The sequence below is a fragment of the Trichosurus vulpecula genome, chromosome 9 (genome assembly GCF_011100635.1).
Source record: "Trichosurus vulpecula isolate mTriVul1 chromosome 9, mTriVul1.pri, whole genome shotgun sequence".
In the NCBI taxonomy this organism is placed as follows: domain Eukaryota; kingdom Metazoa; phylum Chordata; class Mammalia; order Diprotodontia; family Phalangeridae; genus Trichosurus; species Trichosurus vulpecula.
The window spans coordinates 131819122-131956763 of record NC_050581.1 but is presented as its reverse complement, the minus strand read 5'-3'; the positions used below and the strand labels follow the sequence as shown (position 1 = coordinate 131956763).

Here is a 137642-nt window from a genome sequence, read left to right as displayed (position 1 = left end):
AAGCTTCACATAAAGGAAAAAAAATTAGAAAACTATAAACTCTACAAGTTCAGAATTTCTGTATCTCCCATGTGCCTGGAATAGTAATCTGTACACTATAATACATATTTGTTTAATTGTACAAATTATTGATAAAAAATACTTGAATTCAAAGAAATGCAAATCAAAACAACCTTAATATATCACCTTGCCCCCATTAGAAAGGCAAATATATATGCATATATAATATATAGGTGTACGTGTTATACACATGCCAAATGCATATACATGCACATATACATATGTGTGATGATATGTTTGTCATACACATATATGGAAAAATTCAAGTTTGATAAATGAGGAAACAGGTGCTTCAATATGTTGTTGGTGCAACTTTAGATGGCTGCAAACACTTTGGAGAACAGCTTGACAATAGGCAAATCAAAACCAAAATCATCTAGCTACTAAACTCCCTATTTCTATAGGTGGTATCACCATCCTTCCAGTCACCCAAGGTCACAACCTTGAAGTCATCTTTCCTTCAATCCCCACAGCCAGTCAGTTGTCAAGTCTCCTTGTTAATGCTACCACTACAACATTTCTCATATCTACCCTCTTCTCTCCATTCACACATCTTCTACTCTAGGTCAGGCTCTCATCACTTCTCACTTGGCTAATTATAATAGTCTCCTAATTTCCTCTCTTCCTCCAGTCTCTTCCTTCTCAAAACCATAAGCTGCCAAATTGATATTCCTAAAACCAAGGTCTGACTATGTTGCCACCTCAAAAAACAAAACAAAACATTCAATGGCTCCCTATTGTTCTCAGAGGGAAAAATGAACCCCTTAACCTGGAATGGGAAGGCTTTCATAATCTGATTCCTACCCACCTTTCCAGTCTCATTGTATATCGATCTTCGTCACACATTTCCCTTTCCAGTAAATGGCCTGCTACCTGTTCCCCGTCAAACATATCATTCTATCTTTTACCTCTGCCTTTGCACAAAAGGTCTTCGCTGTCTAGAATGAATTCCTTCCTCCCTGCTGTCCTTTGGAATCCCTATTTCTCTTTAAAGCATAGTATAGGTACCATTTCCTACATAAGGGCTTTACTAAGTCTTCCCAGCTATTAGTTCTCTCACCCTCTTGAAATTACTCTGTATTCATTTGAAATCATTTTCTTACATATGTGCTCCAGTAGAATGTAATTATGAAACTATATTTTTTTAAAAAAGAGAAGAATTAGGATAAGGAAGAAAAGTAAGAACAAAAGTTGCAGAATTTTGGAGAGGTTTCAAAGGAGTCATCTTATTGGTTTGTTAATTCTTCTGGTTCTTCCTTGATAAAAACTAGGGGTTCTGGGTAAGGTTTTGCAAACATCCTGGTTCAGGCCCTCATTACCTCATGTCTCAACAATTGCAATAGTCTGCTGGTGGTCTCCCTGTCACAGCTATCTCCCTATTCCAGTCCATCTTCCACTCAGCTGCCAAAGTGATCTTCCTAGATCATGGGTCTGACCATCTCAACCCCCTATTCGGGAAACTCCAATGGCTTCCATTCATCTCCAGGATCAAATACAAAACCCTCTCTATTTGGCTTTTAAAGCCCTCCATAACCTGACCCCTTGCTACCTTTCCAGTTGTCCTGACTTTGTTCCTGTGACACTGGCCTTCTAGTTCTCTTTGCACCTCAGTGGAGACAGTAGAGACACCTCATTTCCCAAATCAATGCATTTTCACTGGTTGTCTCCCGTGCCTAGAATTCTCTCCCTCCTCATCTATGCTTCCTGGCTTCCTTCAAGTCTGAACTAAAGTCTCACCTTCTGTAAGGAATCTTTTCCTGGTCCTCCTTAATGCTAGTGCCTTCCCTCTGTGATTCTCTCCCAATTTACCCTCTATATATTTTGTTTGGATGTTGTCTCTGCCATTAGATTGTAAGCTCTGTGAGGGCAGGAACTACATTGTATCCCTAGCACTCAATACCTAACTCATAGAAAGTCACTTAATAAATGCTTGTTGACAATGTATTTTGTAGGTTTATTTGATTGTTTATTTTGGTTGATGGGTTATCATTAGGTTTATACATATATTCAAATTTACACTATTAAAAGTTGTAATTATGTACCATATGGTCGTTGGTTCCAGCCCAATGGGAATATTCAATGGGACTTCAGACAATGAGACCACTTCATTGGTTTCATTATTCACACTAATGAGGAGCCAGCCAGTAATAAAATATTTTCAAATAATATTTGTTGAATTAATTTGCATTAAATTGAATTATGGGTTTGACATCCCTGGATACTTAACATGAAGCTATTCATATTCTCAGCCTGAACTGCATCACAGAGAAATACCATCCTTAAGTTTACATTCTTCCAACTGTGAAAATAGTGTTTCCTCTGGGTTGTCCTGAAACTGTCTTTGCTGAAGCGCTCTAGGATTTGAAGAAATTGTGATTTCGCCTTTTAGCAGGCCCTTCGGAATTTGATAGACACCGATTACAGTCCACCTCAGTTTTTCCAGATTAAAGAGTCCTATTTTAAAAGTTTACATGTACCTTCTCCATTTGTCTTAACCCTTTTTAGTGGCCCTCCTCTGAACCTTTACAACCTAATTATACCTCTTCGCCCTCACCAGCATTGTATGCAGTCTTGTTATATAGACCCTAGAAGAATCTACTAGAGTAGATTAATCAGGCATGATGTTTTTCTCCCAGAAACCATGAGTCCTTTCCCTCCCCAATGGATTACACTTGCTCATTGAACCTACCCGTTACTGTAGATTCCTTTAATTTGCTACGCAGAATGGAGACTCACTGGACTTTGGTTCCCGGAGTCCCAGGTGGAACTCTTGTTAATGATTGGGAATTACAATGCTGATCACACAGGTCTCCTATGCTATAGCTATTTAAAGCATCAGTTTCCCAGGTCTACCCTGTAGTTAAATACCTTGACAACTTGTGTGATTTGTCCTGATAATTTATTTAAATCTAGTTTGTTGATTTGCATTTACCTACATTTCATGTTTTGCTGCTATAGTCAGGGCAAAGGCCCCTGGTGTGTTCTCTGAATATGGGGAAGGAGAGGAACTGTACTAGTGATTTCATTGGTTTAAAGAACTCTCCACTGCCCCCTACAATTGCAGTTTGGCACCTTCTTCATAATTTATAATCTCAGAGAGTTGTCTTAAGCCCTCAGAGTTTAAATGACTTGCCTAAGGTCACACAGCAAGTATATGTCAGTGGCAGGACTTGAACCCAAATCTTTCTAGCCCTGAGACCAACTCCCTATTTATTATGTCAGGCTGCCTCTAAAATGGGAGAAAAAAAGCAATTGACTGCCTAAAGATGGATGAACTGGGCCAGGTAGGGACTGGAGCAGGGCCCAAATAAAGCCAACAGAGCAGGGCAAAGCTTCTGGGCCAATCAGCAGTCAGATCAGATCTGAGAGTATTCGCTACTATTCCAGCCTGGATGAAATAGGAAGACCAAGTCTCAAAAAAACAAAACAAAAACAAAACCCAAAAAAGCCGCAAATGCACAAGACTGGCCAACTGAGAAAACGGATGTAAGAGATGATGTATGTGTTGATTCCTAACTCTCAATATGGGGCTATACAGTGACCCCCTAAGGAGGCAAGGGACCTAAGGAGGCTTCCATTTATTGGTTTCTTCATATTCCGAATGAGGCTGTTCCTTCTACGACATTTACCTTGAATTATACCTAGAATTAGCAGGGGAAAGAAAAAAAATTCACAAACTTAAAATTAAAAGCCCTTTGGGAACTTAAAAAAATCTTTGGTATTCAAAAGTATAGTTTAATTCCCCAGTACAATGCTTTTCAAATTTCTTAGAATAATTATTAGACTAAAAGTATCCCAATGTCCAAAATAGCTTTAATTAAGTCAAATCTAATATTGAATTCATAACAGCTCCTTTCTGCCTAATTCAGATTTGCCTTTGATGGAGTAGGAAGACAAATGACCTTTCACTGATGCTTTATTCACTCCATCATTTTCAAATAAAGAGACTACACTTCTAGTGCAGCTAGATAGAGTATCTAGGTGGCATAGTGATAGAAAAATGGGCCTGGAGTCAAGAAGACCTGAGTTCAAATCCAACGTCAGGCGCTTCCTAGCTTTATGACCATTGGCAGGTCATGTAACCATTCTGCCTCAGTTTCCTCAACTGTAAAAATAATAAAATAATGAAAACAGCTCACTCACAGCAGCATTGAGGCTCAAAGGAGCTGATCATTGTCAGAGAGCTTGACACCAGTTCTGAATTTCTGCCTTAACAGTGCCTGTCATACAGTAGGTAATAAAGGCTTTTTTCCCTTACATCCTTCTCCATTAGAGTTAGGAGGGCTATATGAAGGAATGCAAAAGTGTTGGTGTCTATGAGAATAACAGCATCAGACAGAGCAATCTGAACAAGACTTTCCCAGATAACTTCGCTTTCTACCTACCTCACTGAGAAGTTTGAGGCCAATTGGCAAGAATTTCTTGCAATTTGCTTCCTTGAAATTTCTCCATGTGGTCATACGCTCTTCTTCTCTCCTCCTTTCTCATATGACAAATACCTCTACTAATGCCCTGATCTTACCTATTCCCTCCCACCTTCTCAGAAAATATGCTTTAGCTAGAATATCCTTATTCTCAGGCATCTTCATCAAATCTTTCTTTACTAACCCCAAAAATTGTAGAACTGAGTGTTGTAAACTAAAAATAAAAAATAAATTTATAAAAAAAAGAAAAAAGAAAAATATCCTTCTTTACTGGCTCCTTCCCATATGCCTACAAACATGTTCAATTCTCCCTCATCCTAAAAAAAAAAGAGAAAAAAAAGACACCCTTTTACTCTTCTACCATACCTAGCTACCACCTACTCTTTTCCTTAACAACTTATTGTTGTCGTTCAACTGCGTCCAACTCTTCATGACCCCATTTTGGGTTTTCTTGGCAAAGATACTGAAGTGGTTTGCTATTTCCTTCTCCAGCTCATTTTACAGATGAGAAATTGAGGCAAACAGAGCTAAGTGACTCACCCAAGGTCTCACACAGCTAGTAAGTATCTAAGACCAGATTTGAACTCAGGTTTTCTTGATTCCAAGCCTGGCACTCTATCCACTATGCCACCTAGCTGCCCCTGCTTTGAAAGCTATACTTCTTTAAAAAGTAATCTATAGGAGGGACCAAGATGATGGTACAACGGGAAGTGTAGACAAGCTCTTCCCTACAACTCCACTGCGAAGATGTGGAAATACACCAGATTGAGACCTGATCTGGAAATTCAGGGGAAAAAATACCAGTGAGAAGGGAGAGCTAAGATGTCAGAGCAACAAGAATGAGTAGCGTGGTCTCCTTCCCTCCCCTACTGGGGGGTGGGGGTGGGAGGGAACTCCCCTTAAAACAGATTTATAAAATGCACCAGACTGAATCCTGGTTAAGAAATCAAAGAAAAAGTCACAATGGAGTTATTTTTCCAGTCTTGGTCAACATAGGATGACAGACAAGAGTGGTTGCAGACCCTAGAATGTGTGCTAAACAGGGAACAGGTTCAGAAGTGAGCAGGAGCTATGTGGCTCAAATCACAGGAACAAAAAACAGGATCTGTTTCAGTGTTTAGCCCAGGCTAAAACCTATAGCAGAAGCCTACAGCTCTGTCACTCTGATCTAGCTGGCTGAGTCCAGCAGCAATCTACTGCAATTCTAAGGTGGCAGGCCCATAGATCTATTGCTCAAACCCAAGTCCAGGCCAGGGACTTGCAGAGCTCAGATCACTGGGACAAAGATCAGACTTGCCCTGGATAAGAACCTTTTGGGTTCTTATAGGAAAGCTTATAGAATCCCAACCTGAGCTGTCCCCGAGGTACTATCCCTAAGAAATCACAAGGAGGACCAACCTAGACATTCCCTCCAGAAGTATGTGGAATCTGCCACTAACATAAAGTTCAAAGTCACAAAAAAGGCTGGAAGAACAAGCAAACAACAACAACAAAAAGATTCCCACCATATAAAGCTATTATGATCACAGAGACAATCAAAATACAATCCCAGAAGATGAAGATGATTCCAAAATATCTACAAGTAAAGCTTCAAAGAAAAACACTGCTTGGGCATAAGTTCAACCAGAACTCCTAGAAGAGATGAAGCAAGAGTCAGAAAACACAGAAACACACAGAACTAAAATATTTTTATAAATGAAATTAGAGCAGAAAAGGAAAAAATTAGGAAAAAATGAGAATTATAGAAGAAAGAACTGAAAGCAATAAGGCACAAAAGGTATAAAACTTTGCCCAAGCTACAAACCTCCCTGAAAGTTATAATGGACCAGATAGAAGCCAATGACTCTATAAGACATCATGAAATATTAAAAAGAAAGTCAAAATACTAAAAAAAAATTGAAAGAAAATTTAGGAAATTTAATAGCAAAAATGACTGACCTAGAAAATGGATCAAGGAAAGAAAAATTAAGGATCACTGGTCTACCTGAAGCCATGACCAAAAATAAAGAGTTTTGACATCATATTTCAAGAAATCATTAAAAAAAACTGCTCAGAATCTTAGAATCAAAGGTCAAAATAGAAATAGAAAAAATGCTTAAGTCACATCCTGAAAGAAGCTCCAAAATGAAAACTCAAAGGAATATGAAAGCCCAAATCTAGAGCTTCATGGTCAAAGAAAAAAAAACACTTTAACCAGGCAGAAAGAAATAATTCAAATACTGAGGAGTGACAGTCAGAATCACACAGGACTTTGCAGACTCCACCATAAAGAACCAGAGAAATTAAAATTCAATATTCCAGAAAGTAAATGAAATGAGCTTACAAACAAGAATAACTTACCCAACAATACTAAGTATAATCCTGGGAGGGTTAGGAAGGGGGAAATGGACCTTCAATAAAAGAGAACTCTCAAGCATTCCTGATGAAAAGACTAGAGCTACATAGAAACTATGAAGGGCAAACACAGGAGTCAAGAAAAAAACAGAAAGGTAAACATGAATGAATAATCTCAAAGGACTAAACAAGGGTAAATTAATTATATTCTAATATGGGGAGATGATATATGTTTCCTTTCTGAATCCTATTATCATTAGGGGTCATAGAAGGAGTTTAATTAGACAGAAGGTCTAGGATTGATTCTTTTATGTTTTGATGATCTTAGAATAATGGAAAGGAAGGGGAACTGGAATACATTGGAGGTGAAGAAGAAAAAGGTAGGGAAAATCATCTTACATATTCAGGATGTGCAAGAGGAAGTCTACTCAAACAAGGAGGAAGGGGAGGGGAAGCTGCTGACACTTGGAACTCACTCTTATCTGAATCACTCAAAGGAGGGAACAATGCAAACAGAGACACAGAAACATGTTTCATTCTACAGAGAAATAAGGATAGAAGATACAGGAGAATTAGAGGGAGGGTATATAAGAGAGGTATTAATAAATCCCTAGACCTAAGAAAAACAAACTCTAACTAAAGATAGACAGAAATATTTATAGCTCTTCTTACAGTGGCAAAGAATTAGAAACAAAGGAGGTGTCTATCAAATGAGGAATGGCTTTTAAGTTATGATAAATAAATGGAATGGATTTACCGAGCACTTATGTTTACACAGCATCTATTTAGCAATTTAAGGTTTATAAAACATTTTACAAATGTCATCTGATTTTCATTCTCATAACAACTCTGGGAGGTTGGTGCTTATTATTAACTCCATTTTATGAAGATAAGATGAGAGTATTGAGGAGGTCAACAGTTAAGTGACTCACCCAGGATAACACAGAGAATAAGTGTTTGAGGGTAGATTTGAACTCAGGTCTTCCTAATTCCAGGTCCAGGGCTCTATTACTGTGCCACCTAGAAACCAGATCAAGAAGATGTAATTTATCAATCACTGGACCCTATGAAAGCTATAGCTAAAATAATTACAATAAAAATAAGAAAGCCTAGATACTATAGTTCAAGAAAACTTCTCAGATCTTTCAGAACCAGAGGGCAAAGTGGAAATAGAATCGATTGGTCAATTCCTGAAAGAAATCCCAAAATGAATACTCCCAGAAACATGAAAGCCAAAACCAAGAACTTTTGGGTCAAAGAAAAATACTAACAGCCAGAAAGAAAGAATTCTAATATGGAGGAGCCAAAGTCAGGATTGCACAAAATTTATCAACCACTAATAAAAAGGAGGGCAGAGCTTAGAATACAATATTCCAGGAGGTAAAAAGTATAAGTTTACAACCAAAACCAACTTGCCTAGCAAAACAAATAATAAAATGGATCTTTAATAAAAACAGACAACTTCTGAGTTTTCCTGACAAACAGAAGAGAGCTGCTTAGAAAATCTGAAATACAAACACAAGAATCAAGAGAAACATAAAAAAGTAAACATGAGCAAGCAATCTTAAAGGACTAAACATTCTAGTATGGAGTTGAAGACAAATATGTTACCTCTGAATGCTGTTATCATCAGCAATTATAGGGATAGTCTAATAAGACAAAAAGCCTGGGAGTAGTTTTATTTTGTTCTGAGGATCTCAAAAGGAGAATGGAAAAGGAAGAGGAATACACTAGGGAGGAAAGTGGAGAGGAAAGATAGCAAAAATTGTCTTATGTAATTGTAGAAATCTACCATAAACAAGAAGGAAGGGGTGACAGAAGTGGTTAACATTCGAACTTCCTCTGATCAGAACTGATCAAAGGAAGGAAAAATACATACAGTTTAGGTACTGAAATACATTTCAGTCAGTAGGGAAACAGAAAGGAAAAAGAGAGAAGGGGAAATTGGAGGGAGGGTAGATTAGGGAGGCATTAGTCCTAAGAAAAACAAACTATAAGGAAGGTGGGTCTCAAAGAGGGGTTTAAAGGAAAGGAAAGGAAAGACAAGAGCCTGTGATTGAGCCCTAGATGAGGGGAACAGAAGAGGAGCAAAAGAATAAAAACAGATCACACTAAACCTAAAGTGTTGGTTCTGAGTACACACCTTTTCTCTTACCATCCTCTTCTTTACAAAGAAAGGGTTGGGAAGAAAGAGAATGCAAAACGTTAGAGATTAGGATGGAAGGAAATAATTAATGATCATAACTGTGAATGCACAAAGAAAACCAATGTAGCTAAAATTAGAAGAGAAGCAGATAAATGGTAAATCTTGGAAAGAAATTTCTCATAAAGGTCTTATGCTTAGATATATAGGAAACAGATTCAAATTTATAAAAATAGGAGCCAATCTCAAATTGATAAATGGTCAAAAATGTGAAGAGGCAGTTTTCAGAGAAAGCTATCTAAGGTATCAATTGCCATAGGAAAAAATGCTCTAAATCACTAATAATTAGAGAAATGCAAATTAAAACAACTGAGGTTCTGCCTTATATCCATCAGATTGGCAGAGTTGACAAAAAAAGGAAAATAACACATGTGAGAACTGTGGGAAAGCAGGTACAAGCATATACTGTTAGTTGAGCTTGGAACTGTCCCAGCATTCTGCAAAATAATTTGGAGCAAATTTTTTTTTTGCAAGGGGAAGGCACGGCATTTGGGGTTAAGTGACTTGCCCAAGGTCACACAGCTAGTAAGTGTGTCAAAGTGACTGAGGCCGAATTTGAACTCAGGTCCTCCTGACTCCAGGGCCGGTGCTCTTCTCACCTCACCACCTAGCTGCCCCTGATTTGGAGCAATTTTTAAAAAGGCGTGGGGGTAGTTGCTATAGATATCAAACGTTGCATGCTCTTTCCAATGAGGTCACTATGTCATCAGTTTTATTTAATAACTTTATTTTGTTATAATAGGGTAATCTGTAAAGGTTTGTAACAAAAACAAAAGACATAAATAAAACTTAAAAATAAAGACAAATCATGAAGGAGATGATTTCAGAGAAACCTGTAAAGACTTGTATGAACTGATGCAAAGTGAAGTGAACAGAACCAGAAGAACAATTTATGCAATAACAAAAATATTGTAAAGACTAATTAATATTGTAACTTTGAAAAACTTAGGAACCCTGATCAATACAGTGACTGTATGATCCCTGAGCACTCATGAAGCATACTTCTGGTAGGAGGTGATATGCTCAGAGTGTAGACTCACACACACTCACACACACACACACACACACACACACACACACACACACACACACCATGGCCAATGGGGCAGTTTGTTTTGGCCGACTGTACACGTTTGTACCGCGATTTTGTTTTTCTTTTTTTTCAGTGGGATTGGGGTGGAAAGAAAAGAAGGTAGATTTCCATTGAAAAAATTTAATTAAAAAAATTTAAGTAATCTGTACTAGCTGCTTTAGCTTGCTCACTGGACCACACACCCTCTTCTCTCTCTAACCCCTTGTAGTCCGTTTCTCATCCCACCACCAAGGTCTAATTGGTCATCCCTTATTCAGTTACTTTCTCCTCTCTTGACTTCAGAGATATTTGCCAGCTGTGTGACTCTGGGTAAGGTATTTAACTTCTCTGGGCCTCAGTTTTCCCATTTGTCAAGTGAAGAAGTTGGACTTGATAACCTCTCCCTTGGAACTCTCAAATCCAGGATCCTAAAACCTCTTCCCTTTCGTGGTTCCCAAGTTAGTCCTTCTGTTCCTCCTGTTTCCTCTTCAGGCTCCTCCTACTCTTTCTGAGCTCCTTTAGGGTGAATGTTTGTTTCCTTTCATTCCTTCCCTTGGAAATCTTCAATAATAACATATATATAAAGCATGATTTTTTCGGAATTTCATATTTTATTATTCAATATTTTAGTTTTCTTTTTTAATTTCTTTTTTAAAATTTATTTATTTAATATATTTAGTTTTCAGCATTGATTTTTGCAAGAGTTTGAATTACAAATTTTCTCCCCATTTCTACCCTCCCCCCACTCCAAGATGGCGTATATTCTGGTTGCCCTATTCCCCAGTCAGCCCTCCCCTCTGTCACCCCCCTCCCCTCCCATCCCCTTTTCCCTTCCTTTCTTGTAGGGCAAGATAAATTTCTACACCCCATTGCCTGTGTATCTTATTTTCTAGTTGCATGCAAAAACTTTTTTTGTTTGTTTTTGAACATCTGTTTTTAAAACTTTGAGTTCCAAATTCTCTTCCCTCTTCCCTTCCCACCCACCCTCCCTAAGAAGTCAAGCAATTCAACATAGGCCACATGTGTATCATTATGTATAACCCTTCCACAATACTCATGTTGTGAAAGACTAACTATATTTTGCCCTTTCCCAACCCATCCCCCTTTATTGAATTTTCTCCCTTGACTCTGTCCCTTTTGAAAGTGTTTCTTTTTGATTACCTCCACCCCCATCTGCCCTCCCCTCCATCAACCCCCCCTTTTTTATCTTCTTCCCTCTTCTTTCCTGTGGGGTAAGATACCCAATTGAGTATGTATGGTATTCCCTCCTCAGGCCAAATCTGATGAGAGCAAGATTCACTCATTCTCCCTCACCTGCCCTCTCCCCTCCTCCCAGAGAACTGCTTCCTCTTGCCACCTTTATGTGAGATAATCCACCCCATTCTATCTCTCCCTATCTCCCTCTCTCATCCCTTAATTTGATTTTATTTCTTTTAGATATCTTCCCTTCATCTTCAATTCACCCTGTGTCCACTCTCTCTCTCTCTATATATATATATGTACACATACATATATACATACATACACATTCACATATACATATATATATGTACATATACATATACATGTATATGCATATTCCCTTCAGCTACCCTAATACTGAGGTCTCATGAATCATACCCATCATCTTTCCATGTAGGAATGTAAACAAAACAGTTCAACTTTAGTAAGTCCCTTGCAATTTCTTTTTCTTGTGCTTTTTCTTGATTACCTTTTCATGCTTCTCTTGATTCTTGTGTTTGAAAGTCATATTTTCTATTCAGTTCTGGTCTTTTCACTGAGAAAGCTTGAAAGTCCCCTATTTTATTGAAAGTCCATATTTTGCCTTGGAGCATGATACTCAGTTTTGCTGGGTAGGCGATTCTTGGTTTTAATCCTAGTTCCATTGACCTCCGGAATATCGTATTCGAAGCCCTTCAGTCTCTTAATGTAGAAGCTGCCAGATCTTGGGTTATTCTGATTGCGTTTCCACAATACTCAAATTATTTCTTTCTGGCTGCTTGCAGTATTTTCTCCTTGATCTTGGAGCTCTGGAATTTGGCAACAATATTCCTAGGAGATTTCTTTTTGGGATCTATTTGAGGAGGCGATTGATGGATTCCTTCAACTTCTATTCTACCCTCTGGGTCTAGAATATCAGGGCAGTTCTCCTTGATAATTTCTTGAAAGATGATATCTAGGCTCTTCTTTTGATCATGACTTTCAGGTAGTCCAGTAATTTTTAAATTATCTCTCCTGGATCTATTTTCCAGGTCAGTGGTTTTTCTAATGAGATATTTCACATTGTCTTCTATTTTTTCATTCCTTTGGTTCTGTTTTATAATATCTTGGTTTCTCATAAAGTCACTAGCTTCCACTTGCCCCAATCTAATTTTTAAAGTAGTATTTTCTTCAGGGGTCTTTTGGACCTCCTTTTCCACTTGGCTAATTCTGCCTTTCAAGGCATTCTTCTCCTCACTGGCTTTTTGGAGCTCTTTTGATATTTGGATTAGTCTGTTTTTAAGGTGTTATTTTCTTCAGTATTTTTTGGGTCTCCTTTAGCAAGTCATTGACTTGTTTTTCATGGTTTTCTTGCATCACTCTCATTTCTCTTCCCAGTTTTTCCTCTACTTCTCTAACTTGCTTTTCCAGATCCTTTTTGAGCTCTTCCGTGGCCTGAGACCAATTCATATTTTTCTTGGAGGCTTTTGATGTAGGCTCTTTGACTTTGTTGACTTCTTCTGGCTGTATGTTTTGATCTTCTTTGTCACCAGAAAAAGATTCTAGAGTCTGATTCTGAATCTGAGTCCATTTTCGCTGCCTGTTCATGTTCCCAGCCAGCTACTTGACCCTTGACCTTTTTGTCAGGGTATGACTGCTTATAGAGTAGTAGAGAGTACTTTCTTCTTTCAGAGCTACTTCTACACAGCAAGCTCTGTCACACCAACACTCCTCCCCTGCCAAGTACTGCCAACCAGGACCATGACCCAGATCCAAGCAGGGCAAAGCAGACTCTGGACTCCCACTCTGATCTGCAGCTTAATTCCTCCCACCAGGTAGGTCTGGGAATGGAAGCAACCACAGCTGGAGCTCTGGAAGCAGCTGCAGAGATGCAGTACCTCCATCGCCCCTGGGGGCTGGGGCCAACTGTGCACTCCTCTCACCCCTATCCAGCAGTTTTTCCACTAACCTGCTCAGTAGTCGTTGGTGTTTGTGGGTTGAGAAGTCTGGCCACTGTCACAGCTCAATGATTCATGGCCCTCAGGCCTGCTCCACCCGACTCCCAGTCTGGTTGGTCCTGGCACGGCCCATGCTGGACTGCGCTCCACTCCCAGCACCATGTGATAGACCCTTCCTAGCGACCACCCAGGCTGTCCTGGGCTGGAGACCTGTTTCCCTCTGCTTTTTTGTGGGTTCCACAGCTCTAGAATTTGTTCAGAGCCATTTTTAAGGGTGTTTGGAGGGATCTGGGAGAGAGCTTAAGCAAGTCCCTGCTTTCCAGCTGCCATCTTGGCTCCGCCCTCGCCCCCCCCCCACCCCAAAGCATGCTTTAAAGCTTAAAGAGGACAATCTGAACAATCTCATTCATTCCTACACCTTAGCAAGTGTTGGTTAGAAGCTGGTCTGACTAAGGCAAATGTGGAAACATAACATGCAGGTAACTCTTGCAAACGCAAGTGTAGAGTTGTGGTAAGAGTGCATATTGCTATGAAAGCAGATAATGAATATGGGTGAGTTTGGTAGTAGGGAGCCCATAGGCATGCATTTGGAGAGTTATGTGATCATCATGGTGTCTGTAGGAGAAGGACTTATGACCTGTTTACTTGTATCCCCTTTCTATGTGTGCCTGTGTAAGAGTACACAACAACAGGGAAGACACCGCTCTCATGCACCATGAAGATTTCCCCCAGCAGAAGGGGCAGATGAGAACAGTTTGTTCCAAAGGCCGTGAAGGCAGCTGAAGAAGGTGTTGTGAAGAGCCTAGAGTTTGGTCAGACGCTGAAGACACCAAGGTCATCCACTGCATTGCTGGGCCACTGCCAGTCGTCTCAGCTCTTGTCTTGTTACTGGACTTTGATGATGCTGGAAGAGAGAACGAGGCTGACTACTTTGTGCAACTCTCCCTCACTTAAATCCAATTCACACATGAGACAAGACATCACCTGTGATGTCACTAGTCCTCTTTGAAAAAGGACAAAAAAACCCCAACAAAATAATGCTACAATGAGAACTGTAGAACCAGATTCCATATTGTACAGTCTCTTTGAATTATGGAAAGCCGAGCTTGCCTCTGGGTTTCTGTTTCCACAGAAAACTTCCTGGCAAGAGGGCACTGAGAAATCTAACATAAACCTTTCACTTACATAGATCCTGATGATCTCAGTTCTCTGCTCCAAAGTCCTCAATAGTTTTTTTCTTTCTTCTTCTCCTTCTCCTCCTTTTTCTTTCTCTTCTTCCTCTTCTTTACTTCTTCCTCTTCTTCTTCCTCTTCTTCATCATTTCCTTCATTCTACCATGTAAAATTGATACTCCTTAGTCTCCTAATTGAGTACATAATTTACCCCACAATTTGGCATCACTAACCCTTTCTGGACATAATTTATACTACTCTACTCTCCAAACGTATTAGACTACTCACTATTCTACATCTATGCTGTGGCTTTCTCACTTCCGTGCTTTTGCTCATGCTCTACATTATAACTATCCCTTTTCCTGATCTCCATTCTTTAAAGCATAACTAAAATGCTATTTTCTCCATGAAGCTTTTCTTGACCCTCAGTCAGAGGTACTCTTTCCCTTCCTAGCCTTTGTAGCTATATTATACCTACTTTGTACCTACTTTATATCTACATTAGGCACATATTATAGATTATTTTTATGTAGGGTATGTGCTTTCCATGTATATTATGTGTACATTCACATGGTTTCTCTAAATGTAGCTCATAGGATGGCATGGATAGATATCTTAGGAATCTTGCCCAGTCCTCTTCAACTGAGACTTTGATTTCTGCCTTGAGGAAATCAAGAGAAGAGGCTACAAATGAATAACAAGTAAAACCACTTATCCAAGTAAGCAGCAAATAGAAATCATAGATGTTATACAAAATTAGAATGTACACAAAAGTTATTGTTGGTCAGTCATTTCAGATCTGACCTCATTTGGGGATTGTCTTGGCAAACTTACTGGAGTGGTTTGCCGTTTCCTTCTCCATCTCATTTGACAGATGAGGAAACATAGACAAACAGGGGTTTAGTGACTTGTCCAGGGTCATACAGCTAATATTGTGTGAGGCCAGATATGAACTCAGAAGATGAGTCTTCCTGACTTCAAGACCATCACGCTATCCACTGTGTCACCTGGTTTGCAACAAAAGTACACAGAGTCAATGAGTTCTCCTAGTGAGAGTATGTTACCTCAGCCCAACCAAGAGAGGTTCCCTTATCTCACACAAAAGAAAATGTTCCAAAGTCTCTGGAGGGATAAGTTGGAAATCAGGGACAGATTGAGGAGCTAGATTTTCCCTGCATGCCTGCCTTCCAAAGTTCTTTCTCTTTCTATGGGTCACTCTCCAAAGAGATTCTAGAACTTCTTGTGTGTGTCTCTCAGAACAGAAAAGAAGCCTCTCAACTCTAAAGCAGTCCCCCTCCCCTCTTTATGCAGGTAAGCAGAGGGTACTTATTCTCACCACTAATGAGGAGAGTCTTATTCAAATGTTCCATGCTTGAAGCCTGGGTTACATGTATTATATTTGTCTGTGTACATGGCATCCTCTTCATATGGACTGCGTTCCATGAGGTTAGTGACTATGTCTTATCTATACTCTGTATCTCTACCTGTATCTAGTATAGTATTCTACACACTATACAGGCTTGCTAATGTTTGTTGAATTTAGTGAATTGGATTGAGTGGAATTGAACTGTATTGAATTGAATTAAAATAAATTGTTCATCTAACTAATTCTTTTCTAGATTAGTTCCTTATAGAAAGTAGACTACGTCCATTGAGATGAGGGATTTTAATCCAGAACCAATGTTCTTATGACCAACTTACTTTTCCCTCTTAAAAAATATTCACTAGAAGAGAGGTTTCTCAAGATGTTATGACCTTTCTCACTATGGAAAGTTAATGATTAAATGTGATATGAGAGTGAAAACGCGAAGATGTACGTTTGTAGCTTGCAAAAGCGGGTGTTAGTCCAAGTTCCATAGTTACTGATCTCCGTTTTCTTCATTTCTGACAAGCTCTGTGAATGTTCTGAGCTCCTTAAGAAAGAACTGAAATTCAGGGCAAGTAAGTCAAAAAGATCCTTTCTCAAAGATGAATTTTGATTCTTAATTCAATCCTTAATTGAAGTGTTATTGCCAGAAAAGGGAAAATTTTATACTTGGAAACTTGATTTCACTGAATGTAGTGCTACTACTTATAAAGATTCTCTTAATTATTAACTGAGGGTTAGACTTGGAGATAGTCTCAGTGCCTTTTTCTGGGAATTTCTATTGACTATGTTTATCTTCTAAGTAAGTAAATGCTAGAAGGACTTTCAATTCTGTGGTATAGTTTCCCTGTCTTATGTAACCTGTATTTGTTTCTTTTTATTTTAAATGGATGGCAAATGATTTATGTTATTTTAAATTAATATTTTTCTTTGAAATTGAAAACAAATGATGAAATAAACAAAAACAAATAATGAAATGAATATGAAAAATAAGGAGATATATGTAAAAGCCTTAACATATGATACGGTGCATTTTAAGAAAATATTACCAAACCAACAAACAGCAACAAATATATTTGTTTTGTATCTCTTTCCAAGTTTGTCTCTAATCCTATTACCTTTGACTTTGTTACATATTTATATATAATTTTTATGTTAACATAACATTTATATAACATAATTTATTCGGCAACTTTCCAATCGTTGGACATCTAGGTTACTTCTAATTTTTTCCTATTTTTATAATAAAGTTCTTGAACCTTGTACCCCCACATTTTAAATGTTAGAGGGAATGTGGAAAAATTGGGACCTTAACTGTTGGTGGATCTGTGAGCTGATCCAACCATTTTGGAGAGCATTCTGGAATTATGCCTATATCTTTTGATCTTGTAATACCACTACTAAGTCTATTTCCAAAGATGATTAGGGAAAGATAAAAAGAACCTATATGTTCTAAAATGTTTATAGCAGCTTTCTCTTTTTTCTTTTCTTTTTTTGAGTTAATAAATGTATTTGATTTTCATTTCAGAACTTTCCTTTAACGTGGTTAAGGTGACAGTTGAAGCATTAGTTACACATTATTAAAGATGAGATCATCACAATTTTGTGCAATTCTACATTTTGCCATTTGTAATGCTCATGTGGAATGAAACCAAGGCTGCTTAATTGAATTTTTACAAACAAAATTGGAAGTAGTAGAAAACACTTATTCTATAGGTACAATAGCAAAGCATTAAAAAATACTACACCAGAAGAAAAATGTGGAAAGATTTGCATGAAATAATGATGAGCAGAACCAAGAGAACGTTGTATACAGTGACAGCAATATTGTTTTAAGAATAACTGAGAGACTAAGTCATTCTATTATAAATACCCAAATTAACTACAAAGGTCCTATAAAGAAAGATGCTATCTGTATTGATAGAAAGAACTGACGCACGTGTGTGCATGTTTTTAATGTTAGCTATTAGAAAAAAGAAAATTACATGATGACTTTGATGTATATTTAAAAGGAATAGCAAGTTGTACATAACAGATCTGCAATTTCAAGAGCAATCCTCTTTTTTAAATTCCACTTTGCTATGGAAATGGTGGTAATAAGTATAATAAATATATATAAATATATTTATATAGAATATAATATATTATATAAAATATAATAAAGTTCTTGTGATGGAATTAATTAATTAGTAAAACAGTATGGTTAATGTTTGCTCTATGAAGTTTACATTAGTCTGTAATACTAATGTGAGTGCCTGTTTTCCTGCAGACCTACTAACACTGCATTCTAACATTTTCTGCTATTTTTGACAATTTAGTCAGTGTTATAGTAAGATTGTCTTGATTTGCAACTTACTGTTAGAGTATTTGAGCCTCTTCTCATGTGGCTATTAACAATTTATGTTTCTGAGGGTGCAGAGCCAAGATGGCGGCTGGAAAGCAAGGACTTGCTTAAGCTCTCTCCCAGATCCCTCCAAACACCTGTAAAAAATGGCTCTGAACAAATTCTAGAGCTGCAGAACCCATGAAATAGCAGAGGGAAGAAGGGCTCCAGCCCAGGACAACCTGGATGGTCGCTGGGAAGGGTCTATCATATGGAGCTAGGAGCAGAGCAGAGCACAGCCCAGTGTGGGCCCCACCAGGACCAATTAGACTGGGAGTCTGGCAGAACAGGCCATAGGGCTCTGAATCATTGAGCTATGGCAGTTACCATACTTCTCAACCCACAAAGGTCAAAGAAAATATAGCAGGTTAGTGGAAAAACTGCTGGATAGGGGTGAGAGGAGTGCACAGTTGGCCCCAGCCCCCAGGGGCGATGGAGGTACTGCATCTCTGCAGCTGCTTCCAGAGCTCCAGCTGTGGTTGCTTCCATTCCCAGACCTACCTGGTGGGAGGAATTAAGCTGCAGATCAGAGTGGGAGTCCAGAGTCTGCTTTGCCCTGCTTGGATCTGGGTCATGGTCCTGGTTGGCAGTTCTTGGCAGGGGAGGAGTGTTGGTGTGACAGAGCTTGCTGTGTAGAAGTAGCTCTGAAAGAAGAAAGTACTCTCTACTACTCTATAAGCAGTCATACCCTGACAAAAAGGTCAAGGGTCAAGTAGCTGGCTGGGAACATGAACAGGCAGCGAAAATGGACTCAGATTCAGAATCAGACTCTAGAATCTTTTTCTGGTGACAAAGAAGATCAAAACATATAGCCAGAAGAAGTCAACAAAGTCAAAGAGCCTACATCAAAAGCCTCCAAGAAAAATATGAATTGGTCTCAGGCCACGGAAGAGCTCAAAAAGGATCTGGAAAAGCAAGTTAGAGAAGTAGAGGAAAAACTGGGAAGAGAAATGAGAGTGATGTGAGAAAATCATGAAAAACAACTCAACCATTTGCTAAAGGAGACCCAAGAAATACTGAAGAAAATAACACCTTAAAAAATAGACCAATTCAAATGGCAAAAGAGCTCCAAAAAACCAATGAGGAGAAGAATGCCTTGAAAGGCAGAATCAGCCAAATGGAAAAGGAGGTCCAAAAGACCCTTGAAGAAAATACTATCTTAAAAGTTAGATTAGAGTAAGTGGAAGCTAGCAACTTTATGAGAAACCAAGATATTATAAAACAGAACCAAAGGAATGAAAAAATGGAAGACAATATGAAATATCTCATTGGAAGAACCACTGACCTGGAAAATAGATCCAGGAGAGATAATTTAAAAATTATTGGACCACCTGAAAGCCATGATCCAAAAAAAAAGAGCCTAGACATCACCTTTCAAGAAATTATCAAGGAAGACTGCCCTGATATTCTAGACCCAGAGGGTAAAATAGAAGTTGAAAGAATCCACCAATCACCTCTTGAAAAAGATCCCCAAAAGAAAACTCCTAGGAATATTGTCACCAAATTCCAGAGTTCTCAGGTCAAGGAGAAAATACTGCAAGCAGCTAGAAAGAAACAATTTGAGTACTGTGAAAACACAATCAGAATAACACAAGATCTAGAAGCTTCTACCTTAAGGGATGGAAGGGCTAGGAATATGATATTCTGGAGGTCAAAGGAGCTAGGATTAAAACCAAGAATCACCTACCCAGCAAAACTGAGTATCATGCTCCAAGGCAAAATGTGGATTTTCAATAAAATAGAGGACTTCCAAGCTTTCTCAGTGAAAAGACCAGAGCTAAATAGAAAATATGACTTTCAAACACAGGAATCAAGAGAAGCATGAAAAGGTAAACAAGAAAGAGAAATCATAAGGGACTTACTAAAGTTGAACTGTTTTGTTTACATTCCTACATGGAAAGATGATGTGTGTAATTCATAAGACTTTTCTCAGTATTAGGGTAGTTGAAGGGAATATACATATGTAAATACATACATACATACATATATAAATACATATATATGTACATATATACACATATATAGACAGAGGGCACAGGGTGAGTTGAATACGAAAGGATGATATCTAAAAAAAATAAAATCAAATTAAGGGATGAGAGAGGAATATATTGAGAGGGAGAAAGGGAGAGATAGAATGGGGCAAATTATCTCACACAAAAGTGGCAAGAAAAAGCAATTCTGTTGGAAGGGAAGAGGGGGCAGGTGTGGGGGAATGAGTGAATCTTGCTCTCATCAGATTTGACTTTAGGAGGGAATAACATACACACTCAATTGGGTATCTTACCCCACAGGAAAGTAGTGGAAAGAGGATAAAAAAGGGGGGTTGATTGAAGGGAGGGCAGATGGGGGAAGAAGTAATCAAAAGCAAACACATTTGAAAAGGTACAGGGTCAAGGGAGAAAACTGAATAAAGGAGGACAGGATAGGATGGAGGGAAATATAGTTAGTCTTTCACAACATGAGTATCGTGGAAGTGTTTTGCGTAATGATAACATATGTGACCTATGTTGAATTGCTTGCCTACTTAGGGAGGGTGGGTCGAGAGGGAAGAGGGGAGAGAATTTGGAACTCAAACTTTTAAAAGCAGATGCTCAAAAAAAAGTTGTTTTTGCATGAAACTGAGAAATAAGATGTACAGGCAATGGGGCATAGAAATCTATCTTGCCCTACAAGAAAGTAAGAGGAAAGGGAATGTAGGGAGGAGTGGGGAGACAGAAGGTAGGGCTGACTAGGGAACAGGACAATCAGAATATACGCCATCTTGGAGTGGGGGGAGAGTAGAAATGGGGAGAAAATTTATAACTCAAAATCTTATGGAAATCAATGCTGAAAACTAGAAAATATTAAATAATAAAATATGAAATTAAAAAATTAATTGAAAAAAGAAACGGTTTACTTCAGAATTCCTATACATTTTACCTCTAAGGTACCTTTGTAACAGAGTTTTTCCTTTGATGTACTTCATTTTAGGGTTTTGCATGTTGGATTTGGGGGATTATTTTAATATGTTACAGTGTATCCCAGTGATAACTATAGAAGTAAACCTACATTAAGATAAAAAATATAATTTATGTTTCCTTGTTCTAAAATTATCCATTCATGTCCTCTGATAATTTCTCCATTTGGGTCATGTATTCAAGATACATACCAATATACATGGTGGATTTACATAGAGTTTTATCATAAAATAAAAATTTATCAAATAATATATTTTCTGCAAAGTTTTCCCCAATCTTTTTTATTTTATTTTTTTAACATTCAGAATACCTATTGATTTTTCTACAACATATTATTTTTGTATTTCTCTTCTTAGAATTTAGTGTACAGTATAACATATGGATCCAAATTCATTTTTTCTTTCTTTTTGCCATGTAGTTATCCAATTTTCTCATCAATTAAAAAAACTTTTAATATCCTCCCTGGAATTTTTAGATATAGGTTTGTCAAACATTAACCTATTATATACATTGATTTCTATTCCTAGGTTCTCTATTTTGTTCTTGATGCTTCTCTCTAAGTCTAAACCTTTACATATGTTCTTGATCCCTTCCCCAGCTGTCTTTTCCAACAGATTTCCCTTTTATTTTTTTTTTGTTTTTTTTTTTTGGCAGGGCAGTTGGGGTTAAGTGACTTGCCCAAGGTCACACAGCTAGTACATGTGTCAAGTGTCTGAGGCCGGATTTGAACTCAGGTCCTCCTGACTCCAGGGCCAGTGCTCTACTGACTGCGCCACCTAGCTGCCCCACAGATTTCCCTTTTAATCATTTCATATGTCCTTCTATCTCTGTCTCTGTCTATCTCTCTGTTTCTCTGTTTCTCTCTCTCTCTCTCTGTCGCTGTCTCTCTCTCTCTGTCTCTCTCTCTCTCTCTCTCTCTCTCTCTCTGTCTCTCTCTCTCACACACACACACACACACACACACACACACACACACCCCATCCTATTTCCTGGTTCTTTCCCTGATTCTCTCAAGGATGCCCAAAACGTCCCCATACTAAAACAAAACAAAACAAAAAAACCAACCAACCTTTACTAACCAACCTTCTCAAGCTATTATCTTAAAACTTTCATCCTTTTCACAGTCTCCCAGAAAAAGCTATCTATGTTTGTTGCCTCCACTTCCCCTCCCCTTTTTCTACACCAATCGTGGATGCCCTACAGGGTTTGGTCCTTTCTTCTCCCTCTACACTATTTCAGTTCATGACTTTTTCAGCTTTTATGAATTCAATTATTATCTCTATGCTGATGATTCTAAAGTCTATTTGTCTTGCCCTAACTTCTCTGATGCCTATTAGGCATCTCAAATTAGATGTCTAGTAGATAGCTTAAATTTAACATAGCCAACATTGTGCTCACTATGTTTTTCCCCAAAACTAGCCTTTTGCTGTACATATCCTCCTATTACCATATCCTCTTACTGTCCCAAACCCTCCTATTACCATCATACTCCCTGTCACCCAGGCTTCCAACCTAGGTACCTACTTCAACTCTTCACTCTCTCTCACCTCCTTCTCTCCATATCAAATCTGCTGCTAAGGCTTGTTGATTTTACCTTCATAACATCTCAAATATTCCCTCTTCTCTCCTCCGACACTGCCACTACACCGACATAGGCTTTCACCATCTCACATCTGGACTATTGCAATAAGTTTCATGTTGGGCTCCCTGACAAAAGTCTTTCTCCACTCCAAACCATCCTGTACTCATCTATCTCCCTACCCTCTCCCACCTCAATAATTCCAGTGGCTCCCTATCTCCTTCGGACAGTCAAATTTTAAATCTTTAAGTACTCAAAATCCTTCATAATCTGCTCCCTTCCCTTTCCAACCTTCTTGCAGATTAAGTCACCTTTATACACTCTGTGATCCAGTGACACTGGTCTTCTTGCTGTTCTTCCCACAAGACACTCCATGTCATGATTTTAGGCATTCATGCTTACTGTGCCCCGTATCTGGAATTCTCTCCCTCCTCATCCTCGTCTCCTGGTTTCTTCCTTCAAGTCCCAGCTAAAATCTCACCTTCTACAGAAAGACTTTCCTGAAACCCTCAATCCTAGAGCCTTATCTCTGTTCATTATGTTCAATTTATCTTTTACATATATATATATGTATACATATATATATATATGTATGTATGTACTTATTTGTGCACACTTCTTCCCATGTTATCTCCCCCATTAGACTGTGGACACCTTGAGATCAGAGATTGATTTGCCTTTCTTATTATCCTCAGCACATGGCACCCTGCCTCTCACATAGTAAGCTCTTAATAAATGTTTACTGAATGACTAATTTCACAACCCCTTGTAATCTGTCTTCTGGTTTCATTACTTAACTGAAATTTCTTCATATTTACCAAAAGTCTTATAACTGGAAAATATGGCAGTATTTCCTCAGTCTTCACCCTTCACCTCTCTGAAGAATTTGACTCTGTTGACCTGACCACCCTTTTTTTCCTGAACACTCTCTCTTCTCTAGGTGTTTGTGACCCTGCTTTGTACTGGTTCTTCTACCTCTCTGACCCTCTCTCCTCCCTGTTAGTCTTTTGTTGACTCATAATCTCTATCATACCCATAACTGTGGGTTACTCATATCCTAAGGATAATAGGATAATGGATTTAGAGCTTGAAGAGATCTTAGAGGTCTTTGAGTCCAGTCCCTTCATTTCACAGAGGAGGAAACTTAGGTCCAAAACAGTTAAGCAATTTGCCAGAGTCACCTGGCTAGTCATATGACTATAAATAGCTGCAATTTCTTCTCAAAACTGCCTGTTTATATCTTTTGATCATTTATTAATTGGGGCATAATTTACATTCTTATAAATTTGACCTAGTTCTCTACATGTTTGAGAAATTAGACCTTTATCAGAGAATCTTGCTGTAATTCCCCCCCTCCCAGTTTCCTGCTTTCCTTCTAATTTTGGTTGCATTGGCTTTCTTTGTGCAAACATTTTAAAATTTAATGTAATCAAATTTTACATGCTTTAATGCTCTCTATCTCTTGTTTAGTCATAAATTTTTCCATTATCCATAGATCTGACAGGGAAACTATTCCATGCTCTCCCAATTTTCTTATGATATCACCCTTTATATCTAAATCATGAATCCATCTTGACCTTATCTTGTATATGGTGTAGTCTATATCCAACTTCTGCAAAACTACTTTCCAGTTGTCCTAGCAATGTTTTGTCAAATACTGAGTTCTTGTCCCAAAAGCTTGGATCCTTGGGTTTATCAAACACTAAATTACTATTTTTATTTACTACTATGTATTGTGTACCTAATTGATTCCACTGACTATCACTCAGACAGTACCAGATTGTTTTGATGGTTATTGCTTTGTAATACAGTTTGAGATCTGGTACTGCTAGCCCATCTTCATTCACATTTTTTAAAATTGATTCCCTTGATATTCTTGACCTTTTTCTTCTTTCAGACGAATTTCATTACTTTTTCTAGCTCTAGTTTGATTGCTATAGCATTGAATTAGTAAATTAATTTAGGTAGAATTTCCATTTTTATCATATTGGCTCCTACCCATGAGCAATTATAATTTCTTCAATTGTTTAGATCTGTCTTTATTTGTGTGAAAAGTTTTGTAATGGTGTTCATATAGTTTCTGGGTTTGTCTTAGCAGGTAGCCTCCCAAGTATTTTATATTGTCTGCATTATTTTAAATGGAATTTTTCTTTCTATCTCTTTCTATTGGACATTGCTAATATATTGAAATTCTGATTATGTATGTGGGTTTACTTTATATCTGCAACTTTGCTGAAATTGTTGATTGTTTCAACTAGTTTTTTAGTTAATTCTCTAGGATTCTCTAAGTATATCATCTTACCTTCTACAAAGAGTGATAGTTTTATTTCCTCATTGTCTAATTCCTTTAATTCCTTTTTCTTCTCTTATTGCTATAGCTAGCATTTCTAGTACAATATTGAATAATAGTAGTGATAATGAACATCCTTGCTTCACTTCTGATCTTATTGGGAAGGCTTCTAATTTTGTTAAACCCATTACACTTGGGGGTTTGTAATCCCCATTATAAATAATGCTTACTGAGTTATAGATACTACTTACCATCTTAAGGAATGTTCCATTGATTCCTATGCTTTCTAGTGTTTTTAATGAGTGTTGTATTTTGTCAAAAGTTTTCCTGCATCTATTGAGATAATCATATGACTTTTTTGTTATTGTTATTGATATGGTCAGTTTTGCTGATCGTTTTCCTAATTTTGAACTAGCCCTGCATTCCTGGTATAAAACTCACCTAGTCATAGTGTATGATCTTTGTCACATATTGTTGTAATCTCCTTGTTACTATTTTATTTAAAATTTTGTGTCAATATTCATTGGAGAAATTAGTTTATAGTCTTCTTTCTCTGTTTTTGCTCTTCCTGGTTTAGGCATCAATACCACATTTGTGTCCTTAAGGAATTTGGCAGGACTTCTTCTTTGCCTATTTTCCCAAATATTTTATATTGCATTGGAATTAATTGTTCTTTAAATGTTTGGTAGAATTTACTTTTGAATCCATCTAGTCCCGGGGATTTTTTCTTAGGGAACTCATTTATGGCTTGTTTAATTTCTTTTTCTGAGATAGTGTCATTTAAGTATTCTATTTTCTCTTCTGTTAATCTGAGAAATTTATATTTTTATAAATGTTCATCCATTTCACTTAGATTGTCAGATTTATTGGCATATAATTGTGTAAAATAGCTCCTAATTTTTAAAATTTTTTTAAAATTTCATCTTCATTGAGGAATTCACCCTTTTTATTTTTGATACTGATAATTTGGTTTTCTTCTTTCTTTTTTCAAAAATCAAATTAACCAATGGTTTATCTATTTTATTGATTCCCCCCCCCAATCAGCTCCCAGTTTTATTTATTAATTCAATGTTTTTCTTACTTTCAATTTTATTAATATCTCCTTTGATTTTTAGGATTTCCAATTTGGTGTTTAGTTGAGGGTTTTTAATTTATTTTTTCTAGTTTTTTTAATTGAATATTCAATTCATTGATCTGCTCTTTCTCTATTTTATTGACATAAACATTTAGAGATATAAAATTTCCCCTAAGTACTGCTTTGGCAGCATCTTATAAATTTTGATATGTTGTTTCATTTTTGTCATTCTCTTTAATGAAACTATTTATTGTTTCTATGATTTGTTCTTTGACCCACTCATTCTTTGGAATTATTTAGTTTCCAATTAATTTTAATCTATATTTCCATGGCCCTTTATTGAATATAATTTTTATTGCGCTATGATCTAAAAAGGATGCATTTAATAATTCTGGTTTTCTGCATTAGTTTATGGGGTTTTATGCCCTAATACATGGCCAATTTTTGTTACATGTACAACTGAGATGGGGAGGGAGGCATTTCTAATTGAAATAGCAAGTAGGAATAACTGTCTCTCTTTTGTTTACATTTCTACCTTTAATGTCTGCTTCCTGTCTTATTGCTATTACTAGCATTTCTAGACCCATATCAAATAACTATGGGGAAAGGGAATATACTTTCTTTAGTACTGTGTTTATTTTGAAAGCTTCTAGTGTTTCTCCATAGCAAATGGTGCTAACTTTTGGTTTTAGATACAAACTTTTCTATCACATTAAACAATAGCCTCTATAGCTACTATAACCAAACGTGAATACATCCAACCACATCCCTGAAGAATGGCCTTTTGGTGTCCAAATGAAACCTTTTATTAGAGGGAAATTCACTACCACCCAAGAAAACTCATCCCATTTTGGAACAGTCATACTTAACTAGGAAGTCCTTCAAAAATCTGAAGACAGTTATTCCATACCCCAACCCTCATCTTCTCTTTATCATTTTCTTTAACTAGTCCTTATATGTTGTCATTTCAAATCTTTTCATAATCTCCTTGTTGTGTTTCAGTTTCTCAAAATACTTCCTAAAACTTGACAGTAAGAACTGAACAGAATGTTCTGGATGTATTTTGACCAGGACAAAGTACACATGTGTCATCCTGGACACTCTGCCTCTTCCTAAATCAATTAACTGTGAGCCAGCTTTTTTGTCTGCTGTGTCATTCTTCTGACTCATATAAGCTTGCAATTCACCAAAACCTTTTTAAACCTTTCACCTCCCCCTACCCCAGAGGAACTTTTGCTATGCCTTGCCTCCTCTAATATAATATACTTGTACAAGTGACTTCTTGAACCTCAGTGTAGCACCGTGTGTTCATCCTTACTGTATTTCATCTTATTAGATGTGGTCCATTATCCCAGCTTGTTGAGATATTTTCAGATCCTGACTCAGCTATTATCCAACATGAATTATTCCTCTCAGCTTTGTGTCATCTATACCTACTTTAATTCCAAGCATTCATTAAAGTGGTGAATAACCCAGGGCTAAGGGTGTATCCCTGGGCTGTTTCAACTAAGCTCTCCCTCCGAGTTAACATACTGATTCCTTTTGGGGTTGGGTCTATTGGTGTCCTAGTACATGTTTAACAACTGGTTCTCTGGGGGGAAATGTATATACACTCACTTTTGAGTTTAATCTGAGTTATTAACATATTCTTCATCATTTTTAAAAGTCTAGATAATCAACAACACAGTAAATCCAACCTTGGTTTGCAGTGTTTGCTGATTTCTGAGGTGTAAATGATCATACTGAAAATTTAACAATTGGCTTTCTTAATTTGGCTTGAGCTGACTCTGGAACAATCCTGGTTTGGCCATTCAACCAGAATCAAATCTACCTGTGTTACCTATTCCAGGAATTCTCAAAGTTTTTGGTCTAAGGACACTTTTGTACTCTTAAAAATGATTGAGGACCTTTCCTCAGAGTCTTACTGATGTTTACTATGTACTATTGATGGCTGCTATATTAGAAATTATTATATGGCATTATAACTATGCTATTATAACATATCTATACAACCATATAAATATAATATTAATATATCTTTGACTATGTGACCCCCTTGGAAGTGTCTGGGAGACTCCCAGGAGTTTTAACACCACACTTTGAGAACAACTGTTCATATCTCTCTTTTTCACAAGGGAAGCATGAGAGACTTTATATTTCTCTAACATCTAGCTGATCTATATCTACAATATTACTCTGACCTACCAGCCTAGCAACCCTATCAGAAAAGGATATGAGGTTAGTCTGACGTGATTTGTTTTTGAGGAAGCCAAAATAGCTCTTAGTCATCATCTCCTTTTCTGAATGCTCTAAAGCCTTGTTCCTTTAATAACAAATTCTAGGATTTTTCCAGGCATCAGAGTCGATATAACAGGGCTCTGTACTGAAGACTTGTACCTATTTTCAAAAACTGGGATAAGACTTGTGGCTTCTCCAGTTTTCCACAGTTTTTCAAGGAGTACTGTCAGAAACTCAACAGTCACATATGCTAGTTTGTTTAGAACCTCTGGAGAGTTAGGTCATCAAGGACTGGTAACTAGAAGTCGCTGAGAGCAGCTAGATACCCTCTAATCATTGCTTCATTTATCTTGTACTTTTGTTGTGCTCAGTCATTTTTCAGTTGTGTCAGATTCTTTGTGACCTCATTTGGGGTTTTCTTGGCAGAGATACTGACATGGTTTGCCATTTCCTTCTCCAACATGAGGAAACTGAGGAAACAAGGTTAAGTGACCTGCCCAGGGTCACACAGCTAGTAAATGTCTGAGGCTGAACTTGACCCGAAGAAGATGAATCTTCCTCATTCCAGGTCTGGCACTCTATCTACTGTGCCACTTGGTTGCCCATCTTGTACTTTACCTCTTTGTTAATCATTTTTGTTCTATCACTGACACAGCAAACATTCTCCTCAATAGAGGAATTGGGACTGAGACTAGGATTGTACCAGTGAGTTACTGGCAGAAAGATCTCCTGAAAAGAAAATCCCTCTATCACTGCTGGTCAGTACCCTCTCCACAACATTTAGTCTTGGAGTTACCAACACTAATAAGAGGTTAACAGTGACTCATCCAAGTTTACCCCGGCAAGTCAATGTGTATCAGAAACAGAACCTGAATTCTGGACTTTCAATAGTAGAAAAAAAACCCAGAAGCAACATTTTCTTTTTAAAATGGAGTTGTTTAGACTTCTCTCCAGCCCCAGAAGCATCTTCTTAGATCTTCCTCTTTCCTTCAACAATAGCTTTAAAAGCTGATTCTGTTCTCCTTGGCATTGCTTCTCAGAACAAGAATTCTGAGCTTCGATGCTCCTGACACCATTTCTATACAACTATGCTATTCTTTTGTATTCATATTTAATTACCTGTTCTTCCTCATATCTTCTTTATCTTTTAAAATACATGTTGGCCAATGAGTTCTCTGGCATTCAGACTTCTACTCAGTCTGAAGCCATTCTACCTTTTTTTGGTCTTATTTCGAGGTGTTAGGGCATAATCTATGTTTTAGCCAAAATGGGATATCTCCTTTCTTCTAAATGTGCCATCCTTTTTCCCACCTCCAAATCTTTACTTATACCATTCCCATACTTAATATTCCCTCCCTTTCTCTGTTGTACTGAAGTCCTACCTCCTTTAAAGCCCAACTCAAATACCTTAATGTAACTTTCCTCTTGTTCATAGGAACCCTCCGTCCCCACCACCTCCCCAGTCCTTACATAGCCCATAGCATAGATGTTTTCCATCTCTCTAACATGCTTATGATTCAATATTGGGTGGCATGTGTCTGTGTTTGGGATATCTACCTCTTCTAGACTGTCAGCTCCATGAGGACAAAGACCTCGCCATCTCACTTTGATATCTCCTTCAGTACCTAGTGTGGTAGTGTTCTGGATGAGGCACCACTGGGGTAGAATGGAAAGAAACTTGACTCTGGAATCAGAGGGGCTGGGTTCAAATCCTACCTCTGATATTTACTACCTTTGCAATTATGGCAAAATCACTTAACCTCTTTGGGACTCAGTTTCCCCACCTGTAAAATGAGAAGGTTGTTATACTTGCTGGCCTCTGAGGTTCCTTCCAGTTCTAGATCTATGATGCTATAAGTCTTTCCAGATCCTGTTCCCCCCAAACTATCTGTATTTATTCTTCCTGTAATTACATATGTACTTTTGTTAGTCATAATGTAGGCTTCCTTGAGAGAGATTAAGGATTATTTCTTCCTTTGTATTTGTATTTCTTGGCTTGGCAGAGTGCCTATTACATAGTTGCTGCTTTGTAATGCCCACTACGAAATAATGACATATTTCTTTACATTTGGCTTATACATCATTCTAAATATATTTTTTTCATAACATCTCTCAGGGCCTAACTAAGACATCATCGTAAAGTAAATAAAGGTTTTTCTCCTCACACTCTCCTTATTAAGGGCAGCCAGGTGGCACAGTGAATAGAGTGCTGGGCCTGTAGTGAAGAAGACTCATCTTCCTGAGTTTAAATCTGGCCTCAGACACTTATTAGCTTGTGACCATGGGCAAGTCACTTAACTGTTTGCCTCAGTTTTCTCATCTGTAAAATGAGCTAGAGAAGATGATATGGCAAACCACTCCAGTATCTCTGCCAAGAAAACTTCAAATAGGGTCATGAAGAGTCAGACACGACTGAAAAACAACTGAACATTTCCCTATTGGCCTTTCCTCTTTGGAATTTTTCCTTGCTTTTACACACCCGGCACATCTCCATTCATTCTACAAACATTTTAAAGTGATCACTAGGGTGCTTGGTAATCCGCTAGCCCCTGGGGTTACAAAGGTTAAAAACACTTTGTGCCCACCCTCAAGGAGCTTACTTTATACCCAGAGATATATAACATGTATACAGATAAGTATAACCCAAAGGTAAGGAATGATGGGTTCAAAGGAAGGCCCCAGACCAGGAAAACTTGAGGAGGGAGAGAAGACTTTCAATTGGGGAGTTCAGGGAAGGGATGATGGAGGAGGTGGCACCAAACTTGAGCCTGGAAGGAAGGGATCTGAAAGGTAGGCATGAGGAGGAAGTGCATTCTGGGTACAGGAGACAGCCTTCACCAGTGTCCCGAGGTGGGAGGTAGAATGTAGAATGTTCCCAGGGGGAACAGCTATTCATAGCTCATTTAGGCTGTAGCATAGAGTCACTAAAGGGGTATGATAAAACAAAGTATGGAAGACAAGTAAATGTATAATCTCTCCAGAGAGCTAAAGCCAAGACATATGAAACAATCAGTGGAAACAGAAGACAACATATCATTTTATAAAATGAGTGGGTTGGATTTAACAAGTTTTCAGGGTCCTTCAAGTTATGTTGTGGTGATCTATAATTGTGTTAAATTGTTTGTTACAGATGGCAGCTCCCCCCTCCCCCCACCAAAAAGCAAAAAGAGAAGGGACTGTTTCCAAAGAGCAGCACTGCCACACAAGGATGGACATTATGGGAGAAGGGCGGGAGCTGACAAGGAACCACATAGAGGGTCCCTTTCTTTCTCCCCTTCCCATCCTCTATCCCCAGCAATTTGGGCAGGCTAGTGATTCAGACAGAAAGCAAGCTTCACCCTGTGATCCAAGGTGGCCCAGCCCCTCAGGGCTCAAACTTATATAGCATTTTAGATGAAGAGCTGACTGATGCAACAGGAATAGGAAACTGCCCCCTCATCCATGGTGTGAGGCGGTTTCATTGTTCAGATGCTCTAGATCACTGAAATGAAGGTATTTTCTAACTTGCTTAATAAGGAATAAGGGGCAGGGACTCAGAAAACTTAACTCTGACTGTGTCACAGCAAGCAAGTGACCGAGGAGGGTGGTGATGCCCTGTCTCCAGGTGATTTGAGCCTTCAGGGTTTGTGCTGTGGGTTTGGGGCTGTACCAGTCAAACTGGTTTTCATCTGCTCCCATCTGTTTTCTACATCATCACCCCACCCCTCTCATCATGGGCCAGAGCTGAAGCTTTCTGGGCTCCCTTCTATAACCTCTCATGAATATATCTTGCCACCTACTTTTCCTATTCTTTACCCTCTTTCCTGACCCAGAAATACTTTAAAGATGTCACAGGCTTAGAGGCAGCAAAAACTCTGGACTGAGCAAAGATTATACCAGGAGCTATAGCAGAAGATTAAAAGAAACAGTTAGAATCAAAGAACTGTAGGACTTCAGAATGAGAAGTTGTCCTAAGGATCATCAAGGCCGATGCTCTCTTCAATACCATTCTATAAAGTGGGAATGGATGGGTAAATAGCAAAATGGTAGAGGTCATAGTGAAAATAAACTTCCAGAAATTTTGGAACGGAGAGAAGGCAGGAGATAGGATAGGCATTGGTGGAGGCAACCCGTATAGGCAGGGAAGGGAAGAGAAGAGAGCTAAGACTTCCATTCAGTTGAATCCAATAATCATTTATTAAGCATGGGCTACTTAACTGACACTGTGCTATGAGCTAAGGACACAAAGAGAAATAATGGTAGTAGTCCCAACACTTGATGAGTTTGCACTTCATTGGAAGGAAAGAAGATGCACAAAGACAAGTGAATCAAAATGGAACCCTGGCCTCAAACCTATAGCAGTTGCCTGTTTTTCCCTATGTGTCTGCCTTCTGAAATTTGTTCCCTGTGTCTGGGTCTCTTCATGAAGAGAAACTGAAATAGTGTGTATCCTTTCTTGAAGCAGAAATGAAGAAGAGTGCTTTGCCTATCCAAAGCTCTCATGCCAACTCTACCTCTCCCACAGGTAGGCAATGTTAAGTCAACATTTTCTCTACCAATGAAAAAAATCTTACATAAATAGTCAAGGCCTAAAGCCAAGGTTACATAAAATATACACAAAATAAGCACACAGTAATTTCAGAATGAGAACTAAGAACTGGGGAAATTAAGAAAGGCCTTGGGTAAAAGGTTGCACTTGAGAGGAGCCTTCAAAGAAGCTAGAGATTAGGCAGAGGTGTGAAGGAAAAGCAGTCCAGGCATTGGGGAATGGGCTGCTTCCATTCTATCCCTTTGTTAATCCATCCTTCCCAACACTTCCTAATGTACTGCTATAATGTCACTTCTTTACTTATAAAAGCTTGAGTAGCTCTCTTTTGCCTACCAAATGAAGTATAAACACATAGTCCTGGAATTTAAGGCCTTCTACAGTCTGGTTCTAATCACCTTCCCAACTGGCTTGACTTAACTATATATCAGGGATTCTTAATCTGGGATTCATGAACTTGGGTTTGTTTGTTCATTTTTAAATTCCCCCGTGCCAGGAATGGATTCTTCTTCCATCTCTACTTGTTGAAGTTCCTTCTATAAACCCCCGCCCCATGCAATCTTCCTTGAACCTCCAAAGGTCCCACCCCCAAATGAAGGTGACTTCCCTCTTCTCAAATTTCTTTCTAAACTTCTGCTTTACTTCGGTATCCTTTTATTATTATTTTTATAGTTGTTTGTCTACACACCTTTCTTCCCTATTAGACTGCATCCAGTCCAGTCCAGATCTGGCAAAATGGATCATGTAGGACCTAAGGGTTCAAATAAATAATCCATGTAAGAAAAATACATTCAAATATTCCAAGTAAAAACATCTCCTAAGGCAGTTCAAATGAAGTTCAAGAAGGTAAAATCTATTACATTGTAAATTCAGTGACTGTATCCCCAGCACTTAACATAGTACCTGGCGCACAGTAGGCACTTAATAAATGTTTGTTGAATGACTAAAAGCAGATTAAATGCTGTTGGCAAGAAGATTAAAAGCAGTCTACATGAAGGTTCCCTAACATACCTGAAATTCACCTGACAAAAAAAAATTTAAAAACCAATTTTTTTATACTTCTAGCCCAAAAGACCCCCTGCTATATACATCCCAGATCAATTCACTTAGGTGCGAAGTTAACCCAAATTATCCAAGTTCTTGGTGATACCAGTTCCAGCTGGAGTTGTAAGAAAGTGAAGGGTTAACTCATATATTCTTAGTTCCACTAGTTTCCCAATCCATAATAGTCCAGGAGCTGCTTGAAGTCTATCTTTGTATCCCCAGGGCCCAACAGAGGATCTTGTATAGTAAGAGCTTATTAAATGTTGGATTGAACTGAATTAAGAAGGAAAAGATCATTTAAGAGATTCATTTTTCTAAGCGAAATCAGCTAAATTCTTGAGGTCATATACAATCTCTTGGTCAAATTGATTCTATCTGACTATACTATTCTCTGTCTCCTTCATATAAGTGTTGGGCTAATCCGCACTTCATGGGTGCCTCCATCTTTCAGATTCCATGACCTCTGAGTATGGGGCACCTCAAACTCTGACACAGACACACTGGAAAGAAGGGTTCAGAAGGCATTGTCTTAATTCTCCCTCACCGGACAGTTAAAGAGCTAGCTCAACAGAAGGTTGCTTGCATTCTGATATGGGACTTGTGAATGCAAAAAATTAATGAATTTCATTATAATAGTGGGGATTTCAAGAACGAGGACAAGTAGGAGGAGAGATATTTGGGGGAGAGGGAATGTGCTCAGTAGTTACCTCATATTGTAGGTAGTAAGCCTGGCATTCTAGCACATACAAAGGCATTCCATGTATATTTTTTTCTAAGACAGCCATGTACCAAACCATGGAGTGGAGGCCAGGTTAATTTGTCTTTTCCTAACCCTGCAGAGCATCCCTGCTGCAGAATGATTGGAGAGGCTCCATACCAGGTGCATTAGATCCTAATGTTGTTCTTATAGGTCTACTTGCCTCCTCCTTGGCTCATAGATCCCAAATCTCTGTGCTGACCCAAGGGTCTTGCTTTGGTTGTGGTGACCCTTGTGAGCAAGTCAAATTCTAAAGCCCTCCTTCTTAGCCTTATTATAAGTAAAATTTGTCTCACCAGCCACTGCCAGACACTCAAACCTAATCTTCTTACTTGAGCATTACCACGATGAATTGTGATTGCTTGTTTATTCTTTAAGGCCCTGTAGGCAGGCACCTGTGATCAGCACACTGCTCTGCTGGGAACACGCTAAACACAGACCCCTCCAGCCCCGTTACCCTGCTTCCCTTGGTCCCAGCCTTCCTTTTCAGCATCTTTCTCTGTCCTCTTCCCCATTCTCCCAGACACCCATCTTAGGTCCCCCGTTTGGGGGAGGACTTTATTTATTAATGCTGAGTGATCTTATCCCTCACAGGATTATCTTCATTGTAAAAGGGTACATTTGAAGACCGAAAAACCTAAAAACTAAAGGGAATGAATTTCTAATGTTGAAATTTCAGGCACTCTGACAAACAACAAGGGGGATATTTGGGGGTCAGGAGGCCTACTTGATGCTCACTTATATCATAATATGTCATTGATTCCCTAATTTACTCAACTCTAAGTCTTTCCCTGCTGCCAGCCTCACTCTAACCCATAAACAACCTGCCTTTTGGCAGGATTTTATCAACACTTATCTCTTTTGTATATAAACAGGGTGTCCCAAAAGTCTCACTGCAGTTTTAAACTTTAGTTACTTAAAACTGCAGTAAGATTTTGGATTACCCTGTGTGTGTATGCACACACACACACACACAGACACACACACACACACAAACGTGTATATGCATATATACACACATGTACACACATATACATAGATACTTTATTTTTATGGGCATTTATTATTTGTTCCTCCCTCTGCTTCCCCAACAATAAAAAAGGAAAAGAAAATACTACCTCTTTGATGATGGCTGCATTTCATTTATTTCAATATGGGTCTTTTGTTCATCCTTCATTCTCAAAGAGGACCAATGACATCACTATTCAATTCAAAAAGCCTTTATTTAGTGCATTCTCTGAGGAAGGCATTATTGAGAGGTATCCGCCTCCCAATCAAGGGAAATTGTGCTAATGCATACTTCTCCTCACTAGTCTCACTACTGTCTCCAGAGAGAACACCACCCCTTTAAGCTAGTTGTAACTACCAGGGTAGTAGGGCAGGGGATAATGGGATGCCATAGATCAACTAAATCCCATGACCCTCCTCGCTTTTACCAAGAGTTCTGAGCACTTGACTCATTGGTACACCCATTCTTTGGTTTCTCTCTACTACTACTCCTTTCTAAACTCAGAGATTCCACAACTTTGCTTTGCCTATGGGAAAAGATGTGCTCTTTTTTCATATCCTCTTTCTTCCTCCTCCTCTTTTTTTTTTTTTGGTGTAGACCTTTGAATTTATGGATACAAGGAATTCCCTGGTGAGGACTCCCTTTACCAATGCAGACCAGTAATCATTTTACAATGTATAATCTTAGTTTTCTGCAGTGCGGGAAATTAAGTGACTTGCCCAGGATCACGCAGCCAATATATGTCAAAGTCATGATTTGAACCCAAGTTTTCCTGACTGCCTAGTCAGCTCTCTCCACTATACCAACCTGCCTCTTATCTCTTAGCACCAAATATTTTATTTAGGGGTTTAAAGGCCTCTACTATTAAGCAAAATATGTAGACATCTACAATGGTTTGAATTATAAACATTGAAATGACATGAATTTTAGAAGCTTTAATAACTGACATGGATCATACCTGCATGTTTACATGCATGTTTACTCAGGAATTAGGCTTTGTGTTACATCTGCCTCTTTTGTTCAAATGACTCCTCTTCTGGGTCTTGTCTTTGGAGTCAATCAGCCTGTAACCAGAATTGTCTTTGTTTTCTTTGAGTGACTCAATTTATCTCAGTGAGCTTTACTAGGTGCTAAGCCTCAGGCCCAAACCCCATTAGGTGTTAATGTAATCCATGTGGATGTGAACATCCCAGGGTCCTAAGGGGAGGGGCCAACTCAAGAACCAATCACCAGAGCCTGAGCTCTGGTGATTCAGATGATGTCTGATGATGTCTAAAGCCCTATAAGAAGGGAGGACAGAGCTATTGGTGCGGGGCTCTGGAGATGGTGTTGATGAGGAGACACTCCGGGCAGCTGTAGCTAAGGAGCCCTCCAGCTTGTAAACCTGGATGTTGAAACTTTGTTGAACTGTGGTAACTGTCTGTTGGGACTTGAATCAGACAAAGTCTATTGATGTCTGTAATTTACATTTTGTTTTGAAGTTCAGGGTGCTGGTTTTTTTTCCCCTGAACTAACTGAATGATATTTGAATTAAAAGTAAGCTTGTCAACCCCTTCACCTTGCTTTCCTTAATTAGGCAGATCGAAAGAACCTGTGCTGTTGGCAGCTTTCTGGGTGTTGGCTGTGGGTGAATCTTATACCCCCACAGAAGCTGCCAGCCGGGTTGTTGACACACAGCCTCATCCTATATAGGCCAGATATTAGCTCAAGTTGTCCATTTCTAGACCATAGACTTAGCTTGGCAAACCATTAGAGGGTTATAGAATATTTTATGTGATTTTTCAAAAAATTTTGAATTTAACAAATCCCAAATAAAATGAAGATTCCTTTGGAAAAAAAAGACAGGGCTATATAAGGAACTATGAGTCTGTTATGTATAATTTCTTTTTTAAAAATATATAATAAATTCAACATAAAACTGTCAAAGTTGTCTGTTTTCTGCAATTCTTTATGGACTTCTTTCTGTTCTCTTCTGTGCATTGAAAAAAATGTTGCAGTAACACTTCTTTCTTTTTGGCTACCCTATCCCCATTACCCTTTTCCTTTAATCACACTCAGTAGTGTGCTGGTAAATGTTTAACAACTACCTCTCCTGAAAATAAAGTCACACACCACATATCTTAAAATTCAATTGGCATTATTATTTTCTGTCACTTTCTTATGTCAATCAACAAAACAATAAATCAAGCCTTGACTTGTAGTTTGTCTATCTCTGGGGTATAATGTGCATACAGAAAATTTAGCAATCAGCTCTCACAAGCCAGTTTGAGCTGGCTCTAATACACCCTTAAGACCACAGTCTAACTCCCATGGAAAAAAAAAAGAAGAAAAAAACCCCAGAGGATTGTATTTCGAGAAAGAAAGGACTGTATAGATTATCTAGTCTAACCTTCTCATTTTACAGATAAGGAAACTGAGGTACAGGGAATGAAATAATTTGCCCAGACAAGTAAATAGAAGAGCTGGCATTTTAACCCAGGTCCAAATTCATTGTCCTTTTCACTATGCTACACTGATTTCTCAAATATTTATACTATAATCGGCTTCTCTAATAATTAAGTCAATCCACAATTATTTGATAAATACCTACTCTGTGTCAGGCATTGCACTAGGAACTGGAGATTCAAAGACAAGACTGAAAGAGTTGCCCTCAAAAAGTTTACATTCTATAGGGAAAGACACTGTGTTACATAAAAGTATACACGAAATAAGTAAAAAAATTTTAAAGGTAATGAGGAGAGGCACTCATGGTGGGGGATGCAATTAGAGAACTTGGAAGGAAATTGAGGATTTTTAAATGGAGGTGAGGAAAGAGGGTATTTCAGGCTTGGGAAACAGCCTGTAAAAGGCACAGAAAATAGAGCTTGAGAATCATTTGTGAGGGAGAATAAAGTGGCCATTTTGGCTGGAATGTACAGCATGGGGAGAGAAGTAATAGATAATAAGAGTGGAACGGTATGTCGGAGACAGATCATAAAGGGCTTTAAATGTCAAAGAGGGTAGTTTGTATTTAATCCTAGAGGTAAAAGGAAGTAACTGGACTTCATAGTGCAAGAGAGTGGGAGACATGATTAGACACTTTGGGGGCAGATACTTATTTCCCTCTCATTGGATTTTATTCTCCCCAAGTAAGCCCTTACCTTGACTTTGGACTTATAAAAATGTATGTGCCTACTTCACCCTAGACTTTTTGACTCTGGCCCTCTGGTCTTGTCTTCCTGCTACTGCTGCCACCACTGCCACTGCTGCTACTACTACTACTACTACTACTACTGCTACTACTACTATCTACCTAGATAGCATTTATATAGTGCTTTAAGGTATTAAAAGCACTTTATATATGTTATCTCTCATAACAACCCTGTGAGGCAAATGTTATTATTATCCTCTTTTAACAAATGAGAAAACTGAGGCTGAGAGAGGTTAAGTGTGTCTGAGGCAGGATTCTAATTTAGGTCTTCCTGATTCCAAGTGCAGCACTTTAGGAAAGTCCTCTAAATGCTATTTATCTCCTTCTAAACTCCAAATTTTTTTCCTCCTGGGTTTCAGGTCTCCTACCCCACCTTGGCAGCCACCCACTCTCTTGGAGAAGTCTCTAGCCCTTGAAAACTCTTCCCTTTGCCTTTGACCCATCCTCTCTGTTGGTTATCCTAAAGTAAACTTCTTAGCCCAATTGTAGCCATTTGGCCTTAGCCATTGTTATAGAGACTAATACCTGAGACTCCCATCTCTCTGAAGGTTACCCAGTCCAAGGCACAAGGCTAAATCTCCATTATCCCCTCCCCTAGTCCCCTGGTGGGCCTACTTGGGTCTAATCTCATTGGAAGAACTAAGACGAAAGACAAACCTTGGAGCCAGTGAACACTGGGACACCTGTTCCTATGGATAGACAATTCTGGTTGCAACTGCCTTCCTACTTTAAGATCCCAGAGTCCCAGCAAGTGCTTCATTAGAGTCCAGGCTGACAATCAGAGCAGTTTGTCAAATATCTAGTAAATAATAGTCCCTCGCTCCCTCTTCCCCGATTAAGGCAGGGCATAGCATCACAATCTAAAATGAAGTTAAAATTAATCACTGGAGTGAACCTAAGGTGGTTAGAACACCAGCAGTTCCCCTCAGGTCTGGAAAGGCTGAAAAGACTATACAAGCTTCCTGAACTTTAAGTGTGTATGCCCTAAGCAGTGAACTAGTTACAAAAAGCTAAGACCCTCGTTGACAATGAGAATCTTTTCTCAGTATATATCCCCTTTCCCTCATTCTTTACATTAGAATGATGTCCAAAGATTCCCAATCAGAAAACATGCCATTTGGTTTTATTCTCAGTGTGCTTCAGGTTAGTTTTCTACACGCCCTTGGGGACTGGGTGGAAGGGAGATGAAGTGCCTGAGGTGAAACAGGGAGGATTAAAGAGCAGCTGCTTAATAAACCAGGAGCAAGTGTTTCTGATTGGCTTTGAGATGGATACTTTGTCTACATAAACTGGCAACTGCATCCTCTGTGTTTCTTAACTGTCATCGAGGAGCAAAGAGAGAGGGACAGAGGAAAGGAGAATTTGCCTGCCTGACTGTAAGTACCATTCTTTAACGATTAGTTTGGGTGGATAAAGTCAAGAGATGCAAGCCTGGGTTAATGCCATAGTTTGATTCTTAGATAGCAAGTTGTGCTAATTGATTCTCAACTGTCGAATCTATTGCTTATTATGTCTTACAGGAGGAGGAAAGGAAAACACCCTGATTGCTTTAGTTTTGCATCCTTTATAAATTTCAATGAGTCAATTTCTATAATATACATAAATTGTCCAAGTAGTTTTGGGAAGACAAATTTGTATTCTAAGAATTCAGCATCTCTGTACACACTGAGTTCTTATTCCTGAGAAATGGAAATTTGACAACTAAATGTGCTTAATAAAAAAACTTTCAAATGTACTTTTTTGAAAAAAAAAATAAGAATTTATAGTCTTCCAGAATAAAGCAAGTATGTGGAAATATTTTGTCCCCAAAAGATTATTTATTGGCAGGTCTGTGCTAAATAATTAAGCATTACATAGGCTAAAAAGTAAGAAAATAAAGCAATGAAAATTCTATGTAGCGAATGACTGATCACCATAGTTTACAGTTATCAGAGATATTGGTCTTCAGGGCTTTCCAAGTGAAATTCAAGTTGGTTAGTCTGGGTCATTCCTTTAATCAGATTTCTTTTAGCTCCATTGAGAAAGCATGGGGTGCTATCATCTCCCAGATGCCTTGCTTCTCAGTAAGTAGTAATTCACCACAAAAATAGAAACTGCAAGGAGAAGGGACACATGGATGCCTCTCAGTGCATCATATAGAAATATCTGCTTTTCTCCATCGATTTTATACTCTGTTCCTCATTGGGGGAGTGTGCAGTGATCATAGGGAGTTGCTTCATATGGCTTGGGTTTACTAAAAAACACACTCAGCCATGCTCAGCCTTGTTGGGCTTCCCTTTAAAGGGATGGGGATTCCTGTTAGCTATGGTTTCATTTGTACCTTTTTTCAAACAAAATCTTTGATCTAGACCTTATCTTCTTACTAACTGCATTATCTATTTCTTTTTCCATATGGGCCAACAGTCATGTTTCTATTTGCATAACCAATTTAGCTAAATTCAGTGAAAAAAAAAAACAAACAAAACCTAGAGAACTCTATAAAATAATTGGGGTATGTAGTTGCTGTTGTTGGGTTCTTTCTGTCCCTTACATGACACCTAAATACTTGGTCTGACTAAATTGCTTGACACACTTTACATTCAATGAGGCAGCACTGGGAAAATGAGATGTCATTAGATATTTGACAATCAAGAGCTTGAGGTTTTCCTCAGATAGCTCACACTTATGTAGGATTTTAAGGTTTATAAAATACACTTTTATATAATTTTAAAAGGCACTGGATTTGGAATCAATGGATCTGGGCTCAAATCCTACCTTTGTCACTACTGAGGTTACCTTTAGTGAGTCAATTAACCTTGCTCGGCCTCAGTCTCCTCCTCTGTAAAAAAAATGAGGTTAAATTTTGTGGTCTTGAAAATCTCTTCCAATTTTACATTGATGATCCTAACTCTATGAATTAAAAATATTTCCTCTTTAGCACATAGAAGAAAGCCAGAACTTCTTATGGGTTAAATCAGAACATCAAACAGAAGCATGTTACTCTTTTTTTTCTCAGTAAACATCAATTCTCCACCAAAATATAAACTACAACTAGAATAGGCACTTGGTACACATACAAATTCTTTACAACATCCCTAAGTGGTCACAACCTTCTCTTGGAGATCTCAAGTGAGGAGGAATCCACTGTCATTCAAGGCAGCCCATCTATCTTTTGAATATCTTTCACCGTTAGGAAGCTCTTCCCTGCATCTAGCCAAAATCTGCCTCTCTGAAACTTGTACCCATTGTTCAAAATAATTCCTGGTGGGACCAAGTGGGAAACGTATCCCTCTTTCACGTGATAATCTTTTCAATACTCTCCTCATGTATTTTCCCCTACACCTAAGTTCATTTTAGGCTACTATTAAAAAAAATTACAGAGGGGAATCCATACAACAATCTCCATGGCTCTCAGCAGATACTGAAAAACTATGTCCCAGAGACACATATAGCATGCATAAGCAAGCAAAACAGAACAAAAATAAACAAAAATTCAGAGGTACAAGGAAAGCAATGAGGAAATCCAAGAGCATCCCTTGGGAAGCTCTAACTTGCCCCATCAGGTCATAGGGTTTAGAGCTGGAGAGACTTCAGATATCTCCTCTAACCTCCTAATTTTATAATTGAGGAAACTGAGACATAGAGAGGTTGAATTATTCAATATTATGCAGGTAGTAATGACATAGAGCCACGATCCCAATTCAGATCTTCTTACTTCAAACCCAATGCTCTTCTCATTACATCATGTTGCCTTTTACTTTGAGGCTCCCCATGGCTGGCATGCTTGTAGGATCAAACCTCAGGGGACAGGGCAGAGTCCCTGGATAAATGAGGACAGGTCAGACAGAGGGTCAAGGGAGCCAGAGGTAAAATTTTTCCTGACTTTCCCTTCCTTTGGGTAGTGCACAATACTAGCTGACCCTGGTGGCCAAATGGCAGTAGCTAATATTTGCCTTTAGGTAGGGTCTGAACAGACAATCCACACTGATATGAGCCTGTAGAGATGTGGGAAAATTCTACAAGCTAAATGGGGTGAGGGTTCAGGACAGAAGCAAATAGGGGAAGGAGATGCTCCCATCCACCTTAGAACTCACTCACCTGGACTGGGACAAATCTTGGGGTAAAGCTGTTAGATATATCTAGCACCTAGCCTAATGTTTAAATAAGCACCCAATAAACCTTACTGATTGGTTTACTGGTTGAATTATGCTGTAGCATATTGGGGTGCTGTGATACCCTGCTCAGACCTGGGAAAATCACTTAACCTCCCTCTGCCTCAGTTTCCTCATTTGTAAAATGGGAATAATGATAGCACCTACCTCAACAAATGAGATAATAGAAGGAAAGCCCTTTGCAATACATAAGGTGCCATTTAAATGCCAGCCAACACCTCCTTCCCAATACCTAAGAATAGGGTTGCCCCTTTTGGGAAGCCATGGATGGCCATCTTTATCACAGCCTGTTCCTCCCAGTGCCAGCAGTGAATCCAGTTAACTGTGTTGGCCTGTATTAATTGAATTTGTTGGAGAATATTGTGTCATTCAAGTGAAACATTTGCATATAAGTCTTGTAGAGAGCCTGATAAGAGTTCCTTATTTTTGAAATGTGGAAATTTAATATAGGTTACCTAGCAACCCTCTGGTTACCAGGCATCTGGGCAGTGCTGGTCAATGGAAGTAATAGCAATGAACTATAGAATAATGAAAAGTTCACAATCAGCTTGGAAGTCAATATTTACTATTAAACCCATTCATGAAAAAAATGAGACTCGCAGAAATGTGTAGCAAAATCTATAAATTAAATGAACAACAGCAGGTGCCATGGATTAGTAAATGATAAAGAAGCCTATGACACATCCTTTTTGTTGTTGGACCACACCTATGATTTAATTACTACGGGGAATTCCAGATGAGAAAAGTCCCTCTACCGATACAGACTGACACCTGCTCTGAAATCTGTAGTATAACTGAATTGCCTGGGACCCTGAAAGGTTCAGTGACCTATCTAGGGTCACCTAGTCAGTATGCATTAGCTATAGATCTTCAACATATGTCTTTTGACTTTGAAGCATCTTTCTCTGCACTATCCCTGGCTGTCCCTCTGATATATTCAGAATGCCTCAACTCCTCAAAGGGAGCAGACAATTAGAATTTACTCTAGACAATCTAGAATCTGTAGGAGATGGGGGTAGACTATGCCAAACTCTACACATATTTTAATTCAAGAATTTTTGGGAAAGGGGGAACCAAAGGGAAATTATTCTCGAAACAAGAGAAATATTATAAAACAAAAGTGAAATCCTTTAACTATAGAATAACAGCATTCAAAGAAACCTTAGATATTATCTAGCCTCCATTTTCCAGGTAAGTGAGGTTTGGAGAAGTCAAAGTGACTTGGCCAAGGTCAGAGAATGAGTTAGGAGCAGAGCCAAGAGGAGAATCCAGGTGTCCTGACCTTCCCCCAGTCACCAGTCCAGTGCTCCTTCATGGATATAGTATTGATGGTGAATGTGAAATGATAATAGAATTTGCTGATATATGTTTAAAAATTCCTTGACTGGCATCCTTTAGAAAAAAATATCATTAAAAGCAAACTTGAATGGATGCATTTTCTCTTTGTTTTGCTTTTACTTTGTTTTTGATTTCTTATTTTACATCACCTTGATTTCTAAATACATCCCTCCTCCTTCTTTATCCAGCAAGGTATCCTTTGTAACAAAAAAAGAAAAAGGAAGAGAAAGAAAAGCTGTTAAGCAAAACTAACCAACAAAGACTGCTTATATATGCAAATTCCACACCCATAGTCTACCACCTACGCAAAAAAAAATGACAGGAGATGCATTTTCTCATTTCTTATCCAAGGCAAAACTTGGTCATTATAAATACAGCATTTAGTTTGAATACATTCTTTTTCATGACCAAAGAGTAAGAAATGCTAAGCAAATTTTATAAAAAAATTTTCTCGGTCAAATCAGAACAGGAGAAACTCTCATAACCCATCTCTATCTTCTTGTTTAATAACGCTGTTCCAAATCCAGGATGTTGTGGAAAATTAAATGGACTATTCTTAATCATGAAATGTTCCTTTTGGAGGAAAATTGGACCCATAGGGTTATATATTTAAAGGACCTTAGAGACCATCTAGTTCAACCTCCTTATTTTACAAAGGAGTAAATTGAGTCTCAGAGAGATTAAGTAAACTAGCTAGTGAGTTCTAGGGGTACAACTTGAACCCAGATTTTGTAGGCCCAACACTTTATCCACTATAACACGCTGCCTCAGAGATATTAATTGTGTATTTTTCTCTTGGGGATCTGAAATAATATCATAAATGATTTCTGCAGATTTAAAATTCACACCCTTTGAATCCTACCTGGAAATTTCCATTTCATACTTTCTAATCATGAGGGTACTCATGTGGCCTTTTGTGTGATGACAGAAAGTGGAGCCACACCTCCCATTTCTTTTCAGGCTCTAGTTAACTGTGGACTAGTGGAGTAAGTTCAAATTTCGATGAGAGCCTCTAACGGTCTGGTCCACTAAGGCTTCAACAAGAGAAGTGTTCTAGCTAGATATGGTACCCTTGAGAGGCAATCTGATGCAGGGAGAAATGAATACTAGCTCTGGAGTCAGAAGCCTTGAATTCAAGTCTCAACTTGAATCCAAATATCAATTCTGCTATTCACCTGTGACTTTGAAAAAAGAGTCACAACTACTCTGTGCCTCACTTATGTAGCCTTGTACTTTGCACAATGCACTTCCCAGGTGATTCTGAGGAAAGCACCAAGAGCTGTTATTTTCATGTCATAACAAGATTTGCAGATTGTGTTACATTTATGATTTCATTTGTTCCTGTCAGGTAGACATGGCATTATTATTCCCACTTTATAGAGGAGGAAACTGAGACTCAAAGAAGTTAAATGACTTTGCCAGAGTCATTTAACTAGTAGGTGTTGGAGGCAAGTGACTGTTCCAAGTCTAGAAGCTTCCATTATGGAATTAGAAATATGGAAGAGATGCTTTTAAAATTTTCAAGTAACAGAGAAAGAACCACATGGAGTTGGCTGAAATTTTAGACTTGGCTGTTACATGTAGTTTAAATCAGGGCTTCTTAACTTGGGGTTCACAGATATTCAATGGGTCCTTGGATAGATTTCAGGGGATACGTGAATTGGATGGGAAAAATTACATTGTTATTTCCAACATAACTGGTTTCCTATGAAATCTTATACATTTTATTATATGCATTTAAAAGGCATTATTCAGAGATAGGGTCTATAGACTTCAGTAGACATTGCCCAAGGGGTCTATAACACCAAAAAAGTGGTTAGAGGAACCCCCGGTCTAATGGTAATCCTAGATAGACACAGCTAGAAAGATAGTGCATATAAAACACTCACTCCAATAACCTACATAGCATTTATTTAAACAGCAGAATTACACTTCCATTTCTAACAGCCCTGATCAAATTATGTAAAAGCAATCACTCCTTAAAGGGCTTGGGCAACATAACCAATAGTACTTATCTTGGTTTACATCTGTTAGCCAATATTTGCCCAGCTTGGGGGCTCAAAGCATCAAACAGCTAAATAATGAATACAAGACCTGCTGTGTATTTGCACTTCAAGCCTTATAAAGGTTTAGTGGGGTGTGATCTGCAGAAAAGAGGATAATTTAAAAAGAAAAATAAGCTCTCTTCTTATACCTTGATTGGTAGTGTTTCTTCTTTGGAGCAAATTGGTAGTGACAGCTGGCTTGTTTCAGTAGTATTTTATATTAGCAGGGCATTGTTTGTGCTTTCTCCCTCTAGAAATGACTTCTTATTGCCTTTTATTCATTTTGTTTTTTCTTATTTGTGTATATACTATATCCCCCAATAGACTATAAGCTCCTTGAAGTCTGACTTTATCTACAATACCTAGGACAGTGCCTGACATGGGGAGGGGGAGGGAATAAGCATTTATATAACCCCTGCTATGTGTCAGGCATTGTCCTCTTTACAAATATTTTATTTTATAAATTTTATTTATTTATTCTATAAATTACTTTATAAAATATGCATACTTTTGACCCATGTATGCCACTTCCAGGCCTATACACCTAAATAAATAAAAAGGGGAAAATTATACATACAAAAATGTTTCTATCAGTTCTTTTCAAGATAGCCACAACCCAAAACTAAGAGGATATCCTCCTATTGGGGAATGGCTATTTTTTTTTTGCTATATTAATATAAGGGAGTATTACTATTCTATAAGAAATTATGCAATGTACAGTTTCAGAGGAAACTGGAAGGGCCTCTATGAAATGATGTAGATCAAGGTAAAGCAGCACTAGGAGAACAATTAATGCAATAACAACACGTTATAAAGGAAAACAACTTTAAAAAACTTTAGAACTCTCTCTGGTCAGTGCAATGATAAACTATATTAAGTAGACAATAAATAAGTAGATCATTCTGGATAAATGATAATTGAATTATTGAAATCAGTCATGTTATTTTCATGTTATCACATATCAGTCATGATGAGTGGTCCCAACTGTAATAGACTGAAAAAATATTCTCATGTCCATTCAAAAGATGGGAGCCGCTGAGACACCCTCCACTCCCGCCCAAACTAAGTAACTTGCTCCAGTTTGCATAGCAAGTTAATAGGAGAACTTAGGTTAGCTCAGGCCTGCACAACATATTGCTACTTGTGGCTCACCAAAGGATTTCCAGGTGCTGGTGAAAAATGTAGGGTTGCCACTGTGCACACTCCTGTTTATCACGTGACCCGTGGCAACCAACCATCATCAGTCTTTCTCTAGTCTAACCTATCAGCAGCTGGAAGAAGTTTAGCTTATTTTAATTTTGGTCCCTACCTACTGCCAAGTTGTACAGGTCTGGGTTAGATCCAAGGAATCTGCTTGCTTCTTAGTTTGACCTCTGAAAAGACCCAAAAAAGGTGGGGGGAGGGAAAGGAGTTAAAATGTACCAACATATATACTTGACGTGGCTGTTTTAATTTCTTTTTAAATTCCAGAAACCCTGTTCAAAAATTATTCTGATCAGGAGGATTCCAGATCAGGACACAAACATACATGTAGTATGGTTATCTTTGTGTGAGATGGATATCATCTTCAATTCAGTCTTGCTCTTCATGGTCAGAAACAAGGGAAGTGTTCTAAGTTCAGAGTCCTATGTGGCTCCAATGGGACCACAAGCCCAAGTTTGCCCCTAATATCAACTTGTTTCAAGATTTTTCCACTTTTAAAAATATAATGTTATTTTTAAAATTTGTAGAGGAGGCCAGCATCATTTGGAAGGAAGAGGGATGGGTCTTGGGCTCAGATCTGGGTTGGAATCCTGGCTTCAGCACTCAGAGTTGTGTGTACCTCTCTAAGCTCCAGTCTCTTTATCTATAAAATTAGTGTAATATTTGTACTGCTCACCTTACAGGATTATAAAGAAGGTGCTTTGTTAGACCCCAAAGTGCTATACAAATGTGCTACACACTTAAGTATGGTTTTTCTTTTCTCTCTCTGCTTAGGGTTGACACTGACATTGGAACTATATTCACCATGAATGTTGCTGAATTCCGAAAGATAGGGAAAGAAATGGTGGATTATGTGGCAGACTACATGGAGGGAATTCATAAACGTCAAGTTTATCCAGATGTGGAGCCAGGCTATCTGAGACCCCTGATTCCTGACTCTGCCCCCCAGGAACCAGAAACCTTTGAAGACATCATTAAGGATGTTGAGAAGATAATCATGCCAGGGGTAATTATTACATTCCGGAAAATTTTTTTAAAAGAAAATCAACAAAACATGTGTCCTGAAGCATGCCAGCTTTGTGATTTTTTTAAATTTGATTAACACCTTTTAGGTACTTACTAGCTGCTAGGTGGAGAGGCAGTTTTGGCACAATGGACAGAGGTACAGTAAACTAGTCAGTTTGGGTTCAAGCTCTGTCTCTGACACATATTGGCTATGTGACCTTGAGTAAGTCCTTTAATGGCTTAGTGCCCCAGGCAACTTTTTGAGATTAATTTGTAGAACAGTTGTCTCACTACATTGATAGAGAGAATTTTCTGACCAGCCGTTCCTTATGCCAGTGAAATCATAGATATGTCCCCCTACCTTCATTTAGCTGGATTAACCTAATGGAGGTCCTTGAGATGCTTGAGACTTGGGTTCAAGGAATACTGAATGTCTCAGACTATACATATATACATACGTGCGTATATACACACATATATGGTGAGTGGTGATGAGGACCTGAAATAGGATGGTTGTCCTGTATGCAGAGAGAGGGAGAAAGATAAGAAAGATATTGTGAAGATTAAATCTCTTATCTCTGTGTCTTTGTACATGTTTGCTACTCTACTGAAATGTTCTCCCTCTATTTCTTAGAATCTAAAGCTTCAAGGCTCAGCTCAAGTGATACCTTCTATAAGAGGCCTTTCCTGATCCCCAAAGTTTTTTGTGATCTACCCCCTACACACAAACCCCAAATTATTTTTATATATTTTGTGTTAACTTGTCTTAATACATTGTTTTTCTCACTATAGAATGTAAGTTCCCTAAAGTCAGGGATTTTTGTCTCTTATCTATAGCTGCTATCATAATGTTAGATATATATTAGATACTTAACTAATGTTTACAAAATTGAATTGAATCAACAATTCATTTACAATTTATAATCTTATAGAGTTTCCCGAGGAGAGTGAGAGGTAATATGACTTCCTTATGGTGAGATAGCCAATGTGTAGTGGAGACAAGACCTTAATCAAGTCTTCCTAACTCCAAAGCTAGTCTTCTCTTCAATATACCACGCAACACTGCTGCCTCATAGCATATGTCAGCCAGAATCATTATATGTGTAGTTGTGTATATTTATATGTGGCATGTGTGCTAAGTTATTTTCCAGGTGAAAAAATAAATGGAAGAGGAGAAAGTAATAGTCAGTAAAATATGTGACCTTGGGCAAGACCCTTAAATCTCTGGGTTCAGCTTCTTCATTTCTAAAATGAGGGCTTGAATAACACTACATTGAATAAATAATAATAATAAATAGTCTCCAAGGTTCCTTCCAGCTCTATAGTCTGTGATCTTGGGAATGGTTGATCCTAGGGAAAGTTAGTTGGCTAAATATAATGAGAGCTGTTTTCACCTCTGTGGTTAGGAGGAATCAGTATTAACATAAAAGGAACCAATCCCATATCTGATACCACTTGGGATTAAGAAATGAGGGATCCACTTCTCCCTATAACTATATTTATTCAGGATAGATGAATTTTTTAAAAAGAAATCAGTCATTGATGCATTACAGAAGTTGTTTGTTCATGGAGGAGATGCAAGAAGAAAAGGAGGGAAAAATTTGCAGTGTGAGAACATGGGATCTGGAAAGGAACAGACTTCCATTTTCTGGAGACAACTTTTAGTAACTTCACTTCCATCCCAATATATTAACATTTGAATCTAGAATTATACATAAAGTGATTTTTGTCTGTCAGTAATTTGAAGAATATAAGTTAATTAACTTAGTTTGTGTCCCTCTATATAGATTAATTTGATGGCAATATAATTCTTTGAAATTCTGTGATTTCTTTATAGTAGGCATTCATGTTAGGTATAGATTGAACTGGTTCGCCACTGAGGTCCCTTCAAATTCTGAAATTTTGTGATTCTGTGATTTTTGTAATGAAAGGTTTAGTGAACTAAAAGCCCGAAGACCTGGGTCCTAGTCTTGTCTCTATTGCAAACTAGGACTTGGAGCAAGTCGCTTTACCAGTCTGGGGCTCAGTTGCCTTATTTATGAAATGAGGAGGCTGTCCTGAAAGCCTTTATAAGTCCCTTCCAGTGTGAGTGAATCTTTTGTGATTGTAACTTTATCAGTCAAACCATACCAAACAGTCCAATCTGTTTGTGGGCACCGATGTTCATGCTGGCCAACTAGCAAGCAATAAATTCATTCATGTTTCTGGCTATTTCCAAAAGAAAACAAAACTGTCTGAGAAATCCATTAGGTATTTGGTTAACTACCAGGCACTATACTAGGCACTGGGGACATAAAATAAGAGGAAGGCCAATCCTGCCCTGAAGGAACTTACATTCCACTTGATATTTATGACTTTAAATAACTAGTTTTATTGATTTATTTTTCATTAAATTTAACATAATATGTGGTTGTTTTGGAACCAGGGGTAGATAAGAGCTATTGGCAACTTTATTCTACATATATTAGATTCAACTCAGACAAGTCTTCCTCCTCAATGCCATTTAAGAACACATCATATGTATATAACACTTTACAAAGTACTTTTTTCCATTTTAAATTCCAAACTTAACGAACATCCATTAAATGAGCACTTTACACAAATTGGTTTTCTCACAACAACCCCATAGGATGATGAGTAAAATTATTATTATTTCCATTTTACAGATGACAAAAATAAACCTCAGGGAAATTAGGCAACTTGCCTGGCATTTTATATCCAATAAATATCAGATTCAAACCAATTCCTCATTTTACAGATGAAGAAATTAAAGCCCTGAGATTTTGAAAGATTTAATTAGTGATTATCACTGACGTAACACTGAGCCATTATGGAACTTGGGTAATGCATCATCACATAGGTCTTCAGTGGAAAGACTGGTACTAGAGCCCAAATATTCAAATTCTCAGGCCAGTGCTTTTTTCATTGCAGCAAAGATCAAATCATATCAGTCCACTTCGGGGTTGGTGGGTGGGGGGAGGGGGAGGGGAGAGAACTCTTCTAGTTTCTTTTTTAAAAAATAGATTTCCATTTGACATTTTTGCTTTTGGATGAGCATGTTGAGAGTTGTCTCCAAGAGCTTATGTACATAGACTAAGCTTCTTTAGCAACAAAACCTATTTGAGGGAAAGTATGTGGTTAAATATCAGGTAGGAAGGGCAATGATCAAGACAAAGCCTTTTCCTTTTTATATAGTTGGATATAAAGTCTTGTCTTGTTTGGTCAGTTGAAACAGACTTTGAACTTTCAGCAAATCCAATATTTTTGGTGTATTTGGCTCCCCTATTAATACTACCATGCTTAAGTCACTGTGAATGACACAGTGAAAGCCAGTACAATGGCTAGTTCCTTAACTTCCAGGCTTACACCTCATTGCTCTGTCCAAGTGCTGATTCCCTTTCTCATCACTGATGCAAGCCTCTAGTCACCGCCCCCTCCAATTGATCCTCCACTCAGGTGCCAAAGTGATTTTCTGAAGTGAAGTGTGACCATATCACCCTCCTATTCAATAAATTCTAGTGGCTCCCTATTACATATATGAAATCTGGTTTGAAATTTAAAGTCTTTCATAACTTGGTCCCTTCCAGTCTTCTAATACTTTACTCCCATCTACATAATGATTAACAATCCAGTGAAACTAGGCTATTTGTAATTTCTCAGATGTGACATTCTGTCACCTTTGTCCTTTGCCCTAGCTTGTCCTCCATGCCTGGATGATCTCCCTCCTAACTTCCAACCCTGAGTTTCCCTAGCTTCCTTTATGAGTCAGCTCAAATATCACTTTATGCAGGAAGCCTTCTTCAGCCTCCCCAGCTGCTAGAGTCTTCCTCTCTAATATTACCTTTCAACTTCTTTACATGTATTATCTTAAATGTATCTACATCATGTCTCTCCCATCAGAAAATAAGTTCCTTGGGAGTAGGGAATATTTTCCCCTTCTTTGTATCCCCAGCATCATTAAAATTCCTGACCCATACTAAATGCTTAATGAATACTTGTTGACTGATAATTTTAAAATGTTTGAGCATTTCCCTTATAGGGCAACTCAATTTTAACTGTCGACAGTTAACTTTATCAAATGAGTTTGCATCCCCAGCAGTATTAGATTACATGATATAAACACACTTCGGGGTTTGAATATTGTGTTGAATTCCAACTTTTCCATTTCTTACCTGTGTGACCTTTGGCAATTTAGTTAAATCTCTGGTTCTCAATTATCACAATTCCTCTCAATGAAAAGGCAGGAATGCATAAGCTTTAATGTCCCTTCCAACTCTATATACTATGTTTCTAACATTTACTGCTTTGTGCTGCCTTTCTTTTCTGAGTATATCTCTTGTTTCTACACTTAGATTTAAGGTACTTGAGGGCAGTGACTGTATCTTATTATCTTTTTATTCCCCACAGTGCCTTGTAAATAGCAAACAAGCTATAAATACAAATTGACAGATTAGACAAGAGCATAACATATTTCTACTAGTATAAAAACAACCCAAAGCTCATACCCACTAAGGCTATGTTATTAGTGTTTTCTTGGCTCTACAGTCGTGTGTGTGTGTGTGTATGTGTGTGTGTGTGTGTGTTGTGAAGGATCTGTGATTTTGTTAGCATAGTCACCTCAGGGTGGCAGAATACAACTTGCATATGATAAAACCTACTGACCTACTTGAGGCCTAAAGAGGTTACGTGACTTGCCAGGGTCACAGAGCTGTCAGAGGTGGGATCTGAACCAATGTCTTGCTGATTCCAAGCCCAGCATCCTATCCACTGATAGCTCTCTTCTCCCTTTGTTCTCTCTGTCCTTGGAGAATTAACAAAATGAACATTGTAGAGAACAGAAGAAGACTGTACATGAAACTGTAAACCTTCATTATATACAGCTTGTTTTTCTTTTTGAGAATATTAAAAATTCAATATGTAATTTTCAAAATTGCAACTTACTTTCTGCAATTCCTTCTGGTCTTATTTCTTTTCTCATCTCTTTGGGAGGGGGAGGGGTGAAGCCCTCCCCCTTCCTCCAATCTATTTTGCACATCACTGTCCAATTAATCTTGCTCATGTACAACTCTTATTGAAACAGTCTCCCACTCAAAACTCTCCAATGCCTCACTATAACCTAATGAAAAAAGTCTAAATCCTTTCCCAAGCCTAGTATTCAAGGTCCTTCATAATCTGGCACACTCTACCTTTCCAGGCTTGTCATACCTAACTCCCCACCATATCCTCTTTACTTTAGCCATCCTGTATTATTTGCTATCTTTTAAATGCAATAATAAAGAGTATTGGATTAGGAGAAGAAGATTTGAATTCAAATCTGGCCTCTCAAGTTGACTACCCATGTGACATTGGGCAAGTCATTTAAACTCTCTGGGCCTCAGTTTTCTCAACTATAAAGTGAGGGAGTTGGACTAGGTGGTCTTCAAAGAATTCAAACCCAGGTCTTATGGCTCTAGACCTTTGTATGTCCTCTGAGTACCTAAAAGAAGCAACACCCATACCTGGGTCTTCAACCTGCCCTAGTCACTTTCAACTGTTTTATACAATATTTGTCTCTCTCTACCACCCCCTCCCCCACTTCAATCCATTCTATACATTACAACCTGATTGATATGACACTCCATTACTAAAAAAATCTTCAGTGGTTAATGTTGGCTAACAAATAAAGTCCAAACCTTGCGGGAATATAGATTTAGAGTTGGAAGCAACCTTAGAAGACAATTAGTCCAACTTTCTCATTTTACAGATTAGAAACAGACAATAAAAAAGTCATGCATCCATGGTCTCATAGCTTGTAAATGTCTGAGGCATGATTTGAATCCAGGTCTTCCTGACTACAAGTCCACTATGCCAGGCTGTCTCCTCAGTACTCAAACTTCCTTAACTCCACATGATTTCGGCTAAAGACACTAAGTACTAAGTTGAAGAGAAAGATTACTTCCAATTAGCATGCCCAGGGAAGATATCACAGGGGGAATGGGCAAAGGTGGCCAAAGGATATCGAGGGAGAATGAGTAGATCCATTTAACTAGAATACAGGGAACGTATTTTGAGATAAGTCTGGAGAGCAAGGTCTTTCTGTGATGCTCAGCTCTGAATGCCAGGCTAAAGAGTGTGGGCTTTATTAGGTAGGCAATGGGCAACCATCAAAGGGTTTTGAGCACAGTAATGAGAGCTTGGGAAGATTAATCCGGCACTGTGGTGGGAGGTCATTTAATACTTAGTGGTTTTGTTTATAAAATTCAAGTAAAATTCATAAGTAAGTTATCTGATAAAGCATCCATTTTCCTTATATAGTGGAACCCCTTATCAATACAGGTTTTAGGGGATAGGATTAGGACTCAACTCAAATGCTATCTCTTTCAGGAGCTCCTTCCTTATTCACATCAGTTGTCAATTCCCCTTGGCCCCTGAGATCACTTTCTGTTTATCTGATATGTGACCTGTATTATTTATTTCTGAAAATGAAAATTTATCTCTGAAACTTATTAATTTCTGGGAAAAAAACCACAGACTGTCTCATTTTGTATTTGTACCCCCAATGTTTAGCAGTACCTGGCACATTGTAGAATCCTAATAAATGCTCATCTTGATCGATTTAATTGATTTGTTGGAGAGAATAAACTACAGGGAAAGAAACAAGTTAGGAGATTTTTTTTTTCAGTGGTCTGGAAGAGAAGTGCTAAGACCCCAAACCAGGGTGCTTGTAAGTGGTGATGCAAAAGATGTAACAACAATAATTTGTTGTTGTTCGGTCATTTTTCAGTCATATCCGATCTTTGTGGCCCCATTTGGGGTTTTCTTGGCAGAGATACTGAAATGACTTACCAGCTTCTTTTACAGATGAGGAGCTGAGGCAAACAAGGTTAAGTGACTCAGCTAGGGTCACACAGCTCGTACATGTCTGAAGCCAGATTTGAACTCACGAAGATGAGTCTTCCTGAATCCATGCCCAACACTCTATCCACTGTGCCTCCTAAAGTTACATATATTATCTCACTTCATCTTCACAACAACTCTGTCAGGAAAGTGCTACTTACCATCCCCACTTTACACGTGAGGTAACTGAGGCTGAGAGAAGTTAAGTGATCTGCCCAGAGTTACACAACTGAGCTGACCTAAGTAAATACAAAATCTGGTTTGAAGTTGTTCTTGCTTGGACTAATTCCAATTTAAATGGCTCTTTTCTTCCCCTGCAGGTAACTCATTGGCACAGTCCCTACTTCTTCGCTTATTTCCCCACAGCCAGTTCATATCCAGCAATGCTGGCTGACATGCTATCAGGTGCCATAGGCTGCATTGGCTTTTCCTGGGTAAGTACATTCTTGAGTACTAAGTGTCTATGCTATGTTGGATGTGGTTCTTAGTCCAAGAGAGAGGGAGCCTGCTGCTTTCCTCTAACAGTGCATTTTAAAAAATGATAAATTATATTTTTGCCTTACTTAAGTAGACTTTGGAATGTCACCATATCACTGTGCTCAGGCTCTGTGTCAAGGGGCTGTAAAATCATATGGAAGAGGGGCAGCTAGGTGGCACAGTGAGTAGAGCACCGGCCCTGGAGTCAGGAGGACCTGAGTTCAAATTTGACCTCAGACACTTGACACACTAGCTGTGTGACCTTGGGCAAGTCACTTAACCCTAATTGCCCTGACTTCCTCCCTCCAAAAAAAGAAAATCATATGCAAGAGTGGTTTCTTAACTAGGGGTCCATGGAGCCCTTGTCTGTGGATAGATTTGAGAAGTCCTGTGAACTTGGATGAAAAAAAGATTACATCTTTATCTCAATATAGTTGGTTTCCTTTATGGAATTATATATTTTACTTTGAGGATTTGAAAACATTACACTGAGAAAGGATCCATAGGTTTCACCAGATTGCCAATAGGCAACATGAATCAAAAAGGGTTAAGAATGTGTGCCTTAGAACCAAGACCTTTTCCTACTTCTGTGAGCCCCCTTCAATGAGGTTAAAGGCCTAGACAATTAAGAGTGAATTGGATTCTACAGCACACAGCTGTATGGGGTTTGTTTTTTTTCCAGTGAATATTTTACTACCTAGTTTACTGCAAATGTAACGCAAAATATTGCTTGATAAGTGCAATAGATAGGTATAGAAAAAAAGCATTATTTACATTATATGCATTATATGCATCATGGATGATTGCTACTAATAGGAGGAAGACTTTATGAAGAAGTGACATTTCATATGGGCTTTAAAGGCTGCGTGGTAGTTCAACAGGGCCAAGAGAGAAAGGGAGGGATATCTTAGTCAAAGGGTGAGGAAAGGTGTGGAAGAAGGAAAATGCAGAGCACATTTAGGGAACAGAGTGTAGTTAAATTTAGCTGAGCATAGAGTATGTGAGGAGAGCAATTTGTCATAAGACCAGAAAGGAAAAAGGTGTTAACCCTTGAAAGGCCTTGAATGCCAGGCAAAGGATTCCATTCTTGCCCTTTGGCTGTCAATAGAAAGAAAGATTTATGGGAAGTGAAAGTTTATTTAGATGTGATTCTTTTCCTTAAGCAGAGATTTGCAGTTTCATTTGGAAAAACCTTCTGGTAACTTGGAAACCAAGCAAAGTGACTGATCAAACCAGCTTCTCTCTCATCTCTCTTCCATGTATATATTCTTTCTTTCCCCTTCCATGTGAAGTCTTTGGAACTGAAGGGCAGAACATCAGATAATTTCCCATCTAATCTCATCTGCAAGACTGGAATGTGGATTAACAATACTAGAATAATGGGAAAAGCAAGATAGGAAATGGATTTTTTATCTTTTTTTAGTTTAAATAACATTTCAATGAGAAAAACAGGGATATAAATTATTGAGCACTGTTCATTACAAATTTACAAACAGCTTACTGGATTTCTGGTTAATGCTTTCCCCTCTTATCACAATAGATTGCAAGCCCCGCGTGCACAGAGCTAGAGACGGTAATGTTGGATTGGCTGGGGAAGATGATCAATCTGCCAGAAGCATTTTTAGCTGGAAAAGATGGAGAAGGGGGAGGAGTGATTCAGGTATGGTGAAGGTGGGATGTTGGAACTCTCTGGATTGCATGATTCTATTTTAAACTTCTGGATTTTAAAAGTGGAAAGGCATTAATTTTCTGGGACACTGCCCCTTTTTTCTTCTAGAAAATCAATAAAAATCAATAAGGCATATAACCATAACACCAAAATATGCTATAGAAGGTTGACACTACTGGATCACCATAAGGATAGATTTTTTGTGTTGTTTCTTCAGTACTGAGAAACATTTCATTGGAATCACTGGACTTAACTGAATGATCTCTTTTTGCAATCAATTAATATTAAAATAATATAGAACAATAAAAACTTTGTGGGTAGTTAGGTGGCACAGTGGATAGAGTACCAGACCTGGAGTCAAGAAGACCTGAGTTCAAATCTGGCACCAGACAATTACTAGTTGTGAGACCCTGGGCAAGTTTTGCCTCAGGTCCTCATCTGTAAAATGAGGATAAATATCACCTACGCCAGAGTTGTTGTGAAGATCAAATGAGAGAATAATCATAAACCACCCAGCAGAGTGCCTTCCAAGGCCTTCCTTTAGAGAGGGCTCGGAATGTTTTTTTTTTAATTTTAAAAAATTTATTTTTTTAGCTAACCTCATTTACCATCAGTTGCTCTGCTTGGCTTCAATTCTATAAATATGATGCCCCCTCATTGGGTGCTCTCTGGTGGAACCGTTCACCCCCTTTTGTGAATTATATTCCCCCACTAGATTGTAAGCTCTCTGAGGGCTGGGACTTTCTTTCTTTTTCCTATTTGTACCCCTTAGACTTAGTAAAGTGCCTGTCATATAGTAAAAAATAAATACTTATTGACCATTGACTATACCTCAGTTTCCACATGTAAAACAAGGGGCTAGATGAGACCATTTTTAGAATTCTTGACAGCTTTAATTCTATGATCCTTTGTGATTCTATGGCCCTATTGTCAGGCATAAAGATGGTTCCAAGAAAAGATCCTTCCTTTTGACATAGCCAGGAGATAAATCGATTCATTACTTTGAGAAACACACTTTTAATGCAGGGAGATATTTTTACCTGACAATTCAGGAAGGATCATTTGGTCAAGCCATCTATCTAGTTAATCGAATATATATATGTCCAAAGAACCAGCAAGCAAAATATAACTCAAACTTGACCAATGAACAAGACATTGATCATATAGTAGCACCAATTTCTCTGAATGCCATTAGAGGAGCTCACGGTTTTTTTTAATCATTCCCTGGGATTAGAACTCCTAGAGGACTAAATATTATTCAGGGTTGCATATTTCAAAAATCACTTGTGTCTGAATGAAGGATAGCATGGTGCCTTGGAAAGAGTGATGGATTTAGAGTTTGAGGACTTAGGTTCAAATCTCCCCTCTTTGACTTTCTACTTGCATGACCCTGGCCAAATCACTTAACCTTACTGGTCCTGTTTCCTCATCCGTAAAATTAGGAGGTTAAAATAAATGACCTGTAAGATTCCTTCCAGCTTAAAAGCTATGATCCTTTGAATATTTCACTTCCTTGAGCTAAGAAGTCAGCATGGGTAGAATAGTGGAGAGACTGCTAAATCAAGCTGTTATTATTAGGTCCTTGTTGGAAACAGTGTTGGGTACATGTCAGTCTGTTGATTTTAAGTCTAAGCTTAAAAATGGTCTTAACCATGGGCCTGAGCAGCTCTATTTTTGTCCAGTGAAATCAAGCAATTAGCCTATTTGTCAGCAGGAAATCTCCCCCTTCCAGGCTGACAGGGCTAATTGTCTGCAATTTGCAAGACCTAAAAGAAGGCCCAAGTTTGGGGATAGATAGTGGGATACTGTGCTCTTGCATCTGATGTGACAGTTTGAGATATCGATTCCCATCAAAATGGCAAGAACTGCTAGCACATAGCGGAATAAAGACATAGGAATGGAGGCTGGGGAGAAGACAGACAGTCATCCCTGAGTCAAATACCAAACAATAATTGTGGTTTTGGACAAATGAGGTCTGGGAAAATTGGCTCTTAATTGTGTTTGAAAGCCTGCATGCGGATGTGAAGCCAATTTTCTGATGTGTGTGAGATGACACTTGAAAAACCAGAAGATGAAAGAAAATTTGAGTTCAGAGAATCAGCAGATGTGAGCATCAGATCTCACCAATATTTCCTTATGCCTCTTGAGTCCCGCTCACCATGGCAACCCTTGTTTGGCAGTAATAAAGGTGAACGTATCATTACTGATCTCTTAGCATACAGAATAGCTTCCCCCCTCCAGCCCCAACTCTCAAAGAAGGATTTTCAATAATGGAACTCCTTTTCACACACACACACACACACACACACACACACAATTCGAATTTGTTCAAACAAACTGGATGTATTATAAGCTTTTGGTATTTTCTTATTGTTGTGCTGTTGGAAACTTGCTTGATTGTGTGTCTATGAGTTTTAAGTAACCTTTCTTTCTTAAAGAAGGGGAATTTTCTTTCAGGAAGTTGACAGAATCCAAAGGGAAAATCCATAGTGAATTGGCATAATGATCCAAAGCCCTCCATCAGAATTTGCTTATGAGTTCACTGGGGAATTAGAGAAAGGAAAAGCATTTACTTACTGGAAGGCTTAAAACAAAGATCTTCAGTGAACAAAAGGGTCACCATCAAGTGGGAGATGAGGATGATGCTATGATAATCTGGACATTAAGAGATATTAATTTGGTCTTCTTTCCCCCCACTATTCCTTCACCTTTTCTCCATCCATTTTTGTTCTACTTATCATTTATTCATTCTTCAATGTTCTTTCACTGACTAATCTCTCATTTATCTTTTCATAGTCTCCTTCCTTCTGCCCTTTGTTTCTTCAGATTTGATTTTAAGATAAAGCTTTATTGAATCCGTCCCCCCTGCCCCCGACTGTACATAGCATATGGCCCCTGTAGTCATCCTTCCTTTGAGAGCACAAGTGTGTTTCAGTCCCTCTCTCCCCAACCAAGATTGGTATTTCATTTAACCTTTCAGTGAGTTTTTTGTGTCTTCCTTTACTTCACTGTAACAATTGTTCTACATTGCTCTTCTTCCTTTTGTATCTCTCCTTTCCCCTACTAACTCTGTCTGGTTGGAGTTTGAGGCCAATGGTTGAGAGTAATCTATACCTACTTTACTCTTTGGCTCCAGGTCTCTCCTGTTAATTGTATCCTACTCAGAAAAAAAGGGTCAAGAGGGTCTTATAAGACACAAGAGAACCATCTTGTTTATTTATTGGATATTCTTGTAATTCTTTCCTTCTCCATGTTCTCAAGATGACTTGTAGAGGCAGAGAGGACACAACAATTCTCTTACTCCTTCCCCCATACACACATTAGATTTTGTTTAAAAGTAGATCTGGCCCTCTGGACTTTCAGCCAGGAGGGTCTGTGTTCAAATGCTATTTTTGGCACTTACTAGCTGTGTGATCATAGGCAAGTCACTAAACCTCTCTATACCTCAGTTTCCTTATCTTTAAAATGAAGGAGTTGGACCTGATGGCTGCTAAGGCCTCTTCCAGCTCTAAATCTGTGTTCCTTTGATTGAATTCTAGCTTCATCTTCTTCTATTTCTGGTCTCTTCATTTAATCCTTTTTTTTTACTGCAGGGAAGTGCCAGTGAAGCTACCTTGGTTACCCTACTTGCCGCTAGAACCAAAGTGATTCGGCAGCTAAAGGCCAAGTCTCCAGAACTAACAGAGGCAGCCATCATGGACAAGCTGGTGGCCTATACATCTGATCAAGTGAGTCCACCTGTGTAGGCCACAACCTCTGCCAAAAAGCACTGAAGCTTTAATGCTTGGTTTGGTGGGGAGGGAACGAAAGAAGGCAAAATAAAACAAAAAACAAGACTTCTCACCTGGGGAGACAACCTCATATATAGAAAAGATCAAAACTCTAGAGTTGTGAAGGACCTTCAGAGATATCTGATCTAATGCCTTTATTTTGTGGATGAGAAAGCTGAGGTCCAGATGAAGTGACTTGCTCCAGTTTGACTAGCTGGTGAGTGGCACAGCTGGAAATTAACTCGGGTTCTTAGACGCTAGGTTCAGCTCTCTGCCAGGTGTCTGCTCTTGTAGAATGGAACTCCATTAAATCCCATGACACATTTGACGGGAGGCTGATGAGGGAAGAGACATTTTTCATTTTTGTCTTCGTATCCCCAGACCTAGCACAGTGCTTGGCACATTACAAGCAGTTGTTGATTGATTTAAAAGAACATCTGATTTGGATTAAGAAGGGTCTAGAGGGGCTGGGTTACAATTTCAGCTGTGTTACTTAGTACTGATGCTACCTTTGGCAAATTGTTTCTCTTGTCTGGGTCCTCCCTCAGGAGATAGCCTATATCAGTGGTGTCAAACTCAAATAAAAATGGATACCAGAAGCATATTGACTTAGAAAACTACAAATTAACATTATCTATGTTGTATTATAGCCTAATTTATTTTTAACCATTTTTTCCAATTATATTTTAATCTAGTTTGGGCTCATGGATTTCCTCTGAATTTAAGGTCTCTTCCAACTCTAGATCCTTTCATCTATGATATGTGTACCCCCAAGAAGGAAGGAGTTCTTACTTGGTACCTCAGATGGTCAAATTAAAAAATGAAACAAAATACCCCGCAGATCTTCAATATTGCATTTATTAGTACTTAGTCTGGAATTGTCAGGCTATTGTATTTTTTGGTGATAAGATGTTTGCTTCAAATTCTTCATATTAGGAAATATGCTTCTCTGCAGTAATTCTATTTTGTATATTAGTTAATAATAATAATGATAGCTAACATTTATATAGAGCTTATTATGTTCCAGGCACTGTGCTATTTACAATTATTATCTCATTTGATCCCTACAATAGCCCTGGGAGGGAGGTGCTATTATCACCCCCTTTTTATAGATAAGGCAATGGAGGCAAAGAGATTAAGTGACTCACCCAGAGTCACAGAGCTAGTAAGTTTCTGAGACTGGATTTGAACTCAGGTCATCTTAACTCTAGGTCCAGTGCTCTATCCAAGGTACCAGCTAGCCGTTTGGAGTTAATTGAATCTAAATAATAAGTGTCTATTATGTGTAAATCACTATGCCCACCACTGGGAGAGATACAATATTTAGATCAGATATAGTACCTGACCTCATGGAGGTTACAGTCTATTGGGGAAAGCAATGAATATACAAATAACTAAAATAAAATGATGAATAATAAGCACATTAAAAAGGCACAAACTATGCATTATTGTGGGTCTGAGGCTGGGTCACTGTTTCCATTGTTGATGATCTGGGGGTGGGGGTGGGGGCTGGGACAGCACGGCACAGTGGAAAGAGTGCTGGATTGGTAGTCAGAGAACCTGCGTTCGAATTCTGGCTCTGTCATTTCACCTCTTGGCACTTTGGTTCCCTCATCTTCAGAATGAGAGGGTTGAGCTAGATGACCTGAAGGGTCCCTTCTGACTCTAATCTATGATTACGAAAGGAAGACATCACGCAGAAGACAGCATTTGGTCTATATCTCAAAGGCCATCCTTCAGCTGGAGATGAGTATGGTGGGGGAGAAATTGGGCAGATAAGCCAGGCTCAGGGAACAGTGCCAACGATGATACAGAGGCAACACAGGATGTGCACAGTCCACCATGAGTAGAAGAAGATACTCCAGTCTAGGAGGTAGCCTGAGGTCACTTGGGAAAGGAAGAGTGGACCTAGGTTATAAAGCATCGGGATAAGAGTTTAGACTTGATTTGATTAGCAAGGAACAGCCAGCAGAGGGTTTGAGCTGCCAGGGTCGGGGAGATGACTTGATCAGACTTGTAATACTAGTAGAGTGACATGGTTAGGACATGCCCCAGGGAGATCATAAAATGACCACCTAGTCCCTACCAAGATATAAAGAGCACACATCACTCAATGAGCATTTATACAGGATTGCTAAAGCACTTATTATGGCCAGCCACTGTGCTAAGCATTAGGGATACAAAGAAAAAGCAAAAATAGTACCTGCCTTCAAGGAGAGTACATTCTAATGGGGGAAATAACACAGGCACAGAGACATTTAGTGAACCAAGTGCCCAGCTGATACTTGATAAATATTAGTTGTCGTTAAAGAAAAGATGGCCTGATTCCTCCAATTCCCCATTACAGATACTCATTTTTAAAATGTAAAATTTCCTAAAATGTTAAAAATTAAAAACTAAACATTTCTTAAAATTTTCATTAAGTTCAAGTTTGAGGAGTAAGACTTGCAAGCTAATTTTTGGCAAGCAAGCTAAAAGTGACAACTCAAGTTTACAAAATGCTGACCTTGTTTCCAGAAAGCTGAGGAAATGCAGCTTAGAGCCAAGTTGGGGATTCTCCCAAGTTTACAAGTTTATGAAATGCAGTCACTTAATGTGAAAGCAAATAGCATAGATTTTTTACCCTTAGTTTCTAACGATTCCAATTCCACCAAAGGGAAAGTTACGACTTCATTTTCCCCCATAAATATAATTTAATTTTTCAAACATCAGTTGACTGATGTTTTGCTTAATTTAGTACTTTCATTTGTGCTATGCCAATCAATTAAAAATTATTTAATGAGAATCTATTATGTGCTAGGCACTGAGAAAAATAAAAATCCTATGGACCCTGCTCTCAAGTTTCCTACATTCTGTCAATAGTTTCAGAGCACAATGCTTAATATTAAACAAAACAAAAATAAATAACCTAGATACTTTCTATCTAAGTTATAATTCTTGGGAATATCTTGGGAAGTTTTGTCTTCCTCCCTTCCTCCCTCCTTCCTTCCCTGCTTCCTTTCTTTCCTTCCTTCCTTTCTTCCCTTTCTTCCTTCCCTTTCCTTTCCTTTCTTCTCCCCTGACCAGACTCTCATCCCAAGACCAAAAGTTAAAAGACTTAGTCACCTAACTAGCTAGGCACCTAACACAGATGACATGGACAAGTGGCAATTTCAAGGGACAATTTAATATTTTCCCTCAGAAAGTAATTAATAGTTGCCAGATAGACTGCATAATTCTCTGGTTAGTTAGACAGAAAACAAGAAGGTAGAGAGATTCTATTCTTGAAGAAGCAGTGATTTGTTCAGATTCACACCACGTGGAACCCTGAATGAGAGTCTCTGGTTCATGTATTAAGGTCCTCACTGCCTTTTGCTGCCTGATTGGAAATGGAGAATGACAGCACGTGGTGTTTAATGAAGGTCAGAGGATTTTCAGTCTGCAAGAAAGCTTTGCCTTAAGCTCTTATTGACCTTTCCAAATCTATCCATATAGTTCTTGCCTTTCTCTCTGCTTTATACCAAACACCTCCCAGTTTAGTAATCCTGAGATAAATCAAAGAGCTTATGTGGAAGTGAAAAGACAGTGGCTTAGTGGGAACCACAGTATTGGCATGAGTGTTGCTATGGGAGGGAAGACCTATTGAATCCATTTCATCTTATCTATAAATAGAAGATGTGGGAGAAATTCAGGAGTGGAGTAGACTTTTCTCACTGCATGTTTTTTTGTTGGTATCAGATCACATAAATATTGATGTTTTCCAAAAGCCAGAAAAAGAAAATAGCAGATTCTTTTATCTGTGTTCATGGAGGGAAGCGATGTGTTCAGGCATCAATAAAAAAATTATGCATATTCAGAGAAGTATTTGCATGATATATGTCATGTGGATGACTATAAAACAATGACATTTATTTAAAAAAAAACAAACAGCATGAAACTAACCCATATTTATGTAGCACTTCCTGTATATCAAGTATGATTAGGCATAAGTATGTTAAATTTTTTAACATTTAATTGGCTATGGCCAGATTACACCCCTAAAAAACAGGCAGTGGAACATAGAGTATAGAATATTGGCTTTGAAATAAAGATAACGTAGGTTCAAATCCCTCCTTTAACACATAATGCCTGTGTGCTCCTAGGAAAGTCACTTACCCTTTCAGTGTTCCAAATCTCCAAGTTTGTAAGTTGCATATGAGGGGCCATTTGATGATGTCGTGGAACTAACTGGGAGTCAGTTAGATGAGTTCAAATCCAGCCTCAGATACTTTCTAGCTGTATGACTCTGGGCAAGTCACTTAACCTCTGCTTGCCTCAGTTTCCTCATGTGTAAAATGAAGGTAATAATAGCAACTACCTCCCAGGGTTATCAAGAGGATAAAATGAGAATATTTTAAAATTTCTTCACAAGTATTCGAGCATTATGTAAATGCTAGCTATTCTTCTTCTTCTCCTTCTTCTTCTCCTTCTTCTTTCATATCTGCCAGGAATTTGCTTACTAAGATTTCCCTATGTCAATGAAATTTCAGTCTGTGTCAAAACAAACAAAACAAACAAAAATCTCTCCAAAAAGATGGCACCATCTTACCTACACCTTATCAATCCAATTGATCAATCCATTCATGCCACTTAGAGCACCACGTTAATCCCTTTGGTCTGAGGCCCCTGTCTTAAAGTGTATTACCTACCTGGAGTACAGTCCCCGGGGCCCCATACTACAAGGAGGGGTTACAAGTATAAGAGTTTCTATTTACAAAATGAGGAAAAACTCTGCTTAGCAGAATCAAGTGACTTGCTTAGGGTCACACAGGTAATAAGTGGCAAAGCCCAAGCTTGAATCTAAGACTTCTGATTTTGAGTCCTGAGCTTATTCTAATCTCTCATGCTTTCTTATAAATAAGTACTGTCAGTTAAAAGTCAGATGCTTTGGAAGATAATTCCAATAATGCTCCTGGTGCTCAAAACATCTCAAGATCCTTCCTCTAGAGCTGGAAGGAACCTTAGAGTCCATCATTCCAGGGGGTATTTATTAACCTAAAGCCTCTGATCTCTTTTTTAAGAAATATTTTGATAACTGTATTTTAATATAGTTGTTTTCCTTCATGATCCTATATATTTTATTTTATGCATTTAAAAACATCGTCCTGAAAAAAGGTCCAAAGATTGCCAAAGAGGTAAAGATTGAAGACTTTTGAAGTCTAATCTCCTCATTGTATAGATCAGGAGACTGAGGCCCATGGAGGATAAGTGACTTCTCCAAGGTCACATAGGTGGCAAGTGTCAGAGGCAAGATTTGAACTCAGGTCCTGTGAATCTAGCACCAGAGTTCTTTCCACTCAGGCACCACTTTTTTGAAATTACTATCAACATGAGTTTATGGGGGAATGGGCCAAGTATCTATGATTTTGTCAGTGTGGAGAACTTCCAGTGTAGATCTTACTCCCCTAAACAAGTCACACTGTCCCCATGATAAGTCTTAGGAAAATACCTTCAGTACATGGAGATCATATGAGTCATTCAGAGTCATACAACTATTAAGTATCAGAGGTCAGAGCTTCCTGATTCCAGGTGCAACAATCTACCGATGACGACATCTTGCCTCTAGAACTTGTGTATAAGCCACAATAAAAGAGTCTGATTAGATTATAGTCAGTTTTTGTTTCTGACACCAGAACAGTTGTTCAGTCATGTTTGATTTTTTGTGACCCCATTTGGGGTTTTCTTGGCAAAGATGCCATTTCCTTCTCCAGCTCATTTTATAGATGTCGAAACTGAGGCAAATGGTTAAGTAACTAGCTAGTAAGTGTCTGAGGCCACATTTGAACTCAGGTCTTCCTAACTCCAGGCCTGCTCTATGCAGTGCACCACTAAGCTGCCCACCTCCCAACGCCCAAACGGTGCCCTCTGCATTTATCATCCACTTTATTCAATAAACTTGAATCTAAATTACTTTTGACTATTTTCAAAAATTAAATCCATATTCTGAAGAGGAACACAATAGAGTGGAAAGATCCTTAAATTTGGAGTCAAAAGGTCTCGGTTCCAGTCATGATTCTGCCACTTAAATCTGGGCAAGTCGCTGAACTTTCTGGAGCTCAGTTTCTTCATCTGTAAAATGGGGTATTTAGAATAGATGATGTCTAGGACTTCTTCCAGGCATGTAAATCCCACGAATCTCAACCCCATAAAATTTGTCATTTTGGAAAATATTCAAAAAAATTTTACTGAAGATTCTGAAGGTAATTTCAAAAGAGGTCTAGGACTGTACAGTATAAAGAGTGCTGAATGTGAAACTGGACAACTTGGGTTCAAATCTTAGCTTTGCCATTTACTACTTGTATAACTCTTGGCAAGTCATTGAATTCTCTGGGCCTCAGTTTTTTTATCTGTAAAATGAAAGGGTTGGACTAGATGTGGACTCTTCTGTCCCTTCTGGCTTTAAACCTATGATCATATAGATTGTGACATTTGTCTCCCATTTATGTCCCTTTGCACAGGTCACCCTCAATCAATTCAGTTCAACTCAAATCAATAAACATCTATTAAGCACCTACTTACTATGTACCAGGCATTGTGTTGAGTGCAAGGCATACAAAAAGAGGCAAAAGATAGCCCCTTCCCTCAAGGAACTTCTTGGAATATACCATTTCTTTCCTTCTGCCTCTTAGAATTCCTAGTTTCCTTCAATTCTCAGCTTTAAGTACAGCCTTTCCTGATGCATGTTCCCTGCCCTCATTATTACTTTTTATTTACTTTGCATGTATTTTGCATTTATCTATTTTTCCTCTGACTAAAATGTAAGCTCCTTGAAGGCAGGGGCTATTTTATTTTTGTCTTTGTGTCCTCTGTGACTAGCACAGTGCCTGAAGATTCTTATTCAGTCATTTTTCAGTCATATCCAACTCTTTGTGACCCCATTTGTGCTTTTCTTGGCAAAGATACTGGAGGGGTTTGCTATTTCTTTCTCCAGCTCATTTTACAGATGGGAAACTGAGGCAAACAGGGTTAAGTGAATTGTCCAGGGTCTCACAGCTAGTAAGTGTCTGAGGCCTGGTAAATAGTAGACACTTAATAAATACTTGAATGAATAAAGAATTGAAAGCAATATGTAACATGGAAAAACTCAGTACAATCAAAATATCATTGAAGAAAGATGTTCCCAGAGTATAGGAAGGAATAGTCCTTTTAATATTTAAAATGAATGGTATGCTTTGCAATTGGAAAATTGGTAGAATCATGCATTAGAGATGGACACATTCTGTTGTCAGGTGTAGCCTAGTTGTATTTGAAAAGAGATCTCAGTTATTCTAAGTCAAATTTAATGTTTTTATTCTAGTCCCACTCATCGGTGGAAAGGGCTGGACTAATTGGTGGTGTGAAGTTAAAAATGATCCCTTCAGATGACAAATTTTCTCTACGAGGTTCAGCCCTACAGAAGGTGCTGGATGAAGACAAAGCCGCCGGCCTCATCCCATTCTTTGTAAGTGATAACACAGATGAGTTATGTGCTTTGAATTTGTCAGTTGTGGCCTTGAGTCTTCTGTCCTTTGCGAGTTATAATGATGGAAGGGTTTTAGTCATGGGCCCCATTATACACTATATATCTGGTATCTGAAGACTAACTGAGCTAAATTCAGAAAAACTCAGAACCAGGTTAGCCAAAGGGTGATTTTTTTTCTTTCCTTTTCTTTTTCTTCTCTTCTCTTTTTTTTTTTCATTCATGTGTCAGAGACAATCTGCTAGAGATTGTGTCCTGTGTTGGTGGAGGGAGGGTCCACACTGATCATGGGATTCTTAAAGTATTGAATTGTCAATTGTGGTATGGTAAGTTGCACACTTTGAATGAGAAGTATGACTATATAACAGCTCTTATGAAACATATTTGGGAGTTTTAATGCCTGTCAGCTCAATGAGAGGCCACAGTGAGACACAGAAGCCAAAAAACAAATAGGTTCTTATGATCACAGAGTGGAAAGAGACCTCAGAGGCACATTTAGTCCAACCTTTTTAACTTATAGATGAGGAAACAGGCCCAGGGAAGTTAAGTGATTTGACCAAGGTTACATAGGTAGTAAGTATTAAAAGGAGGTTCTAAACTCAGCTCCTGTATCTTTTTGTTTTGTGAGTGGCTTAATTTGTCATAGAGAACAAAATCAAAACTTCAAAGCAAAGCCTTGTAAACTTTAAGGTGCTATGTATATAAAGTCGGTTATTGTGAGTTTTTGGTCTGGACTATAATTTTATCTGTGTAGGGAACTCTCAGGGTGAAATCTGTCTTTTTAATCAAGGCACATGACCAACCCATATGTAACATTACAGTCTTAAGAGAGTTGTGTGGGGGTAAGTGATTCGTCCATGGTTATACTGCTAATATGTATCAAAGTGTGGACTTGAACCCAGATCTTCCTGACTCCAAGGACCAACCACTATCCATCATTATTATTGTTCTGATTGAAGACAGGTAGTCATTGCTAGAGAAGGGGGCAGGGAGAGAGACTAGAAGAGGAAAAGACAGAGACAAAGATAGAGACACACACAAAGAAGGTAGAGAGAGAGGAGGAGGAAGGGGAGGAAGAAGAAGAAGAAGGAGAAGGAGAAGAAGAAGAGGAGGAGGAGGAAGAGAGAGGGTAGGAGAGAGAAGGAGGAGGAGAGAGGGAAGGGGAAAGAAAAAGAGGAGAGAAAAGGGAGACAGAGGATAGGAGAGAGAAGGAGGAGGAGAGAGGGAAGGAGAGGGGGAGAGAGAGAGAGACTGAGCAGCAACTAGGTCTAGGGTATTCAGAGAAAGAGGCAGAGACAGAACCTGAGTTATGTTAAAGGGTAGGATCTAGATAACCAGGGTAAGGGATGATGATTCCAGGAATGCACGTAAGCAAAAACTGACAAGTGGGAATAAGCAGGGTGTGGTCAGAAAATAAGGAGAAGACTAGTTGGGCTGCAGCAGAAGGCTGACGTTTGTAAGCAGTGGGAGAATGGGTTAGAAAGCTAGTTTGACAACCATTAAGGAGGCCCCTCATTGACAGTGTAAGAAATTTGGATTTCATAGTGAACCACTGAAGGATTTAAATTAGTGATATGATCAAAGTCACATTGAGGAAGACTAATCTGGGTCCAGGGTTCTGGGTGGAGCAGAGGAGAAACACTGGAAGACACTAGTCACAAAGATTCTGGAGGGATGGAGATGAGTCAAGAGACTGCTGTGTAGCTTTTCTTACAGCAGTATTTGAAATTGGAGTTGATTCTGTGTTACTCAAGTATGGTCTATATAAAGTGAACTGGTTTTGTTTTTTTAATTGGTCTACATATGTAATTTCACTGGTATGGAGAACTTCCCAGTGTAGAAACTCCTTCTGTTGGTCAGCACCTTTCTGTACCTTATAGCTGTAGAGTTGCCAGGGGCCATCCAGAGGTGAAGCAATATGCCCATGGTCACACAGTAGGGGTCAGAGGCACAGCTTAAAGTCAGGCCTTCCGAACTCACAGCTGGTCCTGTGTCCACACCATTGGACTTTATCATGTATAAATTTTAATAATACCCTTCTAATTATGGATGTATAAAGGAAAGATCAAACCTTATGCTTTAGATTTAATGACAGGGTTACAAAGAGGGTATTCATTTTATCTTCATCTTTTTTATTTCTATAGCTTTGAAATGAAGCATCTGATTGGTTTGATCTAATTCAGGCTTAGGGTCTTTTGTGTGTATACATTAAATTTGTCAGCTAAAGGGAAGCTTTGGATCTAATGATTCTCATCATTTGTCTCTAAAATAAAAGGGTGCAGCACAGCTTAGATATGGGGACTGAAAGGACCCATGATTCTACTGCTGTACTTCAGATTTCAGTGTCCTTCACAGAGACACTCATAAATAATTTGATTCCAAATAGAATGTGAGTTTCTCAAGGACAAGGATTGTTTTAATTTTAATTGTTTTTGTTTTTGCTTCCCTAATGCCTAGCACAGTACTCACAGTACTTGGCACATGATAAGCCTTAACAAAGCCAGTTAGGTGGCATTGTGGATAGAGTACTAGGCCTGAAGTCAGGAAGATTCATCTTTTAACCTTGTTTGCCTCAGTTTCCTCATCTGTAAAATGAGCTGGAGAAAGAAATGGCAAACCACTCCAGTATTTTTGCCAAGAAAATGACAAATGGGGTCATGAAGAGATGGACATGGCTGAACAACAATAAATACTTTAATATTGTCGATTAGTTGATTGGAAGTTGGGCTGGGAAATGCTATTTCCAGGGTTGGGGAACCTGCGGCCTCTAGGCCACATGTGACAGGGACACACTTGAGGACCTAGAGGGCCCCATGTGGCCTTGAGGCTGCAGATTCCCCTCCCCTGTTATTCTAACCATTGATGAATAAAGGCAGATCTTCATTTTCTTGAAGGAAGCCAAAGGAGCCATTTTTCAAAAAATCACTGGAGGACAGACTAGAAAGTTTTTTACCAGCATAAGGTAGCACCAAGGGGACAGAAGTCACAGTAAGGTGACTGGCCTGTGTTTCATAAAAGGGTAGTTCCTAAGCTCACAAACCAAGGTTTGCTGAGTCACCAGAACTCCTTAAAGCATAGCCTCACTTCCCAAGCAGAGGAGTTGACAGGAAGTAACCCAGAACTCTAGCTCTGGCTCTGGGGTCCCCACTCCAAAGATATTTGCCCCATTTTCCTTTTGTTGCCTTTCTGGCTTATCAATAGTGAGGCCAGTGACAGAGTTTAAGTGTTTTTATACTTAAGTGGAAGGAAAAAAACCCAACCCTTCAAAGCATTTACTTATCAAAATTGCTTTCTTTCCTTTGGCCTGGGAAGTGGGAGAAGGAGAGTTGACTGGGAGCAGACATTGAGGCCAGGCCAGGGACAAGCCTGGGGGTGAAGTTGGCTTGAAATCCATTCTCTCAGAAGAAAGCCTTTGGGCTGTTTTTAGCTGTCAGATCCATTTCTGATATGCAACTTCTCTCTCCTCCCTTCCCCTGCCCAAATGTGATTATGCTTCTGTAATATGGGTTGTAAATTAGGTTAAATTCATTGTGTGGTGCTGAGGCAGGGTAATCAGAGCCCCAGGAGAGCAGGTGTCGTTGCTTTAAAGTGGTTTCTGGGAATTAGGACAAGCGGCTTTGTGGCTCAGACTCTCCTAGAAAAGATATTTTGAAATGTGTTGAAACAAAGTAAATCCATTTTGTCACAAAGGCAGCTTCTTAGATGAAATTTGGATCTGGGATAATTGTGCTGTCCCCCTGCCTCTCGAGTTGCAAAAACTGAAATTGGGGTTGTTGATAAATGACCACCAGGGGGTGCTGTGGTGCAATGTTGAGTTTAAATTGGGGCTTGCTAAAGTTAATCCTGAGAGAGGCTTTTAGTGTCCTCGACTCCTCTGGCAGGCTAGTGAAACCTGGGGACCCCTTCTCAAAATTTTACATTTATAAAATACATAGGATTGCAAAGGAAGCCAATTATATTGAAATACAGTTATTCAAATATAATTATGAATCAAGGTCATAGACCACAGGCTAGGAATGCCTGCTAGGATTTAGTGCTTTTAGGGTGGAAGTCTGATCCGAGTAGCGATTGTAGCAGGAACGGACTGCCATTATGAAAGTTGGCTCTCTCATTGCTGGTTATGGAAACACTGTGCTAGAGAGCATGATCTGAATCTAGCAAAGGAGACAGGAAGAACAGTCAGATGGGTAAGAGAACCAAGAAAGAGTGGTGTCCTGAAAACCTAGAGAGAAGAGAGTATCAAAGAGGAGTGTTCAAAAGTACCAAAGGCTGCAGAGAGATCAAGAATGAGGATTGAGAAAAAGCTATCGGATTTGGCAATTAAGAGATCATCGGTAACTTTGGAGAACGCAGTTTTAGTGGAGTGATAAGGTCCAAAGCCATATTGTAAGGGGTGAAGAACAGAAAGAGAGGAGAGAAAGTGGAGGTACCTGTTGTAGATGGCCTTTCAAAGAATTTAGCCACAAAAGGGCAAAAGAGAACTAGGACAATAATTATTAAGGATGTAAGGAGACACGGACATGTTTGCAGGCAGTAGAGAATGAACCACTAGACAGAGAGATTGAAAATAAGTGATGGAGCAGGGATGATACTAAAGGGGCAGTCTATTGGCAGAGATGGAATGGAATGTGATCACCTGAGCAGGTAGAGGGGGTTAGTAAGCCTTGGTAAGGAGTAAGGCCACCTCATCATAAGAGATGGAGGTGAAGGAAGAGATAAATATGAGTGACATGAGATGGAGAAGTTCATGGTGAATGACCTCAATTTTTAGCTGAGAGGGTAGCAGGATAGAGAATCACGAGAAGTTTGAGGGGGGATGAAAACATTCGGAAGAGCCTTTGTAGAGAGTAAATGAGTAGATATGGAAGTTTTATAGAATTGCCTAGCAGCAATGAAGGCCCTGTTGAGATCACAAAACATAAATGTGAAAAGGACTCAGAACAATTGTATGATTTTCTCCATCTTCATTCAGCAGCATATGTGTAGGGATGAAGGTGATGTGTGACAGCTGGAGACTTGGCATCAGGAGATGACAGAAGGTCTAGGTATTCAAGAGAGGAGGACAATGTAGAGTTGAATTCGTTCTCCAAGGGGTCAAGATGGGGAAAAGAGGAGAGAGTGGCTAGGAGGGGAGTTGATTTGGGAGAGAATTGAGGAGTTGTGGGATTGGAGGTCATGGTGCAAATGAATAGGTTTTAGAAGGGAAGGCAGAAGGAGAAGTGAAAAACCAATAGATTTTGGTTGAATAAGGGAATTTTGGAATTCTTGAACACAGAAGTGGTACATTTGTGGGTGATGGCAAAATCAAGGGAATGACCATCTTTGTGTGTGGCTGAGATGGGTAGAGGAATAGGTCATGAGAAGTGAGTAGGTTCACGAACTGAGAGTTAGAGTGTTTGAGGGAGAGTCAATACATATGTTGAAGTCCCCTAGTAGGAAGGTAGGAGTTGAGTAGGAGAAAAAAATTGTGAACCATATATAAATGCATTGAGGAAGGAAGGGGAATGACCTCAAGGTCTATAGACATCAGCTACCAAGTTATTGGATGGTAAATATAAATAGCATAAACTTTGAAGAGGGAGAGGTTACTGAATGACAGAGGGAGGGAGGGAGAGAACCTTGAAGTGGCAATGAGGAGTGTAGTAATCAGGGCGGGGCTTTTTGCTGTTCTTCTCTTAAGTGCCTTTAATGCTTCTGGCCTTTGTTTGAATGGGGCAGGTAAAGTGGGATCTTTTGCCTTGGAGTGTTTCTCAGCACTAAGATAAGTGGGAGTCACTGATTAGTTTGGTGGTACTAGGAATTAACTAAGTTTCCCACACCCTAAATGGCACTTTTCACTATTCTTTGTTTGAGTGCTTCTAAACACTGAGTTAATCAAGTGGCCCAGAAAGGTATATAAGATCTGAGATTGACATTTGACTTTTGGGGGTACGCTCATTGAAAGTATATGGGTGATGAGACTCTGGGCAAGCTGTTGAACCTGCCCAGTATGAGATGGGAGACACACAGTCAGATGGTCAGATAGGAGGTTGTTTCACTAGTCCTCTTCTCTCAAAAGACTCCAAAGGGTACCCATAGGACTCAAGAATAGCAGCTGCCCTCTCAAATCTCACCGTGTATTTGGAGTGCAAGTTAAGGAAGACCTAAGAGGTACTATGCTCTGCTCCTGGGATCTCCAGGGTGTTCAGTATGGTTTAGGAAATATTCCCAATAGCATTGCCACAGCTAGTCATCCTTTCTAAGGGGTAGGCTTTGTAACACCATAGAAGAAGCACTGTGAGAAGCCACTTGAAGGCTAAGTGATGTCCTTAGCTGATGCCTTTATCCTTTTAGGTCTTGTGGTAAATGTAAGCTACAGTGAGTGAAATGGAGTTTCTTGTGGGCTAAAAAGAATTAGTGAAGTTTCTATGCAACTAAACTACATCGAAGAAGTGACTACCATAATCTGCTAGGCCTTCTGTACTAGCTGTTAATATAGTTCCCTTCCTCTACTTCTATGCTTCTGTGCATGGTCTTGTCTGTTTCTCTTCCCCACCCCCTACCCCATTTAAGCGCCTTCAATCCAGAGTCTGATCTTGTTTTGTTGACCTTATCTAGTTCCAGGCAACAGTAGATGCTTAATAAATGCTTTTTTGAGTTGGATTAGATTGGAAACAATAATGATCTTTCTTAAAAACTTCCTTAAGAGAGGGAGGGAAAAGAGATTTTTAAGTTTTATGCTTTTGTTTTTACTTCTTAGGTGGTTGCTACTCTTGGAACCACTTCTTGCTGTTCATTTGACAATCTGCTAGAGCTGGGTCCTATTTGTGAGTATTCACCTAATTCTTCCTCATGCTTTTGGAAATGTTTATTTGCTGGGTAAAATAACATTACTATTTTTAGTTCCAAGTTTTTTACCTCCTTCCAAGGGCTTAAGGAGCTTCACAACTAAATTCACCATTGTTCTAGAATTTAAAAGTAAAAATATATATATATATATATGTAAATACATATGCATGTATGTATATATGCATATGTACATATACAGTGTATATGTGTATGTGAATATATATATATATATATCTATATATATATATATATATATGAATGTGTATGTATGTGATGTGGTTTTAGGGGTGCAGGAACCCCAAAATACTGAGGTTCAGGGCAGAGTTATATAGAAAGAATTCATGGACTCAAGCAGTCTTCCAGTCAAGTGGTAAAAAGTTTATTATAATGCTAATGTGGTGGGCAGAGTTCCTTTAGGGGACTTGCAACTTAATGGAAGTGATGCTAAAGTTTATATAGGAAAAAACTTGGTACATTGTGTGCCAACTATGCTAATTAGGTGGTGACATACAGTTTCTGTACCTTGCATGAAGGTGTCATTCACTACTGGAAACCATGGAGCAGTAGGTGGGGGAGGTGGGCTTCTAAGGGTTGTGTTTTTGGTCTGTTACGTCTGTAACAAGATAGCCTTGGGAGATTATGTCTATGGTTTGACCTCTGGATTGTATACGGTAACTGTTCAGCTATTACAAGATAATCCTGTTCATAAAAGGGAAATTCTACAGAGGTCAGCTTGTTCTTGTAACAGGAAGAAATAGTTTGCCTTACTGGATCCACTCATGAGTTATTGCCAGAGGGAGGGTCTTTGGGCTGGGGAGAGATATGGTCTTAGGGCTGGGGTCCATCATTTATGTATATGTATGTATATGAGTGTGTGTGTATACATACTGTCCACTATGGCCAAAGCTTTGTGCTAGACACTGGAGATGGGAAAAAAAAAGACAGCATTCCTACCCTCAGAAAACTTAAATTCTATTAGAATTAGTGTAGCCTCCATTGTGCTTTTTTCTAATGTGGTCTTTGTATAGCTTTCCTGTATTTACAATATAAACAGTTCAGAAACAAAGAACAGTTCAGGAGGTCGGGAGTTCAGAATTGGAGATAATTGGCTGAGCTAGCATTGACCTTTGTATTATTTATGAAGAAAGAATTTGATGCTTTAATAGTGTGCCAGAATTACTGGAAAATGCTTACTCTACTGAAGAGAAAAAAATATTTCTTAGGGCTTCAAAAGTAAGTCACATTTTCATAAATTGATATTCCTTAATGTGTCAGGCCAGCGGTGGAGCCACACCCAGTATCTCTATACCTCTTGGGGCCTCTTGTCATGTTGAGCCCAGGCCTAGGGGCTGACCCACTGGTACCTTCTAATGGAAATTTCTTCTACCCCCTCCCCTTATTTTCCTGGGTCTCTTCAGTCCTTTTAGGGTAAGATTGCAAGTTTTTAGGTGTTTAAAAGCTATAAAACTTTAGAAAACATGCAAGTTCTCTCTGTGTGTGTATGTGTGTGTGTGTGTGTGTGTGTGTATGTGTGTAAAGGGTAAATTTTACAAATTACAAATCTTTTTTACCATTTCATACTAGTCCCTAGCAACTGGGTATGGTGGAATAGGTGGTGGCTTTGAAGTCAGAGGACTTAGGTACAAAACCAGCTCTGCTACTTGCTGCCTGTATGACCTTAATCTCACTGTAAACTAAGGGAATTGGACTAAGTGACCTATAAAATTCTTTCTAGCACCATGTCTTTGATCCTACAATCCAGGTATGAGACCTAGACCTTATTATTCCTCGGTTCATTAGCTTATAGAAGGAACCCAATCCCTCAGAAAATTAAACTTGCCCAAAGTCACACAAATAGAAGTGGTATTATTTGGATTAGAATTCATGGTCTTTTTATTCTGAGTTTAATGCTCTTTCTCCTGTAATGTACTGCCTCCCTCTTCCTACCTTTCTGACTTCCTTCCAGTTCTTATTCTTGTTAGTTCAGCTCTACTTCTTATTAGGAATTTCAACTACAGGTTGTGAGCTCCCTCATCTGGTAGGAATAGGTTCCTTGTCCCCCAGCTTTGTGCATGGGTACCTAGCACCTGGGGCAGGTACCTTTCTCCTGTCCTTCTCCTGGTTCAGTCACTGCACAGGATATCCTACCCTGGATCTGCTGGCCATAAAACTGGGAAAGTTCTCCTATAACACACGGCTACCTGACAAGAATGAAACTTCTCTATTGGGCCTTCAAGTTTTCTCTTCCTTGGGCTTCAGGCCTCATGCTTCCCTTATCATTGCTTTAGAAACGGACAGTTCTAGCTGTCTGAGAATTTATTTTTATCTTATCTCTGCCTTCTCTGTTCCTTCTAACAATGCTACTAGTTGGCTCTTGAGATCTTCATTTCCCCCAGTACATAAAACAGGTATTAAACCCTGTGGCCCAGGGCTGTGAGGGCAGGCCTCCATCATCCCCTTCCATGAGCCTGGGCCACCCATGCTCCCCTCAGTGGGCTTTTCTCTTGGACTTATCTTCTCTTTCATGTTGCCCTGTGGCCCACTCCTAGCTCTTTGCTTTCTCATTGGCCAACCTTTCAAGTATTTTCTAGGACCAATAAAGAATGGATATTTTTATCTGCTTTCGGCTATTGTTTGCAATCACTTTCTAACCTCTAGGTACTGAATAGTTGCTTCTACTGGGCTCGTTGCCCTTGAAAGTTGGATTCATTGACTACATATTGTTTTTAACTAGAATTATACATTTTTTTCTTATAGTATATACATTAGCTTGACATAGTATTGCCTTCTCCCATGTCTGCAATAATTAATTTCCCACATCTTCTAATTATGGAGTAGTCTATTCATGAATAAAGGTCTCCATATTAGGATCTGTACTTTGTTAGCCTGGTTGGAGTTTACAGTATATATTTCAAGTATTAAAACTTCATTTCTTTAAAGACAGTCTGTGATTCAGACTTCTTGCTCACTCATTCAGACTGACCTTCCCTTTCAATTACTCCTGAATCTCTTAGATTTTTTCAATCTGTGGATAAAGTATCTTTCCTTTCCCTTAGTACAGTCAACTGAAGAATCAGGCAGCCCTGTACTCCTAAAATTTCATTTTGGGCCTGAGCTGTTGGAAACCCCAGACACCATGGAAATAGCTTTATGGATGGAGAACATTCCTCTAGAATGGGCCAAGTCTGGCCTCAAGTGAAGGCCAAGAAACTGTGCTTCGCAGTGTGGACAAAGCCCAATTTGGCACCAACTTTTAGGAGCTCTTGCTAGAGAAGGCATAGAGTATGAAACTTTTCCTAGACAACTTATATCTGCCCAGTCTGTTAGGGTAGAAAGTTAAATGAGTGACAGTTGGCTACTTCTTAAGATGAGACCCCCCCCCAAACGGGCTTTTTCAATGTTGAGAACCATGTACTTCTTCCTACAATATCTAACTAGGGGGGTGGGGTTCTCTCATACCCAGGGTTCGAGTCTATGTATCGATACGGTTTTAAGGCAAGGAGCTGGGGTAACCAACAGCTGCTACCACTTAATGAACTTCCTATCCAAAGATGACATTAATCAGCCACCTCTTCCCCACCCCGTACATTTTGGATTGTTCCTCTTCTTGTTTTTCCCAGAAGCCAGGATAGGTTTGAGTTGACCCACTTCCATTCACACTCACTCCACCCCCCATGTGACTGGCAGCATTCACTTGTGAGAACAGCTGGCCCAGCTGAGGGGTCCCTGGTCACAGAATAGAGTGAGGCTCACTGGCCCAAATGGGGATCGAAGCCATGACTTTGGCCTCATTAGCTCAGAGCTCTAATCAAGTGCAGTAAACAACCCAAGCTCTTCATTTCAGTCAAATGCTGGGCTGGTCTCCCAAAGGAACTGAATGTCCTGGCCCTCAGCCTGCTTATATAACTCCCTGAAGCTATCATATTCAGAGACTGACTGAGGGCTCCAGTGGGGCTGAGTCCATTAGGCCCCTCTTGTGACCTCTGCGCAGGTGTTCCAGTCTTACTTCACAAGACATCTGCCAGCTTGAAAGAACCACTAGGGTCAGATCGAGTCCAGGTCATCACTTTGATGTAGTATTTAATTACCCTTAAATGCTTTCTTGAATGTGGCTAGAAACTGATGTGTAATTTGTTTGGCACCATAAAGGGATGTCCATGGTGGAGATACACTGATAGGCAGCCTGGCACACTGGGAAGAACCTTCATTTATTTATTTTTGAACTGGAAAAGCTGGGTTTGAATCCCTGCTCTGCCACTTATCTGTGTACAGTTTCAATTTTGGACAAGTAACTTTACCTCTTTCTTGGCCCCAGTTTCTTTCTCGGAAAAATGAGAGGGTATGATTAGATGGTTTCCAAAGTCTCTCCCAGCTCTAAATCCATGATCTGAGAATATTTCATCAATCTGATCCTCAGTTTCCTCTTCTTTAAAATGAGGAGATGGGACTAGAATGTTTCCCTTCCTTCAGCTCTAGCTTCCTACTCTCACTGGGCCTCAGTCTCCTCCACCATGCCATGAAGGCAGTGACCTCTGAGGTCTCTGCCAGCTCCAAATCTTTGACCCTATGATTTGACATTGGACAATTCTAAACTCTGTTTATCTGTTGCAGAAATTTTTAAAGTGAGTATTGTTTTGGCTAAAATATTGAATAAGCACTCATTGCTGAGTATTTTCCAAGTTCAAACTGCATCTTTTTTAGTGTCCAGAGCTGATTTCCCACAGTGTCAGTAGGCTAAAAAACAACTTACATTTATGTGTCCCTATGCCTGACAAGGGACTTTAACATGCATAGGCTCATTTAGTCCCTGAAGAGACTCTGTTGAGGTAGAGGAAATATTAGCATCCCCATTTTACAGATGTGCAAAGTGAGGTTCCTCATCGATGTGACTTGTTCAAGGTTTCACAGGAAATAACCAATAGAGCTAGTTCTCAAATTCAGATCTTCTGACTTCAAGTCCTATGCTTTTCCCCCACCATCCTATACTTCCTCTTGGTGAAAAGCTACTCTGATAAAAGTGATGATTCACTAGCCATACAGAGGACAAATCTGAACATAGTTTTAGAAATTGTTTCTTTTAAAATTCCAAGTTATTATTGTTCTTCAGATACCTTTTCATTTGGTCTGCTTAAACAAGTTAATTTCCTGGCAGTCTCAATTCAGAAAAAGATCACAAGTAGGACAAAATGGATGACTAAAATCAAACCTGAGGCATGTTTTGAGAATAGCCCGGAAGAAGGCAGGTTGATGCTAAGACTGGAGGGACAGCAGATTGCAGAAGCACTGGGTGTGGAAGAGGGCAGGAAGAACAGAGCCCAAAACAAGGGCAAAAAGTAAGTCCATTCTGGGGAAGGACAAGGAAGCTGGAGGCTGAGGCTGTTCCAAAGGTCAGAACCATTTGATCAGTCCAAAGTGGGGATAAATGTAGGCCTTGAAAGTCAGAGGCAGGCAGTGGATGAAAACCAGGTAAGAAAGCTAGAGTTAGGGCCTAAGTCAGTAGTGAGGGTCAGGAATAGCAGTAGATACAGAGCACTAATAATCAAGCATAATGGATTAAGTGGATTTTAAAGGTCAAAGAAGATAATGAGCCTGAAATTTAAGCAGGCAATCTGAACAGGAGGGCAAGAATATTGAGAAATGGGATTCAGAACCCAAACGAGAATCTAGATTGGCTTCACATCCGTAAAGTTGGATTTCACGTCTTTACCAAGATCCTCTCTCTCAAACAGAGATTCTTAATCTTTTTTAAGTCTAGTAAAGCCTATGGACCCCTTCTCTGAATAATATTTTTAAAGGAATAAAATAAAATACTGAGAATTACAAAGGAAACAAATTATATTGAAATAACAATACAAATATTAAAATAATAAGTTCAGACACCAGATTAAGACCCCCTCCTCTCGGAGGATGAAGGACCTTCAGTGGAAGCAGAAAACAGACCTGAAAATGGGTTGTCTGAATTAAACTACTCCCAGCATAAGTGTGGCAAAGTATCTCCCAGCTTTGTGAATAGTTGTTGTTGTTGAGTTGTTTGAGTCATATCTGACTCTTCGTGACCCCATTTGGGGTTTTGTTGGCAAAGATACTGGGGTGGTTTGCATTTCCTTCTCCAGCCAATTTTACAAATAAGGAAACTGAGGCAAACTGGGCTAAGTGACTTGCCCAGGGTCACATAGCTAGTAAGTGTCTTATGCCAGATTAGACCTCAGGACGATGAGTCTTGCTTACTCCAGGACTGACACTTTATCCACTGTACCACCTCAATACTCTGTGAATATAGCAGAGGACAGATAGCTATGGACTATCCTTGCTATCAATTTAATATTTTTTAATATTAAAATTTAACTTAATTTAAAAAATTGACAATTAGAATTTTATCTCCTGTCTTACCCCATTCTCTATTAGATAGATAGATAGATAGATAGATAGATAGATAGATAGATAGATAGAACAAGCATTTATAAAGCACTTAGTATGTGCCAGGTAAATGGGGGGAAGGGAAGATAAACAAAACCCTAGCACAATCAAGCAAATGAATTCCAATATTGTCCTGCTCCAAAAATGTATATCTCATTACGCATCTTGAATTTATCACTTGTCTGTCAGGAAGTGGGTGTCATACTCATTACTGGTTTTCTGAAATGGAAGTTGGTCGCTGAATTGGTCAGAGTTCTTATGTCTTTCAAAGCTACTTGTCTTTATAAGGTTGTTGTCATTGCATAAATTGGTCTCCTGTTGCTCACTTCACTCTGTGTCAGTTCATCCAACTCTTCTCAGGTTTCTCTGGAATCATGCCCTTCATCATTTCTTGCAGCACAATAGGATCCCATTAAATTTATATAAAATAATTTGTTTAGCCATTTCCCAATTGTTGGGTATACCCTCTTAGTTTCCAGATTTTTTGCCATTCAAAAAGAGCTCCTATAAACATTTTTATACATTGTACTTTTCCTCTTAATCTAATCTCTTTGGGTTATAGGTCTAGCAGTGGCATTGCTAGGACAAAGGGAATAGATAGTTTAGTGACTTTGGAGGCATTGTTTCATATTTCTTTCCAGAATGGCTGGATCAATTCTTCCCAGCTCCACCAACAAACACTGTGTTAATTTCACTATTTTCCTCCAGCCACTCCAGATTTGGTCATGTCCCTTTTTGGTCATCTTTTCTAATCAGAGTTAATCTAATCAGAGCTGCTTTAATTTGCTTTTCTTTAATTATTAGTGAATTGAAGCACTTTTTATTTTTCATATGGCTGTTCATACCTTGGATTTCTTCCTCTAAGAACTGTCTGTTCATGTCCTTTGATTGTATTATTTGGGGAGTACCTACCCATCAATTTTCAGCGCAGGAAACTGAAACTGGGGCATAGAGAGTGAAAAAAGGTGCTTCCTTTCATAGGCCAGAGCTAAGTAGCCTGGCCCAACAAGTTGTACCCTCCACCCCTATAGCCTTCCCTCTCCCTCTGGGATTAGCTTTGTATATTTTGTATACATAGTTATTTATATGTTGTCTCCTCCCTTAGAATGAGCTCCGGGAGGCTAGCGACAACATTTTCTGCCTTTCCTCGTATGTCCAGCAATTAACTAGCTACTGAAACATAATACTAAATAAGTGTTTGTTGCTTTCTTATGGTGCAGTAATATGCTATTACGTTCAAGGACTACATCTTGTTAAGCCATTCCCTCATCAATCGAGTGATCGATTCTCCCTCTAATCTACCTATCTTAATCTAACTACAAGTTTATTATTAAAATACAAACCACCAGCTGAAAACTCACACAAAGCGGAAACAAGGAGACATGTGTTCTTACTTCACGGCCACCGTTGGTTCTCAATCTTGGTCTGTTTCTGAGAAGTGAAGTTGTGCACATAACCACAACCCAGAAATTGACTCTGTCCAGACTAGAGTCTGATTCAGAGTAGCCTGAGGGGTCTGTGGTTTTATACTAAAGTAGATAGAAAGAACTGAGTTCATTTGCAAAGGAATCATTCTCAGGGAAACAGACCCCAAGAGCCTTGAAATACACCAGTCATGAGTAAGTAAGATTGTTTTTCCATCCGCATGTCCCTCTTCCTCCCTATTGGGGGAAGGACCCTGACCTATTGGCACAAGAGTTCAAGATGGTTTGCGGCTTGATGGTGTATAATTATACACTGACTTGTGTGGTAGAGGCCATAGCTGCGAATGGGGTACAGGGAATAGAAATCCACAAAGGCTGGAACCATAATGGAGAAGGTGGGACTTTGAAAATCAGACAGGATTTAAATGGGGGAATTTGTGAGAGTATTTTGGGGAGGGAAGAGTGCTCCAAGTGGATGGATGCTACAGCATCAACATCGATAAGAATTTATTAAGTGTTTACTTATGTGCCAAGCACGATGCTAAGCACTTGGGATATAGAGACAAAAACAAAATTATTTTTGCCATCAAGGAACTTCCATCTTATTTTGGGAAACAGCAGGCTAAGGAAAGAATGAATGTGATTTGTAGGGAGGGTAACTGGCATGACCAGAATAGAGAGATCATACCGGTGAAACGAGCTTGGGTAGCTAAAATGAAGTTAGGTTATCATGAGCCTTGAAAATTATTCCTATTGAAGAATTTGGGCTTGCTGTCATAAGTAATAGGAAGCCATTAGGAATTCAGTTATTCTTCTCATCAACAAATATTTATTGCATGCCTACTCTATGAAACAGCATGGGACATTAGACTTGGAGTCAGAAGGATAATATTAGGTAGCATTTATATAGAGCTTGAAGCAAAGTGCTTTATGTGTGCTACATTTGATTCTTACAACAACCCTGCAAGATAGACACTCATTTTACAGGTGAGGAAACTAAGGCTGAGATAGGTTAAGTGACTCACACAGCTACTGTCTGAAGTAGGATTTGAATTCAGGGCTTCCTAAATCCAAATCCAGCGGTCTCTTCTACTAAACTATCTAGTGACTCAGAAGATCTAGGTTCTAGTCCTGGCTCCAGCCTCTTCTGTAATGTGTGCACTTCAGCAAGCACTTTACAAAGCTTATTTCCTCTGCTAATAACAGTAATAAAATGTACTCTACTTGCCTTACAAGGTTAGTGTGAAGGTCAAATGAAGTGATGTATATGAATGTGCTTTGTAAATGTTAGTGAATTGCATAAGGAACTACTGTGGGAACTCAGAAATTCAAGAATGTAACATATTCAAAGTCATAAGTCCATCAGGCTTCATATATTTGTCCCTCTCAAATATTTCTGCATTTTAGGTAATAAGGAGAATATTTGGATGCATATCGATGCAGCATATGCAGGAAGTGCCTTCATCTGCCCTGAATTCCGACATCTTCTGAATGGCGTTGAGGTGAGCAAGCATGTCCCTTTGCCTTTAATTAGGATTAATTTTTGTGGCAAGCTTGATTGAGATAGGGATAGGGACTGGACCTACAATTACATCAGTATAGGTAAATGTCAAGCGAGCAAATTCCCTCTACCAGTATAAATTGGTACTTTCTCTATGACTTATAATCTAGACCTTTCAGAGGTTAAGTGACTCCCTTAGGTTTATACCACCCGTATGGGTTAAAGGGGAAGACTCGAACCAAGGTCTTTCTAGCTTTGAAGTTCCCTGTCTATTCCCTATGACTAGTTGCCTCTTTAAGCTTGACCAACCAAACTCAATTCAATAGCAAACCATTACTAAGTGCCTACTATCTACTAGGCACTGTGTGGGTGTGTAGATACAAAGATAAAGCCATAACAGTCCCTATCATCATGGGGCTCATATTCTGCTGGGGGTACATGTACAAGTCCATGAGAATTATATAGAATGTTAGCTCCTTGAGGGCAGGGACCTCTTTGCAATTTCTTTGTATCCCTAGTACCATGAAAATTTTTTTCTAGACTTGTGACTGCATAATTATAGAAAACTGTTAGTAAACTTCCTCTGTTAATGCATATCAGAAATTATTTTTCAACTTATAAAGAGGCTAAGAGATTTTCTCAGAGTCACAATGACAATATGTGACTCCAAGGTCAGCCTGCTCTATTCACTGTGCCAAGCTGTGTCCCTCCTTGAGTATGGTTAAATCTTTTGACTTATTTTGTTCTCCTGAATGTTTTAGCTTTTGCCTTAAAGGCAAGATTTTGGACCCGATGTTGTCTCTCCAGTCCCTTTCTAGCTCTAGCATCCTTAGAATCCATACTCTTTGATGGGATCCCATTTTGTTTTTGAAGGGCCCTCAACAAGTTGGGGTTTTACCTTTCAGAGAGCAAGGTGCACAGGCATCACGGCAGTCCCTCTGATGGACATGACAGCAAGATCCTATCTGCGGCAGACGGGGTTTAATCCTTGGCAATGAGTCATGTGGAATTTGCCTCCAATATTGTGTACTGCTCTTTACCCCTGTCTGACTAAGGAACTGGCTGCTCTGAGGGTCAGATAAGGGGGCTGCAATTTCCTGCTGCAGCCCTAGGCTCCAAGATAAGACCTTTCTCTCCTGTGAGACGGAGGAAAATATCACTGTTCAGTAATGAAAGAAGTTTAAACAAAACAGCCACATAGGAGAGAACTAATAAAATTCCTAACAAACAAAGTCCTTTTTTAACCTTTTGTTTCCTTTTTATCAACAAACTAAACTTACTGTAATTTCCTGTCTTTAAAAAAAATTACTTTTATTGGAACCTGGTAGGAAATTAAATAAGGGGTCAGGCTTTATCAGCACAGGAGTTAGGCACCAACTGTCTTGGAGATTTCTCACCTCTGATATTTACACTTTTCCCTCTTCCTCTGCTGCTCTCTCTGCTCTTTATACCCTTTTATAAATAAAAGCGAGAGTTTCATAAAGACATAGAATATTAACAAAGAGGGAAGAATAGAAGATCACCCATGAGATAGATAGGGCTCTGAGAAGAGGGATCTGAGTTTTCAGTTCTTTGTTTCCACTGCTCCCAGTACTTAGAAGCACCCACAGAATGAATTCAATGTGGGGGGTGGGGTGGGGGGAGGGCAGGCAGCATACCCAGAGCTCCAACATAACACAGATCATATGCATTGGCCAGGTAAAGAAAAACTTTATACCTTTTGTATGTGCCAGAAATTGCAGTATTTGTGTGAAGCCATGTTCAAAGTGTTATAATCAGAGAACACAAGTCCTGGCTGTACACGCTTATTTGGGGGTAATTATTTTAGAACTTAAGAGTTCTTGTTCTTTCCTGGAAGAGGGGCAGGCTGTAACCCTGAGGAAATAGATCATCCTAATAGCTCACATTTATGTAGCCTTGATAGCTTACAAAGCACTTGCCTTGCAACAACCCTGTCAGGCAGGTAGGGCAAATATTATTAATATGTTTACAAATGAGGAAACCCTAGTCTTAGAGAAGTTAAATGCCTTGCCCATAAGCATATAGGTAGTAAGTGATGGAACTGGGACCTGGACCTGGGTCTCTCCCGACTCCAAATTCTGTGCTCTGTGTATCTGAACACTACTCTATCATTCATTCATTCAACAAGTATTTTACTTTAACACCTGCGAGGTGCTGAGGATGCAAAGACAAAAAAAAAAAAAGTCCTTATCATCAGGGAGAAAAAAATTTCTAAGTCTCTCAATGTCCTAGGTGAAGCTCTAAGACTTTAAGTGGCAGGAAACTAGTTGGTCTGCATTGATAGAGTTTCCTCAATAGGAGTTCCATAAACTAATGAAATCATAGGTATAGTTAAAAACAAACAAACAAAAAAACCAGCCAAAATCTAAGCTAAATTAATTTCAGGCTATAATACATCCTGGCTACATTGCCAATTTTTCAAATCCAATAATTCTGAAACAACAATCATCTCTATATTCTCAATATTTGAATACTTCAAGGAATTGCAATTTCTTCAAAGTGGACACTCCCTGTACAGATACTGAAAGCAATTCCTCCATAACTTTATATAGATGATTTGGCCAAAAAATTCAACCTCTTGAAGCAATCTGGTGTTGAGAATACTCTGTAATAGTGAACTACATTCCTTCAAAATCAGTAAATTCCTTTGAAAGTCATTGAGTAGCAGACAGAAGAACCCATAAAAGTAATACCTATTGTGGTAGAAAAAAAAAAAGGAAACTTCATTCTGAAAAGATAAAAGCCGGGAAGGGATACGATCTGACTATAATCACAAAGGACATGGACAGGGTGAATATGCAGTTGTTAGCCAAAGCCAAGAATCTAAAGGCTAATAGCATGCTTTAAAGATAGGAGAGTTATTTGAAACATAGGATCAAATATTGGATCTTAGAGGTGACTGAATTAGTTTTACAGATGAAGAAACTGAGGCACAGTGAGATTTAATTGATTTTCCCAGAGTTATACAGCTAGTAAGTCTCTGAAGCATGACTTCAACTCCTAACCAATATGTGCCACCTAACCAATATGTTCTATGAACCTGTGGGGTATAAAGAATATAACATATGCATGTTGCAGCTAGTAGCTCAATTAAGGTGAGCAGAGGTGTCCAGAATTTCCTTACAAAAAAGTAAGAAAATAGTTTGCTCTCCCTCTTTCAAGTTATTATGTTCTTAACATCAAATACTGATCTTCCAGTTATATGTTCAGCATTTTAATGGATCCCTGAGTTCATTGATGGTTTCAAAGAATCCATGAGTTCATTAATGTGTTTCAATGGATCTGTGAGTTCATTCTCCTCCATTGGCAGAGATCATAACCCATCTACACCTTCTCATCCTGTTTGATTCTTGTCCATAGATGTCATAAACCATCCCAAGAGGATCTACCATTCTTACTACAAGCCTTCTGAAAATTGGCCATTATTGATGAATTTTTTGCCCTCAGCAAGCTATGAAACAAAGAAAAACACAAAATTACCTTCAGTCCTGGGTGATTCCCTTCCACTTCTGCAATGACAATGGCAGAATGACCAAAACGGGAGAGGAATAGAGGGTGAACAGGTCACATCATTTTTAGACTGTCTATTAACATTAATATAACTACTGCTACACAGAGCTTTATTCAAAGATGAATGAGTAGATTGACTACTGGAGAAGAATCTTTATTTTCTAATAATTTTAAAACTGCTTTTCTCTATTAGTTTGCAGATTCATATAACTTTAATCCTCACAAATGGCTTCTGGTGAATTTTGACTGCTCTGCCATGTGGTAAGATTTACAATATTTATTCAAACTTTATAATATTGATTGCTCTCTAAAATACTTTTTTAAAAATCAGTAAATCATTGTATCTTTATTGGGTGTATACTAAAGGACCATGCAATTCCTGTGGTGGATACTAGAGGAGTATAAGACATAGCCACATGTGTGAATTAGCCACATGTTCATGGGATGGAATCTCTAAGATTTAACTTTTAAAAAACTCACCATCACTAAGCAATGAAAACAGAGTAATAATAGTCAGCCAACGTTTATATAGTGCGTTAGGATTTACAAAGTGCTTTCTTTACAACAACCTTGTGAGGGAGCACAAATATCATTTCCGTTTTACAGAAGACAAAACAGAGTCAAAGAGATTTTAAACTACTTGACCATGGTCACAGGATTAGTTAAATATCCAAGCTAGGACCTGAACACATGACTTGACTCCAAGACCAGTGTGCTTCCCACTATACCAAACTGCCTATTCCTAGGTGACTATCTCTGTGCTTTCATTTTTTCTTTTAAAAAATGGCAAACTTTTTTAACTTCACAGGAAGAAAACCCATTGAACATCAAGCTCAATTTACAATGAAAAGAACACAAAATAAGGAACAATTTTTACCTATCATAGATTCCTTCTAAATTAAATACATTTCTGATCTGTATGATTACATATGACACATCCCATATAAGAACATGAGAATCCATTCCGAATCTCAATGAGAGCATCAGGGTGAATTTGGCATAAATGCTGAGGTTCTTAAGCTATGTTCACTTGTTTGTCTTTCAGTGTATCAGAGTAGTTCCATGCTCCTAAAATTCTTCTAATTCTGCCCAATTGAAAGGTTCTAATAACTGGTCTCAACTGCATTCCTTCTGCTTTTCTTGGGTTCTCTTGAAAATTGAGTGAAATGTGTTTTATAGGTGTATAGAATTTCAAATATTGTAGATTCTCTTAATTCTTTGGTGGATTATCTTCACACCATATCCTCCACTAACATCCAACTCTGATGCCTCATTGTTGTGAGTAGGTGATCCCAAGTTCTTAAAGCTGTGCCCATGGAACATGGACTAGCAGGTCCTACCAAAATGAAAGCCTTCAGACATAGGCCCAGTGAATGAAAATACATCAGTTGTTTTAGTGCCAACCTAACTAAATTCATAGAAGCATGGATTTTGAGTTGGAAGAGACCTGAGAAATCAGTTGTTTCACCCTCCTTGCCCCTGATTTTATAGATGAGGAAATTGAGACTTAGAGTATCTTTTCTCAAAATGACTCTTCCCAAATCACACAGGTAAGCCTATTGCCATGTTGGTTGCAAGGAAATGACTTTTTTGCCCAAAGCAATTGTTGAAGACCATCTAATAAGTCACAGAGGAATTGACATCAGCACGGGTAGAGGGAGTAACAAAGCTGATAAAATGACAGATATCTAACGTATGTTAATGTTAACCTTTCCTCAACTAGGGGATGAAAATCCATGCTAAACTGCCTTTTACTTATCAATTTCCAAATTATTTTCCATGGAGTTTTCTCTTTATCTCTTCCCTGCACATCTCTCACCTTCTGTGTATGAGCTGTTACCTTATATTCTAGTCTTTTAGCTTTTCTTACTCTTAATTTATAACTTCCTACTTTGGAACCCTATTTGTGAAATTAATGGCCCTTTTGTATCAAAATGCATTGAACAGGTTTTAAAAAGGGCTGGATTTTTTTTTTTTTTGCTTTTTGGCAGGGCAATTGGGGTTAAGTGACTTGCCCAAGGTCACACATCTAGTACATGTGTCAAGTGTCTGAGGCTGGATTTGAACTCAGGTCCTCCTGACTCCAGGGCTGGTGCTCTACTCACCGAGCCACCTAGCTGCCCCAGGGCTGGATTTTAATAGTAGTAAATTTGGCCTGTTTCTTGCTATTTGGATGTAATTAATATAAGTATTCAGCCATCCTATAAACTGGTTTCCATTTCTGTAAAATAGAAATAATTCTTGTTTAACTGAATTACCTTAGCAACCTCATTGTACATTCAATTTGAATCTCAATTTTTATCCCAATTTGAACCACAGAGGTCTAAATTCAAATAATCAATTCAGTTCACTTCAGCATCTTTCCATCTGTCCTGAAGTTAAATTCTCCTATTGTATATGACCTCAGTGTACAAAAATAAAGGAAGCTTTCACTTCTAACTCAAGGAGGTAAATAAATACAACCTCACAGATAGCATCAATACATGGCAAAAATGGGCTGCATCTAGAGAAAGAGCAAGCATTATCTCAATGTTTGAAAAAGGGAAATTCCAAACCAGATGTGGCAAAGAAGTGGCCCACTTGCTTCTTTCAACACTTTGTGTGTGGAAGGAATCAGATTAAAATATAATTGGGAAACACTTAACAAAATAAATAAAATATGACAGAACATAGGTAATATTAATATGTAGTCTTCTGGGTCTCCCCATACAGGCAATGATAATTCAAACCAGGAAATATTTACCAAATACCTAAACCCTATGCTTCTGTCTGCCTTCCTCCCCCATCCACACTTTCTTCACTAATCTGATAGTCACAAGTTAAAGTTCCCATGAGATCTTCTTTGAGCCCATTGTCAGCATTTCTAATAGCTCACAAAATTTTGCCATCAGTTATTTAACAATGGATAATAAATATATATTATGTGCCTGTTATGTGCAGAACACTGTAATAGGCACCAAGGGAGAGACAAATGTTAGGTTTTTTTTTTTTAATGCAGTTCTTTTGTTCTTGGAGCTTATAGGAGGAGTCATGAAATAGACAAAGATAGTAATAAGTGACTATAATAAGTGCCACTAGAATAAGTTCAATATTTACAAAAGTGCCTTGTAAAGGATCAGGAGGCAGCTCTTACTAACCAGGGTGATAAAATAAGGCTTTTTATAGGAGGCAGCATTTGTTTGTTTGTTTGAATCAGCTTTTTAATCTCATTTTTAAATATTTTTTCTCAATTGCATGTACAAAAACTTTTTTAACATTCATTTTTTTAAAATTATATATAATATATATATATACATATATATATATATATATATATATATATATATATATATATATATATATATATATATGTATAGTTCCTGGGTTTGTCTCGGCAGGTAGACTCCTGAGTATTTTATATTGTCTGCAGTTATTTTAAATGAAATTTTGTTTTCTATTGCTTCCTGCTGGACTTTGCTGTTAATATGTAGAAATGCTAATGATTTATGTGCATTTATTTTGTGTTGAGCAACTTTGCTTGCTGAATTCATTGTTTCAATCAGTTTTTTAGTTGACTCTTTAGGATTCTCTGAGTTTACCATCATATCATCTGCAAAGAGTGATAGTTTTGTTTCTTCATTGCCTATTCTAATTCCTTCAATTTCTTTTTCTTCTCTTATTGCTCTAGTTAGAGGAGAGAGGATTTGACTTGAGCTTTAAAGAAGAGTCAAGCCATGCAACCATCACTTAGATGTAGGAGTTTATTACATATTTCCCATATTGAGAAGGACTTATTTTGACTTAATAAATAAGGCTATAATGTGAAGTGCTGGCAATTCCTTCTCACCAATGATGAATTTTTTATTTGAATATTATCATGAAAAAAATCATACTCGATGGATTTTTAAAGTGTATGTGGGAAAAGTCTCTGGGTGTAAAATAAATTGTCAAAAATAAAGGCAGGGTGAATAGTTGCAGCTAGGTGCTACACTGTATAGGAAGAAAATAAGCATTTATTAAGTGCCTACTATGTGCCAGGAACTGTATTAAGTGCTTTACAAATATCTCATTTGATCCTAAAAGCAACCCTGGGAGATAGACACTATTACTATCCCTATTTACAGAGGAGGCAACTGTGGCAGAGAGATGTTAAGCGACTTGCACAGGGGTCACATAAGTAGTAAGGGTCTGAAGCTGAAACTGAACTCAGGTCTTCCTGACTTCTGGTCCATCATTTTACCTAGATGCCTCTATAGAGTGCTGGACTTGGAGTCAGAAGGATCTGAATTCCATTCTTGTCTGAAATACTTTCTCATTATATGACCTTGCCAAGTTACCTCTTTCAGCCAGAAGAAACCATACAAGGATACCCTCAAGGTCTCTCTTAAGAACTTTGGAATTGATGGGGTGACATGGGAGACACTGGCACAGGACCTCTCAGCATAGCATGCCCACATCAGAGAAGGTGCTGTGCTCTATGGGCAAAGCAGAGTTGAAACAGCTCGAAGGAAAGGCACGATGCACAAATTTAGAGAATCCACCCCAAATGTTCACATGGGCTATTTGCACTCGACCTGTGGTAGATCATTCCGAGCTCATATTGGTCCGATCAGACACACTGAAACTTGACTCTAGCACAGTGGTGTCATTTTGGTCCTCTTTGAGAACGAAGGACAACAACCTCTTTCAGTCTCAGTTCTCTTGTTTACAAAATGCGGATAATAATAGCATCTCCATTACAAGGTTATAGTGAGTATGAAATGAGACAATGTAGGTAAAATGCCTCACAAACCTTAAAGCACTACACAAATGCTAGCTGTTAGTTATTGTTGTTAATGGCGTGAATAAAGGCAGGAAAAGAGCAGATTTTGGTGGGCAGTTGGTTTGACTGGATCATAGTGGGGAACAACATGAGATTAGTGGAGAGTGGACTGCAGATTGCAGAGGGACCTAAATATCACACAAAGATGTCTGAACTTTTTGTTACAGGAAAATACTGAAGACTTGTTACTTATTTAACACTAAGTCTCAAAGTATCTTCTAACACAAACTCTTCATTTTACAGATTAAGAAACAGAGAGGTAGATTTACCCAAGGTCACACAGCTAGGTAGTGGTACAGTCAGTACTAGAACCCAGGTCTCTAGACTCCAGATCTTATATTCTTTTCCCCTAAATTCTTTCAGCTGGTGGGTAGTGTGAGTACAAAGAGTAGAGAACTGGCCTCAGAGCCAAGAAGATCTGTGTTCAAGACCTGCCTTTGATATCTTCTGACTGTGTGACCCTGGGCAAAGCTCACCCCTCAGAGCTCTAGACAACTCTCTAGGACTATAAGCTGCACAATGGGGCAGACCTGCGTCTGTGGAAGGACTTCATTCATCAGGGAGTTCCCTATGCTAATGCAGTTAGTTTCAGCCCCTCTCCTTATCTTTCTGCGTGGTCACCCTGTTCTTTCAGCCCCAGGGGGAAATAAAACCCTCTGCTCTGTCAGCTGCCAATAAGTTGAATTCTAATGTCATATGGCTAGACACCTGGCAGCTCTGAATTATTCAGAATTGGTTTTCTGAATTTAAGTTGTGCTCAGACCCACCTTCGTGTCATATCCTAGACTTTAAAGACAAAAAGTATGAGGTGAATTTTTTTTTAATAAAAGAATAAATGACTTAAAATCTCGGGGCTTGAAAGGATATTTAGAGCTCATTTGGTCCAGCTTCCCACACCACACAAGAATCTTCTTGACAATAAAAATGCAGTAGCAGTTTCTTAGCCAATTTCTTAAAACAGGAAAAGTTTTGGAGGTATCTTTCTTTGAACACGCTTATCTTTGCTCACATTGGGGAAAGTCTGTTTTTCTAAATCAATGAAAGGACCAAAGAGAAATACTACCAGAAACTTGTGACACAAACAATACACCTCTCATTTTGCTTCTCACAGCCCACTAAATGCAATTTTTAAGTGGGTCTCAGTTCATAGAATAACACAGTGATGCTCACTCCTGAGTTTCAAAGCAGCTGACTTCAGAATGTATTCTTTTGTAGATGGGCTGCTGGCAGAAGGCATTCGTTCAGTCATTCAAATATTTTCTCTCCTGAAATGTGAATGATTTCCTCAGTTATCTCTCAATTTTTACTGTAGTTCATGTATATTCATGATGTCACTTATAGTGTATTAAGGAATTGAAGGGAGGTCTGGGAATTCAGAAGACTTAAGATTTGGTCACAGTTTCATAATTTACTAGCTGAGACTTTGGGCTAGTCACAATGTCTTTGGACCTCAGTTTCATTATCAGTAAAAGAATTTAGACTAGATCTTTAAAGGCTCTAACAAAAATTACCAATATATTTTCAAAAAATCAACTATAAGGATAAACAACTTCATATTTTCAATAAAAAACTATTTTAGTGCTAGATTCCAAAACTTTAGATTTCTTGGGGGAATGCAGTATGTTATAAAGGCTGTCTGTATGTTTAGTTTTCAATTAGACTGAGTGCTTTTTTAATTTTAGTTTTTGAGGAGGGGAAGTAAAAGGGAGGAAGTAGATCCAATAATTTGAAAAACCCACACATTTCTTTAAGCATGATAATGATGATGGTGTTTTATCAATGAAGTTTATGTAATATTCTTCAATGTCATTGTGTCTCAGAGAATAGGGAGGTCTAAGGAGAGGAAGAGAGACCAGGAACAGTGATTTGGTGGAGCAGTCAGAACACATACATCCTTTATCAATTAAGTTCGCTGTCTTATATGGGCAAGGTTTCTGGTGTCCTAAAACAGTTATAATAGTAACATCAAAGATCGTTGATCACAAACGTAATAATGAAAAAGTCTGAAACATTTCAAGAATTATCAAAATGTGACACAGAGATATGAGATTGGAAAAATGGCACCAATAGATTTGCTTGACAGAGGGTTGCCACAAACATTCAATTTGCAAAAAACATAACATCTGTGAAGTACAATAAAATGAAGCACAGTATAACAAGCTATGCCTGTACCTGGTCACTGGTGTAATCAGTCTATTGCAACACAGTTTTTTTTGGGCTGGGAGTGTAGAACATTTGGATAGCAGTAAGATTCTCACAGAGTTTTTATGTGGTGAAAGAGTATGGGACAAGGTAAATAAGATGGGATTCCTCAAAGAAATCAACATATGATGTAAAATTACAGCATTATGTAATTAACAATAAGACTGATGTTGACCTCAATGGAAACTCAACCTACAGGGGAAATGAATGTGCTTATGCTTAATCAATCCATTTCATTTTCTTTTCTATTAAACAGAGTCCCACTGCTGCCACTAAATGTGTATATGACTTTAAAGCCCACATGAATTCAGTAGTGTGTTCTGTAAACTCTGCCCTTTGGATACTTTGGCCAACACTTGAGGATTACACCCGTCCCTAAGTCCTGCATGTTAGTTTAGTTTACTGTGGCTCCTGCTGTTTGCCAGATCTTCTCCATATGTCTTGTTACTGTGAAGCCTCATCCCAACCATATTCTGATGACTCCTCTATTTGAAATCCCTTCAATACTTATGTGTATGGGGAAGAGGCTAGCGAAATAAAAAGAATGTGAGATTTGGAGCAAGAGGGCTTGGTTCTAAGTCCCAGGTCTCCCACTTACAATCAGCGGGACCCTGGGCAAGTCACTTAATGCCTCTAGCCTTCAGTTTCCTGATCTGGAAAACAAAGAGGTTGGGCCAGATGTCCAGTGCCTGCCTAGTTGGTAAACTTTTTGAGACTTTGTTTACGATTGTTCTCCTGCTATCATCTTGTTCTGTGTGATGCAGTACAAAGAACATCAAAATTGGAGTTAGAGGACCTGGGTTTGAATCCCAGCTCTGATCTTTATTAATGTGGGCCAGTCCCTTAACTTCTCTTTGGTTACGGTAAGACCTCTGTAAGATGAGGGGGTTAGATTAGCTGACCTCGTAAGTCCTTTCTGACTCAAAATTCTCACTGCCCAGTACTACCAGTAGTAGTTAGCATTTTTACTTTTACAAACTTCATTTTCACAAGATGCTTTCCCATACTGTCTCTCATTTGACGCCCCCCCCCACCCACACACACACACACACTTCAGCCTTTTGTGGAAGGTAGGAGTTACTCCCATTTTAGAGATAAATACCTGAAGCTCAGAGGGGTTAAATAGCTTGCCCAAAGTCACCCAAATTAGCACGTGGTGGTATCCCCACAGTAGTAGATTCAACAAATGCTTGTTGAAATGGTGATTGTCAGACTAAATTGGTCTAACCTGTCTTAATTGCCTTGTGCCCTTTTCACTCACTGCATATCAGCTCTTGCTGGCATCCATTTTTGGTATGCTCTCAATTCACGAAATTGTGTCGTGATAGTCTGGTTACATCTGGGGTCTCTGTTGTTGGCTGATTCTAATTTGTCTTGTAAATTTATACGGCTTGTGGATTTTTTTAAAACCTCTGTTCTTCTCTGTGTCTAGGGAAACAGGTAGAATTGGACGTTATGCTTTTAGTCTGCTAAATGGATGATCATCACAATGTTAATTTTAATACAGTATTATTGGCTAGCATTTATGTAGCACTTTGAAATTTGCAAAATGCTTTACATAACATCTCATTTCATCCTCACGACAACTCTGGGAGGTAGGTGCTATTATACCCATTTTATAGATGAAGAAACTGAGGCTGATTCTAGAGGTCAATGAGCTTGCCTAGCTAGGGTCACAATAGCTAGTGAATGTCTGAGGCAGCATTTGAAATTAGTTCTGAGGAAGCATTCAAATTCAGGTCTTTTTGCCTACAAGTCCAGCCTCTCTGTCCACTGAGCCACCTGCTGTCTCTACCTACACCCAAATAAGGGAAAGATGGGATCATTTTAGAAAACTCCTGCTATGGGCAGATGGCCTTCCGCTATCAACACACATCATAACTCTCTATGTTGAGACTTAAGTAGATAAATCCTACGGAGTTGCCTGAGTTTTAATGACTCTTTGAGGACCACTAGAACCAAATGGCAGGCAGGATTTGAATACAAGTCTTACTGACTACATTATACTCTAAACTTAGATGTTTAACATAATTATTATAATTAAAAGAAATGTAAAAGTAACATGTGCTGTGTTCCTTGAATATAAACATAGTCGCCAACTTCCATAAGGAAGGAAGAAAGTAAGCATTTTTTTTGAGTGCCTGTAATGTTTCAGGCACTGTGCTAAGCCCTTTACAAATATTATCCTCCCAACAACTTTGTGAGGTTGATCCTATTAACAGACTCAGTTTACAAATGGGGAAATAGAAGCAGATGGAGGGTAAGTTGCTTGCCCAGGGTCACGTAGTAAGTATCTGAGGTCAAATTTGAACTCTTGGCTCAATGCTCTATCCTCTGTGCCACCTAGGTGCCTACTATATTTAAAAAGATACATCCCCTCCTCACCCATCCCCACATACTCAATAGTGAATTATTTGTTGTTGGTTTTTAATTTCAGACTTGACCATTACTACAAATGAGAAATTAAAGGAAGGGAAATTGTTTACTGAATTCACTGGCATTTCATGTGTGTGCATTCTTTGAAATGAAAACGATCTCTGTATTTCATAATGAAATTTTACCAATGGTTAGTCCATAATGTAAAGTAAACATTTTGGTTATTTCCATTAAATATTGAAATAGACAAGATAATTGGAATTTCTAAAAACCGACTTTGAACAACCACAGTCAATACTTTCCCTAATGATTTCATTATTCTGCTCATAAACCTTTTGCTTTGCATTTGTTGCTAAGAATCCTTTGTATGCAAATTTAAACCATTCTTGCTAGCTCTTAATGGTCCATTACTATGGGATTAGCTTTTAAAGAAGTCCCACACTCCTTAGCATATCAATTGTACTTCTGTTTTTGCCTGCTTAGATAAGTACACTCAAAAATCCCAATTACTCTTCCCCCCCCCCAATTATTTCATCGATATAGTATGTGATTACTACCTAAGGAACTACAAGGATTTCAACCACTTAAAGAAATCACAGCAGTTCTAACATTCTTAAAACCCGAAAGCGGTTCTAGAAACTGATTGAAAAAATAAAACGTAATCCAGGCTATTCTGCTGGAGCTTTGGGATTTCTTGGCTCTTTTGTTCATTAATATCCTTCTTTCTCATAGTTTGATGTTAAACATTTTTATGAGGTTTATGCAAAGGTGATCTCCTATAATCCTATAATGAAGGGAGTTTAGGGGAATTGGCTCTTGTCTTTCCTGTTACAAGAAGAAGAAATGAGACCCTCAGAGGTTAAGTAACTTGCCCAAGGTCACACATCAGTAGCATCGTCATCTTCATTTTCATCGTCATCTTCATTATCATCATCATCACCATCAATAGGTCACATTTATTTAGTTGTTTAAAGTTTGCAATGCCATTCAGGTAGCTCGCCTCATGTGAAACTTGCTACAAACCTGTGAGGTATTGTAGATTCTACAAGTATTACCATTCTTATGTTTGCAAATGAGGACCTGAAGTTCAGAAAGTGATTTGTCCATAGTCTTTCAACTAGTAAGCTTTGGGAATGAGATTAGAACCCTTCTGATCCCCAAAACAGCACTCTACCCATTCTACTACACTGTCTCTCTGGTTTTCTGCTTTCTGAGCTAAGCATGCCCATTTTAATTGGTCATAGGATATAAAACTTGGAGGGATCAAAGGAATTTAGTTGAAACTCTTCAGTGTATTAGTGACAGAACTGATGCTCAGAGTGGGTAAATCAATTGCCCAAGGTCATACAACTAGTAAGTGGCAGGGATGGGGTTTGAACCCAAGATGCCCCCCCCACCGCCCCGCCCATATCAAATTCAGTTCCTTTAATGATTCTCCATATGAATTGGTTTATAGGTCCCTCCCTTTTCTAATCACCGTTTTGGGGACACACATTGCTTTGTCAATGCTCTTCTTAAAATGTGGTATTGCATTCCCTGAAGAAATTTTATCTCAATAGTACAGAATGGCGAAATGTGCAAAACGGCAATGACATTACACAAAATCATTGAGCTAACTTAATGAGATTAGCCCTAAAAGGGAGGGATAATGATAGTTCCTATTTCTATGGCGCTTTAAGGTTTGCCAATCGCTTTACACGCATCATCTCCTTTGGTCTTCACAGCAGCCCTGGGAGATAGATGCTCTTATTTTTCCCGTTTTACAGAGGAGGTAACTGAGGCTCAGAAAGGTTAAGGAACTTACCCAGGATCATAGAGCTAGTAAGGAGAGTCTCTGAGGCAGCATGTGGACCCAGACCCGCTGACTCCAAGGACCGAAATGATTCTTTTTGGTCATGGATCACCTCACACATCAGTGGGTCTAAACCACCCTACAGTATATCCTCTTTTATACTATTCCTTTACCCTTTGTTCCATTAACCTTCTTCTGTTCCCCTTCTACATACCAGGTATAGTTCTATCTAATCAATTCAATTGATTAGAAAAACTTACAATATCAGGTAGCTGAAAGAGTATGGAATTTAAAGGCAGCTCGTAGATAGAGTGCTGGACCCAGAACAAGGAAGACCTGAGTCTAAATCCAGCCTCATACACTTACTAGTGGTGAAACCCTGTGTAAGTCACTTAACCTCTGCTTGCCTCAGTTTCCACAAATGAAAAATGGGGATAGTAGTTGTCCTGCCTCCCAGGGTTGTTGTGAGATTCAAATGAGATTCATGTAAATGACTCAGAGAACATGGGTTTCAATACCACTGCTACCATTTATCCACTATGGGATCTTGGACAAGTTACTTGTAGTAATAATAGGCAATACTTTAAGGTTTGCAATGCATTTTATATATATCATGTCACCAGGGCAAGGGGCTAGGTGGCATGTAGGTCAGAGCTTTGGATTTGGAGTCAGGAAGATATAAGTTCAAATTCTACCTCAGACACTTATTAGCTGAATAATTGGCAGACCGCAGTGCCTCTCTGAGTCTCAGTTTCCTCATCTATAAAATAAGGATAATGAAATGATATTTATAAAGGGCTTTGCAAACCTTAAATTATGTAAACTATATAGTTAGTTACATAATTTATGTAAACTATTTATTATGTAAAGTGTATAGTTAGCTAATATAGTTTAAAAGTGTTATGTAGCTTCCTGCCAAGACCTGAGCTCATATCTGACCTCAGACACTCAATTAGTTGTGTGACCCTAGACAAGTCACTAAACCCCCTATATGCCTTAGTTTCCTTATCTGTCAAAAAAACTGGGGAAGGAAATGGAAAACCACTCTAGTATCTTTGCCAAGAAAATCCCAAAAGGGGTCATGAAGAGTCGGATGTGATGAAAACATCTCAATAACAAAAATCTGAGCCTTACAACAACCATCTGAGGTAGGGGGTATACATGTTATTATCCCTATTTTATAAACGAGTAAACTGAAGCTCAGAGAGTTTAAGTGACTTATCCAAGGTCACAGGGTAAGTAGGTATCAGACTCTTCTAGGGCTCCTTTACCCAAAGTCCAGCACTCCAATTACCTCATCACGATCCCTTCCACTTCATCACCCTCTGGACCTCAGTTTTTTAATCTGTGAAATGAGGGAGTTGGACTAGATGAACTCTGAGATCCTTTTCTTGGGACTGCTGCTCTATAATTGTGATTCCATATTGAATCCAAGGCATCCTTGGATTCTTAGTCACCTGTGCAGCTCCCAAAACCTACTGCAATCACATGTAGAGGGCCCTTATTAAATGTTTATTGAATGAACGAATTTCTGTGTTTCAGGTAGCTTTGTTCATTTACATCATCACAGAAAGCACTCCTAACTGGGTCAGCTATTAGAATGTGTGCCCTTGTTCACATATGAGACTGAGATAGCATTGGTATATCACCTGAAATCAGTCACCACAATTGGGAAAAAAAGCTCTAAATGCCTTCCCTACAAACAGTAGGGCAGTCAGGAGTATCATTTTCATATATGAAGGGCGGTATTGTGTGGGTGTATCTTCCATTAGTTTTAATGGAATTTTCTCATACAATTCAAGCAGAGAATATAATCCAGAAAGTTTATTATTGTTGATTGACATGGTCTCTCTTTTTTTCCTTTTAGAGGAAGAAAAAAAACACAAGTATTGGCTTTTTGAAAATAAATCCAGTTACCTTTCTCTCTCAATTCCTCATTGGTAGTCAGTATTCTTGAAGCTTTATTTCATGCTTACTGGGCTTTATCTTTCAGTGACTATTATATTACATTTGTTTTCAAAGCCAAGGCCACTGTCAGATTGAAATTTAGTCTCCAGTCTGTCCCTAAGAACCTTTTACCACAATATTACTGTTAGGCCATGTCCACCCACCAAAGTAGAGGCAATTTTCAAATTTCTTATGATTTTTTTTAACCTTTGCTTTGCAGTTATCATATTCTAATTTGTGTAAGGATGTTGAATAGAGAGCCTCACCCAGAAACCAGAAAGACCCTGATTCAGGTCCCACTTTTGACACACACTTGCTGGGTGACCTTGGGCAAATCACCTAATCTGTTAGTGAGTACACCAGGCACCTCAGTAAGCTTTTTTTTAATCTTTTTTATGGTCATTTTCTTTCTTTTTTTACTTTATTATTTTTATTTTTAGTTTACAACATTCAATTCCATAGGTTTTGGGGTTCCAAAATTTCTCTTCCTCCCTCTCCTACCCCCTCCCCCACCCAAGATGGCATGCAATCCAATGTAAGTTCTATATTTATCTTCACATTGAATTTATTTACGTAATAGTCCAGTTGTAAAGAAGAATTATAACCAATGGAATGAATCATGAGAATGGAGAAACAAAATCAAAAAAGAAGGAAAAAGAAAAAAGAGAGAGAGCAAAATGTTTGCCTCAATCTGCATTCAGACTCCAGAATTTTTTTCTCTGGATGTGCATAGCTTTTTCCACCATGAGCCTTTTGGGGATGTCTTTGAACCTTGTATTGATGAGAGGAGTCAAGTCTATCAAAGTTAGTCCTTACAGATACTGTGTATCTATAATTGTGTATATTGATCTCCTGGTTCTGCTCCCCTCATTCAGCATCAGTTCATACATGTCATTCCAGGTTGTCATGAAGCCTGTCTGCTCATTTCTTATAGCACAATAGTATTCCATCACATTCATATACCACAATTTGTTTAGCCATTCCGCAATTGATGGGTATCCCCTTGATTTCCAATTCTTTGCCACCACAAAAAGAGCTGCTATAAATATTTTTGTACATACGAGTCCCTTTCCCACTTGTCTTATCTCTTTGGGATACAGCCCTAGAAGTGGTATTACTGGGTCAAAGAGTATGCACATTTTTATAGCCCTTTGGGCATAGTTCCAAATTGCTCTCTAGAATGGCTGAATCAGTTCACAACTCCACCAACAATGTAATAATGTTCCAATTTCCCCACATCCTTTCCAGCATTTATCATTTTCCTGTTTTGTCATGTTAGCCAATCTGACAGGAGAGATGTGGCACCTAAGAGTTGTTTTGATTTGCATTTCTCTAATCAATAGTGATTTAGAGCATTTTAAGGTGCCAGCCTTCATCGATAAAAAGAGTTTTCTCACCCGGGGACTTCCCCTACACAAGTGAAATCACAAACCCGGATGCCATTGTAGTTTGTGGCACAGATTTGTGTGCACTTGCATCCTTTTCCTGTTTGACTGTAAAATGCTGGAAGGCAAGGTCATTGTTTTTCATCTCTCTATCCCCAACTGTCTGGCCCAGGCCCTAGCACTTAATGTGATTGAATTGCATAAGTCAAGTCCTTATCCATCCCACTCAGAATGAAAAAAAGATAAGAGGTTTTTGCCTTGAATTATTGATAACACAAGCTCCCTTATATACCTACACCCTTGGCCTCTAGTAGTGTTCCAGATTTGTTTGTGTAATGAGACCTGGCACATGTCCAGAGTACCTCTGATGGCCTTGCATTTGGAAGGGTTTTTTTTTTTCCTACAGAGGAAAGGGACGAACTCTGTAATGGGGAGGAGGTGTCTATGGATTAAATTGTAGGGGAGGATATTCTGGGTCTCAGGACGTGTTACTCCAGAAGATATTTGTAGATCTACATTAAGAAGTCCTTATTCAATTAGCTTGTTATTTACTGTCTCTAATAGCTGAGTTCATTTGCAAGACATTTTTTTTCTTTTCTTTTTTTAAATAAATTTTTATTGAAATCTTTTGCTTTCACATGAACTAAATTTCCGCCATCGCCCCATCTTCCCAGTCTCAGAGAGACATCCATCCTTCATATAACAAAGAATTTTTGGAAAGCTTTCTATGTGTCTTTTCCTTGTCCTTCAAATAGATACACTTATTTTAAAAAATACAAATGATTGAAATTAATGTAAGACAAGTTAATGTATAAGGATTTTCTGAAGCCTACATGTATATAACATGATTGTAGGATCAAACCATTTTCTGACATTTCTGATTCTTTGACATGACAATAGTATGATTAATTAAATTGTATTTATATGGATTTGTCCAAAAACAGGGTGAAAAGGAGAGCAGACTTGATAGGTGCCTTTAAACTGGATCCTCTTTACTTACAGCACCATAACCAAGAATCCGGTAAGCAGGCTTTCTTCAATATTATTATTGTTGTTGCTTTTTAAGGTGATCTTGACTCGAGGTTAAATCCAAAGTCACGCCCCAAACTTATGTTACTGCAGCAGGCGTTCATCTTGGGCAAAGAAAGTCCATACCCAGTTCAGCTCAGTGTTTCCAGAACTATAACTAAGTGAGGTTAACAGGGTTATACCTGCTTAGCAGACGTGCATCATTAAAATAGGAAGTTATCCTATGGCTTTCCGCTTCCAGGTGAGATCCTCCTTAGCCAGGCCTTGCTCTGCTCCATTTCCCTGGCAGTTTCCTCAACAATAGATGGATAGTTTTCTGGGATCTTTGCCCACAGAGGTCTCAATGCCTGTAACTAAATTTATCTAAAAAAAAGTTGACTTGAAAGTTTTTTTCAGGCTGCTTATCTTAGGTATGCTTTGTAAATCTTGGTCTAGGTGTAAAAGTGCTAGCTATAGCTTTAGGTACCTATGTGTTAGCTGAAATGATTTGGGTTTTCATCAGTAAGGACGGCTACATAGGTTTCACCTCGGACTTGGATTGTACAGTCAAGCCATGCAACCATCATCACTTATATGTATGAGTTTATTACATATTCCCCGTATTAAGAGGGGCTTATTTTGACCTAATAAATAAGGCTATAATGTGAAGTGCTGGCAGTTCCTTCTGACCAATGATGAATTTTTTATTTGAATATTATCATGAAAAATATCATGCTTAATGGATTTTTAAAGTATATGTGGGAAAATTCTCTGGGTATAAAATAAATTGTCAAAAATAAAGGCCCTCTCCACACATGGAGTATATTAACTTTTCTAGGACTAGAGAAGTTGTTGAACTCCTACACCGAACACAAAAAGGGAATAATATGTGATTTTGCTTTAAAAATAACCTGAATGACAGGCTCATTTGAAGTGTCCCTTCCTGCTCTCTTTCTCGTCTCTTGTTGGACCATCACTAATGTGTAGGCGCCACAAAATGGGATTTCCCAGACTCTATAACTAGAGAAGCTTATGACTCATAGTCAAGTTGTTGGGAATTTTTAATTTCTGGCACTTTAGGATGACTTAGATAATACACCATGAAAATATTACCAAGATGCAGGTCACAACAGAAAGCCCAACAAAGAAGAGGTTAGCATGTTGTTATTTCTCTCTCCCTCTCCCTTTCTCCCTCTCTTTCCCTCTCTCCTTCCTTTCCTCCATCTCTCTCTCTCTCCTTTCTTCCCCTCCTCCTCTCTCCCCTTCTCTCTCCCTCTCTCTTTTGCTCTTTGGACAAACTATATAGGCAATATACTTTTATTTAGTGATGTTTGTAGAACCATGTTATAACATTGTTGGTAGGAAACAAAGAGGCTGCCTATGGCAACCACAGTGAGACTCACCAGACAACACAAGGTTTGCAGTATGTAAAGGACTTATACTGTCCCTGAATCCATTCTGTAGCAAGCAATTTTGTGATGGGGTTTTATGGCACTATATTAATCTCCAAATGGACCCTCTATAGGCATTTCAAACTCAACATGGCCAACACATAACTCATTATCATTCCTCACTCCCACCCCCCAATTTATCTCTCCTCTGAACGTGACTATTTCTGTTGAAGATTCCATCATTCCTTCACCCACCAAGGCTCACAACCTGAGTTCTTGACACTTTTCTCTCCTGCATCCCTTAGATTCAGTGGCCAAGTCTTTTCAACATCTCTACAGCATCTCTTATCTTACAGATATCCTCTTCTTCCCCTTTGTATGTCCAGGCCCTTATCACATTTCACTTGGACCGTAATAACAGGTTCCCATTGGGAATCCTGGCTTCTGTTCTCTTCCCTCTCTAATCCACCCTCCACACAGCTGTCCAGACAATCCTCATAATGTGTCATTCTATCATGCCACTCCCTTACTCATAAATCTTTAGTAGCTCTAGCATAAAATATAAAATTCTCAATCTGACATTGAAGGAAGAAAGGAAAGCAAGCATTTAAGCGCCTACTATGCGTCAGGCATTGTGCTCAACACTTTACAAATATTATCTTATTTGATCCTCACAACAACCCTGGGACATAGGTGTTAGGATTATTTCCAATTTATAGTTGGGGAAACTGAGGTAGACAGAGGTTAAGTGACTTGCCCAAGGTCACATAGCTAGTAAATGTCTGAGGATGGATTTGAACTCAGGTCTTCCTGACTCTAGGCCCATGCTCTATCTATTGGATCATCTAGTTGCCTTTAGGCCTTTACAATCTGTCTCTAGTCTGCTTGTAAAGCCTTATTGAACATTACTTCCCTTCATATTCCAGTCAAATTGGCCTACCTGTTATTTCCCAAACCAAGTACATTGCTTCCTCCCTCTATGCCGCTGCTGAGGCTGTCCACCCTGCCTACAATGCATTCCATCCTCAGTGTCACCTCACAGAACTCTTAGTTTTCTTCAAGATTAGCTCATGTGTCACTTCCTATAGAAAGCCTTTTTTGAGCCCTTTAGTTGTTAATACCCTTCCCCTCTTGCACAGATTATCATGTTTCTACTTTTCTGTTGATGAAAGATTACATGGAGTAATGGATAATGGAAAGAGTGGTGGCCACAGAGTCAGGGCTACCTAGGTTCAGTCCGTCCTCTGACACATACTGACTTTGTGACCCTGGGCAGGAAGGCCAAGCACCTATCTGCTTTGATGGAGAGAATTCCTCCCAGTGAGCTGCCTGTGCCAATAAAATCACAGGTTGGCCAAAAGCCCCAAACAAGGCTTAGCTGTTGAACATACACACATACATGCACACATACATGCACACATACATACATACATACATACAAAGGTGGGTAGGTAACAGATATGTGTAAGCTTCTTGAGGGTTGGCTTTCATTTTGTCTCTGTATACTCAGCACATCTCACACCTAATTCCATGTGCTGATATGCCCAGGCAGCCTCAACTCTGCAATCCCAGCTTCCACTACCAGGTGTCTTCTACCACATGGTGACCAGGGTGAGATGCTGGGAAAAGATTGTGACTGAATGCTACAGGAGCACCCATAGCCAAGGAAAAATAGCAATGGATTTCTGTTTGCTGATAATGACAATGATGGCTGGGAGATAGTCATACCTCCCTATTTCTTAACTATTCTGGCTTTCACATGCTGAGCCTTTATCTCATTCCCTATTTCTTCAAAAAGTCTCCATTGCCCATATGTTCTAAGAAGAAGCTGGTTTCTTGAAAATATTTTCATTTTACACATGTATATCTTGGGTTCAGGAGTTTGGGGGGAGGGAAGAGTAACAGGAACAGAGTAAAGTTATAGTTTGCTGAAGGATACAGAAAGAGAGATTCTTTTTCTAATTTACTGTAATGACCAGCTGGAACTTAAAACAAACCACAGAGATTTTATTAATACATAACATTTTAGCTCCCCCAAAGCTGAGAAAGGATGAACTAAATCCTCATTGTCCTGAATTCCTCTTGACATAAAAAGATGTAGTTGTGTTCTAGTGGGAGGAGACTTGCTAATTAGAAGTAGGAGAAAACTCCTAGCTGAGACAGTGGCTTTGAGCAACTACCATTTTCCATTAACTTCTCCCCTAGCATGTCAATGGAAACTACCCTACTCACTTTTTCCCCTCTCCACGGGATTAGTGAGTGGAAAAGGTCAAGCATGAAGGAAGGGGTTGGGAGAAAGTAGTTCTACCCTAGGAATGTGTTGGTAAATGTTTAGCAAGCAACTCTCTTCCCCATAAAATATAAGCCCATGACCCACTTTTAAGTTTAATCTGCACTATTAACATTTTCTTCAACACTTTTTAAAGTCTGGACAATCCACAAAACAAAAAAATCAAGCCCTGATTTGTAGCTTTCCAAGGAGTAAATGCTCATCCTGAAATTTTAACAATCAGTTTTTGTGAGCTGGTATGAGCTGGGCTCTAGCACACCCTTGCTCTGACCTTGCCAGGGTGAAGACCAAATAACTGCTACCATCACCCATTGTTAGATTTACAACTGAAATCTGGCAGGCTGACAATATTGGGACAAACAGCAGCTTTAGCATTCAGATAGCATTGTTATCAAAAGTCAGAAATCCTATGTTTTTTATTGGCAATGCTCTTTAGGAGATGAAAGAATTGTTTTACTAGGTAAGAGGGCAACTAGTGCTGTATTTTAGCTGAGTTATTAGACTCTCACTGGAACTATCTCATAATTGAAAGATACAAATTATTCCCATGTTAATTGACACTTAAGAATAACTAGGAATTCATTTTTATTCCTACCACCATCATAATAATAATTACTAATTAATAACAATTATAGTATACATTTATCAAGTGTGCCAAATGTTATATAGGCACTTTGTACACTGAATTAGTTAAGTAGCCAACAATTTTCATCTCAAGCTCCTTTTCTTTCTCATTAGCTGTGTTTCCTTCCTAGCTTAAGTCCCATTATTCAGTAATTTAAAAGGCTTCACTGATCAGATAACGTGATTTCTGCTCATTTGCTTTTAACAACTAAAGGGCCTTCTTTCTTCAAAAGAAAAAATAGCGATTATTTGTTATGGGCCTCCTTAATGCTTTTACAATTGAGCAACTCTTGCCAGCAGCCAAGAATATCAGTCAGACTCTTTCAGCAGACCTATAAAGCCCTAGCTCATCCTTGTAAATAGGATATTCATGCCCTATTTAGTCCCTGGTTGAATATAGATATGGACATATAGCTAATAATCACCTAGATAAGAAATAATGTGGATCCCATTATGCTTCACCAGTTGTCTGTTATCTTTGAGTCATTAAAATACATTAGCCCATTACAGGAACATGAAATTATATGCCCATCACCAATTGCCTCATGGTTTACTATTTGTGTTCAGCAAGGACTCAGGCAAGAAATTCTATGACGTTAAAACATTCTCATCCGGCATCACTCAGAAGTTCAAAACCAATGGCTTCTTTTCTCACTAAGACGGAGAGGAGGAACCATACAGGGTGCGTAGTGAGCTCCCAGGCTAGTGTATTTGAGAGGCAGTGAAGTATAGTGGATAGAGCTCTGGACTTGGGAGTGAGAATTCAATTCAATTAACATTTACTAAGCCCCTGATTTTTGTATCTAAGGCACAGGGGGTAGTGTAAGGCTTAGATAAAACATGAGGTCCCTGCCCTCTTGGACTCTGTAACTTCTAGGGAAGGTAGCGGGAGAGAGGGGATATGTTGGGGAAGAGAGGATGGTGCTCCACCCCAACCCAATCTAAGCCTGAAGATCTGGGTTTAAGACCTGTCTCTTCCACTTATTAGCTAGGTAATTTAGGGTAAGTCAATTAATCTCTTAGCCTCAGCTTATCTATCTATAAAACTGGAATAATAATACTTGCTCTTCCTATTGCATAGGGCTGTTTTGAGGACCCAGAAAAATAGGCCCTTATGTGGTATAGTGGATAGAGTCAAGAAGGCCTGAGTTTGAATCTTGCCTGCGATACTAGCTGGGACCATAAGAAAAGTTGTTTAATTTCTCAGAGCTTCAGTTTCCTTGTCTGCAAAATGAGGATAATAATGCCCGCTATCTCACAGAAGTGTCGTGAGGATCAAATGTGCACTTTGCAAACTTTAAAGCATTACGTAAATGCTAGCTGTTATTTAGTTATTATTAAGTTCTGTAATTTGTTTTATAGGCTGTTACATAAATCTAAGTTGTTACATTAACAATTCATATCACATTGCTAAGAATTTAAACAAAAACAATAATGATAAAAACAATAAACAGCTATTTTTTAGTTCTATCACTCTAATTCTCTGAGTTGGGGTATGAGGTAAAAATAGAATGGAAACTCATTGCCAGAAGTATCCTCAGGTCTATATGGCAAATGTGAATACAGTAAAAAACTTTTAAAAATATATTTACTTAGTTATGGGCATAGAATGCCTGTTTAACAAAAGAAGATAAATTTGAAAGTCTATATTTAAGTTCCTTAGATCACCTACATGAGTACATGGTTGAGATGATATAGACAGTAGTTCATGTGAAAAAAAAATCAAATTTTAATTTATCAAAAGGCCCACGTGAATCACAGCATTTAGACTTGGAAGCCAAAAAAAAGAAAACTAACAAGAATTTGGTTGCTTTTAATAGAGCTACAGTATCTGGAAGAGAGAGGGGATAGTTTATACTCTATACCCTGTTGAGATCCCAACCTGGGTTATCATGTTCATTTAGAGGTACTGCATTTAGGAAAGGAACATTGACAAGTTAGAGTACATCCAGAAGAACATGACCAGGATGGTGAGAGGAGATGAAGTGATTCTGTGATGCTGTATGAGATGTATTACTGTGTGAAGAATTAGAATTAGACTCTTTACCTTGGAAAAGATAAGACTTAGCAGGGACATGATATCTTTTTGTAAATATCTGAATGACTGTCAAGAGGAAGAGGAATGTCTTTGCTTTCCCTGGTCTAAGAGGGCAGAATTAGGATTAATGGGAGAAAGGTGAAAGGAGGTAAATTTTGACTCAACATAATGAAAAACCTCTTAATGATGAGAGATTTCCCAAAGTGGAATTGGCTTCTTTGGGAGGGAGGGAGGTCCCTGACATTGGAGTTCATCTATCCGAGGCTAGATGACAACTAGCCCAGGATATATTATATATTCAATATGAACTGGAGCCGATGACCTCTGCAATTGGTTCCAGCTCAAAGATTTGAAGATTATGTGATTCTAAAAACTAGATCAGTATAGCTCATCCAGATAATTCTGGCAAGAGTAGATAGAGGATCAAATAAGATTTTATATATGTGTATATATGTGTGTGTGTGTGTGTGTTCATACATATACGTATGTTTTGTGTACGCACACATGCATACATATATGTACACACATATACACATATAGTGTGGGTATAAAGTGCTTGGCAAACCTCTAAGTACTATATAAATGTTAGCAATTATTATCATTAACCAGCTATACAATTGTGAGATAGAGGAGGGAACAAGAGAATAAGCATTTACATGGCACTTACTATGTGCCAGGCACTATGCTAAGTACTTTGCAAATAATATCTCATTCTATCCTCACCACAACCCCTTGAGGTAGGTGCTATTATTATTCTCATTTTACAATTGATGAAACTGAGGCAAACAGAGGTTAAGTGAATTGCCCTACAGCTAGCAGTGTTTGAGGTCGGATTTGAACTCAGGTCTTCCTGACTCCAGATCCAGTGCTTTAACCACTAGTGCAGCATAGTGGACAGAGCAGGATGGTCACCTAAAACTAATCGTCCTTTTCTGGACTTTATCTAGCTCCCCTGTACCTTTTTTGATAATTAAAACTGCATAGTGCTCTCTTGGCAAAGAGCATACCCTTGTTAAAGTTATATACAAGGTTAGGACCTAGCTTTCTTTTTTTAATAATATTTTATTTTTTCTATAATTATATGTAAAAACAATTTTTAACATTTTAAAAAAGTTTTGAGTTCCAAATTCTATCCCTTCCTCCCTTGCCCCTTCCCTGAGATGGTAAACAATCTGATATAGGTTATATATGTGCAATCTCAGTCTTTAAGTGGAAGAAAACTTGGAAAGAAAAAAGGAAGGAAGAAAGGAAGAAAGGAAAGAAGGAAGGAAGGAAGGAAAGAAAGAGGGAGGGAGGGAAGAAAGAAAGAGAAAAATAGTATGCTTCCATCTGTTGTCAGATACCATCAGTTTTTTCTTTGGAGATGGATAGCATTTTTCATCATGAGTCCTTTGGGATTTTGTTGTATTGCTGAAAATAGCTAAGTCATTCACAGTTGTTCATCGTACAATATTGCTGTTACTGGGTAGAATATTCTCCTGGTTCTGCTCACTTCACTCTGTATCAGTTCATGTAAGTCGTTCCAATTTTTTCTGAAAATCATTCTGCTTGTCATTTCTTGCAGCATAATAATATTCCATTGCAATCATATGCCACAACTTGTTCAATCATTCCCCAATTAATGGGCATCCTGTCAATTTCCAACTCTTTGCCACCACAAAAAGAGCTGCTATAAATACTTTTGTATGATAAGTCCTTTAAAATGTTCACCATTAGCATACTGGGCTGATGTATTTAGGGATCACTCTCTAATAATTTCAAGATTCTTTTCCTGACTTTTGCTAATAGCTCATAACTCATGAGCTCATAATAGCTCATAACTCAAATGATAAGTATAATTCCAAATATTTATTTTTTCTAAATGTATTCCTTCAGATTTATCCAACCTGAAGTTCATTTGCTACTATTTTGGCCACTTACCCTACTAAGACATTTTTATAATTTATTCTTGCTAATTTAACATCTCACTATCAATGGCTGTATTCAGAATAGTGGGGAATAGAAGGGAAGAATACGGCACAGTTCCCATCCTCAAAGAGTCTATCTTCTTGGAATACTTGCTTTGTGCTCAAAACTGCAGGTGTGGGAGAGGAGCAGGAGTATAAAAGAAGAATAAGACAGTCTCCATTCTCAAACAGTTTACAGTTTGATTGAGGTGAAAAATAAAGCAACCTAAGGAACGATATAAGAAAGCACATGCTAATGTTGGTACATTTAAGAATTCATAATATCACTTGGGAGGGGTGTACCTTCTTCATCAATGCAAACTGTAGCCTCTGCTAGATGGGCTCTTTGTGAAACCTAAAAAAATTCACCTAGTGGCCAACATTGTGATGATGAACTGAAAATATGTAAAGAAATTCTAAATATGATGGTGATCAGGGAATGGAGAGATCAATATTAACCAAAATAGGTTAAGACAGGTATGGTATGGAATGTTAGTGATAATTAGGGCAAATGAAGTTATACAAATAATCTGAAATCTTCTAAACTAATAACTACAATATTATCTTCTATCCATCCTTGACCAATGTTGCCACAACAATTAAACCAACAATTTCTTTTGGTTTTGCCTACCCACATTATGGTAAAATTAGTCACTTTTTCCCCATTGGTACATCATAAGAAACCCTAGTGACGTAGAAGAGTAATAGGGGTCCTAGAAGAAAGTCATGCTTCTATACTGCATCAAATGGTTTTACTAGTGGTTTGGAAGAATTGATGCAAATCTTAACCATACTTTGACAAACAACTCAAATTCCACTTTCTCAATGAATGAACCTTTTCCTGAATGTTATAGCCACTAATGGTTTCCCCCCTTCTCATTTCCTATTTACCGCTTTTGGCAGTAGATAAAGTTCTGAGCCTGGAGTCAGGAAGATTCTTCTTGCTGAGTTCAAATCCAGCCTCAAACACACATTAGTAGTGTCACCATGGGCAGGTCACTTAACCCTGTTTGCCTCAGTTTCCTCATCTGTAAAATGAGGTAGAGAAGGAAATGATAAACCACTCCAATGAAAGTCAAAATCTGTCCATAATTTAGCAGATGAGTCTTAGGGAGTGGACTGTGATTCCCAGAGGTGAAATGATTACCTAGGGTCATCAGGGAGTGTCAGAAGAGTATCTTCCTGAGTCTAACTCCAGCACTCTCTCCACAATGCTGTGCTATCCCTCCTCTATTATATTCTGTCATTTAAATGTTTCATGTCCATATATTTTGTTTCCCTAACTAGACTATAAATGATGCAGCTTTGCCCTAAAATCACAAAGGGCAGAGACTGTGCTTTGCCTAAACTTCTTTGGCACCCAGCCAAGTTCTGTGCACAGTTAGGGCACTCAGTAACTATTTGTTTAGTATACATTGCAGAGAGTTTCTGTGAAATATTTTGAGCACCCTAGTCTCAGATAGGTTTCTCTTGATTCTAATTAAAACATTAACCACAGGCAGTCCTGCTGTCAGATGATGCTAAAGAATACACCAACCCTGCCTTCAAAGAGTTTCCATTTTATTGAGACAAGATGGACAAAAATAAGATATTTAGTTTAGTTAAAGATTCAGTTCATAGAGCCATGGAATTTAAGAACTTGAAGTGTTATCTGACAACATTTAAGTACCTACTCTGTGGCAAGGTGGGTGGAGTCATGGATAGTGGATAGAGTGCTGGGAAATCTCATTTGGAGTCAGGAAGACTCATTTTCCTGAGTTCAAATCAGACCTCAGACACATAGTAGTAGCTGTGTGATCCTGGGCAAGTCACTTAACCCTCTTTGCCTCAGTTTCCTTATCTGTAAATAGTGTCTTTGCCAAGAAAATCCCAAAGGGGTCAAAAAGAGTTGGACACTACTGAAAATGACTAAATAACAACAAATATATGAGAAATACAGTCTTAGTTACTGATGGAGGTATGCCGTATAGTTCTGGTCTTTAAGGAGCATAGTAAAGAAGATAAGACTTGTACCAAAAAGCAAACAAACCCCAAAACTAGAGTGTAAAAAAAGAATATGACAAGAACCCCAAAGAGATATGAATAAAATTCTAGGAGGAATTAGAGGGGAAAGAAATAATTTCTTGTAGGGTCTTTAGGAATGCCTTTATGAATGGTGTAGCCTTTGAACTAGACCTTGAAGGTTGATTCCTCATGTGCAAAATGAGAAATGTTTGTCTAAGGTCCTCTGACTCCATGATTTTACAACAGCAGGGATATACTACATATGGAAGTAGGAGGAGAGGAAATGGGAAGGCATTATTGTTATAGAGAATGGCATGAACAAAAGCTCCAAAATGAGAATATACCAAACATGTTCAGGGAAGACGAACAGTCCAATTTGGCAGTGTGGAGGGGAGTAGTGTGAGATAAAGCTCAAATGCTATGATATAGTCAGAGAGAATGAGGGGGGTGAAGGGAGGCCTGATTAGTTTGGATTTTGAACTTTATTAAAATATTCAATGACCATTATGCCTTTTAAAAAATCGTTTCAGGTCTTGTCACTGACTATCGGGTAAGTAAACTATTTGCCTGTATTTTTCTCCATTTTAAATCATATATCTCTTTTAGAAAGGAGCCTCTATTCTACATATGTTTGTATACAGTTTTCTATTACCTACTGTCATTCTCAAGATGAATAAACCTATGAAATTAGAACTTCTAAGTTACACCTTTAAAAAAGTTAGATACTTTACCAGTTAGTGGACAGCCTTTTTTCTGTGTCAACTAACCAGTTTTCTTAGGTAAGGCAATTAAATGAAAGTTTTTTCATGTAGGTGTTAAAAAAATCATTTTCAAATATGTAACTGAAGTTTCAACATATCCAGCTATCCACTCTGTTCATATATACATCAACACTCTCTCTTCCCCTGTCCTATCTCCCCAAGTATAGTGAATGTTCATGGTCCCAGTTGTATATAGCTCCTCAAAGCAGTTATGACCTAAGAATGCTGGTATACCAGAAGAGTCAAGCCAAGGAATCCAAAGACAACTTCCTGGGGAGCAGATACTATTTTCATTATACTCCCAAATAATGGATGAGAGTATGAAACTATTGGCAGTTACATGATGCATACTGTTGGATCCTCCCTAGATGTATGTTTGTAGTTGGGGCTGGGGGTGGGGCCCATTGAATTATCTATTTTAAAAAATGTGTGATAAGCCAGATGTAGAGGGACACACCTATAATCACAGCTACTAGGGAGGCCGAGGCTGGCAGATCTCTAGAGCTTGCATGTTCTGAGCTATAATGGACTAAGCCAACTGGGTATCTGTTAAGTCAAGCATCATTTGTCCCCTTGTCCACTATGGTGAGCCCCTGTAAATGGGCAAAGAAGACCAGATTGGAAATGTAACATTAATAGAATGTTAAAACTTCCATGCCAATCAGCAATCACAGTGGTGAGAGAGGAAGACCCAGTCTTTTCTTTAAAAATAATTTTAAAAATTGTGACAAATATGAATTGCCATTTATATTTAATAAAGACAATGTTTACCATTCTCAGCTCAGTCATTAAAAAGCTGTGGCCCAAAGGAAGAAGTATTTTCAAATAACTGTTCTCCTTTCCCATAGCCCATTCACTGTACCCCAGATAAAGAGTACTTTAAACCTCCTTTGACAGAAGTGTTTGTTGCAACATTTACTTCTCTGGAATGTGCTGTGAGCCCAGCTCTGCTTTGCAGACCCTCATTAGGATCCTTAGGAGGTTAAGTCTACTACATATAAATATGCAGGGACGATGTGTCTGAGCAGAGCGGAAGGAAAAAGTTGTCTCCTATTTCTCAAATGCTCACCCCACTGTTTCCCCTCTGTTATCTCTATCCGCTGTGCATTACTCCAAAAAGGTTACTTGCTTTTCCCATTTGGGCTTGAGAGAGTCAGGAAAGGAAGAAAAGAGAAGTAGATTTAATGTTCCATCTTGGAACATTGATGTTCCAAGCACAAGTCATTCGTACAACAAGAAAAAAGAAGTGTTTTTCTCATCCTTATTTAAAGTATAGGACAACCGATAAGATATTTCTGCGCTTTCCAAGGCTATACTAATCCCTGATGTGTTCACTACCCTATTTAATGGCTTGGCTTAACACTTCAACGGAACAATAAGCCCCTTATAACTGATTTATACCGTTCTTAGAATAATTGAGTTTGTCCTATAAGATTCACTGTATTTGGCAGGAAAGTGTTCAGTGCAGACAAATGGCTTTGCTGAACTGGTAAGCTTTACAGGGAGAAATCACTCTTACCAAGCCTCCCCTTGATGAGGTGCTTTGTCCCCATTTTCAGCACTGGCAGATACCACTAGGCCGGAGGTTTCGTTCTCTGAAGATGTGGTTTGTGTTTAGGATGTATGGCGTGAAGGGACTACAAGCTTACATCCGCAAGGTAATGTTATTTTTACTAACTTCTTTGTCTAATTTAGAAAGAGGTGGTACGGGCAGATTTTAGGAACTGAGCAAGTGACTCCTCTCTGTGTCTTCAAATTCCCAAAAAAACAAGCACAACCTCCCTGTCCAGTCTCCACTGCTGTCTGACTCAAGATAATCAGTTTTCTGTGGATCATTGCTCTGGTCTGGGTATGGTGTTGAGGAGCAGGGAGGCAGGAAATCAGGCTTGAAGCAAAAGCTCGAGACTCCTCTTCATATAAATTACTGACGGCCTAAGGACACCCCTTGTTCGTATTCTTTCGCCTATTATTTTACACAATGCATATAGCACCACTCTGATGGATTTGCATAGTAGACAGATTATAAAGTGTGACTAAAAACCTCATTTTAATTGTTTGATTTGAACAATTAGCCTGAGTTATGTGGTCTCTAATTCAAAAGCCAAGAGCTGCTAATTAAGAGGTTGTTAAAAACCCGATTGTTGCATTGTCAAATGTCCCATCAAATACACTCCCAGTGAAGGAATAGATGATTAGCTCTAGAAGGATATATGGATTTAAAAGGATACTTTAGGATTCTTCTTCCTCATAGTCAGGTTTTTGAGGAGATCCATATGTCAATAAGAGCAGTCCAGAAAGAGTTATTAGTCAAGTTTTTGCCAGAGCCTGTCTCACCTAATAGATTTCCAAGACATTAACAGGAAACAGGGTAGGTGGTGGGACAACTTATAAATGCCAAAATGACAATTGATGCCTTTTCGATTTGAAGTCATTATCCACTCTTCCACTCACCAATACTCTCTCTTTATACAAAATGCATAGCTTCTGAAGACCACTGAGGCTTATTTTTACAAGATAACAATATGAAAATAGCAAAAATACATTAGAATAAATTTTATTTAATTGTGTTAAGCTAGAAATTATGGTTTTCATTTAAACATTTTAATATTTTAAAAATACTATAACTAAAACTCACAATATTAGTAGCAGTAGTAGTTCACAGTACCTGACACATTTAAAAACCATTTTTATCTATAATTACTTAATTTTCTTGGGACAGTTCTGATATGTCATTGATCTAAGGAACTCCTGGGAAGAAAACTCCCTCTACCACACTGGTAATAGGATCATCAGATGGCTTTAGAGTTGGGAGGAAGCTTCAAGGTCAGGGGATACAACCCCTTCATTTTACAGATGAGAAAGCCAAGAGAAGTGAGGTGATTTGCCCACTCACATGGGTAGTAAATATCTAAGGCAAGATTCAAATCAAGGTCTTCCGGACTCTAAGTCCACTACCTCATGCTGCCTCTGATCAGCAACTCTTCTGCAATTTATAGACTTAAAGTTGCCTGGGAAACTTATGATTTGTCCAAGGTTGCACAGCCAGGACATGTCTAAGCCACATCCTCCTGAATTTGAGGCCTGCTGCCCCTCAATACAAGTATTACTATATCTATATCTATATATTTATATATATCTATATTTTATATATATATATATATATGTATATATATATATATATACTATATATTCCCATTTAGTTGTGTGTAGACACAGTCATTTGCCTCTTTTTGTATCCCTAGACTTAGCACAGTGCCTGAAATATGTTTCATACTACTAAAGTGGGCACTTAGTATATGTTTATTCACTGACTGACTATGTAACTCTAAATTTATAGTCCTAATAAAAATCTACATAATACAACATTATAACTTTACAATAACTAAAAATACAGGTCAGAGATAACATAACAGAATGCAATAAAAGGAAAGCTCGCCTTAGAGGACAGGTGTTTGAATCCCAACTCTGTACATACTCCCTTTGTGACCTTGAGTAAATTACTTAACTTTTTGGGTCTCAGATTCTTCACTTATTAAAAAAACTAGTGGTAGGTCTAGATGGTCTCTTAGATTCCTTCTGACTCTAAAGTTATGATTTTAATAAAAAAAATTTGTAATACATTTTATGGTGTGGGTCTCTGACCTTGTAAATGTTTATATTTGATATGGGCCAGCAAATTTAAAACGGGGTTATATATCAGATTTAGAGAAGAATAACATTTGTTTAATTCATAATTATCTATTATTAAAATAAATAATTTTTAGATTACACCTATTTAACATCTTCTGAATGAGCACTACATATAAACTTTATTGGTTCATTAAGATGGCTAGTCTATATTGAGTCACCCTAATTACTGGCCTTACTTTGATCATGTTCCAATTCCATATTTGTTTCTCTAATAGAGCCCCACATTTTTTTTTCTTCTTAGCGTATTTTCTTAGAATATTCCAATTTAGTGGAATAGCAAAAATGATTATCTGAATTTTTAATTAGATTGATCAAACTCTAGAACAGGGATAGGGAAACTGTGGCCTGCCTCGAGGCTGCAGGTTCCCCACTCCTGCTCTAGAACATATGATTTGTTATCCAGACTTTGCTGACTTTTTATTGTGTTTTTTGTCATCGGTTGTTTTGTAATAGCCTTTTCCTTCCAAAACATTCTTTAGGTCACAGCCTCGTTTTAAATTTTGTGTGTGCTGCCCTTTAAATGCAATGCAAATAGACCAATTAGATACTCTTTAGGAGAAGGGCAAAAGGAGTAGAGTGACAAAGGGTTTGGAAGAATGGCAGAAACGGAAGAAGAGTTTGCAGAGAACATGGAGAGATAAGAGAGGGAAGGGAAGTGGTTCAAGGGAGGGGAAGTGGACCTCAAGCTCAACCAAATCCTTCAGTATCTTTCTTAAGGACCCTGCTACGCACTTCTACTTTAATTCATTTTACACACACAGACATACACACACACACGTATGTGTGTATGTACATAAAATATGATATTATGCATATAGTTGAATCATTATACATATATGTATGTATAGATACATATTTATATATGTGAACACTGTGTTCCAATTTTCATTCGCAACATGGAAAATGGTAGTTGCAGAGATATCAAAATGAAATAGTACTATGCATGGCAACTATTCCATGATCAGATCTACCACTTGCAAATCATTTGGTGCCCTCTAGTGACATGACTGGCAATTGCTTGATGTTAAATACAGAACTTTGTGAAGAGTCACAGAATTACAGAATTACATGGAAGGGATCTTAGAGGTCTAGGGTGTCATCAGGTCCCATTTTACAAATGAGGGAACTGAGGCAAACAGGTTATCTTCCTGCCAACCAAACTGCACATTTAGATCACAGAATCAGATTTAGAGGTCAAAGGGACATGAGAAGCCATCTAATCCAACCCTTTCATTTTATAGATAAAGAAACTGAGGCCCAAAGTTGTTAAGTGAATTGTACAAATTATTCTTACATAGTTGCTATACTTAAATGATTATAACATGGAAAGTCCAGGCAGTTTTCTCATAGACAATAAATAATTTTGACAGGATTTTGAGTTTACAAAATGTTTAATAGTTGTAAAGTGATTTTTACTGGAATCACGCTCACTTAAGAATGATATATCATTATGTGATACACAATCCCCAGAACTACTTTAGGGAGAGTTACTTTTTAGATTTATGCCTCATTGCTTTACATGTTTCATTGCTATGCATATTCTGAAATTATTAGACACTTTAAAATGGAAAAAAAAAAACAACAGTCACATTAACAAAAGAGTAATGGTTTAGAATTGTTTCTGAAGACCACTTGTTTGGAATCATATAGTGGGGTTCCATGTATATGTTGGGCTATGTGGCCCCCGAGGTCCCTTCTGTCTCTCATGTTCTGTGATTCTGAAATCTAATAATGAAAACTTTTTTCCATATGTATAAGAACGCCTGGTGTTTGGAGTAAAGGAAATTGCAAAATCACAGCAGTGTATTAGAGCTTAGGAAGTAATAACTGTTTGTAGGTTACATTGGGATTCAAAATTCAGTCCAGTCATCCTTTTCTCTTTCAAGCACGTGAAACTATCACATGAGTTTGAATCTTTGGTGCTCAAGGACCCCCGATTTGAGATCTGTGCTGAAGTCGTATTGGGGCTGGTGTGTTTCCGAATAAAGGTAAATTTAAACTATTTTAAAAAATCTTCTTTGTCTGCTTTGAACATGATAGCAAGAATAAGGCCCAAGAACATAGTTCTTGTAAAGCAAAAGTTCATAGTAATGCAAAAAATCTTTTTAGATAATTTTAAAATGACTTTAATTTTAGTGGGTTGGGCCCTAGAGGGTAAGTAAAATCAATGTATTGCTTTTTGGGGATTATTCTATTAATCAGGTTAATGTAAATAATCTGTTCTATGACATTTGAGGTTTGTTGATAAATGTTTAATAACTGACTCTTCACAAAAAAGTACATATAGCACACTTTTAAGTGTAATCTACGTTATTAACATTTTCTCCAACACCTTCTCAAGTCTAGACAATTTGAAAAAATAAATCAAACCCTGATTTGTAGCATTCGATGATTTCTAGGGTGTAAATGCTCATACTGAAAATTTAACAATTGGCTCTTGCCAGCCAATTTGGACTGGCTTCACCACCCTCTTGTTTAGGCACGTAGGCATTCTTTCTTAGGCACTACATGATAACTTTAGAGCCCAAAGCTTTAACTCTTTATTAAATAGTATGTATATTAAACTAGATGGCACAGCGGATAGAGCACCAGGCCTGGAGTCAGGAAGACTTCTTTTCCTGAGTTCAAATCCAGCCTCAGACACCTATTAGCTGTGTGATCCTGGGCAAGTCACTTAACCCTGTTTGCCTCAGTTTCCTCATCTGTAAAATGAGCTGGAGAAGGAAATAGCAAATCACTCCAATATCATTGCCAAGAAAACCTCAAGTGGGGTCATGAAGAGTCAAACATGATGAAAACAACTGGACAACCACAACAAAACAACAATAACAACCACAAAATATTAAATCTTGGACTCGGGGCAAAGAGATCTCCCTGGAACCTTCACGTTTGGATTTCTTTCCACGTTCCCAGCTCACATACAGCACCAATTATCAGTGAAATACTGCCTCAGATTAGTATGGATATTTTTTATGTTCCCAACTAGATTAGAAACTCCTCATGTCTAGTGCTTTGTTTCTCTAATGCCCAGGAAAGCTCCCTGGACAGAGCAGGCCCCACAGTAAATGTTATCAGTGATGACTCAGTATTTTAGTGTTAGGTGGGGTAAGGGCAATCTTCCTTCAACTCAGTTCGATTCCACAAACATTTAGTAAGAACTACAATGTTGTAGATGCTGGGGATACTAAGATATGAAAAGACTCAATTCTGGACTTCAGGGGGCAGAATAGCATTTATGAGACCTACAACCCTCAGAATTCACTTATTTCTTTTTAATTGGGAAGCAAGACCCAGATGTGGTATATAAAATCTTTGATAGCCATTTAAATTCAGATATTAAAATTCTCTATTGTACTACTGCCATTAGAATCTGTATTTTATAAATCTCTGTGGCTATTTTAAAGTTCTTCCCTAGGACTCACATATTTGTCTTGTCAGAGCTGTAGTGAAAAATTTTTGTCCTCCCAAACTTTATCACACACTTCTCCTGGGACAAATGACACAAAGCTTTCCCTCAGTTAGACTTCCATCCTTATATAACTTGTGGTGTTGCAGAAGAGTAGGTAGATAAATTCTATGAAGAGTTCCATAAGATCCTCCAAATTAAACCAACATACACTTTAATATTCCATGACTTACGACTTTAAGGCAAAGATGGACATACAGGAAGAATCTAAAAATATACTGGAAAATATGGACCAGGATAAAGAAATTAAAGAGGCTAATGGCTTAAATGCTATAGAGAAGCCTCATGCCTATGTTCCATGAATATTTTCTTTAAGAAGAGAGTGAGGAGGTGCTGGACATAATCAAGGCCTGAATAACACTGTATCAGATTAAATTAACTATATTTTTGACAAGAAAAGACTTTATCAACATGGAAATAATTTTTAATTCAGCTGCTTTTATCTAGTCAGAAGTTTTGCTTGTTAAAGCAAAGATCAAAATCACTTTAAAATCATATTAAATTAGAAGAAAGTATAAAAATGAGAAGATACAGCATTCAATTCAAGCAGCTCAAACTGGAAATACTTAAGCAAGATGATGCCATTCCCCCAAAGGTGAAATTGATAAAAGAATGTTGACCCAGACTATCATATATACACCAAGGAAGTCAAACCAATATAAACCAATGGCCACAAGGAACATATCCAGATCATCCTAACACAGGAGTTCTTGATTTTTTTGTGTCATGGGTCCCTTTGGCAGTGTGGTGAGGCCTTTGAACCCTTCTCAGAATAGTATTCTTAAAAGCATAAAATAAAATACATAGGATGACAAAGGAAAACAAGTATATTAAAACACAGTTATCAAAATAGTTAAACGAATGAGTTCACACACCCCATGTTAATAATTCCAGTGACCTAAGAGCATTTAAGGATAAAACTGGAAGGGGAATAACAAATAAACAAATGGAAGAAATCTGTGAAGATTTCTAAAGCAAACTCTTCACCATCACAAAAAGTGAAGAGACCACATTTGGACTCTACCATCACAATTCCCAAAGAACAATTTGGGGAAGTAGAAATAGTGCTAAAGAAAACAAAGATGGAAAGAAAAGTTAGATTGGAGCAAGCAAACATTGAGGAGCTTCATGCCGAAGGTAACTCAATTTTGATGGCATTGAAGGATCAATTGACAAAACATTTGATAAAGAGGACAATACCAAGGGCATGGAAAAAGTTGGCCAAAAAATGATGAGGAAAATAACAATCATCTATGTGCCTACTTTGTCATTTCTTCAGATATTTTTATAAGATTAATCTGCACATATGTTGAGGGTATCCTTGATGAAGATATGAGAAGGGATAAGCAGGCTTTCATAAATATTACTCTACAGCTGACTACATGTTTATACTCATATGGTTAGCTAAAAAGAAAATATAACACCAGATCTCAGGGTGATTACTGTTTTATTACATGTAAACATTTAGTTCAGGAGCACAATATGCTGCCTTAGAGGCTCTTGCCCAGCAAGATGTTTCCCAAGCCTATGTTAAAATCATACAAAATTCCTCAGAAGATAGTAGAAAGATATTCTGATTATTTATATCAAGTAATGTATAAAACAATAAGATGCATGCAACTTGGATAGAGGTATGACCATCACAGAGTCCAAATGGAAGAGGAATTCCCTGTAGATGGTGAAGTCTTCCAGATACTCCTGTTTGCAAATGACATATATGATGATTGCACTAAACCCTATGACATCTATAACCACCCAAAAATTTGAGGCCACTCATATTTCTACTATTCATACAGAAAAAACAAATAAAATACATTGTTGTTCAGATTATGACATACACTTGGATATCCCATTTCTTGGGGGTATATCTTGGACAAGCACCAAAGATGAACCATGAATTGGGTCAAGAATTGAACTGAAGAATCAGAGCTGGATTATCTTAAAGACATTGCACAGTGCATTTAATAAACTCTAAGCTTCTCTCTGAATCAGAGGCCCATCAGTATCCTCCCAATGATACTCGATGGCTATGAATCAGACTACCACAGTTTCTGATGAATAAAAGTTGTGGCCAATTCAAAGGGTAATGGAAAGATGCATGGGGGACAGAAATTGGCTGCAGCATATTACCAACAAAAAAAAAATTAGGAGCCAGAAATGGAAAAGATGGTATCAGACACAAATATGACTGAAAAAGGAGGGAGCCAATTAATACCAGAGTGAAAGATAACTGGTGGGGAGAGAGAGATAACTGGTGGAGAGCCTCTGTGAACCCTTGATACCTTCCATATAATGTGAAGCGATCCAGAAGAAGACCCTCCCCTCCAACCCTCCCCCTCCATCTCCTCAGCATATTGGGTAGACCTCCTGGAGGACAGACATTTTGGGAAGCACTGATTAGAGACGCAGAAGCTGAGAAGAAGCCATGGCTGGTTACAATCTCCATCATTGGAGTTCACAGATCTATTGACATATCAAAGAAGATATGCCACATTGAGTTACAGGATATAGAGTTGGAAGGAAACTTAGAGATTATGTAATTTTATGATAAGGAACTGAGGCTTAAAATGATGAAGTGACTTTACCAAGGTCACGTGGATAGCAAAAACAGAAGCAGAATTTGAATGTGGTTCCCTTAACTTTTTCTACACTACTCCTATGGCCCATTGTTCATGTCCCAATAGATGATTTATTCAATTCCATTCAATTCTATTAACCAGATGTCCATTAATCTGCAGACTGATGTCTAGTACATGTGCACTCTCAGGGGGGAAAATTACTTTAAATGGATTCACGGCATTGTGGTGTTCCTTCCAGACTATGTTCATCTGATACAGTTCCTAAAAGGACTCACAGAAATGAGCTTTTATGGTGAAGCTTTTCTAAAGCCTTTTAAAACAGTTCCCAGTTGTTTCAGTAGAATAGTGAATGTTAACAGACATTTCTTCCTGAACCCTTCAGTTGCCTAAGTGACTTGGTTACTTATTTGTTTATCTTTTGACTGTTTATTGAGGAGTCAAACTGCATGTCTGATAATGAGAGCTACAGTAGAGCCTCTTCAGAGCCGAAGAAGGAAGGGAGGTTCTTTTGTGTTGGTTCTTTCATTAGAGAGAGGATCTCCTGCTGTGGGAACAGATGCAGCATATATTGAAGTGTATGGAGCTCTTGGAAAAGGTCTTTTGAACAGAACAGCGTTTGTTTAAACATGCAGCCCCTGACAATGGGAACTTTGACAAGTCTGCTGAAAGATTGGGAGGTACAGGGCCAAAGGACCCCCAAGAAACACTATTTTCAGAGCATATCCTCTTCTATAGAACAGGTGGGCATTCATTCATAGCTTGGTCTAGGGGAGTCTACCAGCTGTGAGGAATGTAGACACGGCTGAACATTCTTGATACAGAACTGAAGAACTTATTTATTTTCTTTACTCATTTATGAACAATTTAAGCAGTTTAAGTTGTCTTATCTCACTTCAGTCAGGGGTTTGTTTTTTTCTAACTTTCAAAATTTTCTTTTTTCTTATGAGTTTGAGCATCAACAACAACAAAAAAAGCATTTCAATATACAATTAACAGAACAAAGGACTGTATGTGAACCTGGAAACTTCTATTATATACAGTTTTAAAATATATATTAAATTTAATCAGATAGTAACAAAATTAACTGGTTTGTGTAGCTTTCTGAACTTCTTTTTGTTTTGTGTATTTAAAAATGTTTCATTAATCCTCTCTCTCTTTTAACTTTTATTACTTTTTTTTACCCACCAGCTCAACTCTTCCTAGAACCAGCCCACCTTGTAACACATAAGCATAGTTGTGGCAATGCTCAAAAATGTTATGTCTCATTTTATATCTCTAGGCCATCAATTCTCAGACAAGAGGCAGAAAGTATAATTCATCATCAGTCTTCTAAAATCATGATTAATTCCTATGTTGATGATAGTTCTAAAGTCTTTCAAAGTGGCTTTTCATGAGGAGCATTATCAAAAGCCTTAATTCCAAGGTGGCTGTGGTCTGGTTGTTGAGAATAAAATCATCTTCCAATGTAGCTAAACACTTTTCTCTGGGATCTCACATACGGCAAACATGCACAAACTGTATAGTGTTATTTGATCCAAAATGTTCTCCCTCTGCTCAACCTATACCCCTTTATTATTTATCTGGCATAGATGAAACAGGTGAAACTGATGCACTAACAACCAATCAAGAGGTTTGTATTTTGCATAAAGAATTCTCTCTCTGAAGGAATCAAATAATTTTTTTTGGAGGGGAGGGATAAGCAAAGTAAGCAACAGTTGAAAAAAATGTTGGAACTGATTATTCTTTTAACATTTGGCCAGTCAGAATATTGACTTATTGTTTTAAAGAGACTAAGCAAAGGTATATAAACCAATCAATCACTTTTTAACCCCTCTTCTACAGCACAAAGTATCACCACTCTCTAATTCATCCTTTCTTGTCTTCTACCTGAATCTTTGAACTATTTTTTGTTCTTTGTGTTTTTCTAGGGATTAATTTAATCCAACAAAATGTCTTCAAAGCCTGCTCTGTGAAAGGCACTGCACTAAATAGCAGTGAGTGCAGAGATGAAACTAGACATATTATATGTCCTTAAGGAGTTTACATTCTGGTAGTATCAGGGTATGCTGGTGAATGATTAACAACTAGCTGTCTACGGGGGAAGGGGAAGGAACATATTTAGCACACACTTTTAAGTAATCTGAATTATAATGTTTTCTCTATCATGTTCTTAAGTCTAGACAATCAAGAAAATAATAAACCGAGTGCTGATACGTAATATTTGCTGATTTCCAAGTTGCAAATGCTCGCACTAAAAATTTAACAATAGCTCCCATGAGCTGGTACAAGCTACATTAGAATGTGTAGGGCAGAATGGATAAGACAGACATGTGTAGTTATGATATGAATTAGAAGATGAGAATATCAAAAAGGTCCAGAGTAGCAAAAGATATTTAAAGAGGGAGGAACTGCATTTAATTGGAGATACTTCATGAAGGAGGTTGCATCTGGATAGGACAGAGGAAGGGGAAGGCTTTCAATAAATGATTTGGGTGGGGCAGGGGTGTGTGTGAAATCCATTCAAGATGTGGGGCATAGTGGATGTTGAAGAACTTAAGGCAGTAGGTATAGACTACTCTTCCTCATCATTCTTCCTCCTCTCCTTGCCCTGCATCTAAAAAGGCATCTTTCAGTTGTAGAGCTCACCTCTCTAGCCAGAATTCACACTATCCCTCTTCATGTACTTCATATTCTACCAAAACTGATCTACTAGCTATTCCTCGTCTCATCCTGTATTCTCTGCCCTCTTTGCATTTTTGTAGGTCTTCTTGTATGGCTGGAATGGAGTTCCTCTTTATTTCTACTGTCAAAATCCTTCTCTTCATTCAAGACCCAGCTCAAGTCTCTCTTCCTTAAGGCCTTTCCTCATCCTCCTAGCTCAAACTGATCTCCCTCTACTCAAATTCTCTTAAAATACTTTGGCTCTCACTTGTGCCCTCATCACAAAACTGAGCTGAACAATTTAACCAAAAGCTATGACTGGCATTGTTCTTATAATCACCTACTACCAAGGGTACAGAGGTAAACCAAAACATAGACTAGTTCACAAAATCAGTAACAACAATTTATTTATATAGTGCTTTAAGGTTTGCAAAATACTTTAAATAAATTTTCTCATATGAACCTATATTTTCCTTAATAATCCTAAAATACTTTAATTTGGGTTACCTGGAGAATATTTTCCACATATAAGAAAAATAGAAAGTTAAGATATCAGTGGTTTTGAAAGGGTACACTATCAGTTTCCCCAAAGTGTAATGGCTGATATTTACATTTAAGAAAAAAACTATGAACTATGTGGTCTAGACTGTCACAACTGAAGCTGCTCATCCTGAACAGCCTGTAGTAATAACTAAAAAATCAATTCAATAACATAAAACAGCAGTATAGTAGATTGTTAAAAGATGCACATTTAATAAATTCTCTTCTTTTTTTTGCTTTTAAAAAGTCTTATCCTTGGGGGCAACGAGATGGTGCAGTGAGTAGAGCACCAGCCCTGGAGGCAGGAGGACCTGAGTAATGTGACCTCAGATACTTGACACACTTACTAGCTGTGTGACCTTGGGCAAGTCACTTAACCCCAATTGCCCTGCCTTCCCCCCTCCAAAAAAAACCCCAAAAAACAAAACAAAAAGTCTTGTCCTTTATGTTCATTAATTCCCAGCTCTTACAAAGATAACAAATTTTATTTATTTTATTAAATTAATTATTGGTAATTACAACATATAATATATAATTTATTTAAAAACTTTATTTTTTTTATTAATACCTTCTGTCAAAAGGTTAAGCATGTATAGACCTTACTTGAGCCATTCAAGAGTTATCTTTTGGGACTCTAAAGAAATACCAAGATGCCTAATGTTAACAACAAGATGCAATGTCCTAAGGTCATCTTATGAAAGGATAGTCAGATTACCACTCAATTTACGGAAAATCTTGCTCAGGGTTCTATCTGTCTTTGTAACCTCATCAGTTCCCGTGAGTTTAACTATCATCTGTATGCTGATCACATACATATACACATCACCTCAGATATAAATATATGTGTAAGAATACGTAGTAAACATACATAAAGATTAGATAGATGAGTAGACAGATAGATAGAGACAGATAATCTCTAGCCTCAATTTCTCCCCAGAACTTTAGTCCTACATCATCAATTACCTATTGGACATTTCAAACTGGATGTCCTAAAAATAGCTCATGTTCAACACGTCTAAAAATTAACTCTTTATCTTTATCCCCAAACTCTGCCCTCCTCCAAACTTCCCTATTTCTGTCAAACAAACAACCATCCTTCCAGTCTCCCAGGTTCAGTCCTTAATTCTTTATTCTCCTTCACCCCACATATTCGATCAGTTGTCAAATCTTGTCATTTCAATCTCCACGTCTATCGGATCTGATTCCTTCTCTCAACTAACACATTTACCATCACAGTTCAGGTCCCTACCACCTTTCCCCTAGATTATTGCAACAGCCTCTTAATTGGTGTCTCTGCCTGAAGTCTCTCCCCACTCCAGTCCATCTTCCACATTGCTACCAAAGTAATTTTCCTTAGGCATGGCGTGGACCATGTCACTCCCCAACTCAACTCCAGTGGCTTCCTATTGCCTCTAGGATAAAATATAAACTCTTCCATTTAGTTTCGAAATCCCTTCCCAACTGGCTTTGACCTATCTCTCCAGCCTCATTGCTTCTTCCTGTCCCTACTGCACTCTATGATTTAGCCAGACTGGCCTCTCTCTTCCTCAGGCCCAACATTCCATCTCTGGTCTACTTGCCTTTGTTTTCCCTGTCCCACATACCAGGAATGAATTGCCTGCTCACCTGCACCCCAGAAAGTCCCTCTTTTCTTTTAAGATGTCCCTCAAGCAATATCTTCTGCATGAAGTCTTTCCTGATCATCTAACTGCTAGTGCCCTCCCTCCCAAACCTTGTGTTTAGCTACTTTGACTTTAAGAATTTTATACTATATTTCCTCACATATGCACTTGTCTCCCTTATTAGATATAAGCTCCTTACATGTGTAGGGATTATTTCTTTTTTTTGTACTTGTATATCCCCAATGCCTGCCTAACACAATGCCAGGCTTTAGCAAGTATTGGATCAATGCTTGTTGATTGATCGAGAGATAAGTAACAGCTAGTCAAGCTTCAACCCCGCCCCCCAACAAAGTCTTCAGTTAATGAATTTTGAAGTACTAAAGTAACAACAGATGACTCACCTTTTAAATTCTTTCAGGGTTCCAATGAACTGAATGAAGCACTTCTTGAAAAAATTAATGAAACCAAAAAAATCCACTTGGTCCCATGTCACCTCAGAGACAAGTTTGTGCTGCGCTTTGCTATCTGCTCTCGCACAGTAGAGTCTGTCCACATCCAGCATGCCTGGCAGCACATTACGGAACTGGCGACTGAGCTGCTAAAAAAGGAAAAAGAGCAGAAAATGAATCAGTAATTGCAGGTAAAATTTTCTTTAATGTGTTTCATACTGTGGGCTCGTGTTGTGGCAAGAAGCCCAACTGGGTGGCAGGTGACTTGGGTTCTAGCCCCAGCTGTAGTGTGTGTATGAGGTCTTTGAAGTGCCTTCTGATTCTCCAATTCTGGTCATAAAGGAGGAACAGCACTGAGTACGGAGTCAGAGAATATGGGCTCGAATCCTTATTCTGTCATTTATTATCTTTGTGACCTTGGACGAGTCATTTAAACTCTCTGAGCCTGAATTTCCTTAGATGTAAAAGATGACCTTCAAGATCTTTTCATTTTTGATCTTATGACTGTTTGTTTGCGTTAGAACAATAGAAGGGAAATGGTGACAAATCAAAACATTATGACTATTTTCATATTTTCACAAAGACAGCTAGGTGGAATAGTGATTAGAGCCTTGGACTTTGAGTCAGGTAGACCTGAGTTCAAATCTAGCCTCAGAAACTTACAGCTCAGCTGTGTGACCCTGGGCAAGTTACTGAAACCTCTGTCTGCCTCACTTTCCTCATCTGTAAAATGGGCATAATAATAGGACCCACTTCCTAGGGTTGTTTAGAATGTCATACTATTGGTAAAGACCCTTGGCAAAATTTAAAGCATTGCATAAATACTATTATTGTTATTATCTCATTAGAATTATATGCTATTTCCCCACAAGACAAACTCTATCATACATATCTGATAACTTCTTGGCTAGGTTACCTCCAAGTCTATTTATTATCACTGTTATTTAAAAATACAATAAAACAGTTAAATAAACCATTAAAATGGCAAGGTCTGGATAAATGCTAGTCAATGCAAATAGGGAGTGAATGGTTTAATGTGCTAGATAGACTTACCCTCAAGGAATATGAAAATATTGGAAATTTAGGGGAAGATGATGCTTGTAATATTTAGACTTTTAGTGCTTGAGAAAGATGAACCCTTTTGCCACTTTAGAAAATCCAAAACAAAACAAATGCTCAAATCACATATTAAGGAAACATTAAAAATAAAGCCTCGTGAAGTGGATCTTGACTGTCTCTAGGACAAAGCACCCCATGTTCAGCCCTCCACAATCTGGCTCTTATTTGCCTTTCCAGACTTATTTCAGGTTACTCTCTTTGTGCCACTCATACTGATGGGCTAGTTATTTCCCATGAGGGTGTACCATCTCCTACTTCTTTGCTTTTACCCGAGTGTCTGTTACTTGCCTCACCCTCTCTAACCTCCCATTTGCTGTCTAGAATGTACTCCCTGCTCACTTCTTAGAATCCCTAGCATCCTTCAAAGCATAGCTCTAGTGCTTCCTACTATAGACAACTTTTCTAATCTCTCCTCCTCATCCCCTTCTCCCCAGCTGTCAGTGCCCTCTTCCTTTGAAATAATTTTGGATAAGTTTGTGCCAGGCACTGTGCTAAGCTCTTTACAAATATTATTTCATTTGATGTTCACAACAACCCTGCGAGGTTATTGTGTTATCCCAATTTTATAGATAAGGAAACTGAGGCAAATAGCAGTTAGGTGACTTGCCCGGGGTCACACAACCAGAAAGTGTCTGAAGCCAGATTTAAATTCCAGTCTTCCTGACTCCCGTCCAGTGCTCTATTCACTAAGTCACCTAATTGTTTCCTATTAGCTGTGAAATGGTTAGTCTTTTTATAAAGATTATAAAGATATTAAAAATTAAAGAAAGAGGAAAACACATACTTATGCAAAAGAAAGCCTTGAGTTTATCTATGTTTCCCCTTTGAAATTCTCCCGCTGCTGTATTTGCAGTACATCCTTTTATACTGGAAGGTCTTAATCTGAGGTTCATGGAGAGATCTCTGAACTTGGATAGGAAAATAATTACATTTTATTTTTATCAGCCTCTGACTGAAATGTAGTATTTGCTTCAATTATTTAAAAAGGTCAGTCAGTCAATCAACATTTATTAAGCATCTACAACATGCTACAACACTGTGCTAAATGCTGAGGACATAAAAAGAATCAAAAAATAGTTCCTGCCCTTGAGGAACTCACAGTCCAAGAGAGGTGACAACATGTAAATGACTATATCCAAATAAGCATATACAGGATAGATAGGAAATGATTAACAGAGAGAAGGCACTAGAGTTAAGAGAGATTAGGAAAAGCTTCTTGTAGAAGGTGAGATTTTACCTGGGACTTGGAGGAGGCTGGGGAAGCCAGGAAGTAGAGATGAAGAGAGAGAACATTCTGGGAATGGGGAACAGCCAGTGAAAATTCCTGGTGGGAGATGAAGGGTCTTGTGCAAGGAACTGGAAAGAGGCCACTGTCCCTGGATAGAAGAGTATATGTTGGGGTGAGGTCTTCAAGGTAAAGTGTAAGAAGACTGGAAATGTGTGACGGGGAGGAAGAGGAGTGCCTAGATTAGGAAGAGCTTCTAACACCAAACAGAGAATTTCATATTTGATCACAGAGGTTATAAGGAACCAGTGGAGTTTATTGAGTAGGGCCTGGGGGTAGGAAGGCAGGGAGAGGACCTGTGCTTTAGAAAAATCACTTTGGTGGCTGAATTTAGGATAGACTGGAATGGAGAGAGACTTGTGGCAGGCAGACCAATCAGCAGGCTATTGCAGTAGTCCAGGTGTGAGGAGATGAGGGCCTGCAATAGGTTGGTGATTGTATCAGAGGAAAGAAGGTGGCATATTTGAGGGAGACTTAACAAAGGTGAAATCGACAGGCCTTGAAGGTAACAGGTTGGATATGGAATGTGAGGAATAGTGAGGAGTCAAAGATGATGCCTGGGTTGTGAGCTTGGGGGAATGAGAGGATGGTAGTGCCCTTGACAATGGAAGGGAACATTTGCTTCAATTATTTAAAAACATTATTCTGAGAAGGGGTCCCTAGATTTCCCCGGACTGCCAAACAGGTCTGTGACATACAAAAAGGCTTAACATACCTGCATTATGCCAACAATATTCCTGGTAAGTCCATTAAGGGCAAGAGCTATCCCCATTTTCCAGATGGAGAAAAAAATAGCATTGGCTAGCTCAGATTCAGGGTATCATTTAGAGAAGCCAGAACTAAAGTTGGGTGATAAGTCAAATGGTCTTATTTTAAGTTCAAAGTCTTTTACATTGTATAGTAAACTTTATTTGATTAAAAAAAAGTTCTCTCTCTCCTCTGCTTTCAAAATGAAAAGCTTTAATGTATGTAAATGCTTATTCTATGTCATAGGTAATATATCTACATTTAGAAGGGTGATATCCAATTAGATTGTACTGATTATTTTATTTTTTCACAGAGAGAAAGAGATGGAATGGAATACATATATAATTAAAAAGTCAAAATCATCATGACTACATAGTAACTTAAAGAAGCTCAAGATTTTCTCTGAAATTGCCCAGAAATATCAACTTGGAAGCATTATTCATTTAGGAAAGACTGGTCAAAATGCATGCTGGGTTCTTTTTTTCTTTAGTCATATCAGATTTTTTATTTGATTCTGATGTTTTGTCAAAATAATAATAATAAGGCATGTGGGTATTAGTATTTTCTAAATGTTTGAACCATAATCATAAACTACACACAAAACTAAGCTACCATTTGTGAGGTGAAATTGTATTGTTTTTAATTGTTTCTGAAGTTATCATTTGTGACGGTGCATTAAGTAAAAACTTATTGAAAGGGCATCATGGGCAAACTGAGTTTATGTGGCTTGATGCTGTATCTGTCGTCTTTCAGAGTATTTTTTGATGTGGCTATATGTTTAATAAACCACTTTGATGTACTGCCATAACTGTGTCTGTTGGCTATTAATCCTGGTTTCTACATTAGACCAAAAAGTACTATGTTGACACAGGCTCTAAATTCTTTCCAAAGTAATCTAACAATTTGATAAGCTAAAGTAATATCACAACTACAAAAACAAAATAGGGCTAAGACTCTTAACAAATGTAGACTGATACCAAAGGTCTATCTACCACACACACAGAACCACTTACATGCACACGCAGGCAAAGCAGGGGTGCAAGAAGGTTCTTGGCTTTCTCTACGCTGTAACAAGAGAAACCACTTCAAATTTTTCTGAGCCCTGGATCCTTATTTGAGAAATTGCCATTGATAATAATCTAAACTATGGTGTTAGGAAGAAAGAACAAAGGAAAATCACTCTAAATGTAAATACAATCGAATAATTTCTACTATTTTCTTCCCAGATCTCTTACTACTCAAAGTCTTTATGGGGAAGGGGGGGTGAATTATATTATTTCCATGGGGCCAGTTTTTTATTCTCTTTCCCTGTGCAATTATCTGTAATTTCTAAAAGGATTTATGGCAATTAAGGTAACTAAGCAGGATGTCAAAGAGCTTGATGATCATGTAAATGCAAAAGGATTTATACTTCCTGTTTTGGGGAACTGAGGTATTTTCAACTTCAATTTGTTGTATTTGTGGTGTTCAGTCATTTAACTATATAGGACCTGGCTCAGGCATGGAGCAAAGAAACTCCATGATAAAATACTAGGATTTGCCCCTCATATTCAATGTGTTGTCATGTGTCATCAGGTCTGCCTCCACAATATGTCTTGAATCTTTTATTTCCCTTACATACTCACTGCAACCATTCTTATATATCTCATCATTTTTCTTCTTGCCTTGACTACTGTATACCCTCCTAAATGATTTTCCCATCTTAAGTCTATCCCATTCCTTGAATTCATCATTTACATCCTTGTACGAATAATCCTCCTAATTACTGTTCTGATCAGATCACATAATCATAAAATTTTAGAGTTGGCCCTCATTGGCCATTTAGGCCCATCCATACTTGGACAAGAATTCCTTCTACGACAAACCTAACAAATCCACACTTTGCTGGAAGAATTATGTTGAGGGGGAATCCACTATTCCCTTTGGATAGTCCTAGTTAAGTAGTTTTTACTTTTATCAAACTTAGTTTTGCCTTTTTGCATCTTCCACTAATATTGCTCCCAGTTCTGAACTCTGGGGCCAAACAGAACAAGTTTAATCCCTCTTCCATGTAACAATCCTTCAAATATTTGAAGACAGTTGTTCCTTCCACCCTCCCCACCGCCCAAGTAGTCTCATCTCCTGGCTAAATTTCCCAGGTTCCTTCAGCCAGTCTTCATATGGCATGAATTTGAGGCCTTTTGCCAAGAGAAGTGCTTGCCTTCACTTGAGCATCCTCCTCCGGTTTGTCAGTCTCCTTCCATTTGAAGAAGTTAAAGTGATTCCCTATGGTATGCAGAATTAAAAGAGACATTTCAGATACAGTCTGACTAGGGCAGAATACAGCAGGATAATCATCTCCTTGTTCCTAGAAGTGATGCTTCTTAGAAGGCAGCCCAAGATCCTATTCACTTTTCTGTCTGCCATGTCATACTGCTGCCTTTGAGCTCACGGATCCCTAAAACCCTCAGCTCTTTTTCATATTAACTCCTATCTAACCATATCTCTATCATCTTGTACTTGTAAAATTGCTTTTTTTTAATGTAACTTCGCAAGTACAAGATAGGGGGGACATAACTAGACAGATTTCATCTGAAAAAGATGATTGTTGTAGTTCTTTAGTTTTTAATAAATAAAAAATTATTCTCTGCCTCTTTACAGCATTAAACTGTTGTTACACAAGTGAGGCATCATTCTATACTGTTCAAAAGAAAATCTGAGCTTTTATATTCATGCTATAAAAATCTCTTTTTTGTATCAAACTATCCTAATCTCATATGAGAGCTATTTTTTCATACACATATATTAGCTGAATATATTAATACAAAGTTCTTCTAGGTATTAAACTGTTCACAATTTGTTACATAATTTGTTAACATAAATCTTTTTCTTTATAACCCCCTTGTACTTTTCTGCCCTTTATAATCACTAAATTGCTCCAAATGAAAATGCCCTTAAAGAGACAATGTGTACCTTTCATCTTTATTGAGTGGGATATATTTCATTAAAAGGGGATGATAGTTCCACTATACTCTGCCTTGACCAGACCAGGAATATTGTGATCTTGTCACTCCTCTTTTCAAAAACCTTTGATGGCTCCTGGATGCCAACCAAACTTCTGATCTTGACACTCTGAGACCTTCTCCAATCTGGTTCCAATAAATCTTCCAACCTTATCTCATACAATTTACTTCTGTGTACTCTCCACATCAGACTACCCCTTATCCCCAATTCTTACACTGCCCTCACCCAACTCTTTATCTCTGGCAAGAGAAGACTCTCTTCTCATTCACTCCTCTATCTCTGCCTGCTGAAATCCCTCCCTTCTTTCAAGGATCAATTTAAGTGGCTCCTATTCCATGGATCCTTCTCTGATCTGACTTCCCCCCCAGCTGAAAGTAACTTTCCCCTCCTTAAATTTTCATACTGCATTGCACAGGCTTTTTCTTCACACTTCTCACATTTTCTGTTGTGTCATAATTATTTATACATATCTTTCTCCTTCAACTAGATTCTAAGTCCATTCAAAGCAAAAGCTGTGCTCTCTCTGTCTGTGTAGACTAAATCTGGCACAGTGCCTTTGTATAGGTCTAAATGATGTAGGTATTTGATTCTCTGATAGAAACAACATTAAAATTTTGGGTTATATTCCTGACAAGGGTTTGATACCCATCTTTTTATAGAAATGATCCCAAATATCTTTATTGAATTTAAGTGATAGAACTGTACTCTGACTAGTATAAAACTTTGTAAAGTTTCAGTCAATTAAATGGTAACTAATAGCACACATCTTATTTACTAACAGTATCATAGTATATGTTAAAACAGTTTTTCTTACTTCTTTGTAATTTCTGCTGAATGCCTATCACATCAAATAATGGCTACTTTCACTAAGGTTGTAGAATTTTAAAAGATGAGCTTTGGGATATTTTGACAGTTAACGCCAAGGAAAATTTAAGGGATGCTAGGTCTACTATATTAGATGGCTTCGAGGTCTTATTAAAGAAAAGAGAAATAATCAAGTCCTCTGAGGGTCAGGGAGCTGAGAGGGAGGAAACAAACATTATTAAGCACTTACTATGTGCCAGACACTTGTGCTTTACAAACATTATATCTAATTTGATCCTCATAACAACCCTGCAAAGTAGGTGCTATTATCCATATTTTGCAATTGAGGAAACTGAGACAGAGGTTAAATGACTTGCCCAAAGTCATATAGCTAACAAGTGTCTGATGGTGGATTTGATCAGATCTTATTGACTCCATGCCCAGCCCTCTATCTACTCTGCCACTTATCTTTGTCTGTCCATTTTTACTACTATTTAGAAGCAAATACTTTCAAAGTGGGTAATTTTATGGCAAATCAGTGGCCACACCAGTGAAAATGAAAGG

General features: G+C 38.4%; 1 protein-coding gene across 1 annotated transcript; it reads left to right on the top strand.

The window, feature by feature from the left end:
- The first annotated feature begins 16222 nt into the window (after positions 1 to 16222).
- Positions 16223 to 134079, top strand: DDC (dopa decarboxylase). Its single transcript, XM_036739370.1, has 15 exons — positions 16223 to 16364; positions 48348 to 48579; positions 55775 to 55888; positions 57472 to 57591; positions 61194 to 61328; positions 68686 to 68829; positions 75587 to 75653; positions 84924 to 85018; positions 88742 to 88809; positions 103996 to 104072; positions 114883 to 114902; positions 116673 to 116771; positions 120690 to 120791; positions 130090 to 130311; positions 133585 to 134079. The coding sequence occupies exons 2-14, from the start codon at positions 48379 to 48381 to the stop codon at positions 130303 to 130305; spliced, it is 1458 nt and encodes a 485-aa protein (XP_036595265.1). The 5' UTR covers positions 16223 to 16364; positions 48348 to 48378; the 3' UTR covers positions 130306 to 130311; positions 133585 to 134079.
- Positions 134080 to 137642: the final 3563 nt, after the last annotated feature.

What these genes read in the sequence shown, in the direction of transcription:
- DDC (XM_036739370.1), top strand. Translation starts at nt 48,379, where the DNA reads ATGAATGTTGCTGAATTCCGAAAGATAGGGAAAGAAATGGTGGATTAT. An exon ending in GTCTTGTCACTGACTATCGG is followed by an intron (nt 114,903 to 116,672) that starts GTAAGTAAACTA and finishes CCCCATTTTCAG; the next exon opens with CACTGGCAGATACCACTAGG. An exon ending in TGGTGTGTTTCCGAATAAAG is followed by an intron (nt 120,792 to 130,089) that starts GTAAATTTAAAC and finishes AAATTCTTTCAG; the next exon opens with GGTTCCAATGAACTGAATGA.